The sequence below is a fragment of the Rattus norvegicus genome, chromosome 6 (assembly GCF_036323735.1).
Source record: "Rattus norvegicus strain BN/NHsdMcwi chromosome 6, GRCr8, whole genome shotgun sequence".
NCBI lineage: Eukaryota > Metazoa > Chordata > Mammalia > Rodentia > Muridae > Rattus > Rattus norvegicus.
In genome coordinates this window covers 27,811,212-27,930,737 of record NC_086024.1, presented here as the reverse complement: position 1 = coordinate 27,930,737, position 119,526 = coordinate 27,811,212, and the positions used below count along the sequence as shown (strand labels likewise).

Sequence of the window (119,526 nt, the reverse complement as noted above, 5' to 3'; positions counted from 1 at the left end):
GGACAGCTCAGAGTACATCTCTAGGGCATTGTGGAAGCTGAGTGTGTGTTTCCCTTTAACAGGTTGCTCCTGGCTGACTAGGGCACACTTCTGTGGTGTGGGCCAGGCAGAGGATTGATCCACAGAATACAGGGGACTCTCTGCCTTGAGAAGTGGGAGTTTTTATTTTATTTGTTCCATAAAGGAAGTAACAGTCTGTGACTAAGGTGACAGTGGAGGAGATAAGGGACCAGCATCAGATCCCAGAGCCGAGGTAGACTGCCAGAATTGGAAGACACGGCCTGAGCATTAATCTGTGGGAGAGAGTCGAGCTCCCTGCCACATGGGGCTTGAACCAATTGAATTTTATTCTTCAGGGTCAGTTGGAGTTCCATTAATCTGTGGGTTACAAAATAAACTCTAACTGCTCAGTTTGCTAAGACATCTGACTAGTTCCTTGTCTCTCCTTGTCTTACAATCTTAGTCCAACTGCAGAAACTGATTGGGAGGTCCAGGCTCAGTATCTACCTCACTAGCCCTGTCCCCTCACATCTCCCAAGACATTGAGCTCCAAGCCCAATGGTGCCTGAACTTTGAATATCTCTTCTATTCAAGGGCCATGTTGTAGCTGCTGGTTCTGTCCAACAGAACCTCTTATAGCCAAATCAATAATGGGCATAGACTATCCAGAAACTGCCTAGCAATTGCTCATACCAGTGTGTCTTCCAGCTTCTGGGAAGCTCAGTCCTCCAGAATTCTACACTCCCAGAAGTGGAGAGGGAAGAGGATGGTGGCAGTCTGTGGGACAGTGAAAGGCACACCTGGTTCCTGGTTGAGGAGTCTTGAACACTGGAGACCCTGAAGAGATGGTAGACAGCCCTCCATAGATTTGTGGCCATCAGTCATGTAAGGGTAATGTCCTAAACCGCTTCACAGGTCATGTAGGCTCAAGACAGTTCTCCATTATAATGAGGTACCCAAGGGCTTGGAGGCTTAGCCAATGAAACTTTCCTGCCCAGACACTTCTCCCTGCATAAGGTATTTACTCTCTGGCCCATCCTGAGAAGTGGGGTACAGTTTTACTCATCCACTTTCCGCCATGACAATACATGCCTTAAAACCATGGATTGTCTCTTTTCATTGGGATCCACGATGGGGAGCTACAGAGAAGACCTTTGCCTACAGAACCGCTGTCTAATCTTCCGAAGAAGGCCAGTGGGTGGCAGGCCCCAGGCTAGATCCAGCCATGAGGGCCCCCACTCCATTCTTAGCTCTTCTGAGGCATCCCAGTGGGGCCTGGATGCCCAAGAGCTTGAGAACCAGACGCAGCTGGCCTCCTTGCAGGATGGGGAGTGGTGTCAAATTCCCTTGTCCTGCCTCCTAGAGCCCTGTGGTGGAGGGGATGTGGAACCCCAGTCTAAGCCTACAGCAGTTCTCAAGGGATGGAAACAGCAGTTATGGCTGCTCTGGGTTATACACAGAGTTTTTAGTAATCTGTTGCTGTGAAGAGACACCATGACCATGGCAACTCTTATAAAGGAAACACTGCATTGGAACTTGCTTACAGTTTCAGAGGGCTTGTCCCATTTTCATCATGACAAGGAGCACAGTGGCACACGGGAAGACATGGTGCTAGAGAAGTGCCTGATAGTTCTAAAGCCAGATCCCGAGGTAGCAAGAAGAGACACTGGTCCCGGCTTGAAACCTCAAAGTCCACTTTCAGTGACACACTTCCTCCAATAAGGCCACACCCACTCCAACAAGGCCACACCTCCTAATCCTTTCAAATAGTGCCACTCCCTGGTGACCAAGCATCCAAACCTAAGAGCCTGCAAGGGGGTCATTCTTATTCAAACCAGCACACCCAGCTAACTCTAGTTGTTTTCTATGACCTAGCATTGCTTTAAGCTCAGAGAAGACCTTGTTCTTCAAAGTTTTCCTTTCCTTATTTCAGAGAGGAAGAACTGAGATCCTTAACATCACACATGAGCATTCCCCTGAGAGCCATCAGAGCACAAAGGGGAAGAGAGCGGGGCTTCCTTAGCTGGCAGTGTGCCTGATTCAGGAATACCACACACAGGTCTGAGCCTTTGTCCTACCCTGCTTTCAAGGGTGCTTCAGCCTGACCAGCTGCCCTAGAAGCTCCAGCAGGGGCACATGTTTGTACATGTGGCTGGCTCAGGGATTTCCCCCAGGAATGCTTAGGATGAAGGGATTAGAGACTGAGTTGCAAATGCAGTGGGTAAAGGGCTCAGTAAAAGAGAGTTGGAGGGAATTTCTTACAATCCGTTTTGGCTTTTGGCAAAGAACACTTTGAGAATGGAAGACATTCTTTTGGGCGATTCAGGGGTTCATCTCTCCTAGTGTCCACACCAAGCATCACACAAGGTCAGTGCTTTGGATGATGGGACATTTCCAGGAGCCTGGTCTCTTGGCTGCTCCATTCTGTCCTTCTGTCTTATTCTCCTCATTGGTGAAGGACGATACTGCACTCACAGAGAAGACCAGTATGGTAGGGAAAATAGCCTAGCCAGCAGATTTGAAGATTGGACTTGCTTGGTTCCTGGTCCTCCCGGTCGGCGGCTGCTTCTATCAGAGACCCTTTTCATTCCTCATAAAGCCAAAGCCCTTGAGCTTCTGTTTGTGAGAAGTGCTCCCTATACCCGAGTGCAGTAAGAACCCAGCAAACAGCCTGTGGTTACTGTTACTCTGGCTCTGTCACAGAGTAACATCTGCATCCTGGGAAAGGAACAGCTTGCAAAGAAACGCTCTGGTTCCGTGGCCCGTGCTGCCATCTGGAGGTCGTGGTGAAGAAGATAAAAAGAACCGGAGATGAAGAAAATGAAAGGATATTGATCACACTACTAGACGTAGCATAATTGTCTTGGCACAGAACCGGCACTTGTGGTGATTCACCCCACCTAATGATTAGATTCAGAACCTCGCTAAATAAAGGGACATCGCCTCTGTCACTTGGTCTTTACGACCCAGCCAGATGGAGATTTATCCCCTCCTCTCCCTAGATGAAACACAACAAAATCCAGGAATGTTAAATACCACCCTAGGACCACATGGCCAGTAAAAGAGTTACAGTTGGAAACTAAGTCCATGCTTAGCTGTAGTGATAACTTTGGTTTCTTTTAAATGGCAGTTATGAGAATATGATTTTGTTTTAATCTCAGGTGTGGGATGTGGGGACGTCTCAGTTTGTCCACAGCAGATAACTACCATTGTCTCATGCTCTGGGGCAGAGGATGGGATAGTTGTAGTTAGTTTGATTATGGGGATTCTGGAGAGGGTATAGACGGGAGAGCGCTGAGGGACCCTGAGGCAGCTGCTGCTCACCCTGCTGCTGCACCTCCCTCACCCCCACCCCCGACCCCCACCTCCAGTCTCTGCTGCTGGCTCCTGCTGTTGCATATGCTGGGTTGCTGGATACCAGGTATTATGGTGATGAAGATTGGATTTCCCCCTAGAAACCTGATGCCCATAATAAGCAGGAAGTAGTGTAAAGAGGTCCATGCCCCCTTCCCCCTCTAACCTTCTTTCTCTCCTTCCTAGTGTTGGGGGCTTGGAAGGGATTAGGGTAGAACAAGGGTTGGAAGGGAGGCAGAGAGAGGTATAAGAACCCAATAATGTAGTTAAACAAGCGTGCCAACACTTGTCCCTCTATATTATGCCTTCTCTAGAGAATCTCTGGATCCCTCTACCACAGTGGTTCTCAACCCTACCCCTTCAAATGACCCTTTCGCGGGGGTCACCTAAGACCAGGGAAAATACAAATACTTATATCATGCTTCATAGTAGCAAAATTACAATTATGAGGTGGCATCAAAAGTAATTTTATGGCTGGGGGTTACCACAACATAACTATTAAAGGGTCACAGCGCTAGCAAGGGCAAGAACGGCTGCTCTACAGGCTCTGGGCTAAGGGAAGCATCTGGCAGGAAAGACAGGTGTGGCCAAAAAGGAAGACGCGAGCAAAACAAAGATCTGTAGTCCAGGAAGCATCACGCCTGTTCTGGCTTCGAGTTGCCCTCACAGCAAAGACAGGAGACAGATCGGCGGTGGACAGATACCACCGCTCTGCAGTCCCCAATGCAGTCCAAACGTGGGCCGAAGACTCACATTTACAGCCCCACAACATGACTGGTTCAAGAGTCAAGAGAGGGAAAAGCACAGCAGCTCTGGGGCAGGGGAAGATGGAGATGTCTATGTTTGCAGTTTTGCACAGTGTGCCTTTCCTTTTTCTTCCAGTGCACCGACATGTCATTAAAAACAAACAAACAAACAAACAAACAAACAAAAAACCATGTGTATGCTGTCACAAGAGAAATGATCCTTAGATGCTGCTTAGCTCATAATTGGGCCCTGGAAATGTGTTGACAGAAGGAAGGAATCCCTTGCAGGGAAACTGAGGCAACAGAGAGGAAAGACATTATTACAAAGCCATACATTTAAACATGAAGTCAGCACTGAAATTTAAGTCTCCAGACAGCAGCCCTCTCTCTCGGTGCTTTGCTGAGTGGTACCCAGAAGGAACTGTAACGGGGATGAAGGAGCGAAGGGCAGGCCCCTGTCTCAGGTGGTCCCCAGGTCTGCTCCTTGATGCTTACACCTGTTCCCACCCCAGAGGCGTCCTGTGGGAGGTGAGAAGTGACAGAGCTGGACGTCTCCCCTTGCTGTGGAGGCTCCTAAGAGAGCGATAACCCAGCTTTCAGCTACCGTGGATCCCACAGTGTCACGAAGACCAGACGAGGCCTTTTGACAACATCGTCTTAGTAATTCTCACATTAACCCTAGGATGTACTATATCCCTAGCCATATACTTTAAAAGACTGCCTTCTCCCTAAGAGACTTTAAGGTCATAGCAAAATTAAGCAGAAAGTGTAGACTTCCTTCTGTTTTTAAGCCCCCATGGCCCCTCTCAACATCAGCAGCATCTTCCTCCAGAATGGCCCCTTGATTCAACAGATTCACCAACATTGGCACCTTATCATCCCTGAAAGTCCACAGAATCTGTTGCAGGTCACCCTGGGCATTAAAGTCATGAGTCAAGAGACCCCATCTGCATCTTTTAGTGTCTATTTGTGGAGGAGAGCAGCTGGGACCGGAAGTTAAGATGAAGGTCACACAGCAGGACGTGGCAGGGAATCCCAGACTGGACCTTTACCATCTTATACCCAGTCTTGTGGCTTCCTGATGAGGGTCCATCAGGACAGGCAGAGGCCACCTGCTGGATGGAGCTTCCACCTGGGGGAGCCACAGTTTTGTGGGGTTCACAGGTGCACCTTCATTGGCATTCTTTTGTAGTAAGTGGTTTCCTGTTAACCCACACTTGCTGGGCTTTCTCACAGGGAGCACAGGCTGGCTCCTGAACAGAGTAACCGGACAGGTTGGCGCTGGAGACGTTCCTCCAGTGACTGACTCAGACTCCCGATCTGATACCATAACACTGACATGCGCTTATTAAATCAGATCCTTGCACCATAGGAAGGCCTATCCAAACCTTCTAGGCTGTCTCTCCCTCATCTCTAGGTACCTAGAAGACTCAGGGTACAAGATAAACATCCTTTCTTGCTCCTTTAGGTCAAGCTCAGCCTCCGGTATGCTGTCCAGTCATTCCAGTCCACAAGCATTCAGCCAGTGTGACCCAGACTTCGGGCAGCCATTTTAGACTTGTTTTCCTGTTTGTGTAGACTAGTGGAAAGAGTGTAGCTCTGTAGCAACCATCCATGTTTTACCCTCGTAGCTCTTGGCTTTGGGCACAGCCCTGTTTCCTGAGCTAATAATTGTGGCTAAGGCCAGGATAGGGGTTTAAGAACCAGAGAATATAACGTAATTCCCACTGTACCACTGGAGTGTTTAGCAGCTAGCGGCCTTCATCCCCAAGTAAGATGCTCTAACTCTGAGGAACCTCCCATCTTTAAAGTATGCTAGATGGGGCTGTCAGACAGAAGCCTGGGGGTCTCCAAGCCCAGTTCTCTCGACCAGCCAGACAAACAGCAACCAGTCTTGTTTCTGTTACAGGAATTACAACTCTGTCCTCCACGAGCAGATCTACAGCTCCTACTGGATTTCCTCTGCCGACAGCAGAGGTCTTCCTGTGAGGTGCCAGACACCTTCCCCTGCTGCGATCTACTAGGTAGTCCTCAACTTGCCACTTCTAGCCCAGTGAGGGGCAGCCATCTTCCCCTGCAGATCAGCAGTGACTTCAGGAGGGTCTGTGTCTACGCTTCCATCAGCACCCGGGTCTATCACGTGAGACTGTCTGGAGCAGGCCCGGGATAGTCCTCACCAAATTCCCCATGGAGTCTGTTTTGAGTGTCGCTACTCCCGTAGGATAGCTGCCTCACGGGTCTGTCTTTCCAGGGAGAGTCTGAGAGCCCCGGCTGGGAGGATCGGACCGGACAGAATAAAAACTCACTTGTCGGTTGTTCAAGACTTTTTTTTAAAGTTACTGCCCCAAATACTTTATAGGTAGAGGTACTGCTGGCTGGGTGTGGAAATACACACTCCAGACCCACACATATATCCGTTTAAATACCAGCTCAGAAATTACTAGTCGCACGGTCATCTTGAGTTACTTCTCTTAGTTTTTAGTGTTATTTTTCACAGAGTTGGAACGGATGGTAGCCTTTACTTCAACGACTTATAATCCACTAGAGACGTACAAAACACAGAGCCTGGCTTTGCTCTCAACTCAAAATCTGTTCTTCAGTGCTGACTTTGAAATACTGGACTTGTATGAACCCTGCGTACTGGACTCCTTTCCCCACTGGTGCAATGTTCATCTTCACCACCAGATGGAGATAGTGAGATGCCGCAAAGCTTAGTGTGCTATCAGCACAAGGGAGTCCCAGGTCCCATTTTCAGTGAGTGTCTCTAGTACCCCGCAGCAGGGACTCTCCTGCGCCCAGACTTCAATCCTTTAAAGAAGATAACTGCCTTTTATTTTTGGTAATTGTATGCGCATATGAATTAACTCTCCCTATTTAAATTGTGGGCCTGACATAGCAGGTATTTTGAAACGGCACCTTCAGAAGGTTGATGCTAAACGTGATTTCATAGCAGAAGGTGGCCACATACCACCGGAAGCTCTGAAGACTCTAGAATTTGTATCCTCAGTCTGAGCCAATTACCACTTCCTTCCGGGAGGGCTCTGACGGGTTACCACTGTACACACCTCTGCGTTGGTCTAGGGACAACCTTATCCTATGAGTGTCTATTGTTTCCCCACTGCAGACAATGACATTTGGGATGAATTGAAGCCTTGGCCCACAATATTTGAGTCAATGACCTGGTTGTGTTGGTTCTGTTATACAGCCACATGGGGGTGGCGGTGGACAGAAATGATGACATAGGTAAAATCCAGGGTTCCCTTATTGGATTACTCCTACCTGGTAGGAACTCAGAATTAGACTTGGAGAACAAGGGAAGGGTTTCGGGGGCCAGGACAAATTAATTGAAGAAACTAATTAAGGCCAGACTGAGGCACAACTTTAAGGGGCCCACGTTAGCCCCCAGCGCTCACATTGTGAGCTAATGCTCTTGGTTTAGCCTCAGCTGGGACTGGACTTCTGGCAGGCTCTTTGGCCGCAGGGCGAGCGGTGGTGCTGGACCGTAATTAGTAGAGATCACCATTAGGTGTCACTGTCTCGCCAGCATCTGTCCAGAGAACTCTTGGCTGATGGCTAACTCCGGGTAGGTGGAAGGGTTTGTTCATTTTCATGCTTATAAACATCCAACGTAGAGTCGCATCTGCTCCGGTACTGTGGGGAGAGAGCACTTTCTGGCTTACTGCCCTGGGCAGTGTGAGTCCCGCTTGGGAGGTTGTACCAGTGGGTCTTTTTGCATGGCGATTAACAGCGGCTTTCTGTGATGGTTGCTGCTTAGACTGTTAAGAACTTGCTCCCTAACACTGTTCTGTAAAGAAGACCTTAGCGGTCCTCGAGTCGGAGTCTTAATTTTTGGAGAAGAGGCCCAGACAGAGAAAGCCTTTTCCCTAGGTCATATAGCCGAATCCAGACAGAACAGACCTGAGCCTTAGGCCGGGCTGTTCCAGCTTAAGGCCGTGGAAGCCACCATGTTCCTCGTTCGCTTTGCTCCTTTAACTCTGCTCTTACCATCCACAGAGCAATCAGTGTATGCTATGTTCTTTTTAGCTGCACAGAGCTGGAAACTAGACCTATGATACCGTGGCATGTGACAGACCCAGTGTGTGTGTGTGTGTGTGTGTGTGTGTGTGTGTGTGTGTGTGTGTGTCAGGGGCAGCATAACTCGGGAGCAAGCGATTTTCCTCTCTTCAGTCAAGAGTGCTTTACCAAGACCATCCACTCTTTCTGGGAAAAAAAATGCAGAGGATTCAGAGATTGGGGGTGGGGGCGGGGAGTGGAAGGCAGTTCCACAGACAATCCATTATCAAATGCAAATAATATTTACATTCGTGATCAGGCCCACGCAGGTCCTGAGAGTGTAAGCAAGTTACATAAAGTCGTCCAAACGCGCATATTTTCTCCCCTGTTACAATACTTTCTGCTCTAAAGCATGTACCTACAGCCTTATGGGGCGTGGCTTATGGTTGGTTGACCGAGGAAGAGAAGACTAGGGCCTAGGTGGATGATGGCTCTGTGCATACAAGAACCACCCAGACTGCAGCCCCTCTCTGGGACAAACCTGAGAGATACCAGTGGACAGAACGTTGGGAGGTACCTAGGGTTGTATATTTTGCTGGGGCAACTCGGATGATACTCAGGCTGGGGTCCTCACAGGCCACTGGACCCTTGCTGGTGCAGGAACCTCAGAAAGTACAAGAGTTGAAGTGGCAACTGTGACCACCAGGGGGCAGTATTTCACCACATTCCACTTAATCCAGGCCCATTCTCCCAACACTGAAGAAAGTTATGTCTTCTTAGGGAATCAGTGTGTTTGTAATAATCGCAAAAAAATGGATAGGTATATCAGCCTGAACTGAAATCTACTTCCCAAAGGCAGTATTGTCTCTTTTGTCGCACCCTATACCCCAGCAGCTATGGAGTCCACACAGCTGCTAAACCGAAGAAGCATCCATGTGTTCACAAACCTTGTATGTAAGCGGTCCTTCTCCGGTCCAGAGTTAGTCCAAGTTGTTCTCGGAGGACATTTTGTGGTTTCAGATCGAAGGGTACAGAGTTTCATTTATGTCCCTTATGTAGCCCATGGAAGAACAACCAATGTGTCTAAACGCATCTGCAGATGATGATGGCGTGCCGCAGCGTCAAAAGGATGGGCACCACTGCGTGCACTTCAGAGCCAGCCTTTTGTTCCTCCTCTGCCTTCTACCAGGTTGCAAAACTGGGCCCCATTATCTATTCAGCATTCGTCGTCTTCAGATGTGGCCAGACCCACACTGCCGCAGCGGCACGCCACTGCCACACTGGTTATTGACCATTCTGCTGGGATATCAAGCACTTTGGGCTTGGCTAGGGGACCATTAATCAACAACCTTGTCAGAGTGATGGATTCTGTTAGGATTATTGCTTAATTAGCTTGTTTAGGGCAAGAAAATCAACCAGGACATTAGTTCTCTAGCCAGAAGGAAGAGGGAAAGCAAGCAGAGGTGGTAGGAAGGGGTCTAGGAGCTCCCAGGAGGTGGCCAGGGTATTGAGGGTGGGGGTGGGGGCGGGGGCGGAGCCTCGGACAGAGCAAGCCTTATGCTCGAATTCACCAGACATTTCTGCACCTTCTGGCTGTCACAGCCCAGAGAGACGCCCCATTCAGTGGAGTTGAAGAACATTCCTGATGTCAAGGACCACGTCCGTTTCCGGGAAGCTTTAAAAATTCAGATTCCCAGGCTTAGGTTTGAATTTGCCCGGTCCGAATCTCTGAAGGTTTTTGTTCTGTTTGGTTTCTAAGATAAGTTGTTCCAGGTGGGTTTTGTTCACAGTACAATGTGGGATCCTCGGCCTCGGAGGTTGTGAGAGTTTCTTAACTCTGGCGAGTGATGAGGAGGTCCACATTTCTTTCTATCAGCTATGCATCTCTCCTGGCTTTGCTTATATTGCTCCCTGCCATGCTTGCTTCCGCCCGCCATTTTTTTTCCTGAAGTCTGCTTCCCAGGTCTTTCCATCCCCTATCTTCCCCTCTTTCTCTCCATCTTCTTTTCCCATCCGAGAAGGTGACTACCTCTTGGCACCAGGCTCCTTTTACACCCCTCTCTCTAGTCTTTCCTATCTGGTAGGGCCTGGGAGCCTGAGAATGGTTTTTGCAGAGAGAGAATTCCAGATACAATTGCAGTTCGTCATCGATAGGTGCTTGCGTGGTGTTTGGGAGGCAGAAGAGGAAGCTGAGTCCCAGGAAGCAGCTGTAAATACATATGCAGTGGTTTCGGGGGTGGACTCCTTCGGCTTTGCTTCCCCCTAAAATAGAAACGAAGATCCACTTGGTTCTCAGTTTCTCCAGGTTCACGGAATGAAGGTAGTTCTCACAGAAGGCAACCACAGAGGCTCTATCATTAGCGAGCTGTGAGCAGTTGGCAGGGCTGTGAGCATCTGAAGTCTGTCGTGCGTCATACTGCCCTTGCTTTGGGAGCCTTTCTTGACCTTTGCTGAGGAGTGCAAAAAGCCCAGAGGAGGTACAGCATGGGAACACTTCTGTCCTGCACTGGGTCCCCACCTCCAGACAGGATGTCAGAGTCTATGTGTCACGTTATGGCCGCTGTAGCCCCCACTCCTCCCCCCCCCCCCGAGTCCTCTGTGTGGTTCTGTGAGTCAGCATTTCAATCCACTGACCAAGCAAGTCACCTCTACCTTTATCTGTCGATACTTTAAAGAGAAAAATTAATGGCTGACCCGGAATGGCGCCTTTGAGGGAAAATCCTGGCCTGAATGGCTGTGGACATCAGTCTAGTAAATAAAAAGGAAGCCTGGTCAGCCCCAGGGCTGCTGGCTGTTGACCCTATAACCATGAAATGAACTGTTCTTTCTTGGTTCTTCAAATCCATGCCAACCCAGAAGGGGGTCAGGGTAACACGTGACCGAGGCAGCCAAGAGTGCAGGTGTGCCAGAGTTTCTACATAGATATTCAGAAGGAAGGTCACCTCTGAGCCCTTCAGAGACGCCTGATTCAGTCTTCCAGGTTTGCCCTTGTAACAGAGCTTGTATTGACCTGGGGCCCAATATTTTTGCACACAGAAGATTGTCTGTAACAGAGCAATCCAGCCCATTAGCTATTTTAGTCTAAATTCCACAAAGGGTATGTGAAGTGACCGAGAGCAACTCTCTGTAATATGTGAGTTAGTTGGCTATGCTCGTTGTCTGAGTACTGGATGTGGTCACTTCCAAATGGTGACCTTGCTCTTGCCTGAGTGTGTGTGTGTGTGTGTGTGTGTGTGTGTGTGTGTGTGTGTGTGTGTGTGTGTGAGTGACAGAGCACTCCTGCCTTTTTCTAGTGGGGGTTTCTCACAAAATCACGCTCGGAAGCTTTTCCCCTTCCTGTCCTTTCCACACAGACATTTGCTGTTCCTGTCCTTTAAATCCGAATTGTCTCCCTCAAGCTCTGGTATTGAATGAATATCTGTTCTCCAGCAGGTGGCGCTGTTTAGGGAGGTCGTGGAACCTTTAGGAGCTGGGGACCTAGCTGATAAGTATAGGCCTCTAGACGTGAGTTTTGGGGGCTGTATTGCCTGGGATCTGGTTCTGGTCCTACTGTTTCTGCTTCTTAGCCCACTATGATGTGAGGAGCCCATGTCATATGGTCTCCCTTTCCCGCCACAGTGGACTAAAATCCCATTATATCGTAAGTCAGAATAAACGTTTCTTCCCTGAAGTGGTTGCATCAGGTATTCCATCACACAGATGAGGAAACCAACCAGTACAATCCCTTCCTGGGAGAGGCTTCCTGAGTTGAGCTCTTAACGCCGCACAGCCTCCAGAGCAGGGTCTGGCTTGGTGAGCTTCTGAAATGACCATGATTCAAAACGACCATTTTGAGATACCCAAGGACCAGGCGTTGAATGGAGAGGTGACTACTTTGCTGGCTAGAATCCCGTCCCCCCAGTAGTACTTTAAAAACCAGATGGAAGGTTCTTCTTTCACACCAAGAATTTTTTTTTTTTGTAGAAATAAATTTTATTTTGCCATTTAGCTGTGAAACAACTTGGGTGCAGATACAAAAGCATGTGGATTTTTGGCAAATGACACTGATTAGACCAATCCCGGGGGTGCATAAACTGGATCAGACTGTTTTTTTTTTTTCCACAATAAATGGATCCAGTGATTGATCGTGTGAGAGGGGATGGAATGCCAGTTTCTTCCTGCTTCCTCTCGGGAGTGGGAGTGGACACTTCCTGTTTTGTTTTCCTGCAAGTGCCTACTGACGTCAGAAAGTGCTCTGGTGACCTATGACCTTGGGTTTCCCAGGGCCTGCCTCAGCTAAGACCTCCACTCAGGCTCTTCACAGGCGCCTTTGACTCCATTTCAAATACCAGGTTTAGCTGCAGACCTGCCATTGGGTTGGTACAACTCCACGGAGAAAGCCGTTTCCTCGGGTGACCACCAGGAGCTTGTCCTAGCGAAGAAAGACACAGAATTTCATAAGCAAAGGACCCAGGGAAAGCAAAGTTTGTTCCTTTCTTCAAGTGACCATGGAGGCCCAGCCCCATTACAACTACGTGGATGCAATAATGACCCCGGGAAATTTCCACCGTGAGAGTGACTGGTCCCCTCCCAGGCTCTCCCAGGAGATAGGGATGGTCTTATCTTCAAAATCTACAAAAGACACTGCCTTATTTGCTCCCCTCTGCCTGCAGCTGGGATCCAAACTACAGCTCACCTGGCTCTGGCCTGTCTGCAGGAGTGTGAACAGCATCATGGAGTTGGCCCCTGTTTTGGGCAAACCAGATGGAGCCCTCTGCCCTCTGCCCTCTGCCCTCTGCCCTCTGCCCTCTGCCCTCTGCCCTCTGCCCTCTGCCCTCTGCCCTCTGCCCTCTGCCCTCTGCCCTCTGCCCTCTGCCCTCTGCCTGCTCCAGTCTGCTGGCCATGGACTTCTGTAGAAGAGTGGCTTTTCTCAAGTGCACGTGGCTCAAATTAAGTGGCAGCCCTGCATAGCTATCTCTCCTGCAACTCTAACATGTCCTTGCCCATGGTGGTTAGGTCCCATGGTGGTTAGGGACCCTGGCTTTCCTTCCATTTACTCTCCTCTTCTTCCAAGGCTTAAGTGTTTTACGTTTAGGGTTTTCCCTGCCTGTTATATTTATTTTCTAGTAAGAATTCAATCTAGCACACACACAATTTGAAAACCCAATTGTTACTACAAGCCGTGAAGGGAAAGGGGCAGATCGCTACATCCTTCCTGTCCCCTGTCCTTTTCAGGCTTGCTTTGGAAGCTTCAACCCACATTTCTAAATGGCAGCCTTAGACAGCAGCTCTCTCACTTGCCAATTTTAAATGCCCATCGATTTCTGTGATGGACGACGGGGCTGGGTGTTCCTTGCCCACTTTTATGTCTCTATCGTCTCTCTCCTCATCCTTCTAATATATTTATATCACACTTTTTGTTAAATCAATATTTAATTTCTACTTTATTACAATTATATATGTACTGTGCACTGCGGAGTGAGGAAACACTCTTGAATTGCATTTCCTTTCTTCTGTAACTTTTTGTTCTTTCAGGAGTTACTAATTACCTCATTTTTTGTCTGCATTATCTGTCATTATCTTAATAATTCTTACAAAAGTCTCCAGCAGAATTTCAAAGCTTTCTGCACGATGAAGCCACCCAAGGAACTGTATTGATTCCTCCTTCCTTCAGCTCACCCTTCTGCTACCCTAAGAATGGTTGCCCTCTGCACAGTGTCTAGCTTTGATAGCTGTGCTTTTCCACTGGTGGGTCCCATGCATCTGGATTCCCACCCCCACCCTCCGATCATGCTGTCAGATTATGAATTTACTTTCCTAATTGAATACGTTTCTCTTCAAAGCCAGCTCAGAAAGCTGGACTCCAATCTTCTGTCGGCTGTGGTTTCTACTGGGATCTAGAAACTTTCATGTTTCCAGCTGCAAATCCAGACTCTCGACTCTTTTACGTTATTTTTTTTTGTTCTTTGTTTTTCAAGATGGGGGGTTTCTCTGTGTAGCCCTTGCTGTCCTGGCTGGACAGGTCACTTCAAGACTAGTCTGGCCTGAAATTCATAGAGATGCACCTTTGTTAGAAGGCAGTCAACTGCCGTATTGTCAGCAAGCCAGCGTGGATGCAGATGGCATTAGCTGAACAAGCTTTCAATAAGATGTGATCCACAGTGTACTCTGAAGTCAGTTAAGATCACCTTGCTTCACCTGTTCCAGTACTCCCAGCACCTTCTAACTTGATCTTTGAACAAAACCATCGTCTGCAACGTGGCAGCGGAAGTACATGCCTTCTTCTAAGCAAACAGGTTGGAGGATGGGGTAGAAGAGTTGACCAACCTGGCTGAGCTAAGTCAGAGGTGAGCAGGGGTTGGGGGTGGAAGATGAGGCAGAAATAGAGGAAAACACAATTCTAGCATCTGTCAATGGTAGTACAAGCCGAGCTCTCAGCAAGTCTAGGGTACATGAAAGGCTTCTTGTATAATTTACAGAACGTGACCCAGAAATAGACTGGCTGGACAATGGCTCCCTCACTTCTTTCTCTGGGGAAGAAGCTCATGGAGCAAATGTGACAGTGACACGTCCTTTGATTATTCCAGAAACAATATGGTGGACTCAAGACCAGAACAGTGACAATACCGATTGACATGCTAGCACGGAAGGGGAAACTTTACAGGGTCCTACATCTAGACACAGGACAACTAATGACTGCTGAGAAAGGGAGAATTGTTCTCCTCTATAGATGAGCCCCCTGATTGGTTATACCTGGACTCATACACTCACAAGCAATACTCAACACTCAGTAGGTTGTGGTTATATATTTGTGCATTTATGTATGCACACATATATGTAATTATAATAAAAGAAGAAGCCGTACATTTGAGTGGGACAAGGGAGAGATTAGAGGGAGGAAAAAGAGGTAGGGAAGTGATGTAATTATGTTTTAATTAAAATAAAATTTACGAACGAATGCACAATTTCTTCTGCCACCTGGGAAATGGTTACTGAATGCCAACGTTTTACTTTGTGCTAAGGTGGAAACAAAAAAGACAGATCCAGTCTTAGCATCTAGCAGGAGATGGCGTCATTAAGCAAGCAGCTAAAAGAGTATTAGGCACCTACAAGCAGAGAGGAGGTTCCATAACCTGATGGATGGTATTAATTAAAAACTCAAGGTTAAATGGGGCATCTGTATCACAGACCCTCCCTCCAAGGCACGGGGGTCACCTCAGACAAGAGGGCAGAAAGAATGTAAAACACAGAGCGGGCAGAGAGCTTTTCTGAAACACCAGTTTCTAAACACGACAGGGAAGCTGTGTATGTGAACCCAGAGCAGTTGTGATGGTATGCCCAAGACCTGGGCAAGGTCAAGGCAGACAAATCCCAACATGGAGTCATCACAAAGTACCACCTCTAGTTAAGAAGCTATTGGCAAGTGGTGAGAGAGAGACTCTCTCAGACTGCTGGGAGAGCGAGACAGAGTCTGTTTTCTTCAGAGACATGCTCCCCGGGAGGCCATTCAGGTTCCGGTAGATGGTCCTATACCCAAACACACATTGACAGCACTAAGCAGACTTTTGGGGAGGCCTGGGGAGGGATTATAGGAGAGGCAATGGGAGGTAGATTTGATCAAAATACATTATATACATGCATGAAATTCTCAAACAATAAAAAGAGAAGAAAAAATTCACGAAAGTGTGCATGGTCTTGGACATACTCATTTCTGAGTGAAATTTGCATGTAATGCTTTCTGAAGAGTAGACACGAACACAGTATAATCAACCACTGTGAATCACAGCTGGAAAAGCGCCATAGAAAAATACGGACGTCACAGACCTAGTTTTTAAACCTCAACCTCACTCTTAGCCAGCCTTGCAAGCTGAGCAACTTTCTCAATTGTAAAATTGGGACAACACTAATCGGTATTTGTTGTAACACTAAAAGCACTGCACTCCGCCCCCTAAAAAGAGAAACCTTCAAATTTAACATCATATGGATTAGTGAAAGACTAGTCATCTTTGCCAAGATCAGGAACATAAGAATATCTGTCTGTCTGTCTGTCTCTCTGTCTGTCTGTTTATTTCTCTTTGTTTGCTTTTTAAATATCGGTTCAGAACTATAGTAGAACCCTATCCAGGGTCACTGAAGAAGGGTAAAAACCCCAAACCCCAAACCAAACCAAACCAAACCAAACCAAGACAAAAACCCAAAGTGATAAGTGGATACAATTTGGAAAATAGAAAATAAAACTACTTTCAGATACAATTTATATCTTTTTTTTTTCTTTTTTCTTTTTTTTCCGGAGCTGGGGACCAAACCCAGGGCCTTGCGCTTGCTAGACAAGCGCTCTACCACTGAGCTAAATCCCCAACCCCTACAATTTATATCTTTAAATGGGTGCAGAGAAGACCAGACATGTCCACATGTGAAGGAATAAAACTAGACTCCTGCTTTGCACAGGCAAAAAAGCCAACTGAACAAAGAAACCCTCACAGTAGTTCTAAAGTCTAAAGGACAAAAGCTAAATTGCCATTAACAGCGTGTTCCTCGAGAAGCAGAAGTAAACATTTGTGACCCAAGGCTGGACAGTGACCCTTGAGTTCTACCATCCAAAGTATAGATAAAGAAAAATAGACATCGCAGACCTCATCGGACTTAGAAGCCCATGAACTTCAAATGATACCACCCAAAATCAAAAAGATAAAAACAAAATAAAATCCTCACAAGAAACGCAAAGCAGGGGGTAGGGGGAAGATCTGGGAGGAGCTGGGGGAGGGGAAAATGTGATAAAATATATGGAAACCGTTTTAATTGAAAATTAAATAAATTTTCTGTAAAAAAATTGAGAAGACAAGCTAAAGAACAGGAGAAAAATTGGCAAATAACACGATAAAGGTTAGTAATTAAAATATGAAAATAACTCTTAGAGCTCAGTAACGAGAAGATACTAAAATATACATAACTCAGTTTCAAAATGCAGAAGGGATTTGAGTAGAATTCTCTAAAGAAAACATACAAGTAGCCCATAACCAATGGAAAAGAGGCTCAGCATCATTTGATATCCAGGAAGTGCCAATCAAACCCACAGTGAGGTACCAGTTCAAACCCTCAGAGGCAAAGATCACCAAGTGCTGTTCAAACTCCCATTCATCATTGGTAGGAAGATACGAAAGGCAAGCAGCGTCTCAAAATGTCACTCAGAGTTACCATGTGATCCACTAGGCTGTGTGACCAAGTGAAGTGTGTAACATCCCTAGCTGTGTAACCAAGTGAAGTGAAAACATACGTCCATCTCAACGCTCACCCACAAACACTCACGGTATGAATATTAACGCTAGCCGTGAAGCAGAGATAATGCAACATCTACTGGTTGTTGGATCAAATATGGTGTGTAGCATCAGTGAAATATTCTTGGAATTAAAATGGAATGAAGAATTAACGTGGGCGAGCCCTGAAAACATTTTGCTTAGTGAAAGACAAGGTTACTAAGGGCCATTCCTGGATTCCACTCCTCACACAATGCAACACCCAGAACAGGCAAATCTGCTGAGCGGGAAAGTAGATTAGCACTTGCCTAAGACTGAAGATGCGGCTGGGGAGTGACTGCCAGGGGAGTGGGAAGTTTCTTTATATGCAGACGAAAATGCTCTAAAATTATATTATTGGGATAACCTATAACAAAAGGAATGGGATAAGTGCAGGCCTACAGTTATACTAAAACCACAAATACAACATGATTGTGTGTGTGTGTGTGTGTGTGTGTCCTCATGTAGCTGCCCTGGAACTCACAATGTAGCCTAGGCTGGATTGGAAATTGTGATCATCCTGCCTCTGCTTCCTGCGCTCTAAGTTCTCTAGGTGTGCACCCCCATGCCCAGCTTGGACGCCATACTTTAAGTGTGTAAACCGCCCACTGTGAATTGCATTTCAATAGACCTCACTAACGATGAGAGAAAGAAATTGGCAACAAGAAATCTACGGGATGAGTTTTATAACTGGGGGAAAGGGTATGTGAGAAACTTTACGCAAGCTGCCAGTTGGGCTACAGCAAGGAAGGGCAAGTGTTGGGCTACTAGAACCCAGGATAGATCAGACAGCAATGTCTGAGAGCCAAGGCTAGGAATAATGGCATGGATGGTAATGAATTACCCAGGTATGGTGGAGGTAGATGAAGGAACAAGGAGTGGTCAGATGGATGGGCAGAGGCAGATGGTCCAGGCCCCAGGGACTGACGTTAAGGGCTCTAGACTTGCCTTGGACAGGAAGAGGGGGAGATGTTGAAGGGTTTTTAACCTGGAATGCAGTAAATGGGTTTGAATTTTTAAGAGCGTAGCTCTGGATACAGGAAATTGATTTGAAGGATGTGAATGGATACAGAACAATAAGATCAAAAGCCAATGTGAAATTCAGGGAGACAGATGATTTCTAAGAAATCCAAATTGAAGTGGTTTGAAGAGAGGGTAGGAAGTGAGGACGTGGAGATAGTTAATTCCTACATGAGATTTGGCTGTAATGGGTAGAGAGGAGAGAGGCAGCAGTAGCTGGAAGGGATTGTGAGCTGGGAGAAATTCAAAAGATACACGTACGTGAATGAGGCACAGAGAAGCCGAGGGAGGCGTTAGCATTCAGAAGGTAGAGGAGGGAGTTCATTCGATCGGGCCCCTGCAAAAGTGGATACAGGACACCCCCAGAGGGAAATGCTGTGTAGCAGAACTTGAGAGAAGGAGGGATGTTACCAAAGCAGGAGGGGTTGTACATTTTCAAGCAGAATGCCTTCATCTTCCTGTCCCTAGTTCCTCAGTGCAACTCCTGAGCCATGTGTGAAGGGACACGTACAACATTATGATGTCAAAGAGTGACAAAGCAAGGAAGACGGAACACTGTTGGGGTAATGTCAGCGTTAACGAGAGAGATAAATACATATAAAACACCTATGTGACTTATAGTTCCCCCTTCAGCCTTCAGAACAGGAGACTGAAAAAAAAAAGTCAGTAAAGAGAGACAATCCAGTGACCTTAAAGTTTCAAAAGTGTAGATCCTGTCAGCCAAATTAGCTTCAAGAGAAAACTAAAGAGTCATTCTTTACATTAAAGATATACAGATTGTGCTAGGCACAATAAAATTGGAAATGATCCTCCTTTAAGGAGTGAAAGGGAAATTCAATACAGTTGAGTAAAAATGACTCTTGTCGATTTGCAATCACTAGCAACCATCAAATGTTCATCAGGAAGTATTGATGCTTAAATACTACATCTTACATCTTTATGCAGAGTACCCTTCTCCTAGTTTCAACATGATTCATAAATTATCAAGTACTATTTACAGAAGTAACAGAACTTCAGAGGGTGTGGTGGTGAATTCTGATGATCGACTTGATTGGAGTAAGACACACCTATGGGATTAGCGGGGTGCACTTTTGGGTGTGTCTGCGAGAGAGTACTGAAAGAGGTGGTAAGACGTGTTCTGGATGTGTTGGGGGATACCATCCTGGGAAAAGGGCGGGGGAAGAAGAAAGCCAGGTGACTATGAGTGCTCCTCTTTCCCTGCTTCCTCACTATGGATGCAAAGCACCAGCTACCCTGCCACCACACTTCCCCTGCCTCCATACACTGTCACCTTTTTTTTTTCAACTATGAGCAGAAATGAACCTTCCCTTCTGAAAATCGCTGCTGTCAGGCATTTTGTCATAGGAACAAGTAACTAACAGAGAGGGTATTAATCACAGGATTGTCGAATGGAGAACCAACAGTGATAACTGAAGAACAGAGACTTTGGGTCAGTCAAAGGAAATGTCTTCAAGGATCTCAGGTTCTGGCATGTCTAGCCTGTCTGTCTGTCTGTCTGTCTGTCTGTCTGTCTGTCTGTCTGTCTGTCCCTTTTCTGCAGAGGTCCAGGGAGTAGAATTTCTATGGACACATGGATAGAAATTTCCAGGGCACTGTATGCTTGTTTTTAACATAAGGGATACATAGCACGTGAAGATTCCCAGACAGCAGGGGCACAAACTCACAAGCTCCTCAGATTCTAGAACACTCAGCCATAATTTCTGCTATAGCAGGACTGGGCACTGTGACAGTAGACGTTCTGGTGTAGACAGTAGACAGTAACTCTGGTGTGTCCCATAAAGGTCAAAGAGGGAATGGCAATGTGTTTGTTGCTGAGCACAGGCCGGCAGTATAGGTGCTGATAATTACGCATTTCTACCACTGCCCAAAGCCAGCGACGCAGCGGTAGAGCTGCGGTGGCTGGCTCTCCTTTCCCCCAAGGTCAACAGCTCATGTTGTTTCATCATATTCTATTCTCACCATTTCTAGTCTGTCTGGAGTGAGTCATCACCCGGAACATTAATTACATGTTGTAAATTTCTCATTCACAACTCTCAGACTGCTCTCTTCATGAACGTGTCTGGACGAAATCTCAGCATTTGGCCTTGAAACTCGGGAGCAAGGATCAACGAGGCCTTGGCTCCTAAAGATACACTTTCTGAAGTCTCTGAGCGGCTGTTTCCAGGGAGTCTTATGCCATTCTTACAGAAAGTGGGGAAATGTTCACAGGAAGGACAAAGGACGCTAATGCTGTTGTGTCTTACCTGGTCCAGAGGGCTCTGCTGCATTTCACACTTTAGCTGTACATGACCAGCTTCATCCACTGAGAAAGAAACATCATTAGAACAAACATTCTGTCTTTCCTCTCCTTTCTCTCTGGTGTGTGAGTACAATATGTGAGTTTGGGGGGCAGATGTTGACACCAGGCGTCTTCCTTACTTTTTGAGAAAGAGACTCCATTGAACTTAGAGTTTACCCATTGGGCTAGGCTAGTTGGCCATCAAGTTGCAGAATCCTCCTGTTCCCCACCTTTCTGGGGCTCAGGGCTTAGAGGCCTGTACCACCATGTCTGGGTTTGTGTGTGTGTGCTACGGATTTTCAGGTCCTCAGGCTTATGTACTTAGTTTCTTCCTGACTGAGCCCCAGCCCCATGGAACCAATTCTTAAATACGGAACAGGGCAGACATATACCATCTCAGATGATCTCAGTTCAGTATCAACACCCCTTTCTAGCTAGTTCCACCCCCAGCGTTCCGTCACAACACATCTTCCCCCTACTTTCTAGGCAACTCCTCTACAATCCTCCACTCTGCCAGCTGAGCAATTGGAGGGGACCTATCATTTTCTAAATAGCCCGGCAGAGAGAGGTGTAGACGAGTTGACCAGCTGGCTGGTTAGGTGGCTCTAAAATTCAGGCTTAATGTACAGTGAGCTTGGCGGATTGTTCTTTACTTCCCTTTTGGATTTATGACTCCCACATAATCCTCTGCTTTATTAAGCTATTGGAAAAAAATAAAATCTCTCTGCCAAGATCCTAAAGCAGCCTGGCAGCCTGCAATATATAAAGGCAGTAATTGGAGGCAGGCCCCCCCCCCCCCAGCCTGGCTGGCCTTTGATAGACTATTCAATACCCCAGGGAGAAAAATGTCCCTTGGAACTGGATCAGGGGAATGTTGCCTGCTGGGACTGTGCCTGGTCCCAGGAGGGGGAAGGTGCCTCACCTCCATTTCTGTCAGGTAGATGCTTTTGCCATCCTTGGAGAGGTTGCGGAATGCCTCTAGGGTAGATAAAGAAAGGTTTAGACTGGCTTAGCGGTCATCAGCCTGTCTGTTCCCAGAATGTGCCTTTCCTCTCGTCTCCTTTCTGTTCCCTCTGTTTCTTGTGGGGGCAGCTCAGGGCTCTCCCAAGACAAATATAACCGGTTGTCCTCATCTCTCCCATTCCAGACAGCACACCACACACCTCGCTTCCATTTCTTTGCTGTGTGTGTGTGTGTGTGTGTGTGTGTGTGTGTGTGTGTGGCGGGGGGGGGGTATGGAATTTTTTTTAATGGGCACAGTTAGGATCTCCCTAATCTATTTCAGAGCTCAGTTTCTATTTCACCTTCTCAGGGCTGTATTCTCTCCATCTTCTAGGAGCCTTGGGCTTTTCAGATGTGTCCCATGGCTAGTGAGATAGGATTCAGGGGTGTTTCTGGACCCCACTCTATCTTTCCCTCATTCCCAACAGCTGTTTTGAGCTGCTCCGTGGCTTGGGGCCTGACATAAAATTTTATTGAAAAGAAAAAAAGCTATTCTGCTTAAATGTGTGGAAACCTCTGCCCTCCAACTTTGGGTTTTTATAGCTTGAAGAAAGACCTTCAGCCCACGTGTATTCACTTGTATAAAATTCTTTCAGTGCAGAGTGAAATCCTCTACTGCATAACTAAAGAGTAGATTTGGTTCTAAACTTAACTTGGAGAGGGTGATTTACATTTACTTTGTTCCTGAGACAGAGCCTGAAGAGGGTAAGGAGGTGAAAAGAGTTTGGATATAGGGACAGAAAGGAGTGCAGAAAGAAAGACAGGGACACAGTTAACAGTACTGTCATTGGTAGTTATCAGAGTCTGGTATTCTCTGAAATTTCTAGATCCTTGTGTCTGAGAATTAAAAACAAGAAAAATATGGACAGACATGTGGATTAGAGCAGAGGCAGGGAGAGTTTATTAAGAAAGCGTATACACCTGTGATGGTGGGCAGAGTTAATTGTCAACTTGTGAGAGTCTAGAGTCACCAGAAAGAAATGAACCTCTGAGCATACATATGGAGAAGTATCTTGATTGTATTCATTGAAGTGGGAAGACCACCATGGGCGGCACCATTCCCTAGCTGGAATCCTGCGACCGTGTTAAGTAGAGAAAGGGAGCAGAATGGAAGCATGCATTTATTGCTTTCTTCCCAGTTATAGATGTGACATAACCAGTGGTTTCAAAGTCTGGCTACCTTGACTTCCCTGACTGTAAACTATTTAGGCAGAATAAACCTCTTTTCCCTTAAGTTGCCTAGGTCAAAGTGTTTTATCATAGTTACAGTAAAGCAAGACAACTTTCAAGGGAGAAAGTAGGCCAGAACTTGGAGGAAGGTTAGAAGCTCAATGGCCTGGTGCTAGGAAGATAGTATACCTTTCTATGTTGTTTCTATAATACCAATTACATCATAATTTGCATAATACTATGGGTTTTTTTTCTTTCTGAGAGTGTACTATATATTATATGTTGTCTTTGGTTGGGGAGGTTTCCAGTCTTCTTGGTTGACTGGTTTCTTTCATACCTGAATCTCACAGCAGTCTATATAAGGCTTTTGCTGGTCTCACCCTCTGCCCTATTCTTTGCCATACACTACGTAAAGTCTCACTGCCTTGGCCCTCTTATATCATGGAAGTCTCAGGCAGGACACCAGCCTGGTTTCTTCACCCAGGTTCTAGGGCATCAGTGCTGAATGTCTACAGAATGTCCCCAGGGCCACTTACTTGACATGGTTTCCAGCCGTATCAGGAAGCAGACAAGACTGGGAAAGCTGAGCCGGCCAGAGCTATCACTGTACCTGAGTGTCATAAGACTCAGCAGCTCCTTGCTGAGGAGGACTCCTGAAAGGAAGTCTGGAATGGGAAGGTGAGTTGGTGAGTTGAGGAGACTGAAGATGGGGTGGTCCTCTGCCTTGTGAGTCTCAAGAAACCTGCAAAGGCTGTCCATTAGCTGTCTCTCTTATTCCCACTCAAGTCAAGCATGTCAGCCAGGCCCACCTCACTCAGGGTCTCTCCTTTTTTTCTTTTTTTTTTTTCGGGTCTGGGGACCGAACCCAGGACCTTGTGCTTCCTAGGTAAGCGCTCTACCACTGAGCCAAATCCCCAACCCCCGGGTCTCTCCTTTTGAGTCTTGGCTGCTATGCCCTCACATCACACGCCTGCAGCTCGGCCAGCAAAAAACTCAAGAGACTCAAGACACTGACTACTCCTCTGAACACACATTGTCTTTCCCAATAATTAGATAATCCTCATGTAGCATAGAGGTGCCAGGACACCTAAGGGCTTTAGTTCAGTCCTGACTCTGCCAGGTTTTTCTTTGCTGGTGTTTGTATTAAAGTATCTTCCATCTAAATGTCATGACTCTCTGCAAGTCCCATATATAGGTGCTTCTAATGTTGGCAGGCATGGTCTCTGTGAAAGAGGGAGATTCAGTTCTAATGTGCTCATCCCAGGGAAGGCTGGGGCACAGAAGGGAGATCACAGCTCAGAACTTTGCCTTAGCTGGGAAGATGATAGGCATCTTGCCCTCTTTCTTTGACCTTGTCGTTTGAATCTTTCTTTAGTTATCCAGGGAGGCACCAACCACACAGGTGACAAGAGAAGAATGGCCAGCAGTTGTTGCTCCAGTGAGCAGGCAGACACTTGAAAGCTGATCCACCTAGGCAGGGATGAGCGTGGTGGCCCATGGGCCTCATGAAGCTAGAGGCACATTTGATTTTTGTAGTAAAGCTGATAAAATAGGAGCCAAATGCCTTCAGATCGGGCTTGAGTGTTCACCATAGCCACCTGCCCTGCTTCTGAGCTGAATTGGAAGGGTCTCTATTTCACTCCTTTGTTTTGTTCTGTGGTCATTAGTCTCCTTTGACAATATCATCTTTAACTGGTTTTTCAGTGGTTCTCCAAGGGTGGCCTCATGTGTCAGCCACAGACGCTATCTGGCAGCAAGTCTTAGAACTTGCTGGAAATGTGCCTTCTTCAGTCGCCCCAGACCTCCTGAATCAGAAATGTGGGGGCAGCTCAACCTTCCTAGTTCTAGCAAGCCACACGGGGTACCTTAGGGCATCTCAGCTCTGAACATCTCAGCCTTCTGCCTCACTGTGGACCCGTGATGCTGGGGTACAGCTGATGACAATCAAAATTAAGGAGAGAATCTATGCTCAAACGGAGAACAGTGTCTTGTATTTCTACCACTTTCTATGCCAGGGGCATGGGAAGAAGAATCACAGAGGCACTATCTCCAGAGTTAACCTGGGGGAACATGATTCTATGGCTTATTAAGGAAGGTGGCCATCTCGTTCGTAACCTTTTTGTGATATGTCTTCCCCACAGGTAAATGGAGGTAATGATTCCTGCCCTTCCCAGTTCTCAGCCAAGTGGAGACAATGAAAGAAGAGGAAGTGAACAGTTCTTGGTCAACCATGAAGCACTTATGCACCCTAAGGTATTGTTATTATCCCAGGACAGAAAGCTTGTGCTTACTTGAACCCAACATATGCCATTTGGTTTAATCTAGCCTTGAAACTTCCGTGAAGAGAGAGAAATAAGATCCCCATCCTGCTTTGTGGGTATTTGACTCTGAAAACCCAGACAATGAGCTGGAAGCTTTTGGAAGATGAGCCCAATTCCTTGTAAGTTATCAGACTTGTACATCCCCACCCCATCTCACTTCGCCTCCCCTTCTTTCCCCATTAGTCAGAGCTGTGTTGGAGAGAAAAGGTGGCTGAAGAATGTATGGGTACAGGACTGCTCAGTCTGTGGGTAGGGAGCTCAGATCAGAGTCTGGTGCTGGAAGCCCATCATGGTCAATGTAGCTAAGGGAGGTCACATAAGCTAGAGCTCTCTTTCTCCCAGCTCCCCAGTCTCACCATGCCAGCCTTGCTTATGTCATGCTGGAAATACGGGCCTCACAATGTCCCATAGCCCTCTATCATCCAGGCTCATGGGCCCAAGTTACCTGTACTCTCTATGACCTCCCATAAGTCCGAGCTGCGGAGAACTCCTTGGCTCCTCTGGATGTGCTGGAAAACATGCTGAGGGGGGAAAAGAAGCAAGAAGGCTGTGGGGATGGAGGATGTGGATGGGAGAGGTCCTGTAAGTCTATTCCTCACCTCTAGAGGAGGTTTTTTACTGAAGTGTTCGAGAAGCCAACCAATTTACAGAGAGGTAGAGCAGGGAAGGGGCAAGCAGGGATGGCCATACTCCTTAAGTCCATCAGTTTGCTCACAACTGGGCCTAAAGTTCCCCTCCCCCAACCAGTTTCCATTTCTTCTCCCGTTAGACAAAAGGGACATTCAGCTGTCTTTGGAGAAGCACAAGGTCTCTCTATAGCAGCGCTTTCCAACCTTCCTAATGCTGTGGTTTAAGCTCCAGCTCAACCAATGACCAGCTCTGTAACTGACCTTCGCCAAGTTACCACATCTTTCTAGGCCTCAGTTTCCTCATCTGAGGTACAGGGCTAGTTACGGTGCCCACCTCCTAGGCTTGTTATAAGAAGCCAATGAACAAACATCTATAAAGTGCAGATCAGTTACTAATACCTTTGTGCTTATCATTCACTGATTCCTAAGTGTGCACGCTCACATACAAATCCCCTCGCTTGTGCATTAGCGAGTTCTACATAGAAAAGGCCAGAAGCAGGTTAGAACTGTGTCCTGGCCCAAGCATGGGTGCAGGAGGTAGTGACTATAGCAGCAGCAGCCACTGTTGTACTGACTCTTACATTTTCTGGAGACTTTTTCTCTCTACATAATGCTCATTGTAACCCTGACCTGCAGCACACTTCCTAGATGGGGAAATTAACCCTCTGGCAGGTGCAGACCTGGTCTTGGATTAAATGGGCAGCTGCCCAGGACTGAGCAGAGAGCGGCCGACTGCCATCTATATGCTGCTGCCTCACAGTGGCTTTTCCACGTCAAAATAGCAAATCCCAGATATGCAAGGCAAGGCCAACTGTGGGGTGGGGTTGGCAGTGGGGGTGGGAGTAGGCCAGTGGCTGTAGGATGATGGCTTGAGAGCCTTCTCTTGGCCTTATTTGGTTTCTGGTAGGTTTGAAGGTAGACACCAAGTGGTTTCTATTACACAACCTTGTTCATTTAGTAGCTGACTAGCTATGTCATTATTGGGCGATTCCGAATGCTGCTATATTAAACACACTGTGGAGGTCTCTGGGGGGCAAGATGAACATGGGGAAGAGCTTGCCCTGGAGGACCCAGCAATGTAATGGTAGGAAGTTCCTGTCTAACATTTTATTGTCTGAGAAGAAGTCAAATTCCCCCCGCCCCCTGCCCTGGCCCTGTCAAGGATCTTGGCATAGCCACATAGGACTACTGATTTGGCCTTTCAAAATGTTCAGAGAGGGTGACATGATTAGTCATATGACATATTGGTGCTCTTTATTTTTTAAAGCAGTTTGTATACGTGTATATGGCTGATTATGCTATTTATTTATGCACTCATTTATTTATTTGACATAGGGTTTCCTCTAGCCAAAGCTGGCTTTAAACTCATAATCTTCCTGCCTCAGCATCCTAACTGCTGGGATTACAGATGTGTGCCATCATGCCTGGCCTGATTATACTTTTATTTTGTATTAACTGGGTCTTAATACTTTCCTTTGGCAAGTTAATGTTTTCTTTTTTAGGTTTATTTTTCCCACCTATGTTTTCTATTATCAATAGACATCACTTTTAAAATAAGAAAAAGTTCTTCTTAAGTGCAAAATACTAAGGCACACAATGTGGCTTGCCCTACAGGTGTTCGCTAGAAGGTGAGGACTCAGGTCATAGGGACTGGCAAGAAAGGCTTGGCAGGGAAGGCATGTCTGCAGCTGCCTACATTCTTAGGATGGATGGGCAATGGCCAGGCTTAGAGCATGGGGATGGGGGAGGAAGGGGGTGCAGAGGAACAAAGGCTCGGCGTTTATAGGGAACAGCAAGGCATCTTAGAGTTGAGTTTCAGAGGAAGCAGGATGAGTTAAAAATGGCCTCTTCTGGACTTAAAAATAGAGACTTAACTCAGGAGGTCTGTGTGCTGCTTTGAAGCATTCAGACTTTGTCCTGAGGACAATAGAGGCCATACCCAGCCCGTAGGCCAACTGTGTTTATTTTGGTAGATCCTTCCACAGAAGCATTGATGTAGAAAGAGATGGGTTCTGACTAATGGGTGTTTCAATATATATCATGGCAGTTCTAGACACTGTCCAAGATAACCTCTTTCCCCAGCCTCATAGAACATTCTTCATCCTGCCACTCTGGCATTTCAGGCCTTGGTTGTCTGTTTGTCTCCCAAAACAAAATATGAGATGACTTTGAGGGCAGGGTGATGTTTCCCATCCTTTCATACCCTGGTGTGGGACACCCAATCACCATTTGCTCACCCGGGTTAAATAAGAGCGTTAGTCGTGTCATAGTGAATGTGATCATACCTGGCAGTGGATCAGGCGACTCTGTAGTCTTGCAAACTCCTCCCGATCCAGCCGCCCATTCACTTTCAGCTGGAGGACAAGTTAAGAGCAAAGCAGTCCAGGGGGCAATGGGAAGGGGAGCTGTTTGTCCTGCTAATGAAGCCAGAGCAGCTTCAGCCTTCAGCTGGTAACCCAGTGCCATGTTGGCCCCTTGCCAGCTGGCTCCCACTCTATCTGAAGGTGACCTGGTTTGGAATTGTTTTCCAAAAACAAAATGTATTGTTAGAAGGAAAGATCTCTGAGAACAAGGCATCAATTTCAGTTATATCCAGCAGAAGAGAGAGCGTCCCCTCAACCATCAGTTGGCTGGGCTCCCTGGCAGGGGAAGGGAGGGAGGAATATGCAGGAGCCTTGAAAATGCAGAAATAGTGTGGAGAGGTAAATGTGCCATCCCTGGGCCCTGTGTCCCTGGAATGTTTCCTGTGTATAAATGCTTCCCCTGCCACCCCTTTTGACTGGCAACTAATTCAGGGGAAAATAATTGAACTCTGAGAGCTACCACAGCACTGTAGCTCTGGACCCCAGGGGAGGCTCTATTTTCAGTCCCCCAGTATAAGGCACAGGTCTTTTCTACCTCTTTCTCCTCCTCCTCAGTTGGGTGCCCGGCCACATGGCTGCAAGGGCCATTTGGATTCTTCTGTGTCTTCAAGTGACTCCAGGCCACAGCCAGCTGAGACAGGGCTGATTTATGATTCCATCAAGAAGCCTTCTTGTTCTACAATGGCTGGCTTCGAATTCACAATCGAGCCTTGTTAACCGTGTGAAAGAGGGGTGATCTGTCTCTCTCTGGAGACAGCTACAGCCCGAGAAGGAGCTGCCAGGCTTGGGATCCCTCCTATGTGGCCAGTGTTTCTCCTGCCCGGAGGGAGAGAGGTCAGATAGAAGAAGGAGGCTCCTAGGAGAGAGGGTGTTGATATGAGAGCAAAAGCAATGAAAGTTTGATTTTTGGTCCTGTTCCTTATGTCCATGAAACTAGGCTAGCCACTGAATTGTCTCAAGACCATTGCCTAGAGGTATAAAAATGCCATGTGAGCCAAAAGGGGTTCCACTACTGTGCACTGCAGACCAAGAAGGCTTTTGAGTTCTCTGTGGTTAGCTTTTAAAATTAAGAGTCCTTTGAATAAGGAATCCCAGCAGTGAAGATTACCTCAGTGTTGAAGGAAAGGGTGAAGGGAAAATTGCTCCGACTGGAGAAGGTAGCATAGGTTGAGGTTAGAATGTGGAACTTGGAGGCTTAGACTTCTATTTCAAACCCATGCATAGCCCCCAACTAGCAGTGTAAGCTGGGTGAAAATACTTCACCTCTGCTGCCCCTGGGTCTTCCGTGGTTCAATGGGATAACAGCAGTTGCTGGGCTGTTGTAAGCATTGCAAATACACTTCGTTATGATTCCCAGTGAGTAGTGACTAATACTATGGCTACAATGATAAGCGCGATTCCGGAGTGAACTGGTATATAATTCAAATCCCAGGGAAGCCCACAGGGGTTGGGGGGTTTCTAGGGCTGTAGGAGAGGGTGATTACAAAGGATACATCCATCAGTGCCATGATGCTTTGGCACTGGTCCAAGGAGAAAGTGTCCCCTGGGGGCCCTGAGGAAGGAGAAGACTGAAGTGTCATTGAGGATGGCAACATGAGGATAAGTGGCGAGACAGCAGGCTTCTAAGAGGACATACCTGTTAGGTACTCCTGGTTGAGAAGGCTCTGAAGTTGGCTGGCATCAATGTCTAGCCCCTGGTCCAAAGTGCAGGAGGAAAATGGGTTGTGAGATGGAAATCAGGAGGCAAGGAAAAAAAATCCCTCCAATTTTGTGGCAGCTCTCTGACTTCTGAGCCCTTCCTTTCCATAGCACATCTGCCTGCTCTTTGTCCTGGGCCTGCCCTGGGTTCTGGTCATGTTTGTAACTCCTCCTTTGAGTATCCATCACGATGGTTGGTCCTGACACTAGGCTCCTGTCTGGGCTCCCTCACACTGCCTCCCTCCATTTATTATTGGACAAGACAGGTGTTTCTTCCTCCCCTTATCATGACTGGCACTATGGGATCTCCTAGGAGGATGGTATCAGGATGACCAGTGTATTTGCTACTTTCAGAAAGATCATGAGATGTGTGATGACTTTGTATATATGTATGTGTGTGACAACAGGAGCTAAAAGTACTCAAAATCTAGGCTACTAGAAGCTTCTATCATACAGTATAATACTTAGTCTTTTGGGTACTAAGGAAAAAAGGAAGGTATTATAGCTTCCCTTAGATTAAAAACTGAAAGCAACCACAGTCATGTGTAAAGAGGACATTTTCTAGGCTTGCTCTCAGGGTGAGGTCATGGCCCTGGCCCTTCCCTGTAGACAGGCACTGGGCAGCCTGGTGGGTAGTACCTTTGATGACAGTTTCAGGCAATTAGGCTTCTAGTCCATGTCTCAGAAAGTGCTTCCTAGGGGCCTTCTGAGAACAGCCCATCATAGATACCAGCTCTCATAGACCCCACACACTGTCCCTTCTTCTCCTAACATTGACAACACCACCTTTCCCCCAAAGCAAAGAGCAGCCTCATATCCTGTTCTTGCAAGGCCCCATAGAGAGAAGCATAGACTCTGAGCTGCCTGTGTCTGATGCTGGGCCATTCTTCTAACCTCGTAATTTGGGAAGATCAGGGAAGTTGGCTTTATGTGCCCACCATCAACCGAGTTTTTCTTCCAAAGTATCTTGACCCCTTACAGTGGTTAATACGCTAAGGAGGATTCACTTTCATAGGATTATCCACGAGCCAACTGAACTGACCCTGGGCCACATCTACTGCCTGCTTCATGTTACATGTAGGACACATGTGGACCTGGACTCTACACTCTGTCATGCGTCAGAAGCACTTACAGAACTAACGGCAAGCATGACGATGTGGTTGCTCAGACAAGTTCCCCCAGAATTGCATCAAAGCTTCACAGGTGGGGGTACTTAGGGGAAATGCCCTAGGAGTTTGGAAACTGTTTGCCAATTGAATTCATAAAGGATGGTTGTTAGATCTGCTCTGTCTAACCTGGGAGCCCAAACACATGATTCTTTTCTGACAGCCAGGCCTGTTTATGCCATCACCACTGCCATGACTAACAAAAGCAACTAGTATCAATGGGTAAATACTGTATTAATAAAGCTAGTTAAAACGAATGTGAGGGACCAGGAGGGAGGATACAGCGAGTAGATGAGAAATGCTTTGCTTAAAAATTTCTTAGGAGTCACAACCTCTGAGCATGGTGTGTAGGTTGTGCAAGATGGTGCCAGGGGTGCCTTGCTCAAGGATGCCTGCCATGAGGTGACCTAGGCACAACGCCCCATCTGTCTTATTCTAATTCTGTCCGATGTCCAATACCAGCTAACAGTCACTCTAGAGGGTGCCAAACATTTGGCTGTTGCTTAGAAAAGTTCTGATTAGGGAGTTTGTACCATCCTATCATACGACAGATTATATTTTTATTTTAGAAGTACAGGTGCATGGCCCTGTGAGAAACTATACCACCTGCCCTGAAGAAGCCTGGTCTCAGGCATCCTAATCAGGTCTTGATGGCCACCTCAGAACAGCTAACCTAAGCTCAGGCATCTGCTCCAGGGGAGCTAATCTGTCTTAATTCAATCTGACAGAAATGATTGAGCACCTCCTCTGGGCCAAGGACAGTGATCGGTGGTTGGGGACAAGGAATGCATATGAAGTTGTCTCTCTGCCTTTGGGAACTCACAGACAGGGACAGTGGTCCTCTGGGTCAGCCTCGTTTCAGTGAGAGCTGGCCTGAATCCTGGACAAGTACTGAAGGGCTGCTCTTTCCAAGATGCACCCCTCATTCCAGCCACACTCTCCATCTATCCTCTCTCCTTTGGGTGTGTGGGTCCGATCTACCTCAGAGATACCACCATGCTATTAGCCCTCTGAGTACAGAGGCAGGGGCGGCTGGCATCCTTCCTCCCGCAGTCTTTGCTTGGCCCACAGTACACAGAATCATCTATATCATTTTCTGCTGCTTCCCACACCAACACTGTTATTAATGGTAAAAGGCCCATCCCACGGAACCATTGGCAGCTCTTTTATCCTGAGGAGTCAAGGAGTTCTTTATAACAGTTTATTAAACCATTAGGAAAGCCCCATGTGCACATAGGTGGCTTGGCAGGAGGAGAGCTGTTGGGGCTTTCTGAAGCTGGCCAGCTCCAGGGAGGAACAGTGCCAGGTTTGGGGTGGGGGAATGGCAGAGCCAGAGAAAGAAAGATTTCTGCCAACTGCTTGTCTAAAGGCTGAAGCCACACTATATCCCTTACACACAGCTCATAATTATCTTCGCCTTGTTCAGCTCTATGTTCCAATGGGATTCCACTCACATTGGGACATCACTTGTCTCCAGAGCTTGGCAACCAGAACATCTGGGGATGGTCCAGGGATAGGACGCATCGAATATGATCAAGTCCCTTTTGCCCTGTGCATTCTGATAAGTGACTAGAGATGTCTCTGTCCTTGCACTTTCCCCCCTACCATGGTGAGGTCCCTGGGTGCTAGATAGCATACCTGATCCATATATCTGTGGAAACTGCTTTTTGGGGATTCGTTTTCTGAAAGACTTCCCTGGATCAAAAGGAAAAGAGTTACATTAAATTTCTGGGAAAGAGGTCACTCATCCGGTACAACCTTGCTTTAGTAAGAGTTGGACTGACTGAAGGAAGCAATCAGCCTGCCTGAATCTAAGACAGGAGATTCACCTGGTAGTCGCAGGGGTGAGGTAAAGGAAATCAAATTTAAGGGGGTTTGAAAACAAAAGTTTGTTAGAAGGAAGATACTTGGGTCCAGTCTGATCTTGGAGGATTGGAATTCTCTTCTGCCCCACCTCTTAGAGCTATAAATACCATATCAGGTTGTCTCTATTTTCCCTGGCCATAGCAAGACCAGGAAGGAGAAAGAAGCTCTTGGGGGATGCAATGTAGGTAGTAAAGACAGCAAGCAAGACCCGCACACCTACCTTGAGGGCTTTGAGGTTGAAACTGCTGTTTGGATTCCTAGAAAACCAGGGAAACGGTGTGACAAAAATGACCTGCACTGTATTCCCAGAAGTCTACCTGTGGAGGGCACTCAATGACACCTATTATCTTCTGCAAGGATGAGAAGAAGGCAGCCACATCAGCAGACACACGATAATCATATGTTCATTTGGGGTGGGCATGGTCTAAGTTTCTCACCGTTGACTTGCTCATACTGAGATGCACACAGGTGGTGACTTTTACTGCCAGGGTGCAGATGACCTTTGACTCATGGTCCATCTTGAATTGGCAGTGATGGCCCTTACACATTGCTGTGAAGACCTCTATGACTATAGTAACACTTGCTTCAGGCTCAGGGGGACAGGACTTGTTGACCCCAATCTGTCCCATGACAACATTCAAGGCCGTCTAGAATCAAGGCTTGTTTTCAGGTCAGTCCATCTTCCTGGTCTACCCTGAATTCTGGCCATATTACAAACAAGTGAACATAACACATGGTATGATTTTCCTGTGCACATGACTGACAGCACGTATTCAACAAACCCAAGGCTCCACTATGTCCCTGCTTCTTCCTGGGCTCTTTCTTCCCATGAGTATGGTCTTCTCCTTGAAGTTATTAACTTCTGATTACCTTCAAGGACCAGCTCAAGCGCTGTTTACTCTGAGAAGCCTTTCCTAGTCCTTGTGGCCAGAAGCAGTCCCTCCACTCTGTCCTTTTGTATGGTTTTACATCGCTGTTGAGGTCACGTTACTGGTTCATGGAGTTTCTCATTCCCTATTGTTGTTAGCATCTCAAGAGCAAGTCTCATCCTGTGTCCCTGGCACACCATGGTCTAACAAACCACTGCTCATAAAGACACACTGAAGTAGACTAAAACACTCAGGACCCTAGTGCTTCTATACCTGTCCTTGTGTGGCATTTTGAGGAATATTCGGAGCAGGAACTCCACTTCTTTCCCGTGTGCTGAGGCAACCACTACATAGGTCCCAGGACTCAGGTGGAAGGACTTTGTGAAGTTGCGTTTGGTTACATAGTCTATTCCCTGGGCAGCATCTCTGAATTGGGAGAAAAATGCAGGTGGCAGTCTTTTCTGGAACTTCTGGAACTAGAAGAAATGAGATTATTGTGAGAAAGCCTCTCCTATACATAAGACCTAGTTGCTAGGACAGGTGATTCCTTTCTAGACCCTTCTCTGCTCACTGGAACAGCATTATAAGCTGGAAAAAGGAGATGGTGCTGACTCAGATTCAAAATTAAAATACCGCTTACCCCAAAGAATGGTTTCTTATCTACCAGGTGTGTCCCATCTGTTGTCTGTGGTCACACGAGTCCCAGCTATGGGTGTGACCCACTACATTTGTATATGACAAAATCATGTTGCAATGTCAGAAGGCTGAACTCGGCAGATCCCAGACACTACAGTGGATGCACGAAAATTTGACAGGTAATTTTATCTCACTAATCTAATAGCGTCCTGGGGTTCTGGTTTTCTCTCTTATTTATGCGCAAACAAGACATGGGAACTGGTGACATTGTTCCAGTGTTGAATTTCTTCTGGCGTCCCCAAAGCTATGTCTCCTCTAAAACTTTAATCATATGCTGCCATACAACTGCAGGGTTGAATTTTCTTCTCTCCCTTGCTCCCATCTCCCCAGCAAGAGCCCCGGGATTCCTTCTCATTGGAAAATAATGGGTCTCAATCATTTCCCTTTTATTTCAAATTTTCTTACAGATAAAACAATAAATATAACGCAATTCCTATTACCAGATGTCACATACATATTATATAATAAAAACCCTTACTAAACAAATTTTCCTACTATGTGTGAGCATGGTGATTCCATTTAGAATGCTTATGCAGCATGAAATGGTTATTGATGGGCTCTGCCTTGGGGGAAGAACAAGGGCAATGGGGAAGCTTCTATCAGGAGATAGCAGCTAGTCTTAGGCAGGGGATAGGCCACTGTCCTGGGTGTACAGCAGAGGGTAGGTGGAACCCCCCAAAGCAGTTTTACTCCTTTCAAGAGCAGCCCCTGTGGGCTTGGGGACCTGGTGTGCATAGGTCCTTTTGACAGAAGTAATGGATGATGGGGCCCGGTTCTCTTCCAAAAGAGCTGCTATGCCCTCTGGCACTAAGTATAAATGTGTGCAGAGGGATGTGAACAGCCTTCTTCCTACAAGCTAGGTTCGATGGCCCTACTTACCAGCTGTTCTCCAACCCCCATCACCTTTCTTTTTAAGCTCTGCTCAGAGTGGATTTGCTCAGTGGCAGTGAGCAGTGTGACCAAGGAGTGGAAGGAGACCTTGGTCCAGTACTCAGAGGGGTGGCATCATGCAGATCCAGGGTCACACAGCTACAGAGCTGGTGGTTATTCTAGTTGCAAAGTTTGTGCCCTTTTCTGTCTTGGGTCCCTGCTGTGCTGTGTTCTCCAGCTCAGAGAACTGGATCTGAACCATTCCATTCATTTGAGAGCTTCCCTCAGAGCCCTTCTAAGTTTTCTTCTTATGGTGGGGCTACAAGGGACCCAGACAGATTCTAAGCCCCAGCTTTGTGCCTAGGCCATAACTAAGGGACCTACCTCTTTGCTGCCAACTTTCTGTCTGGATTTTTGAGTCCCTCTGCTCTTGGAGTTGCTAGACACTGCCTACTTCTTGGGGCCTTGTAACTGCCTTGGGATGGGGCACTGTTACCATCTGCTGGTGATGGTGATGGTGATGGTGATGGTGATGGTGATGGTGATGGTGATGGCACCATCTTGTTCCTTGTCCATACACTGTATTTTCCTCTTGGCAGTAGAGAGGAAAGTTACTGCAGAGTTCATAGCCATGGCAAGGCCAGGTCTGTGCCTGTGAGGTCAGGCCCTCTGAACTTCATTGTCCCTTTCCATTCTTTCTTATAGGCTTCAACATTTTCTTTCCAATCACTACTTGATCAGGTCAGGTCAGGTTATTGGATTAAAAAAAGATATCTATTTGCTTATGAGCAGATGTAAGGGTATGCCTTGAAGCTATATGAAGCCTGTAAGCGTCGGCTTATGGTAGATTCAGGGATTAAGTCAAACATCTGAAGGTCATTCCTAGATACCCCTTACTACTGCCCTCATCTTAAATATACAGCAACCAGTTGGACCAAGCTTCTCTATGAGGATCTAATGCGTTAGGGTGCTTTTACAGCTGTGGACTCTCTTGGATGTTAACGAGAAAATTCTGTGAGGTCTAGCCATATACCAAGATGCCAAACCATCCATGCTGAATCCTAGTTTGTTGACCTGTTTGGAGACGCTAAGCTGACTGATGATTCAAGATGCAGCAAAGATGGACTTGTGGACCTGGGTATGTGGAAAAGTATATCGGTTTACCAAGGGGCAGCATCAGAAATGAGGGAAGTCAGTGAGGACAGCAGTGAGCCGTACCTGGGAATCCACCTGTGGAAGAGAGAGAAAGAGGCATCAGGAAGCAGACACAACAGAAAGAAAGACAACTGGGTCTCCCATCCAAGCTCAGGACCCATGCTACTTCTTGTGTGGTCAGCCTGTCCAGCACACAGGGCATGTTATAGGAGTGGGATATATTCTTCATTTATTGAGCAGAATTGTAGAAAAGGAAAGCTATATTGTTATAGGGAACAGCAAAGAGGAGAAAACTGAAGGAGGAAGATTATCTGAGATGGGGCAGTGTCCCCTTTGTGTCTTAGAAAGATGTGGTTATTGTTTATAGCTATAATGGTGACATATGTTGAAGTGGGAGGACACGGCAAGAACAGAGAGAAGACACAGTCTCAGTCTATGGCAGATTTCCCAAAGTCAGGTACAAATGTCTTAATATGGAGAGTGCCAATGATAAGACAACGTCTCTGGTCTCCTTAGACAACTGTAAACGTGATAAGATTTTGTTCTATGGATATTCACTCCCCTTGTGCACATATGAGTGGGCAAACAGCTGTGTTCCTCTCTTTCCATCTGGTAGAAGGACACAGTTTCATCTTTATGACCCTCTAAATGAACTATTTCATGTGTGTGGAAATGGAGGTTAGGCAGGACCAGGGCAGGGAACAGGACAAGCTGCACTGCTTCTTTTGCAACGACGCCCTACTTCCCACCAAGCACAGACATTCCCCATTGGCTGGGTTCTGATTCCTTTCTTTTGTGAGCTGAGGTCCTACCCAAGTAGACCAACCACTTGATGGGTGTGATAAGACATTTTAGTCGTGGATACTGGGAGTGAGGTGTCAAACCCTGGCCTGTGGGGACACCTGTAGGGAAAGAGGACTGAATAGCATGTCCTCTTGTCCCCTTTATCTGTCCTAGCTTTTTCCTGCCTGTTCACAGAGCACTGGTATCTGGTTGATGTAACAGAACAGTGTGACCATAGCTGCTGGGAAATCCTAGACTCCCACTAAGCTTGGACCCCCATTTCAGCTACTTCAGCACTATAATTGCTCAGCCCTAGGGAGTTCCATAAGCCAGGATGCAGGCGAATTCACTGTTTCTGGCTGGAATACAAAACCAACCGAAGTATCTTTTTGAAAAAGATTGAAATTTTGTTTATGAGTGTTTGTCAGCACATACAGGTATGCACCAAGTGCATGTCCAGTGCCCAAGAAAGAAGAAAGCATTGAAAACCCTGGAACTGGGGGTATAGACAGTTGCGAGCTTCTATATGGGTACTAGAAACCCAGCCTAGGTCCTCTACAAGAGCAGCAAGCACTTTTAGCTACTGAGCGATCTTTTCAGTTCTCCAAGAATCTTAAGATGAGATCTAGACTGAGCATTGGCATTTAACTCAATCAGGATCCTGAAAGGACCATTGTGTGTAAGTCTGAGGAAGCCTCTGGTCTGGGGGGCAGCAGAGAAATAATTCATCTCTGTAGAAAGGAGAGAAGGAAGCTTGGAGAAAAAATAGAGTTGATTACAACCTCACTGTAGTTCCTGAATCATAACATGTTTGTCCATCGGTTGTGGGTGGGGTCATCTAGAAAATGAAGCTCAAAAGGTAGGTGGGAACTGTACAAGATGGCTCCACAGCTTGACCTGACCCTACAGAGGGGCCTGTATGGCTACTTCTGGGATCAAAGATTTGTTGTAAACAATGCATAATTATTCCTACCTCTTTTGTTTAATACTATTCTAGTATGGGTGTGACTCTCTCTCTCTCTCTCTCTCTCTCTCTCTCTCTCTCTCTCTCTCTCTGTGTGTGTGTGTGTGTGTGTGTGTGTGTGTGTGTGTGTGTGTTTGAGATGGCTGGAATGAAGGTAAAAGGTACACTCAAGTGGAAACACCCAGGTCACAAATCGTTTCCTTCAGCATTCAAGGGCTGAAGATGGGATATTTGGCTTCCTTGGCTACTACAGTAGAAGCTTTCATGTTTCCTCCTACCAAAGTGGAGGCGGGTGCTGGGTGGTGATTCAAATGACAACTGTCTATTATTGCCATTGTTAGAAGATGTTTTTCGATAGTCTGGGCAGGCCTGAGACAATGTAAAAGTATTGTGTTAAATCCCAACACTTTGTTCTGTTGGAGCTTTGACTCTTGAAGAATTCAGTAAAAGAAGTGGTTAAGTAAGAGTGAACTATGCTAAAAGAGTAGAACCCAATGGGCTCTCATTTCAGAGCCTGAATCCCTGATTCTCCTGTTGCTCTGGGTATGATGAGAAAGGGAAATGTCAGCCTTGTTGAGGGCCCTGGGCTTGGGCCTACAGGTGCTGAGATCAAACTCTACCCATCAGCTCTAGCAGTTGGGAAGATATTTCCTTTTCCTCTGAGCTTCGGATTTCATAGCTTTAAAAGTGGGGATAACCATAGTCTTGAGACACTAAATGAGAACAAGCTTGTGACTCTGTAGTGCCACAATCTATGAAGCCTCCTCACTAGCAAGTGCCACAGCTGTAAGCAGGACAGTGCCCATGAGTAGAGGAGGCAGGGAACTTGTCTGGCCACAAATGGGCTGAGACCAATGTCTTTGAAATTTGCTTTGTCTCAGTGAGCAATGGAAGTTATTCTAGAATGCTAAGCCCATCCCCAGCCTAGTGTATCAGTAGGCTTTTGAGCTGTGTGACTGCAGGCTTCAAGGGCATCTGATGCCCAGCCTCAGCTTCACCATTAACTCTGACATGCCATTTCACATACCCGTGTACCAGTTTCTTCAACTCTAATGTGAGAAGAGGGAACTACTTATACCTCATGGAGTCACAGTCTTATTTGCACAACAAGGCTATAGGATGGATGATGTGAGAATCACTCCCTCTACCTCTGGGATGCTTTGAATTTCTTAGGAGAAGAGATAGCAGAGCCATTAAAAATTCTTTGTAACTTTTCTCTTTAAATTTTTTTTTAAAAAAGAGTTTCTTAGTTAACTGTTTCGTGGTATGTGTATGTGCTATCACGGGAGTAAGGGGGAGTGAGAAAACTTATTGACAGTTAGTGGAAGAGAAGAATCTGGGCTGAAGGGAAAACCTGGTTTTGGATGAGCAGCCAAATGGGTCTTAGATGCCAACCACTGAGCTATATATCTGGGCTTTGGTCTAGAGTCTAGTCCCTAGACGTAAGAAGAAAAAAATTTCACTGATTGAATTTAAATGGGTGCGCATGCATGGACACATGTGTGTGTTCGTGTGGGTTTGTATTTGTTTGTGTGTGTGTGTCTTAAGCTCTTCAAAATTTAACCAATGATCTTCAAAAGAAACCCAAGTAGGCAGTCTCTGAGGAACTTGTTAAAACGCAGACCGTTAGACTCTGCAGGTAAGATTCTCTGATTTAAGGGTTATGGAGCTGGTCTAAGAACCTGCATAATTATAGAAGCAGCTCTTAGACTTGAATGCTTCTTGAGATCCAGGCATTAGATTCTGAGGCATACTGGAAAGCTATACCATAAAGTGACAGAGGTAAGGGACATCTGCCATCCAAAACATGGTCGAGAGGCTGGAGGGATGACTCAGGGTTGAGAACAAATGCTGCTCTTGCAGAGTTCTGTTCCTAGCACCTGCACAGTGTGGCTCTCAAATGCCTGTGACTCTAGCTCCAGAGGGATCCAAGCCTCCTGTAGACTCCACGAGCACCTGCACCCACCCGTGCACATGTGCAATACCTACACACAGATACAGCCATAACTAAGAATAAAACTTTTTTAAAAAGTCAAGTCTGATTCTCCTTTAGTTTAAATGGTTCTTCAAACATGAGAGCTGGACATATGAATGTCTTTGGGCTTTTATTACTAAATCTTCAAGCTTGGCCAGTGTCCCTACCTAGCCCAAAGTGTACACAGTATCTACAAAGAACAAGACCCAAAGCACATTGCTTACCTTGAACACCTGGAACTGTAGTGGAAATGGCCACTCTTCTGTCTTCAGGCTTTGTGGCATGACTGTGAAAGCCACAATGACATTGTTACCATCCATGGGCTCTTGAACGTCAAAGAGGTACTGTATATCCCTTCCATCTCCTCCTGGAAAGGAAAGAGTCATTACTGGGGCTCAGAACACCCCTGGGGGTCCCTGGACACTGCTTATGGAGTTGGGTTTAAATTCTGTTTGGAGAGCTAAGACCCAGGCCACCACAATGATTGTTAGAAGTTATGAACCAAGTGCTTTATATTTGAACCCTCAGTCTCTTCCTCTTAAAAACAGAGGAGGTAGTGTTATGCCTAGTGAAGTAAAAATGTCTCCTGTATGTTCAGCCCCATTCCTGTGTGCGTGTGTGTGTCCATATGTGTGTGTATGGAGAGGTATCCAGGTGTGTGTACACATGTTTGTGGAGGCCAGAGGCCAACCTCAAGTTTTCATTCCTCATGTTCTGCTCAAGGTGTTGTTTTGTATTGTGTTGTTTTGAATTGTGTTGTGTTGTTTTGTGAGATAGGGAGTCTCACTGGCCTATGGCTTGTGAGCAGGCTAGGCAGGCTGGCTAGTGAGCCCCTGGAATCTGTCTGTCTTCACCTCCATCAGCACTGGGATTATAAGAGCCCATCACCATAGGCAGCCCTAAGGGCTCTTTAGTAAACTTACAGAATCTCTTAGTGTGCATGGACTTATTGTACTGGCAATAAACACTAGAGCCTTGAACGGCATCAATCACCAGATGCCGGTGAATACAGGGGGAAAGAGGTGGTAGGCTGGTCATATACACTGCTCTTATACCCGAGCACACTGATCCCAGCGAGTGCAAGAGGAGAGCGCACATGGAAACTATCAGACTCAGGTGCATGGAGCAGTGCAGGAAAGCTAGGCTATAGATGAGTGGATATTCTTCAAAAGGCATGGGTCACAACAGATGAGCTCTGAGAGGTGAGTAGTGAGATGTAGAAGACTATCATGGTCATGGCCTTTCTACGAGTACCGAAGAAGATGATGATTAAAATGTACTTAGCAGCAAAGAGCAGGCACTCAATTGATTATTCCCTTCCTTCTCTTCCTTGGTATTCCTATAAATGGCCTTGCCGTGTAAGTTGGGCTAGGTCACTGATTCTCATTACGTCCAAGGAAAGGGGCTTTTGTGGTGCAGTCAGGCAGGCACTGCTTGGGGAGCTGAATAAGAGTTGAGGGACTGGGGATTTAGCTCAGTGGTAGAGCGCTTACCTAGGAAGTGCAAGGCCCTGGGTTCGGTCCCCAGCTCCGAAAAAAAGAACCAAAAAAAAAAAAAAAAAGAGTTGACTCAGCATTTTCATTTAGTCTGCTGTGAGCTCCTGGGTGACAAGGCTCTCTGAGTAGCAGAGTGATCACATGAGCCCGGAGAACAAAGGGAAGCACACCTTAGGGTCTGGGGTTATTGAAGGGAATCTTTCTGGACAGGCAGGTGTGAACATACTTTCTCTCACACACCTATGTTTACAGCCAGTTTTATGGAGAATGTGCTAGCTCGCTTAAACTGTACCTCACAGGAAGCCGCTTCAGTCACCAGTGCCCACAAACAGGGAACAGGACGGACAGTGAAGGGTTATGATGGAGGTCCCTACTAGTGCTCCCTCATGAGCAGGAAAGGATTATTCACCCCATGTCTGGTTGCTCTCCACAGTCTTTCCTCCTGTCTTGGATGTCTACTGGAGAGCAGAGAGCCAGCTCTTCACCTGGGATTTGGGTGAAGCTGATTGGCAGGATGTAGGATGCCAGCAGCGATGATTGCCCCGCCCACCCCCATTACTGGCCAGCATCACGTGCTGCAAGGGTAGCTGCCTCTTGCGGCTAACTCCTTTGCTTTCTCATTGGGCCAGATCTAATCAGACACAAGAGTCAGAGAAAATTTGGGATAGGGCTAGGGCTGACAGCTACAGGTCTGGCAGAATGACCACCTGCTGTGTTTCCTGAGATCACTTGGTTCTTAAACCTCATTTGTCGCCAGCTCTCATTGGGTGTGACTCCAGGATCCATAGTGATCGGGAACTGGCTACATATGTACAGGCACGAGAAGTTCTCATGGAAATCTCGACAGGACATCCTGTGGAAAATAGACACACAGTCCAAGTCACCTCTGGCCGTGTCCTCAGTTCCAGCTTCCCATCACTTCGCCAAAGTCTATCTGTGGCACATTCAGTGTCATGCCTTTCTGCCCTGAGACTTTCCTCCACTGTTAGAGAGGACAGTGGTAGAGACAAGTCTGGGTATTGTGTGTCCACCTGGCAAAACCACTTTCCAAACGCATTAATCCAAGTCTTTTTAGGGTCACTGGGGCAAAAGCCATTTTTCTCTGCTCTTGGTCCTTTCAGCTGTTAGCAATCCTGCCTTTGCTCATTGCAAATTCATGGCTGAGGTCTTTAAGGGAACACAGGGATGCCACAGTGAAAATCTGGCCTTATGCTAGGATTAAAATAGAGATATAGGGGAAGATTTGCCCTTCTAATTGACACATGTCTCTGATCCTGAGCGACTCAGAGCCAGGCTTTCTTTCCTTATCTCACTCATGATAAATGTCTTCTTTTTTAAATTATTTAAATTTGTTTTCATACAGTATATTTGACCATGTTCTCATTCCTCCTCCAGTCCCTCCCACCCATCTATCCATCCAACATTATATCCTTTCTCTTTCTCACACAAAAGATGAATACAACAAGAAGGGAAAATCGAAGCAGATATCTAAAAAACAAACAAACGAACAAAAACAAAACAAAAAGTACACCCCCAAGAGGAGTTTATTTTATGGTGGCCTACTACTTTTTGGCATGGGGCCTGCCCTGGCATATGGTTGATATACCCAGCGACACTCCATTGGAAAAAACAGCTTCTTGGTTGAGGGTGGGACTTTGTGTCCGCATCCTCTTCTCAGTGCCGGAATTTTGTCTGGTTTGAACCTTTGTTGGTCCTGCGTGTGCTGCCATAGCCATGCATTCTCAAGTTCTTTTCTTTCTCTCCCCTGTTCTTCAGGGAGTGGCTGAGGTCCCTGCCATACTTATTCTACAGATCTGTCCTAAGGGTTTCTCTTCTTTTTTATATACACATACTAACTTTCCCTGTAATACGTCACTAAGCAAAACAGAGGACCCTCCAAGACATGTCCATCTTCTCTCAGATGTGCACATAAGGCATGGCATGTGCTTTCAAGACATAGAATAATGCATAGCTTCTAGCTAAGGACACTACTGTCCTGCCCAAGGTCAGGCTGGTAGATGCACTTTTGGTTATGCTTTTGGAGCGTGTTATCAAAGCAAAGTGGAGCTGCCGAGTCCCCAGATGATGGAAGACAGGGTGACAATCATATCTCCAAATTAAAACTTCTCATCAACTACACCTTCCCATCAAAATGTCCAGGAGAGCCCAGTATCTCATCTCCAAGATAACCTTCACATCAAGAAGAGGGGACATAATGCCTGCCATTCAAAACTTTTGTGACTTGGTAAAGAGTATAGGTTCCCTCTATGTGGGTCTTTGCAACATTAATTTCCATCCTCATAAACGTTTAAGGGAAGCAGGTGGGTTGGAGGGCTTGGGAAATAAGTACTCCAAACATCCTTAAAGAGGGGTAAATACCAAAACTCGCCGTCATCCTTATTCTCGTACAGCTGGCTTTTCCGTGAGCCATGGGTTTCCCACCACTCCTGGGACCTGGGTATGGATAGAAAGACCAAGAGTGAGCTCTCCCACACTCCTGCCAGAGGCCACAGTGACCTCAAATCACCTGCCGCTTTGGTTATAGTCTACATGTTTTGTGTGAGAGAAAACTCTGATATCTAGCCTCCAGGATCTGTAGTCTATCGTCATGAATGATATCCTCCAGTTCCGTCCATTTCCCTGCTTAATAGCATGGTTTGGCTTTTCTTTATGTTCAGGCAATGCTCCATTATGTATATAGGTCATACTTTGTTTACCAGCTTGTCTGTTGGCAGGTGCCTCGGCTGATCCCATACATGAACAATGGGAAAGGGGCGGGAGGTCGTGAGGGTTGATGAAGTGGGAGAACGATCATAACACATCTCAGACATGTATAAAGGTGCCATAATTGGTATAATTAATGTACATTTATAAAAACCATCTTCTGTCTTCAACCATCATCATCTTCTTCCCTCTCCTATCACCGATCTTGAACACAAGAGCTTTTTGTTGTGTCTACCTCGACAGTATCAAATATCATTCATTTACTGACTCTACCTCCTAGTCCCCTCTCTCCTCCCTCTGTTACCGCAGTCCAGCCCGCTCTTCCCTGAGCACAGCTCTTTCCACTTTCTTCCCTATCCTCCACACTACCACCAAGACTAGCCCTCCAAAGCAGGTGCTTGATCCTGTCACCTCCCCGCTTACGACCTGTTGGTGTCATCCAATCACTCCTTCAGGGAAGGTCAAACTCCTCAAGGAAACCGCAGCCTGTTCCAGCAATCTCTCGAATAGCTTCATGTCCTTAAAGAGGGTTACCTTCAACCCCACACATATACCTCTTTGCTTTCACCATGTCGCTTCTGTGTCAGGAAGACACCTCTCAATGTTGACCTGCCACCTCCTACCCTTCCCTTCTCTTACCTAAAGGGTACCCTGTATGAGAAGCTTGGCTAAAGCTCACCTGCTTCACCCTGAGGCTCTTCCTTTGGGGTCCCGCAGAGCCAACGACCTATGTAGCTACATTGCTTCTTATTTGTCACTTTAGACTCTAGGTGCCCAGAGGGCAGTGGCCTTGCCTTCTGTGTAACCATCCCAGGTATCTAACACACACCATGGCACCTACTCCATGCGATGATTTTGTTTTTTCTCTTTTGCTTAGTTAACTAAACTATAGAGTTGGATGATGTGTTCTAGAAGCAAGGTCTGGGGTGTGATGTCAGACCCTTCTAGGCAAAAGGCAACAGATGTTCTTCGTTCAGCTTGAGCTTCAAAGCCGCAGCAAGCTCCACAGGCTGTAGGCCCCAGAGGCACAAAAGTTTAATGAGATCTTTCCCATAGAGGAGCCCTATATCAAGAGCTCGGGTCACTTCTGTGTCAGGACAGCAAGGAAGAGACCACCACCCAGGCTTCCGGCTGCTGGCTGAGGCAGTCAGATCTGTTATTGTAAAATGGCAATTTTATAATTAAGCGATAATTACATTTTCTGCAGTGTGTAAGGGAAAATAAATGTAGTGTAAATCAATACGCTATTGATTCATGCAAGTTTGCCTTTAAGTGTGTGCGACTGAAATTTCAATTATGGCTGAGATTAGACCATCGGGCTCTTGCCATCCGTCTCCATTCCTACGGAGTGGGGAAGAAATCGACCACCTGCACGGAAAGGGTGATTATGCGGTCCCCTCCGCTTCCTTCTAGCCTGGTTCTGGTGAGAGGGGCTGACCCTTTGCACTCAGGCTGGACACTGCTCTGCTCGAACACTCCTGCTTCGAGGCTCCATTCATGCTCATTCCTGTCAGGTGAATGTCTAAGCTCCAGGACCATTCTCCCCACTCCGTTTCTTTGCTGCAGCCCAGCAGTTTCCTGGCTGGGGGAGGGGTGTCCTACCTAGTGTCTCTTTTGAAGCACATCCTGTGTCTTTGCCACAAGAACACCCCAAGTTCATTGCCATCTGCCATGCTTTCCCTGAATATGCCCACATGCAAGACCTTTTCCTTTTCTGAGCTCTGAGGTCCCTTGTGGCCTTCACAGGTCATGGAAGACCCAAGGGAAATATTAACCATTTTGAGTTTATTACCTCTGCTCACCCCAGGGAACCTGTTGTCAATGGTCTGACTTGTGCTACTCCTGTCAGCCAATCAAAATATCCTTTGGGCCCACAGTCAGCAGCTTGGGGTGCTGGGCATGGAGAACTGGGGACAGCTAAAGGTTACTCAGATTTACTTTAAGACCCATAAAGGATAATCCAGGTCTGGGTGCCCAGGCGTGTTAGCTTAGCTCCTTCAGAGACTGAGGTGAAAGAATGGCAAGTTCAAGGACAGCTTGGGCTACAGAGTGAGTGAAACTTAATCTGAGCAATAAGACAAGACCCAGTTCCACACAGATACTGAAGCGGGCTATAGTAAAGTGGGTAAGAGCTTGCTCGGCAAACATGAGCCCTGTGTGGAAGGAAGAAGAAAAAGACAACGTTAAGAATAAGGTGAGAGAGGAGGAGAAGGGACAGGAATGAAGATGATATCAGGCTAGCTTGGTGCATGACTGCTTTCCCACGTTCCTGTTCCTGTTCCTCCTCCCGTTCTTCAGGGAGTATCTTAGTGCTTCCAGCTGGGCTTATTCTACAGGTTTCTCTTCCTTTCTCCTCCCTTTCCCTCTCCCCCTTCTATTCCTCTCTCCTTCTCTCTCTCTCTCTCTCATCCTCCACCACATATCCCTTCATCTCGCACTATTTCCTGAGAGCCTGTATGGCCAGGCACACACCAGCCCCAGAGCCCACACCGAATCAAGGGGTCTTGCCTCAGCTTGGTCCAGGGAGTCCTGCTGGGATGCTGGCAGCTGGTCCAGCAACACTGGCTGTCTGCCTGTGCCTTCCAGACCTCAGCGCACACACCATATTGATTTTCACTACTTGTTGGGTCCTGTTCTGTTTGTCTGACACACTGCATTTCCTTTCTGATCCTGCTCCTACCCCCGCTGGTAGTGAGGCTGCAGCCGCTGGGCTGGGATGCTTTTTAGAGGTGTGCACAGATCTGGAGCAGAATGTGACAGGCCCAGTCCCACTGGTCACCAAGAGAAGCCAATCAAGCATTGCTGCCTCTGTCCTTCTATTGAATTTCCCTCTCGGTTGCCCTGGCACTGGGGACTGCCATGGGAGGAAGAGGAGATAAGAGGGACATGGGAGGCACAAAGACAAATATTGAATGTTCTCCTCATAAGAGGAAGCTATGGCAATACGTTTAATTGTTCACAGCAGGCAGTAGGGCACCAGAGGTCAGGCTATGGCAGCTGAGAACGACCAGTCCAAAACCTGGGGGAAGTTGCTGAGTGGATACTCATAGGGGTGTTGAAGACCTAGCTAGTCAGCAGCTCCCACCACAAGCAAGGAGCATTGTGGTATAGGTACACTGAGCCCATATCAAGGGTCAGGATGAGCATCTGAGCTCTACCTGGCATGAAGCCAACTCTGAGCTGATCTGTGGCATCATCAGATCTGGGCCCAAGGAATCCCTTCCAGGAAGGATGCTTTTATTCTCCAGCTGTCTCTTCCCAAGGGGAAGCTTGGCTCCCATCCTGCCTCTCACCCTCTTTGCTAATCTTGGGTGCATGAGTTCTCAAAGATTTTTGGAAGACAGACACAGGGTTTTACCATTTGTATACACATCAGAGCACACACCTAATCCAGTGTACATTTTGTGACACATATATGATAGGTGTCTAATAGATGCCTAAAAAATGATATTCTGCGTGTATAAGTGTGCCCACAGCTATAACCAGTGATGAACTGGCCAGCCCTGGAGTGAGGATTGCAGTGGGCTATCCAGACCCTGCCCACCTTCTCAGTGAAGAATCTCCACTTGCCCATGTTCCCAGCACTCATACCCATCTCCCCAGCGGCCTCTCCATTCTGTGTTGCCCCAGGGGTTCCAAAGGCGGATGATTTCTTCCCAGCCCCTCCGGTACTGAATCTGTAAGGAAGGAAGAACAGGAAAAGCAATAGTCACGGCTCTCTGGCAAAAGTGGGCAGAGAGCTGAAGTATGAATGCGGCTGCTTTTACCTCCCAGGACTAATTTAACTTCTGACCTCATTTGGCTGCAGCCAGGAGAAAAATGAAAGAAAGAAAAAAATCAATGTCTCCCTTGCTGCCTGCATAGAGTTGGAATGAGAAAGGGAATGAGAAGAGAGGCAGGAGATGAAAAGGACCCTTGTTTTGCTCAGACCCCAGAAGGTGCAGGGGTAGCTCCGTTACATTGGGTGCTGTCTTCTGGAACTGGGTGAATTCAGATTTAACTGCAGATGCCTAGCATGGGATGCTGAATTTGGCTCTAGGGGAGGAGCTGTAGGTCCCCTGCTTCTCTAGTCTGTCACACAGAAGGTGTCTCTATCCCACCTGCCCAGTGTGCATCCCTGCCAGCTTTCCACCTGGGACTGTAGTGCAGTCTTGTGAGTGAGAGTCCTATGTGAGGAAGACAGAGACATCTTTGGAGCTAGGGTAGCCAAGGCTAGCCCTTTTCATTCCACATCTTACCCCTGACTAGATACCCCAGTCTTTGAGAAGGTGGCCTCTAATAACCTAGATCTCCCTTCTTCGTCCTTACTGCCAACATGCAGGGTATCACTTCTAGTTAAAGGGTGGGACTCTGGGGACATCCGAACAAAGAACAACAAACCATTAATTAGCTCACACTTCTGGGAGCCAGGGGTCCTCAGCCTGGAGATGGGAACCAAAACATGACTGAGTTGTATCTGGGCTATTGATCCATGCTAATACTGTCTAAGGAGATGGAAGGCCCACGGAAGGAGGGAGCTGCCCACCGACTCCATGGTAGAGGCTGCCGAGAAAATGAACGGCCTATTACTGGGCAAGGAGAAACTGTGCAGATGTCCCACCCAGCCAACTTTCTCTCAGTTCTCTGGGGTGGGTACTTTTACAGTCTAAGCCTTGCAGAGGAAGAAACAGAATTATAGAGGTGAAGCAATTTTTGCGAGACTACCGAGTAGGCAAGCGGCAGGCAAAGGGAGAATTCCCATCCTAGCGGCTGTCAGTCCTTTAGGCCTAGGCTCTACATTTTGGAATTAGATATGGATAAAGACATGTGGCTGTGTCCTTGGCCTTGGATATAACCCTGGAGTCATCATGCTTAGGCCCATGTGACCATTGACAGGTACAGCTCTGGAGACGCAGCATGGCACATAACCTGGGACTTCGCTTAGAAAAGGTCTTTTGTGTTTCTTTCCAGGTCTGCCCCATGTCTCACCAGGATGCACCAGAAGGTTTGCAGTTTCTCCAGATGGCAGAGGCTCCTGGCACACACCTAGGCTTTCATCCTCTCTGACCTACCCCAAGCCTATCCTCAGCTGTCAGCATCTGCTGATACCCACCGAGCAGGGGCATGAGAAACGGTCACCTGGTGTGCTGCAAAGCTCGACGGGCCCCATTTGGTGCCCGGTGGAGTCAGGGGCTCAGTTGGGCATAGGGAGGAGATGGAGCCTATGATTCAGAGGGCTTAGAGCAGGGCTAAATGAGGCATGCAGATAAACACTCACCCCTTGGCCCAGGGGAGTTGCCAGCAGAGCTAGGTGCATAATAAAAAATGCCAATTTCATTTATCTTCCTGTCTGGGTCCTGCCTGAGGGAGGACGAGCAGATTAAAAAGCACACTACATTTACAGGCTGGTTTAATCTTAGCACTTGTGGCTCTGAGTTATAGCCTTTTTGCTCCCGACGGGAAGGGAGTCTCTAACAAAGTCAAATCCCTGAGCCTGTGTGTCCTTTATGCTGTTGCCCAATTGATGGCTAAGTTGGCTGTGGCTGGGGCTTTGAGGTCATGTTCAGAGCTAAGGCCACTGGTAGGGATAAAAATGGGCTGGCTCATGCCTCCATTGGTTTGACCATTCTCCTGATCTTAGCCAGCCTTTTCAGCAAAGATGTCGCTGGACAAGAAGTACCCCAGGCTATCTATTCTAAACAGCAGCTCCTTAGATGTATTTTCTCTAATGAAGACTAGTTCCATTGACTATTAATAGTTCTATGCCAGAAAAAAAAAAGTGGTTTCATTTTAATGGTTGATTAAAACCAAGCGGCACCAGTGCAGGCATTCTCAGAGCCTTTAAACTATTAATGTTCACTGCATCTGCAGGAGGCAGAGATTCTGAGATGCATCCTCCACATGTATTAGTTTGCACACCACGTCTCCTGAAGGTGATGTGAGATGTGCTCAGAAAGGCAGAGCAGGAGTCTATAGGCCACGTGGTCCTGGTCATCTGTCATCCCAGGTGCTCTGTTCAGGCCACTCTCATCACAGCACACATACCAATCACTGATCACAGCTCTCTTTCTCCAATTCTGTAATCAAATATCAAAGTCTTGTCAACATAGAAACCCAGATGGCATGGCTGAGTGATCACAGTTGCCACATGAGATAAACTTTATTTGTAAACCTAAGACTTGTCCACATCTGGGATAGCGGGGCTAGAGGAAATAGGATGTCCACGCGTGTCCAGTGTGATGCTAGTATTGACTGTCAACACTGACAGTTCACAGAGGTGGTTGGGAGGATAGAGGAGAGAGTCTGATGCACAGTTCTAAGGACTGGAGTCTGCAGCCTCCATGAGCTTGCTCAGGGAAATGCCTTCTAGAACTCTCTCATGTATTCTGTGGTAGAAGAATAGCAGTATCATCTTCTCAGGCCAAGGGCAAATGCATTCCTTCATGCATGCAATTGCATTCATCCATTAGACAAGCATTTATTACACGCCCACTGTCTTCAGTATATTGGTGCTGGTTTACCTGTTTGGAGGCAGGTAGAGGACAGAGGAGTCCCATACTGTGAACTAGGGCATGAAACATTAGGGCAACTGGTTTTATTTTGATGGATGGGAGAGATAGATTGGCAGAGAATAGGTAGGACAATTTGAGGTGGCCATAAAGAACACTTGACATTCTGCATTCTCTAGTTCATAGGCACCGCTGGGGTATCTGCCTTGGAGTTTAGAACTCTTGTCTCTTAGGGCACAGAAGCCATGTTTGATCTCAAGAGTAGTAAGGAATGAAGTAACAGGGAATGCTGTGGAAAACCTTTGGGTAGATGAGGAAATGCCACTACACAGGTGTTTGATGACTGCAGATGCCAACTGGGGAAGCCAAGTGCCAGGCAGCTGTCTCACATGTCACCATCTTTGTGACCTTCAGAAAGATGTTTCTCCCATCAGCTTTCAGCTTCATCATTTTAGAATGGGGGAAGCTGGACGCTGGTAGTGTTTTCTAGATGGATCATACTTTATCCAGAAACCACACACATTTTCGTTCATTTGTAGTGAGTTCTCCAATAGACTGCCCTTCTCCCCCATGGAGCCAAAAAACATCTGAGCAGAGAGAAGCAGCCGGACTCCTTCGAGCCTCCTTCAAGTCACTGTATGGCTGGGAGATTAAATGTAAGCCAATGAGGTATGTGTGCGAGCACATTTATGTGTGCACACACGTGCACACATGTGTGCATATGCGCATAGGGAGTGGATGTCTTATTGTCCACTATAGAGAACAAAGAATGGCTCCTGACCTCTTTTTCTTTCCAAGCTACAAGACAAGGGTACAGAATGTGTCTTGAACTCACAGGTAGAATCTGCTACTCTGGGTGTTAGGTTACCCATAGGCTCATATATTTGAATAACTGGACCCTAATTAGTGGGACCATTTGAGAAGGATTAGGAGGTGTGGCCTTGCTGGAAGAGGTGTGTCACTGGAGATAGGTTTAAGGGTTTAAAAACCTACATCAGTTTCATTCTCAGTCTCTCTCTCTCTCCTCTCTCTCCCTCCCTCTCTGTCTCTCTGTCTCTGTCTCTCTCTCTCTTTCTGTTTCTCCCTCTCTCTCTGTCTCTCTCTCTGTGTCTGTCTCTCTCTCTTTCTGTTTCTCCCTCTGTCTCTGTCTCTGTCTCTGTCTCTGTCTCTCTCTCTCTCTCTCACACACACACACACACACACACACACACACACACACACACACACACACCACGGATCAGTAAGAAAAGCTCTCAGTTACTGTTCTAGCACTGTGCCCGTCTGATTCTCATCATGATGATCATGTTATAGCCTTCTAAAACCAAGCAAGCCCCAGTTAAACACTTTCTTTTCTAGAGTTGCCTTGGTCATAATGTCTCTTCACAGCAATGGAACAGTGACTAAGACACCCACTGACCCAGAATAACCTGCTTACCCAAGAGAGAAACAAATGTCGTCTTGTTTAAGCTTAGAGGATCTGTCTTCTATCAGTTTGGTTTATATGTCACAAATGAAATGAGTTTCAAGACAGTCAACCTCTCTATTGATTGATCCTAACTCTCTATGGTGTAGATCCCACTCTATGCTCACATCATAGAAAGCAAAGACATAGAGGAAGAAGGACCCTAGGCACCATAACATTGGAGAAGGAATTGAGACTGCTGGTGGTGGAAGCTATAGGGTGAGAGTAAGAAATACTCTTGTTAGCTACTGGCCTTGCTGCAGGCATCTGATTCTGGCTCCTGTGTAGAGGAACTCAGAGGACAGATACTAGACCGGCATGGTTACCTTCTCAGCTCCAGTCACTGTGTATGCATGCTGGCTCACCAGCCCATTCTCCATAACCTCGGACTCTTCTGTCAGCTGCAGAAAGGAAGAACAGAGTTCTTTGGAGACATTCAGACAGTAGCACAACTGAATTAGTGAGCCACCACCCAGCAAGAAAGGGGTGTGTGTGTGTGTGTGTGTGTGTGTGTGTGTGTGTGTGTGTGTGTGTTACTATGAGTTACAACTGGAGGCTATTGGGTAAGAGGTCTCAATATTTCATGGCCAGGAGCTACCCACCCCACTGACTATGAAACTCATGGGGCTCTGAGGACAAGTACTAATTGCTCCACTGATCATTTGTCATGAGCAAGACATAGCAAAACCCATGTCAGTAGGGTCTCCTAGACTCAACAACATCCCTCTGCAAGGAATGGTGTGACTTGGCCAATGTTTAAGAGAACAGGAAGTATCATTTAGACAGGGAGCCAGCTGTTTTAGAACAGACTCAAATAATTTGGATGTTATGTAACCTATGAGACCTGCTACTTCTATGACTGGTGAGAATCGGGGCTCTTTATAAATATAAAGAAAATACAGTGGAGCCACTATGGTTGCTGTGGTTGCTTTCTCTAACCTGGCCATCCTTCTGGTCACTCTGGGTCACATGCTGCTCCTGGTCAGAAGGGAGCAATATGGAAGGATTTGGTGGTCAGCTGCATTCAGATTGTGCACTGTAGCTGTGTGACTCTGAAACTTCACTTAGTTTCTCTGAGCTCATTTCCTTGTCTATGATATGAATTTGGAATCCCTGCCTCAGAGAGAAGATATAGATGGACACTTCTAGGTGAAGAAAAAACTGCTGGGTACCAAGGAAGCCCCCATCTACTCACCCACTTTGGGGTGGCACAGGCCACCATTGAGCCTGTCTGGACTGCGGTCTTCACTACCATCAATAGGTCAGAGGGAGAGGAGTGCAGGTTGATCCTGGTGACCACTCCTCCTGTGAGGTCCACCAGCGCATCAGGAAGGTAGCCATAGTGTAATTGGGAATATGAGCCTAGCAGCCTGGGGAGGGGGAGGTCAGGTTATTCCTGGAGCAAGAGCTTGCGCATCAACCCTGTACATGTTCCCTATTTGAAGGACGTCTCCATCTACAGACCTGATTCTCACCATCAAAGAACTCACAATTAACAAACCCAAGTTCAACCTAGCAATGAGCAGCCTTTGTTCTCACTCTGGGAAAACTGATCCAGAGCTCTTGCTTTTATAATGCCCCTCCTCTTCATGGAAATCAGGAGGGAGAAAGGCATTAGTGAAGTCAGCACAGGAAGAGATAAGTCTGGGCATACATACCCTTAGATCTCTACTCTAAATACCTCTCCCACTCCCACAGCCTTTGGCCTTCTGCCTCTGTGTTTGTACCTCAGAAATACCTAGGTTCATTTCCTCAGCCTTGCTTTCTTCCTGCTTTTACTTTTCACCAATTGAACCCTGATCATCATTCCCTAGCTTGTGATGGCAGGGCTTTGCTTAGCAATTCTGAGCCTGTTTCACGACTCTATCACACACTATCAAGGTTCCATCCTTGGCTCCCCATCACAAGCTCTCAACACCTGGAAGGAATCGGTTTTTTCTCAGGCTTCCTTTGCTTATTGGAGGAGCAAGACATTTACATATGCCTCACTGAGTTAAGCATCATTAGCAAATATGGGCAGCATAGAGAAGGATCTCTGGCCAGCATCATGAGGCACAACGGTCTTTGTCTCCTCCTCCCTGCTCCAGATCTATTCCGTCCTCTACATCAGCACTTGGCATCAGGACATAATCTCTTTAGAAGGGCTTGTCAATGATCACATGTCAATGACCTCCTAAGGTATCTATTTGCTACAAGAACAGATAAATAACATGGGAGGAGACAAGCCGATCCCAGCCTAGGTGACCTCGACTCTGAGTTGAGGTTCACACAGGTAAAGAGAATGTCAAGGGTATTTGTAGGAGGAAATATCAAATTGGAGAAGCTTCTGGAGCCTGTGGATGGATGGATGGATCTAGAAGGGTAGACAGTGGGGCTGGAAGAAGTCTGTGGTCACTGGGAGAAAAGGCACTGGAACAATTACTAAAGTTGGGGCCAGAGTGTCAGACTCTCAGTGGTGAATTGTAGGTTCCTGAACTACAGTCTTGGCAAGTCTGTGGGCAGTCTCCCAAATGTAGGAGCCTCCCTCTGTCCCTGCCAGATCCCTGTGCAACTGTCTCCCATTGGAAAGCAGATGCCAAGACTGTCATGAGTGATGATCCTACCCATGTTTCTTTTCCTCGACTACCATAAAATAAAATGAGAGTCCAGTCCTGGGGCCATTCTCCCTCCTGTCTATAACAAGGTATTTGAATTGGAGATGACCCTTCCTATTTTGTTTTTGGATTTGCTACTAGATATGGTAGGGTGAACTGGGTCACACTGGGACCCCAGACACTCCTCTCTCAACCTCTTTCTACCTCAGCCACTGGCCACTCTCTTCCTCAAACTACATAGAGTGCCAGCAAAACCATGTCAGCAAATATGGGTCATGTGGCCACTGTGTCCCAGACACACATGCCAAGGGTGGCTTAGAAAACTTACTAAGGAAACCTAAGAATCTACAGACCAAAAGAGCAAATCTACAGGGACACTCATGTGACACTTACCCACATTGTTTAAAATAAGTTCTGATCTTATCCCTCCCTCACCTCCCTGTGACCCTAGGCTCTGATTGGCTTGAAAGTCTTTATCTCTGAAGTGTTTGCTCAGCCAATGGCATAGGTTCCCTTTAATCAGGGCTATGCCCACCTAGGTCTGAAGACTTGGCTGTTAATGTCACATGTCCTTATTGAGGACAGCAAATTTCACAAGGACCATTCCAGAATCTGTTAGTACTTTACTGTACACTCCATCCTGACTGTGATCCCTTCCAGCTCTAAGCAGAATCCACAAGGTGGTTGCTCCACAGAAGCACCTGGGGGTTTTGACCCCTCTTCACTGAGGTACCCCATCTTGTTGGCTCTGGGATTTATATGAGATCTGTTACCTACATTATTCTGCTGTTACCACATGCAATGGAAGGGCTCCCAGTCTATTCTGCCACAGTCAGCACCCCTCCTCATGTCTTTCGGATCCTTCTCTCAGTGTTTGTCTTCCATGACTGCAAAGCCTGTCCCAATAGCAGTAGTAGGGTATTTTGACAAGGAACTTTTTCACAAATGCAAGCTTATGGATCCTTCTGAGCTGACAGGGAATAGGAGGGAAGGAGGGAGGGAAGAAGAGAAAGAGAGAGAGAGAGAATGAGAGAGACAGATGAAGAGAGAGACAGGGAAAGAAACACAGAGGACAGATGAAGTGAGAGATAGAGAAAGAGAGAAACAGGCAAAGAGAGACAGAGAGATAGATACAAAGGGAGACAGAGAAAGAGAAACAGAGAGAGATGAAGACAGAAAGAGTGAGAGGTGCTCACCACACAGCTGTCACTTTTCTTTGTCACCTGAACTTGAGGAATTCTGAGTGAGCCTTGTCCTATCCCTCACTTCACATCATCTTGGGGAAACGACTCTCTTCACGCTTTGAAAGAAGAATTTAGGTGTCTAAGCCTCAGCCCTACAGGAGACTGAGTTGCTGAAATTTTTACCCACAGACAGTGCAATGTCTGATATGAAGCCTGACAGATCTTGTCCCAATCTCCTTAATCTCCAAACATGATTGCTCTGCCTGACACTTGGATGATCTGATTAATTTACTTCCAGACTCCCCAGCATGGTGTTAAGTAGGAGTTGGGAGTCCACATGTTCACTGGGCTGTTTCTATGACCTCAGAGGGCGAGTGGCCTCTTACAGAGACAGCTGTGCTCTCCACGTTTGTGTGGGGGTCCCTGTGTCAGACACCAAATCAGAAGACCAATCTCCTCCTGTGGCACTGATAACATCAAGAACTGGCAGAAAGAAAGTAACTTCAGAGGTAGGTGTTGGCTCAGCTTGGTCCGGACCACTGTGTGACTTTGGGCAAGCAATGTACCCTCACTGAGCCTTAGTTTTCTTATTCCTTCACAAGAGGGAGGACTCAATATTCACAGAGGCCTCTACTAGCTCTCTGGCTCTGCAATCCAGCCTTCGCTTGTGTGTTCTGTAACTCTCCTCCTTGGGTTGGTGGGTGTGGGGGCAAAGCTTTTAAATAGCTTTAATAGTTTGAAACGTTTTATCCCCATCTAGATTTCTTTAGGCGGTAGAATGTGAGATTTGGGCCTAGTCTTCCATTTCCTTTCAAGCTGAATGATTGCTTTAGGTCGGCCATTTAACAAAATGGGGTCAAAGTCATCACTTCCGTCTTCGAGCCTTCTAATTCTCCCAGTGAAGCACCAGGCTACCTCTTTGTATATAGGGGGAGAAATGAGGCCCACAAGTGATAAGAGTGGGATCTATCCTGGAAAGATAATGGCATTGTTTGTGTAAGTAGCTTAGCAGTGAATTAACCTCCCAGAACGCCTGCTCTGGTTCAACAGCCCTGGCTATTATCTGGCCTTCTTTTTCCAATACGAATGCACAACTCCTTTCAACAATAGAAGAGAGAAACAACTTTAGTTTTTCACAAATTGCCTTTAAAAGAAAGAAAGACAGAATACACGTAAAGAGGTCCGGAGGAACATCTTCATCTAGATTGTGAACCCAGCCAGGCTGCAGCCCTGTGGCATGGAGTACCAGGCATGTGACTAAGGGATCAAGGGATTCAAATGCTTGTATCTATGGTCTCAGGATGGCTTGGAGGCTCAGCTTCTTCTTGGGTGAATGTGGACCCTTTCAACCCTACAACCCTTTCTTCTGTTCCTTTTCTCCTCAAGTATGTGGGTTGCCTGGATGATTCCCTGCCTCCCTCTGTGAAGTGTTGTTCTCTATGTGTCTGCTTACATAATCCCCTCTGTCCTTCTGTGAAGTGTTGCTTTCTATGTCTGTGCCCATGCCATCCTGGGGAAAGTCTTGTCCACAGCTCCTGTTCACAGGGCTCTGTGCCCACTGAGCCCTGGACAAGGTTGAGAAAGCCAGTGGGGGCCCAATATTGCCTCTGCAACTGAAATCCTTAAAGGAACAGGAGATAGGGTCAAAGAAGACTGAAGCCAGAGCCAGAGAGCCAGAGTCAGAGAGAGAGAGAGAGAGAGAGAGAGAGAGAGAGAGAGAGAGAGAGAGAGAGAAACAAAGAGATAGACAAAGAGAAAAACAGAGACAGAGACAGAAAGGCAGGGACAGAGACAGAGACATACAAAGAGACAGATAGAGATAGAGAGACAGACAGAGAAGCCATGAGGCCAAGCTCTTCTATGAGGTGCAAGAAGCAGAGTATTTTGAGGAAGGTGAAGTTAGTGGAAGGGGCAAAGATGAGACTGGGAATCAGGCAGACTGCTGGGCTCCTTTCTTCCTTCCTTCCTTCCTTCCTTCCTTCCTTCCTTCCTTCCTTCCTTCCTTCTTTCCTTCCTTCCTTTCCTTCCTTCCTTCCTCCCTTTATTCATTTTTTTCTGTCTCTGTCTCTGTCCCCACCCCTTCTCCTTCTTTCTTTCCCCTCTACTCACAACCATTTCAGAATGCTAACTCTGCAATGTTTGCTTCTTCTGTGTTCATATAAAATGCATATTGCAGTGGATATAATTTTCATGCTCATAAATGGCGTTGTATTTTATTACTCAGTGCCTCTTGCCCATTTTGCTCAGAGCTCACCCTCTGAGGATCAGCCTGGGCATAGATTGCACCTGTGGCTTCTGACTGCTGTGAGGCTGTCGTATAGCACACCTATGTCACGGTACCAGCGTCTCCTGGCATAAATACTTCACACCATGCCCGCAGTGCCATTGGGAACTTCACAAGCCTGTCCTCTTAGAGCCCCTCTGAGAGTGCTCTTGCTGGATGCGACATATGCCTGGAGTAATCTAAGAGTAGTCAAGTGGCCTTCAGAACATTTCCTTAGGGCACACCCTGTGTGTTTCTTAGATGCCCACATAGGTCCGTCATTTGGCCTTGCTTTGGCTTTTTCAGTCTAAGAGCATAGAGGGATGCTGTCTTATCTTAAAATTTGCATTTTTCCTTTTGTTGTAGAAAGACTGAATCTCTCTTGGCCATTAGAAGAGTCTTTAGAACAGCACCTTGCTCTGTATAGATGTGCGCATGAATATCATTATACATAATCACTTGAGCCAGACTGCTCAAGTGTTGGAAGCAGTGCCAAACACAGTGCCTGGCATATGGCAAAATGTTCAGCGGGCATCTGCTGAATAAACAACTCTTGAAGCCCAAGGAAAACATGTGATCTGGGGTTCACGCAAATTCTGAGCTTGTCCCCGAACATCCTGTGTGGATCATAAGAAGGAACAAGTCCTGTTCATCTACCATCCCCCACCAGATGTGATCTCATAGCAGCCACACACGATCCTCAGTTCTTGGACCACAGTTTGAAGTATTTCTCCAAAGCTTTTGTCTGTCTCCTTCTCACTCGCCCTACACATAACTCTTCCCTTGCTGTAGAGTCCTATCCATCCTTCTACCCTCATTCAAACATCAGTCACTCTTCCAGCAGCCTCTGCTTCTCTCTCTCTGTTGGCCAGGGAGTCAGGATCACTTCCCTGTCTATCCCCCAGTCAGACTACAAGCAGGATTATAGTCAATCCTTTGACTCTGGAAGCCTTTGTACCCACTATTAAGCCAAGCATGGATTGAAAATGTTGGAAACCAATTTCGTCAGTGCTGAGCATGTATAAACATCCCTTGTCATCATTTCCTAAACACAACTTTTTGCATAGGACTTATGTCATGTAGATACTATATATAATATATGTAGATGATTTTGGCATATAGGATGTGTATACTTTATATGTAAATACTATTCCATTTTATAGAAGGATCGTGAGCATCATGGTTTCTAACCCCCATGGGAGGATCCTGGAATCATTCTCCTTCAGATGCCGTATTTCATTTGGATTCTTATATCTGCCTATCACCCATGTTACAGGAACGTAGAGCTGCCTATTCCAAACTTCACTATGTGTCTGTGGGTCTCTCCTCACAGCCCCAGGACCAAATCTTGCTTTGGCAATTAGTTATTAGATTGTTTCCCTTGGTAACCAAATCTCAGATGCTCAAATGCACATTGTTCGTTCATTTGTTTTGATGCAAGGTTTCACTATGTAGTCGGCTGCCCTGGGTATCACTATGTAGATACCCAGGTGGTTCAACGATCTGCTGGCTTCAAAGATCTGCCTGCCTCAGCTTCCTAATGCTGAGATCAAAGGTGTGGGCTACCACACCCAGGGCATTGCTTGCATCCAGAAGGAATTCATAAGCTGCGGGGCCAGCTGGCAGGAAACATCTGTGAGGGTGAGACACAGGGCAGGCAGAGGCTTGCCCACACTTACTTGGCATAGGCTTTCTCCATCAGGCAGGGCCAGAATTCTTGGTTGCCTCTGCGAGGATGCACAAAGCAGAAGTTGTTGCCTACGACAGGCAAGCGGTCATCGATGACTACTTCCACCCACTGACCACACTGCCAGAACTGGAGGAAAGACAAGGATATGTGTGAGGCTCCTGAGCTCCGGTCTCAGCATGCCCTTCCACTGGGGTGCCTTCTCCCCTCAGACACAGGGGCTCAGGAATATGCCTTAGTACTGCCAGGCCAGAAGGGAGTTTCTGCACCTTTCTGACCTAAGCCAAAACTTGTTGGACCATAACTTCCATCTCTCAAATACAAACTCTGTCCAGAGGAAAATCCCAGCCCAAAGAGCATGTGCGTGTCATCGCCAATGACAAAAGGAAAAAGCAAACAAGGCAAAAATCAAGAAAAAAGGTGGAAATAGCTCAGGGAAATTGAGGCAGGGAGGAAGGGTGTGTGGGATGTACTTCGGGTTTGCGATTAACTGTAGCCTGGTTTTGACATATCCTTTGTGAGCTTCAAACAGATCCGGGAGACTCCCGATCTTTCTTGCACATACAGGGCAGCAGGGGGAACATATGTTAAATAACAAGAGGAGTGGCAGATACAGGGCTCTGACAAGGCAGGACAGCTGACCAGGAGCTCAGGGCTCCAGGAAGGAAGCATGACAGACATATTGCAAATGCACCTCAAATAATGAAGACAGAATGGGCGAAGGCCTGGAGGCAGAGCTATGTGGCTGGCTCAGGAGGACTGAACAGTGACAGCCTAACTCTGGCCCTTCTGTCCTTATGTCACACTGGCCTTGCTATTATATGAGAGAAGTGAAACTGCCTGGCGCTCTTACTGCTAAGAGTACAAACGAGCCAGATGTTCCTCTCCAAAGCAGACTGCTCTCATCTTTAGTATTCAACTCTAAATGGTTCACCCGGGGACGTCAGCAAATGAGGAACATTCATTACCAAGCCAGCATTCTGAGTGTCTTTGTTGGTTTCCATCGAGCTGGGTGGAGCATGAGGACTTGCAGCTCAGAGATGAATTGGATGAAGGTATGTGTCTCCCAGGGGGGCTTGCTAAAGTGGAGCGGTTGTGAGCGCTCATCACCCTTTCCAAAGCTGGATGTCTCAGGGTTGTCGCACACACCTGACCACACGCTATCAGGTTACGGATGGAGACAGAGACTGAGGTGTCAGTGGAAACAAGGAAAAGATATTTTCATGGTCATTAACAAGCCAGGGCACTGCAGCTGGCTGGGGCACAACTGGATGAATGTTCCTCCTGAAGCAACCGGCAAGCTGTGTTGGCAGTAAAGCTCGGGAAATAAGGATGCTATTGAAGGCCATCAAGGAGAGTTAAGTGCAGTTCCCAAAGGGTAGACAAGAAGGCCATTCATTCAACTTTGGACTAGTTGCGTATAGATGGAGTGGATAATGTCCAATTGGTAGAACTGTGCCTGGAACTTGGTTTCGCCTCTTACTATCTTATAACCGTCACGAGGCAAGGTACTCACTTTACCTTTAGTCAGTTCCCATCTGTCTAATGATGATAAGATAGAAGAATTATCTAGAAGGCTAAGACTGAGAGACAGTGTGGTTCCGAGGGACTGTGATTTATGACATTTTATGGCTGTTTTGTTTAGCACCCAGAATGGCGTCATGGCAAACAAGGTGCCTTGGGACAAGGGGGCTATTATGGCCACTTTGTCTTAGACGTCAGTCAACATCATCTCATTCTTCTCTCACTAGCAGGGCTGATCAAACATGCTTTCTCTATGCAAGGAGAACACCAGAGAGGATGACTGTTGCAAGGTAAGCGTGTGAGTATGTGTATTCAAGATAAATATTGATAATGTATATACATAATATTCAATACAGACCAAAAAGTAAGCTGACTAGTGGTCAGAAATGTAGCCATGGCTTGTGTTTTCTAGAAGACAGACATATGGATAGTGCTTAAACCCTTCAGAAAGCATGCAGGTGACATTTTTCCAGTGCCATGTGTCTGACAGGGAAATAAGAATTTTTCGGGCCAAAGCGTCTGAGGTACATGGGCACTGTGTTTTCTAGAAGTAGACTCTATCATAGTAATAGGAAGAGACCGACAGAGGTCAGCCCTGTAGTTGATGCTCGGGAGTTTTTACCATGTGTGTGCATGCGTGTGTATGTGCGTGTGCATGTGTGTGTGTATCACAGCATGTATGCAAAGGTCAGAGGACATGTTGTTGAAGACAACTTTCTCCTTTCACCCTGTGGGTCCTGGGGATTAAATACAGGCTACTAGACTTAGGATAAGTGCAGAGGCAGGGTCATTCTACAAACCAAAGGTCTTGGGGTAATTGTTTGGCTTTCTTTGTTACCTAGAAGGGCAGAGTGTGTCATGCTGACTATCTGGTTATGGTAACCCAAGGCATGGCCAAGCAGTGCTGGCAGTGCTATGGTAAGCCTATGCTCAGTTCAGTTCTGGATGTTCTACAGTGCTCTTACTGTAGGTTTTGGATCACTCTCGGCAGCACTGCATCACTAGGGAGCCTGTCAGAAGACCTAGTATTGTCTAGCTGGATTTTGGGAAGTGAGGAACAGAATCAAAAGGAGTTACAGCAATGATGGAGTGAAAAGTAGCAAAAGAAGGAGGCTGGTCTAGGATGAATGTCTCATACACCCTCCGGGAAGAGTATGTATGTATTATACATGTATGCATTTGTGCATATGTACATGTATGTATGTCTGTGTATGTCTGTGTGTGCATACTGCCATGATTGAGCCATCTCCCTAGCCCAAGAATATTTCTTTTAGTTTAGATTTTAAATTTTAAGGGTGTATGTGTGTGTGTGTGTGTGTGTGTGTGTGTGTGTGTGTGTGTGTGTGTGTGTACAGGTGTCCAGAAGATGACATCAACTACCCAGAAACTGGAGTTATGGAGGGTTGAAGCCATTCATGTGGATGGTGGATGCTAGGAACTGAACTATGTCCTCTGTAAGAGCAATATGTGTTGTCAACTGATGAGTCATCTCTCCAGCCCTCAGGAGTAACTTTAGAATCATACACATCTGAATATATCCTAGAGAAATTTCTGAACTCCAGGGAGAAACAGTCCTTTAGAGCCTTATGGTTTGATAGTACAGTATGACCAACACTGGACTTTTCTACAACAATGGAAATTATAAGTCTATGGGACAATGGGGATTTTGAGGAAAAGCAACATGACAGAATAATCCAGTTCCAAATAAGATGCCCTTCACTGAGACCAGATGCATTCTCATGTAACTTGATGATGCAAGGGACTACTTCTCTCTGGTGAAGTTAAATAAAACCTCATGGTCAAAGGAAATGAGGGCAGAAGAGGTTGCCAAGCAATAAGCGTTGAGTGTTCTTTACGAAGCATACCTATATCAGTGACAGTGAGATTGAGAAGGCGTAAAGAAAGACCTAAGAGGATGCATTTGCCTGCGTATATATCCAGTCAGAGGACTCTGCTGCAGTAGGTCTTCTGTAGGTCCTGGGTCTTGAACACAGACCATCAAGCTTGCTTGACTCTTACCTGCTGAAACGTCTTGTTGGCCCACACACAACAACATATTAACAAGAGAATCCCAGAAGCAGCTTTAAGACATTGTATTGAGAAACAGTCCTGCCGATAAAGTATAATTAATAGTAATAATAAAATGATAATAAATATCTGTGGCTGTGAGGACAAATGTTTTAAGATTGTTGTAGCTAGGGATCGTGCTGACTTAGTAAAGCGGTGGTTACCTATTTTCCTCCAAGACAACTGACTTCCCTAGCACTGATGAGTGATCTAGGTTTCCTGTACCTGGTATGTTTTCCCTCGTGTTGAGAATGTTTAAGTCCAATTAGAGAGTTGTTGGTTACCACCAAGGTATGTGTGCCACTACTGCACCCTTTGGGTTATTGCGCCATGCTGGTTCATAGGCATCATGGCTGGGCAGGACTGTTGATTGTCCCCCTCCTTTGGCTGTTTGCATAGAGCTTTCTAGTACTCTGAAAGCTAGTTCTCATACAAGCAAGGATCTATGTATCTATGTATCTATGTATCTATGTATCTATGTATCTATGTATCTATGTATCTATGTATCTATGTATCTATGTATCTATGTATCTATGTATCTATGTATCTATCTATCTATCTATCTATCTATCTATCTACACACACACACACACACACACACACACACACACACACACACACACACACAAAATTAGTGAAAAAAGAGGCCGTGAGTTTGACAGAGAGCAAGGAGGGATAAATGGGAGACTTTGAAGGGAGGAAAGGAAGAAAAAGTGAGAAATGTAATTATATTATCTCAAGAAATAAAGTTAAAGAAGAAATATCTCCAAGAGAAACATGTTATATAGACTAAATTAATAGCTATAGAAGAGTTAAAGAAGTCATATTTTGAAAAGATTTGCCTGTTTTTTGGTATGCTTCCCTTTTGGTCTGCTGTGCTGAATGTTTGATTAGCAAACAATACTAAAACTTTTTCAAATAACCAAGGATATAATAGCATCTCAAAGATAGTGTAACTCAAACATGGTTTAAAAATAACATAACACAGAAAATAACTTCACACGGCCCAGGCGCACACATTCTAAGGAAACTCTTAGCAAACTGGGGCTGATAGCATCAGGAAAGCCCCTTACTAAAATCCATAGGAGTGTGAGTTTGACTCTTGTCACTCTGATTCAGGGAATGTGACAAAGCAAAAGAGGAAAATGATGACTAGGGTCGTGAAAAGAGGAGAAACAACTGCTTGAAGATCCAGATTCAATCATAGAAAAAGAAAGAATTTGGTGAGGTGTCCAGAGAGTTTACTATGCAAGAGGTTGTTGCTTCTCTCTTTTCCCAGCAATATCTACTTGGATAGTGGGGAATAAAAGCCAAAAGAACTTCACATTGGCTATACAGTTGTAAAATATTTGAGAATAAATTTAGCAAGAAGGATACAGCACCAATATGAAAACGTAACTGTAACATTTTATGGGCAGGCATAAAATCAGTTCTGAATAAATAGAAAGATATACTTCGTTTCTGGAAAGGAATAATTAAAACAATAAAAGTGTAATTTTTCCAAATTAATACATAAATTACATGCTGTTCTATTCTACATCACAGTGGCTTTTCTGTTTAATTAGACAAAATTGTTTTAAAATTCCCATGGAAGAGAAGTGTGCAGAGATTACCAAGGTATTTGAGCAAAGAGGAATGACTAATGAAGCAGAACTTATCCTCAGATGCTGATTCCCAACCCTGTCATGAATACCACAGTGTGGCACATGGAAGGCAAGAGCTCAATGCTTGTCACCTCTAGGGTACTAGGTCAGTGTTTCTTTCACTAATTGTTATGTACAAGGGCACAGAGTATGCCCAAGGGACTTCTCTACATCCTGTTTCTACCATTTTGATTTCCACACAAGCATCTCAGCTCTCCTCTTCTCTGTGTATGACTGGGCCGTTAAACAAAAAGCAGAACCATGTTATGGAGGAAGTGGAGGAATACTGACACGCAGATGTCACTTTTATCTCAGGCTCCCAAGCCATTAGAATATTCATGACCCGTAAGAGCTTCTCATCCTAGGAGAGTATACTTGCACATACCCGGAAGTGGAAAATCCCAGCGTACTGGTACGAAAAGCTTTGGTTCATCAGGATCTTCTGCAGACACTGCGGGTTCTGGGTCAGAGAACCCAGTGCTGCCAGGAACCAGCAGTCTCCTGGGTGGTGATAAAGTCGTAAGAAGGCAACTGGTCATACCCGGAAATCCCATCCCTTAAATTTTATGGTTCCTGGATACCACATCTTGCTAAGATTACAACACAAATATCAATCTGACATCTTTGAGACCAGAACATTTTCAAATTATTTTAAATTTCGGAATATCTTCACATACATAAAAAATTATATGGGAACGAGACCCAAATCTAAATATAAATTCCTTCACGTTTCACATACATCTCCCTCATACTCATTTCTTATTTCTCCCTCCATTCAGACTTATTTTCCTTAAGTCTTATTTTTCACACATGGGTTTTGACTGTGACCATCCATGTGAGATCAGGTATATAATTTTCTTTTTGTGATACCATGTAGTATTGAAAAGATTTTCAGAGTTTAGAACAGTTAAAATTTGGAGGTTTTGAGCTAAGGATCGTCAACCTCTACTGAATTTTTGCCCAGTATAGGCCCGAGTGAGGAAAACTGGAGAATAAGATTTACTGAGCCAGTTCCAAGCAAGATAAAAAAGAGGTGCTATGCTGGTGGTGTAGGTATTAGGGGAGAGGGTTAGGGCATGGTCTGGTGAGGAATGCCAAGGAAGCCCCAGCTAGACTTTGCCAATTAAGGGGTTCATCTTGCTCCTTGATTCTTTTTCCTAGAATTGCCCAGGGCTGGCATCATAGCATTTAAAAAAAATCACTGAGCAGAGTCAGCTATGATACTTTATACAATTGTAGAAGACACTGCTATTTTCCTTAGCTAATGTTTGCCCTGTTTATTCCTATCCAGGGGACTCTCTAGCCCATGCAGGAGTTTACTTCATTTCCCCTGGAGGGATTACTAGCTTTGACCTTCTCCACAGGTATCAGTGTGAGCCCTTCCAAATACTTGATTTTCCTCCTCTCAGTCCTCTCCCTTACTACCAACCCCATCAATTTTCATGCCAGCTGCTGTGCTCAGAGCAGAAATCACAAAGGCACCCTCAGACACCTTTCTCCAGTTAGAAAGTCCAATGGGCAGATTGCAGGCTAGTAGCAGTATACAGGGCAGTATAGATAGATGGTAGCTAGATACAGGATAGGTATCTATGAACTTGGCTTAAGACCATGATTTCTCATTGAAAACCAAGGCAAAAGGCAGGATGGGAGCCATGGAGTCTTACCCGCTCTTCCTTGTTGGATGTCAAATCTGCTTGCACCTTCCAGAATGAAGTGAGGGGGGCCGAAGGATAAATCCTTACAAAAGACAACGAAAAGCTGTGAGTTTCTTTCCTCCCTTTCTGCATCAGTGTGGTATCAACAATATCATTCACTTTGCCCTTGAGGGATAGAGGTTAATCCTTAAATAGGTGCTTAAAATATGAATTAGGAAACTTTCCTTTGTTCTTCAGGTTTTATGGCTCTCGGGAAAGCAGGTGTCAAAGGGGCGGGCACAAGTTAGGCAATAAACACACAAAGAAACCAGCAAAGGAGCCTCATAAATAAGGTCTGAAGATCTTTTTATCAAGTACTCTCAGATGTTCTGCTCCCAACGAGCCTGTGTTTTATTAGAAGGTTATAAACAAATAAAAGTGAATGATATCCACTCATCAGGTGAGACTTTGAGAAATATCAGGACTTCAGGTTTTCCAAGGAAAGATTCACTGGGGAAACAGCATGCCTGGGAGATCAGCTTTTGCCCACCCTGCCCCTAGCTACTCACAGACTGAGTCTGGGGGACCTCTATCCTTCCCTGGCATCTATCCCACACACATTTGCTAGACACTGTAGAGGAATACTATAGTGTCAATGTGTGACGACATCTGGATGAGTTTGGAGGACTCACAGCAGATGTGTGTATTATGAGAAGTCCTCAGTGGGACCTGCAGGTACTTTCAGGTCACACTTGCATAAAGCTATGGCTCTTACTCCAGGGCCCATCAGCCTTTTGGATTTGTTTCCTTCAAGGAGCCCAGGGGTTTTTCTCTGTGACCTCTCTGTATGGCTCTTAGTCTATTGTTTGGATAATTTGGGAATTGTTTTGCTATTGTTCCCTTTCACACTGACACAAAGTCCTCAGAGAGCAGGGTCTTAGCAGCCCTGGAAGGACAGAGAACTACACTATGTGCAGCCCTTCAGTCCTTCAAGCACTGCCAGGACTTCCCAGTGACAACATGGACCAAGGACTTCGCAAGAAGGTGCACGAGCCTGCATTTTCTCAAGTAAGGGCATCTTAATAGCAGCTTTCCCTTGCTTCATCACCAGTGAACTGATCCCATCTGATGCCAGGAGAGGCAATTTGGCTGTCCTATGGGGCCTCTGTTATAAGCACGGGCAGAGTATACTTAGAAAGGTCTCTAAGTCACATAAGCAGCAAAAGCTGCCCTGAGGGGCCATGTTTCTGTACATTGGCTGGCGAGTGGGGGCACTTCAATGACCATGGCTTGTCACTTCTATTAGGAAAAGGGATTACACGTCTCAAAGGAGGTCTACTATCTGAATGAAAACATCCAGTTCCAAAGCCTCACTCATAGGAATAGGAAAAGAAGGTGGAAGCTCTGGGATGTTGCTCAGTGGTAAAATACTTGCCTTTCAAGCAAGCATGATGACCTGAGTTTGGTCCCCAGGCCCCATGTTAAAGGCTACTCAACAGAAAAGCATGCCTTGTACCTGAAAGCTAGCCAATTGCCAGGGGCTAGTGAAGTCATGGACCTTGGAGGAGAACCTACAACCACCACTTTACTAAGCCATCACAATCCCTAACTAAATATTTGTCCTTGTATTCACAGATAACTATGGTGCTCATCCCTCATCAAAGAAACTTCTCTTTGCAATGGGTGGAGATCATTGAAGAAAACCGCAACTCATCAACTCATCAAAATGCAGAACAGGAGAGATCGAGTGGTGCCCAGGTCCAAGGGATATATCTGTAATACAATCCCAACACCTACGGCTCAGGGATCATTGGGGGGAAAGAGGGATGGGAAGATTATAAGAGCCAGAACAGGAAGTTTGCTGTGAGACTGTATCTCCTAGAATACCAGAGAAACTACAACTATGAAGTCTCCTCAATATGGCTGACTAAACATGAACTGAGCAATGATGGTACCAATAGACGTGTTAACATGGAAGGAGGACAGGTCATGAGGTCCCCAAAACACTACAGGCAACCAAGGAAGGCTGAGAGTGGGAGAAATAGTCTTCTATAGGGAAGGGCCCCTCAACTGCTTATCCAACACTGAATGGTAAATTATAATGTATAAGTAATATTATAGGATCGATTAGGTTGCATTTATATTTCTGGAATATGTATGTGTACAATAATTAAAGAAAATGCCTTGAATTTGAGAGAAAGCAAAAGGAGGCACATGGAAGGGGATAGAGGAAGGAAAGAGAAAGGGGGAATGATGAGATTGTATTATGCTTTCAAATATTAAAAATACTCTTGTTTTAAAAATATATAAATGTAGGTAAAATATATATAGTAAAAAGCCAGATGTGGTTGAGCCTTCTCCTAATCCCAGCACCAGGGAGGCAGACACAGGTGAATATCCGGAGCTAGCTCACCAACTAGCCTGGCCTACTTGGTAAACTTCAGCTGAAAGTGAGAGACCTTATTGTAAAAGTCAAGGTAGATAGATGGTAGCTAAAGATGGAGGACAGCTGAAGTTGCCTCTGGCCTCCATGTGCACATATAACAAGAGAAGGTAGAGAGCATGGAGGTTTGAGGCAGTAGCATGGCCCATCCTGTAGTTATCTTTATCCACTGCTCTGTTCCTCTGTTGCTGCTCCATTGGCTTTGGTCCCACGACTTGCACCAGAAAGTGTTGTGTCTCAAAGGTTTCTGCAGACAGATTGCATATGGAATTTTGCCCTGACATTTCTCCTCAGGTGACCTGGAGACCTTGAACACTTCCTTCTTTGCTGTAGCTCAATTGCCAACATAGTGACAAAATGTAGGGACAGTTGAGAGAATCGGACTGTGAAGCAGGTTGATGACCACCATTTATAACTCATCCACTGAGCACTAGCTGTGGTACCCCTAGGCTAGTCCCTGCAGGCTCCCCACAGACTCACAAAGCAGGATGAGTCCTTCCATTCTGCAAATGAGGAAGGATGTGGAACACTTAACACAGCATCTGACAGGGTGTGTTGTTCAATAATTATTGATTTCTTTCTCCTGTGTGATAGCTGCGAAATTAAAATGGCTATGCTCATAGACAAACCCGTAGCCTCGAATGCATTCATTATTAAACAAGACAGAATCAAACATAAATTAAGCAGTCAATTCATAGATAATAGAAAGAAAGGGACAAAAGTGGGAGGAAGGAAGTGATAAGGAAAACAACCTGTAAGTTATAAAATAAGCCAGAAATACAGCAAGAATAATAAGGTAAATAAATTGTTCTGCTCAGGATAGTGGCTTTACACAGAACTGATCTTTGATAAATAAGCTAAAGAAACCAGAATAAAATTAAAAATAAAAATGAGCGTTGGGAATATAAAAACACAGCAGGAAATTTTGTGTTAATCAATTAAAAATACTAATAACTTTCTGAAAAAAAATTAATGACAAAATGGCTTAAATTAGTAAATTATACCCCCAAATCAATAATCCTGATCAATATTTTTAAGATTTCGAAGGCTATCATCTTAGTACCCCCATTATGTAATTTTCCTGCTGAATTCTCCCACACTTTCACGGGATAAATATGTCCTGTGTAATCTACAGTTTCAGTGTTTAGAAAGAAAGAAAAAAGAAAGAACTGTACTGCCAATTAAGAAGTCGGTGAAGGGCTGGAGAGATGGCTTAGTGGTTAAGAACATTGCATGCTCTCCCAGAGGTTCTTAGTTCAAATCCCAGCAACCATATGGTGGCTCCCAAACATCTGTTATGAGGTCTGATGCCCCCTTCTGGTGTGTCTCTTTTTAAAGTCAGCGAAGCTCTAGGCGAAGACAAGCTACCTTGGGCAGCCTGCTGTCCTAGAGGGACCTCCATTCTCTTGCTGCCTCTGTCAGATTCTTGAACCAGACAAGTAAGCTTCCCTTCCTCTACCCATTTTCCCTGCTCTAAGTCCTCTGGGACAAGCCAAGCTGCTTAAGTAGCCTGCTATCACAGGGGGACCTCCATTCTCCTGCCACCTCTCAGTCTACCTTCATCAGACCTGAAGCTCATGAACCATATAGAACTGCAGGTCTGGAACCTTACAGCCCAAAAGAGTATCAGTCAGAGGTCTGCCACACCAGGGCCACTAAGGACCATGCACCAACCCCCTGTCCCTGCCCCCAGTATGGACTCCAACGAGGACATCCAGGGACCAAAACCATCCAGATGGATAAAGGCCCTAGAAGGAATGCAGTCAACATGAGCCAGTGCAGCATGACACCTTCAAAGCACAGCTATCCCACTAACACAATCCAAACACAAGAAAATGACCTTAAACCCAATCTTATACAGATGATAGGGGTCTTTAAAGAGGAAATAAATAAATCTCTTAGAGAAATCAGAAAAATACATTTAACAGGTGAAGGAAGTAAATAAAACTGTGCAAGACCAGAAAGTAGAAGTTGAAACAACAATGAAAACACAAATTGAGAAATTCCTGAAGCTGGAACACCTGGGGGAGAGAACGGGAACGACAGGTGCACGCATCACCAGCAAAACACAGGTGATGGAAGACGTCTCAGGTGCAGAAGACACAATAGAAGAAATTGATACGTTGGTCAAAGAAAGTGTTAAATCTAAAAAATTCCTGAAACAAAACATCCAGGAAATCTGGGATAGTGTGAAAAGGCCTAACCTAAGAATAACAGGCATAGAAGAAGGTAAAGAGTCCCACCTCCACGGCCCAGAAAATATTTTTTCTAAAAAAACTTTTCTAGCTTAAAGAAAGGGATGCCTATAAACATACAAGAAGCTTATCAAAACCCAACTAGACTGGACCAGAAAAGAAAATCCTCATACACATAACAATCAAAATACAAAATCTATAGAGCAAAGAAAGAATACTAAGAGTAAAAGGCCAGGTAGCAAACAAAGGCATACCTATCAGAATGACACCCAACATCTCAACAAAGACTCTAAAAGCTATCTATCCACAAATCCAGACCTACAGAAAATACTAGAAAACGCCAATCAAAGAAAAATAACTACAGCCAAGAAAACACAGGAAATAAGTAATTCCATACCAACAAAAACAAGAAAATTGCACACACACACACACACACACACACACACACACCACCACCACCACCACCACCACCATCACCACCACCAACAACAGCAAAATAACAGGAAATAACAATCACTAATATTTAATGTTTCTCAACCTCAATTGACTCAATTCCCCAATAAAAAGACACAGGCTGAGAGAACGGATGTGAAAACAGGATCCATCATTCCACATACAAGAAACACACCTCAGCCATAAAAGAGACATTACCTCAGAATAAAGGATTGGAAAAAAGTTTTCCAAGCAAATGAACCCAAGAAGCAAGCTTGAGTAGCCATTCTAATATCTAATAAAATAGACTTTCAACCAAAATTAATCAAAGGAGACAGGGAAGGACACTTCATACTCATCAAAGGAAAAATCTACCAAGATGATATCTCAATTCTGAACATCTATGCCCCAAACACAATCACTCACATTTGTAAAAAAAAAAAATTTCCTAAAGCTTAAATCACACACATTAATAGTGGGAGACTTCAAAATACCACTCTCACTAATTGACAGAACATCCAGATAAAAACTAAACAGAGAAATGAAGAAGCTAATACACATTATTAATCAAATGGCCCTAATAGACATGTGTAGAATATTTCACCCAAACACAAAAGAATAACCTTCTTCTCAGCACCTCATGGATCCTTCTCCAAAATTGACCATATAGTCAGTCACAAAGCGAACCTCGACAGATACAAGAAAATTGAAAGAACACCTTGTATCTTATCAGACCATCAAGGATTAAAGCTGAACTTCAATAAAGACAGAAACACTGGAAATTCTACACACTATTAGAAATTGGACAATTCCCTACTCATTAATCTCTGTGTCAGGAAAGAAATAAAGAAAAAAATGAAAGACTTGGTAGAATTCAATGAAAATGAAAGAAGAACACACCCAAATTTATAGGACACAATGAAAGTAGTTCTTTTTTTTTTTTTTTTTGAAATTTCATACATGAATTATAATGTATTTTGGTTATTTCACCCCATTATAATCTCTCTTCTCCTCCTATGCGCGATAATTGCTTTTCTCTTCCCACCAAGACAGTTCTTTCTTCAAGTTCTTTCATTTTTATTTTTAGCCCAGCTATTTTTCTTTTTTTTTTTTTTTTTTTTTTTTTTATTAACTTGAGTATTTCTTATATACATTTCGAGTGTTATTCCCTTTCCCGGTTTCCGGGCAAACATCCCCCTCCCCCCTCCCCTTCCTTATGGGTGTTCCCCTCCCAACCCTCCCCCCATTGCCGCCCTCCCCCCATAGACTAGTTCACTGTGGGTTCAGTCTTAGCAGGACCCAGGGCTTCCCCTTCCACTGGTGCTCTTACTAGGATATTCATTGCTACCTATGGGGTCAGAGTCCAGGGTCAGTCCATGTATAGTCTTTAGGTAGTGGCTTAGTCCCTGGAAGCTCTGGTTGCTTGGCATTGTTGTACATATGGGGTCTCGAGCCCCTTCAAGCTCTTCCAGTTCTTTCTCTGATTCCTTCAATAGGGGACCTATTCTCAGTTCAGTGGTTTGCTGCTGGCATTCGCCTCTATATTTGCTGTATTCTGGCTGTGTCTCTCAGGAGCGATCTACATCCGGCTCCTGTCGGTCTGCACTTCTTTGCTTCATCCATCTTGTCTAATTGGGTGGCTGTATATGTATGGGCCACATGTGGGCAGGCTCTGAATGGGTGTTCCTTCAGTCTCTGTTTTAATCTTTGCCTCTCCCTTCCCTGCCAAGGGTATTCTTTTTCCTCATTTAAAGAAGGAGTGAAGCATTCACATTTTGATCATCCGTCTTGAGTTTCGTTTGTTCTAGGGATCTAGGGTAATTCAAGCATTTGGGCTAATAGCCACTTATCAATGAGTGCATACCATGTATGTCTTTCTGTGATTGGGTTAGCTCACTCAGGATGATATTTTCCAGTTCCAACCATTTGCCTACGAATTTCATAAACTCGTTGTTTTTGATAGCTGAGTAATATTCCATTGTGTAGATGTACCACATTTTCTGTATCCATTCCTCTGTTGAAGGGCATCTGGGTTCTTTCCAGTTTCTGGCTATTATAAATAAGGCTGCGATGAACATAGTGGAGCACGTGTCTCTTTTATATGTTGAGGCATCTTTTGGGTATATGCCCAAGAGAGGTATAGCTGGATCCTCAGGCAGTTCAATGTCCAATTTTCTGAGGAACCTCCAGACTGATTTCCAGAATGGTTTTACCAGTCTGCAATCCCACCAACAATGGAGGAGTGTTCCTCTTTCTCCACATCCTCGCCAGCATCTGCTGTCACCTGAGTTTTTGATCTTAGCCATTCTCACTGGTGTGAGGTGAAATCTCAGGGTTGTTTTGATTTGCATTTCCCTTATGACTAAAGATGTTGAACATTTCTTTAGGTGTTTCTCAGCCATTCGGCATTCCTCAGCTGTGAATTCTTTGTTTAGCTCTGAACCCCATTTTTTAATAGGGTTATTTGTTTCCCTGCGGTCTAACTTCTTGAGTTCTTTGTATATTTTGGATATAAGGCCTCTATCTGTTGTAGGATTGGTAAAGATCTTTTCCCAATCTGTTGGTTGCCGTTTTGTCCTAACCACAGTGTCCTTTGCCTTACAGAAGCTTTGCAGTTTTATGAGATCCCATTTGTCGATTCTTGATCTTAGAGCATAAGCCATTGGTGTTTTGTTCAGGAAATTTTTTCCAGTGCCCATGTGTTCCAGATGCTTCCCTAGTTTTTCTTCTATTAGTTTGAGTGTGTCTGGTTTGATGTGGAGGTCCTTGATCCACTTGGACTTAAGCTTTGTACAGGGTGATAAGGATGGATCGATCTGCATTCTTCTACATGTTGCCCTCCAGTTGAACCAGCACCATTTGCTGAAAATACTATCTTTTTTCCATTGAATGGTTTTGGCTCCTTTGTCAAAAATCAAGTGACCATAGGTGTGTGGTTTCATTTCTGGGTCTTCAATTCTATTCCATTGGTCTATCTGTCTGTCTCTGTACCGATACCATGCAGTTTTTATCACTATTGCTCTGTAATACTGCTTGAGTTCAGGGATAGTGATTCCCCCTGAAGTCCTTTTATTGTTGAGGATAGCTTTAGCTATCCTGGGTTTTTTGTTATTCCAGATGAATTTGCAAATTGTTCTGTCTAACTCTTTGAAGAATTGGATTGGTATTTTGATGGGGATTGCATTGAATCTGTAGATTGCTTTTGGTAAGATGGCCATTTTTACCATATTAATCCTGCCAATCCATGAGCATGGGAGATCTTTCCATCTTCTGAGGTCTTCTTCAATTTCTTTCCTCAGTGTCTTGAAGTTCTTATTGTACAGATCTTTTACTTGCTTGGTTAAAGTCACACCGAGGTACTTTATATTATTTGGGTCTATTATGAAGGGTGTCGTTTCCCTAATTTCTTTCTCGGCTTGTTTCTCTTTTGTATAGAGGAAGGCAACTGATTTATTTGAGTTAATTTTATACCCAGCCACTTTGCTGAAGTTGTTTATCAGCTTTAGTAGTTCTCTGGTGGAACTTTTGGGATCACTTAAATATACTATCATGTCATCTGCAAATAGTGATATTTTGACCTCTTCTTTTCCGATCTGTATCCCTTTGATCTCCTTTTGTTGTCTGATTGCTCTGGCTAGAACTTCAAGAACTATATTGAATAAGTAGGGAGAGAGTGGGCAGCCTTGTCTAGTCCCTGATTTTAGTGGGATTGCTTCAAGTTTCTCTCCATTTAGTTTAATGTTAGCAACTGGTTTGCTGTATATGGCTTTTACTATGTTTAGGTATGGGCCTTGAATTCCTATTCTTTCCAGGACTTTTATCATGAAGGGGTGTTGAATTTTGTCAAATGCTTTCTCAGCATCTAATGAAATGATCATGTGGTTCTGTTCTTTCAGTTTGTTTATATAATGGATCACGTTGATGGTTTTCCGTATATTAAACCATCCCTGCATGCCTGGGATGAAGCCTACTTGATCATGGTGGATGATTGTTTTGATGTGCTCTTGAATTCGGTTTGCCAGAATTTTATTGAGTATTTTTGCGTCGATATTCATAAGGGAAATTGGTCTGAAGTTCTCTTTCTTTGTTGTGTCTTTGTGTGGTTTAGGTATAAGAGTAATTGTGGCTTCATAGAAGGAATTCGGTAGGGCTCCATCTGTTTCAATTTTGTGGAATAGTTTGGATAATATTGGTATGAGGTCTTCTATGAAGGTTTGATAGAATTCTGCACTAAACCCGTCTGGACCTGGGCTCTTTTTGGTTGGGAGACCTTTAATGACTGCTTCTATTTCCTTAGGAGTTATGGGGTTGTTTAACTGGTTTATCTGTTCCTGATTTAACTTCGATACCTGGTATCTGTCTAGGAAATTGTCCATTTCCTGAAGATTTTCAAATTTTGTTGAATATAGGTTTTTATAGTAAGATCTGATGATTTTTTGAATTTCCTCCGAATCTGTAGTTATGTCTCCCTTTTCATTTCTGATTTTGTTAATTTGGACACACTCTCTGTGTCCTCTCGTTAGTCTGGCTAAGGGTTTATCTATCTTGTTGATTTTCTCAAAGAACCAACTTTTGGTTCTGTTGATTCTTTCTATGGTCCTTTTTGTTTCTACTTGGTTGATTTCAGCTCTGAGTTTGATTATTTCCTGCCTTCTACTCCTCCTGGGTGTATTTGCTTCTTTTTGTTCTAGAGCTTTTAGGTGTGCTGTCAAGCTGCTGACATATGCTCTTTCCTGTTTCTTTCTGCAGGCACTCAGCGCTATGAGTTTTCCTCTTAGCACAGCTTTCATTGTGTCCCATAAGTTTGAGTATGTTGTATCTTCATTTTCATTAAATTCTAAAAAGTTTTTAATTTCTTTCTTTATTTCTTCCTTGACCAGGTTATCATTGAGTAGAGCATTGTTCAATTTCCACGTATATGTGGGCATTCTTCCCTTATTGTTATTGAAGACCAGTTTTAGGCCGTGGTGGTCCGATAGCACGCATGGGATTATTTCTATCTTTCTGTACCTGTTGAGGCCCGTTTTTTGACCAATTATATGGTCAATTTTGGAGAAAGTACCATGAGGAGCTGAGAAGAAGGTATATCCTTTTGCTTTAGGATAGAATGTTCTATAAATATCCGTTAAGTCCATTTGGCTCATGACTTCTCTTAGTCTGTCTACATCACTGTTTAATTTCTGTTTCCATGATCTGTCCATTGATGAGAGTGGGGTGTTGAAATCTCCCACTATTATTGTGTGAGGTGCAATGTGTGTTTTGAGCTTTAGTAAGGTTTCTTTTACATATGTAGGTGCCCTTGTATTTGGGGCATAGATATTTAGGATTGAGAGTTCATCTTGGTTGATTTTTCCTTTGATGAATATGAAGTGTCCTTCCTTATCTTTTTTGATGACTTTTAGTTGGAAATTGATTTTATTTGATATTAGAATGGCTACTCCAGCTTGCTTCTTCTGACCATTTGCTTGGAAAGTTGTTTTCCAGCCTTTCACTCTGAGGTAGTGTCTGTCTTTGTCTCTGAGGTGTGTTTCCTGTAGGCAGCAGAATGCAGGGTCCTCGTTGCGTATCCAGTTTGTTAATCTATGTCTTTTTATTGGGGAGTTGAGGCCATTGATATTGAGAGATATTAAGGAATAGTGATTATTGCTTCCCGTTATATTCATATTTGATGTGAGGTTATGTTTGTGTGCTTTCATTCTCTTTGTTTTGTTGCCAAGACGATTAGTTTCTTGCTTCTTCTAGGGTATAGCTTGCCTCCTTATGTTGGGCTTTACCATTTATTATCCTTTGTAGTGCTGGATTTGTAGAAAGATATTGTGTAAATTTGGTTTTGTCATGGAATATCTTGGTTTCTCCATCAATGTTAATTGAGAGTTTTGCTGGATACAGTAATCTGGGCTGGCATTTGTGTTCTCTTAGGGTCTGTATAACATCAGTCCAGGATCTTCTGGCCTTCATAGTTTCTGGCGAGAAGTCTGGTGTGATTCTGATAGGTCTCCCTTTATATGTTACTTGACCTTTTTCCCTTACTGCTTTTAATATTCTTTCTTTATTTTGTGCGTTTGGTGTTTTGACAATTATGTGACGGGAGGTGTTTCTTTTCTGGTCCAATCTATTTGGAGTTCTGTAGGCTTCCTGTATGTCTATGGGTATCTCTTTTTTTAGGTTAGGGAAGTTTTCTTCTATGATTTTGTTGAAGATATTTACTGGTCCTTTGAGCTGGGAGTCTTCACTCTCTTCTATACCAATTATCCTTAGGTTTGATCTTCTCATTGAGTCCTGGATTTCCTGTATGTTTTGGACCAGTAGCTTTTTCCGCTTTACATTATCTTTGACAGTTGAGTCAATGATTTCTATGGAATCTTCTGCTCCTGAGATTCTCTCTTCCATCTCTTGTATTCTGTTGGTGAAGCTTGTATCTACAGCTCCTTGTCTCTTCTTTTGGTTTTCTATATCCAGGGTTGTTTCCATGTGTTCTTTCTTGATTGCTTCTATTTCCATTTTTAATTCCTTCAACTGTTTGATTGTGTTTTCCTGGAATTCTTTCAGGGATTTTTGCGATTCCTCTCTGTAGGCTTTTACTTGTTTATTAATGTTTTCCTGTGCTTCCCTAAGTGTGTTCAGGTCTTTCCTGAAGTCCTCCAGCATCATGATCAAATATGATTTTGAAACTAGATCTTGCTTTTCTGGTGTGTTTGGATATTCCATGTTTGTTTTGGTGGGAGAATTGGGCTCCGATGATGGCATGTAGTCTTGGTTTCTGTTGCTTGGGTTCCTGCGCTTGCCTCTCGCCATCAGATTATCTCTAGTGTTACTTTGTTCTGCTATTTCTGACAGTGGCTAGACTGTCCTATAAGCCTGTGTGTCAGGAGTGCTGTAGACCTGTTTTCCTCTCTTTCAGTCAGTTATGGGGACAGAGTGTTCTGCTTTCGGGCGTGTAGTTTTTCCTCTCTACAGGTCTTCAGCTGTTCCTGTGGGCCTGTGTCTTGAGTTCACCAGGCAGCTTTCTTGCAGCAGAAAATTTGGTCTTACCTGTGGTCCCGAGGCTCAGGTTTGCTCGTGGGGTGCTGTCCAGGGGCTCTCTGCAGCGGCAGCAACCAGGAAGACCTGTGCCGCCCCTTCCGGGAGCTTCAGTGCACCAGGGTTCCAGATGGTCTTTGGCTTTTTCCTCTGGCGTCCGAGATGTGTGTGCAGGGAGCAGTCTCTTCTGGTTTCCCAGGCCTGTCTGCCTCTCTGAAGGTTTAGCTCTCCCTCCCACGGGATTTGGGTGCAGAGAACTGTTTATCCGGTCTGTTTCCTTCAGGGTCCGGCGGTGTCTTCAGAAGGGGTTCTGCCGCTCCTGGGCCCTCCCCCACGGGAGCCCAGAGGCCTTATACAGTTTCCTCTTGGGCCAGGGATGTGGGCAGGGGTGAGCAGTGTTGGTGGTCTCTTCCGCTCTGCAGCCTCAGGAGTGCCCACCTGACCAGGCGGTTGGGTCTCTCTCTCACCGGGTCTGGGAGCAGAGAGCTGCTGCGGGCCGGGATGAAAGTAGTTCTAAGAGGAAAGTTCGTAGCTCTAAATGCCTCCTTAAAGAAACTAGAAAGTTCTCACATCAGTAATTTAAAAGTACACCTGAAAATTCTAGAAAAAAAGAAGCAAGCACATCAAAAGGAAATTGAAGGTAGGAAATAATCAAAATCAGGGCTGAAATCAATCAGTTAGAAACAAAGAAAATAAAACAACAAATCAAAAAAACCAAGAGCTGGTTCTTTGAGAAAATCACCAAGATAGACAAATTAACCAGGAGACAGAAAGACAGTACCCAGATAAAGAAAATCAGTCATGAAAAGGGAGACATAACAACTGACACTGAGAAAGTTCAAAGAATATTAAGTCTTACTTCAAAAATCTGTAGTCCACAAAATTGGAAAGTCTTATTGAAATAGAAGATTTTCTAGATATATTCCACTTACCACAGTTTAATCAAGATCAGATAAACTACTTAAACAGCCCCATAACCCCTAAGGAAATAGAGGCAGTCGTTAAAAATCTCCCAATCAAAAAAAAAAAAAAAAAGTCCAGGGCCAGATGGTTTTGGAACAGAATTCTATCAATATTCAAATGAGCCAACAAAATGGAAACAGAGGAAGCTCATTCTATGAGGGTACAGTCACCCTAATAAATCTAAACCATACAAACATTCAACTTCCTACTGAGATCCCTCTTATGAACATTCATGCTAAAATACTCAATAAAATACTCTCAAACCAAATCCAGGAACACACCAAAGACCACCATCCATCAAGATCAGTAGAATCATCTCAGGGACAAAGGGATAGTTCAATATATAAAAATCTATCAACATAACCTACCATATAAATAAATTGACAGAAAAACAATCACATGTTCATCTCATTAGATGCTGAAAAAGCCTTTGATAAAATCCATCACTCCTTCATACTAAAGGTATTAGAGAAATCAGTGATACAGAGCACATACCTAAACATAATCAAAGCAATATACAGGAAACCAAAAGCCAACATCAAACTAAATGGAGAGACGTTTAAAACATTTCCACTAGATGCAGGGACAAGACAAGGCAGTCCATTCTCTCCCTGTCTATTCAATATAGCACTTGAAATTCTAGCCAGAACAATAAGGCAACCAAAGCCGATCAAGGGGATACAAACTGAAAAGGAAGAAGTCAAAGTATCGATATTGGTGTAGTGTATGATAGTATACATATGTGATCCCCAAAATTCTAACGGAGAACTCCTACAGCTGATAAACACTCTCAGCAAAGTTGTGGAATACAAAATTAACTCAGAGAAATCAGTAGCCCTCCTTTACACAAATGATAAATGGGCCAAGAAAGAAATTAAGGAAACAACACCCTTTACAATAGCCACAAATAATATAAAATATCTTGGTATAATTCTAACAAAGCAAATAAAAGATCTGTATGACAAGAACTTCAAGTCCCCAAAGAAGATATTAAAGATGGAATGATCTTTCATGCTCATGGATAGGTAGGATTAACACAGTGAAAATGGCCATCTTATCAAAAGCAGATTCAATGCAATCCCCATCACAATTCCAACACAAATTTTTACAGACCTTGAAAGAGCAATTCTCAGCTTCATATGGTAAAACAAAAAATCTAGGAGACCCGAAACAATCCTGAACAATAAAAGAACTTTGGGAGGAATCACCACCCCTGACTTCAATCCATACTACAGAGCAATAGTATTTATCATTATTGCATATAATGATACAGAAACAGACTCGTTGATTAATGGAATTGAATCAAAGACTCAGAAATAGACCCACATACCTCTGAACACTTCCTTTTTAATAAAGAAGACAAAACTACACAATGGAAAGGTGAGAGCATCTTCAACAAATGGTGCCAGATGTCTGCATGTAGAAGAATGCAAATAGATCCATACTTATCACCCTGCACAAAACTCAAGTCCACGTGGATCAAGGACCTCAACATAAAACCAGATACACTCAATCTCGTAGAAGAGAAAGTGGGAAATGTACATTGGTACAGGAGACAAGTTCCTGAACAGAACACCAATGGCTCAGGCTCTAAGATCAACAATTGATAAATGGGACCTCATGTAATTGCAAAGCTTCTGTAAGGAAAAGGATACTGTTAAAAGGACAATCATCAGCTCACAGATTGGGAAAAGATCTTAGACAAGCCTACATCTGACAGAGGGCTAATTTCCAAAATTTACAAAGAACTCAAGAAGTTAGACACCAGCAACACAAATAACCCAATTAAAAATGGGGTTCAGAGCTAAACAGAGAATTCTCAACAGAGAAATTTCAAATGACCAAGGAGCACTTAAAGAAATGTTCAAAGTCCTCAGTCACCAGGGAAATGCAAATCAAAATGACCCCGAGATTCCGTTTTACACCCATCAGAATAGCTAAGATAGAAAGCTCTAGAAAAAGCACATCTGTCTAGTATGTGGGGCAAGGAGGACACTTCATTGCTGGTGGGAGTGCAAACTTGTACGACCATTCTGCAAATCATTTTGGCATTTTCTTAGAAAACTTGGATTAGTTCTACCTCAAGATCCAGCTATACCACTCCTGAGCATACACCCAAAAGATGCTCCAACATCTCAGAAAGACATTTGCTCAACTATGTTCATAGCAGCTTTATTCGTAATAACTAGAGACTGGAAACAACCTAAATGGCCCTCAACTGAAGAATGAATCAAGAAAATGTGGTACATCTACACAATGGAATACTATTCAGCTATTAAAAATCAAGACATCATAAATCTTGTAGGCAAATGGATGGAACTTGATGATGTCATATTGAGTGAGGTAACCCAGTTCCCAAAGGACATGTTTGATATGTATTCACTTACAAGTGGACATTAGCCAAAATAAAAAAATACAGGTACCATGTTATACTCCATAGACCGAAAGAAGCTAAACAAGAAGGCCCAAGTGAGGAAACTTGAATCTCACTTAGAAGGGAGAATAAAATAGTCCAAGTGGATGGAGAGATCTGGGTGGGAGAGGGAATGGGGAAGGGAGTGGCAAGGTTCAGGATCAGGTGTGAGGAAGGGCAGGAAATTTGGTTAGAAGGCCACAAAAATGAATGGAAATCTGAAGCGTTCTGGGGTAAGGTGGTAGGAGACATCTTTAAGATGAGACATGGCCTGGGGCAAGGGAGGTGCCCAAGAATCAATGGGGATGACCTTAGCTGTGATTCATTACATTGGGGATGTGGAGCCTGAAGAGACCACCTCCTGTATCTAGACACAAACCCCAGTGGAGTGAAAGAGACATCAACACACACACACACAGAACCTTTAACCCAAAGTCTATCCTGTCTACAAGTAATGCAGTCACACGGGATGGAGCAGAGACTGAGGGAATTGCCAACCAATGACCAGCCCAACTTGAAATTAATCCCATGAGCAAGTACCAATCCCTAACACTATTAATGATACTCTGTTATGCTTGCAGACAGGAGCATGCTGCTCTCTGAGAGGCTCTACCCAGCAGCTGATTTAGACAGATAGAGACGCCTACATCCACTTGGTGGATGGAGCTTGGGGATTCTTACTTAAGAATGGGAAGATGGATTGTAGGTCACAAAGGGGAAAGGAACAACATAGGGAGACCAACAGACTCAACTAACCTACACCTTTGGGGCTCTCAGAGTCTGAACCACCAACCAAAGAACATACACAGGCTGGTCCTAAGCCTCCCTGCATATAAGCTGCTCATATGTAGCAGATGTGAAGCTTGAGCTTCATGTGGGTCCTGAACAACTGGAGTGGGGGCTATCCTAAAAGCTGGTGCCTGTATGTAGGATGTGTTCTACTAGCTGGACTGCCCTGTCTTACCTCAGTGGAAGAGGAAGTATATAGCCTCAAAGAGACTTGAAGTATCAAGCTGGGGGAGGGAATATGGGGGGGGAGCTACCAGAGCAGAGGGGAAGTGGAGGGGTGGGGGGAAAGGATTGTGGGATGGTGCAACAGGGAGGGGGTCAGGGACTGAGATATAAAGTGAATAAGTAAAAAAAATTAAAAAAGAGAAGTCAATGAAATCTTATATATAACATGAGAGTAAACACACATGCACACATATATATATATACATGTGCACACATGCTGACATCACAGACCAGATAGACTTAGACTAGCTTGTCATCAAGTAGAAATGTATGTAGGAATGAAAAAAATGCAAGAATAGTTTCATTTTGGAATTCGAAATAACAGAAAATAGCACTACAAGGGCCAGAAGGAGGAAAATTTAGATCCCTTAGCTAAATATTATGAAGGTATTTGAAAAACACACATCCTTTTACCAAAATAATGGAAGTTACAAGCAAAGCAAAACAAAACAAAAAGAAAAAACAAACAGAAAGCAATACCAAAAAAAAGAAGAAGAAGAAGAAGAAGAAGAAGAAGAAGAAGAAGAAGAAGAAGAAGAAGAAGAAGAAGAAGAAGAAGAAGAAGAAGACGAGGAGGAGGAGGAGGAGGAGGAGGAGGAGGAGGAGGAGGAGGAGGAGGAGGAGGAGGAAAAGGAAGAGGAAAGAGGAGTGGGAGGGGAGTGGAAGAGGGAGGGGGAGGGGAGGGAGGGGGAAGGAGGAAGAGGAGGGGAGGGAGGAGGGGGAGGGGGAGAGGAGGGGAAAAGTATATAGAAAAGTAGTTAGGAACAGAATAGACCTGAAATTAATAGCCAACATCAAGTTTCCTAGAAAACAATGGTACTGATTGGGTCAAAGGTGGGCACAATCTCTACAATTCCTGTCCCCTAAGGGTCTGCCTCATGCCTCATGCTGGGTCTGAGAGCCTTAACCCTCATCAGAGAGGGAAGGTAGGATGGGGCATGGTGATGATCCTCAGAGGCATCTCAGGTTGTACATCTGGCTTTGCAGAGAAAAGCGCATAGAGAACCTGTGTAACTGTGGCTAAGAAAGAGCAAGCTCGGCCCGGGAAAGTCCCAGGTTAGCAGGTGGCCTTAGCGAGCCAGGGCAGTGGGGGAAAGGTTTGTGATAAGATCCTAGGACAGATCTGTGCCAAACTACCACAGGGTGGTGACGCAGGATCAGCTGGTGGTTTTGTAGACCTGAGGTCGTGGAGCCGTGCCTTCCACACCCGTGAATCATTAGTTCAGCCAGCGGTAGCATTCAAGATCCAAAGCAATCCTGTGGCGTGAGACCCGTCAGGTGCAAGGAATCAGGCCCAGAGGAGTTTAGTGCTATGTTCCAGGTCCGGTGCTATGTTCCAGGTCCGTTTGCCACATGAGTCTCTCTTCCCCTCCCAACATCCTAGTAGCTAAAGTCTTTCCCGGCTTGAAGTATTTGATTCTGTGAGATAGACAGAATCTTTGAGGCTCAGAATATTCTCCCTCCCTGGGTGTGTTTGTCCGAGAAGGGGTGGGTGAGATTCCTATTTGAATTGGTGGGCTCAGTAACTCAGTCTCCCCTCCTAGTGTGGGTGGAAACATCGAAACTGATCGACCCATCAAGTGTCTGACTATAACAAAGGGGAGAAAGAATTTGTTCTCAGCTTGAGATGACAAAATGATTTTCTCCTGGTCCTGGTCAGATGGGGAATCACACCTCTGGGTTTCCCGGCTCTCACTCCCCTGACTTAAGACTTTCCCCTGTCTCTAGGAAGCAGACTGCATATCATGGTGTTGCTCAGCATTCCTAACTTTGTAATCAATACTTTGCCACACATTTCTCCTTGAAAATTCATAAATGGGTTAAATATAGATTTATTACTATATATGAGCATATATTGTCAGTATGGATATTGACAAATCATTGAGACTATATAATCATATATCAATGCTATATGGTACGTGCACACATATAAGTATACATTATAAATTTTGTCATGTATTTGGAAACTCTGAATAATAACATAAGCCACCAATAATCCTTAAACTAAGTAACTGTTGAATTAAGTAATCATAATGACTTCGGTCTAGGCCGTAGATCCCTCTCTCCAAGCCAGGTTTGGATTTGCTCTCTGCTATATTAGAAACCTATATAATGCAAATCTTGGCAAACACCCTACTTGAAGTGGCCATGGAAGTAAGTGTTCTCCATTGTCTTTAGAGGTGTCACCCCTGTATAAGAGCATTTGCCTCACAGTATTTTCTTTGAAGACCTCTCATGAATTTCCCACACAAAGTACTGATCTCGTGGAAGAGACATGGATGGTAAATAGTTACCTTTACACAGCTGTGACTAAAACGCCTGGGGAAAACTCAGACGAGGAAGGGTTTATTATGGAACCCAGTTCGGGAAGTTGGTTTATCGATAGCCTTAGTAATAACATGGTGTAGTGATGTGGTTGTTGGAGGATGTGAACAGGAAGCAGAGAAGAGTCAAGGCATTGGGGACCAGGCATAAATGTCAAAGGCATGCCCCTCAATGACCTACTTCTTCCTTCTAAACCCTACTTCCTAACATTTCTGGAATCATCCAAAATACCGCCATCGGCTGGAGATGAAGCATTCGGCACACAAGCCTCTGGGAACATTTGATGTTCAGTCTGCAACACTTAGACTCATCATCTTGTCACTCAGCCCTTCCAGATGGTGACTAGGCTTTTCTTTGGACAGGTGGCAATATAATTCCTTTCCTATATTTTTCCGAAAGAATTCTGATGTGTTGGCATTACAGTTCTTCTTTTTTTTTTTCTTTTCTTTTCTTTTCTTTTTTTTTTTTTTTTTTTTTTTTTTTTTTTTTTTTTTTTTTTTGCTCAATGGCAATTGGCTGTTGGCATAATTACACTGGTACCTTCTGTCACCTGTCACATGATAAAGCGTCTTCACAATTTACCCCACATTCCTCTTTTTATGCCTTTTCTGAACAATATATTTTGGCGAGTCACTTCTAATGAGTGAATATGCCTCCCCAAAATGACTCTGGCTAAGCGAAGATGTTTCCTGGGCAGCAAATGCATTGCTCTGGGTGACCATGGCTGGGTCCACGATGAAGCCGTAAGCTGGGCTCCAAGCACCTATGAGAACATGCTTTAGATATGCAGCCCATTCTTTGGGTTATTTTTTTCCCCGAATGGGGTTGAAGGTGGCATCCAGATCCCTTGCTCTATCAGCGTGAAGCGTGAAGATCTCCAATCTTTGGCTTTGTGTTGTCCACTATGGCAGCTATAGCTGTACATATTCGTGTAGACCAGTGGTTCTCAACCTATGGGTCGTGACCCCTTTGGGGTTGGTATATCAGATATCCTGCATATCAGATAATTACATTATAATTCGTAACAGTTGTAAAGTACATTTATAAAGTAACAATGAAATAATTTTATGATTGGGGGTCACTATAACGTTAAAAGGTCACAGCATTAGGAATGTTGAGAACCACTGATTTAGACTTACAATATTAAAATTTTCATCTCCACATCACAGCGACCACATTTCAAGTACTCAGTAGACACATTTGACTATAGCCCATAGCAGTGAACGGAGCAGAATGAGTACCTTCATTATTGCAGAAAGGGTTACAGGACACCACTGATTGATTTAGGGGGATAGTATCATCCACCAAACAGGGCTGGAAGAGTAATGAAATGGCAAATTTCATGCACACTCTTAGTATAAGATCTCAACTGTGTACATACTGAACAAGTGGATTTATTACTGTCACCCATAGAATAAAAATTCTCCTTAAAGTGGGCCTTCTAAGTACCAAATTTAATTTAGGAGATGCATTACACACACACCCCCATGTTTATTCTTGGCATTATCTCTTTTTTTTTTTTTTCAGAGCTGGGGACCGAACCCAGGGCCTTGCGCTTGCTAGGCAAGCACTCTACCACTGAGCTAAACCCCGGCATTATCTCTTACTGAGAGCGCAGGTTATAGGAAACATTGAGAATGACGAATCCTTGAGTTTCCTCCCTACAAGATCACAGGCTGCTACAGAGCCCAGGCTGAAGTGAGGATCGAAGTTGGACAGTCCTTAGAGAGAAACAGGGCGGGTCAGGCTGTGAGAAACATTTCCCTTCAACAACATTTCAGCAGACACTTTATTGGATCATTGTTAGAGGGAAAGAGAAGAGAAAAGAAGAAATGTGGATGTGATAGTTGATCATGACTGCTTGCCCTGATGGATATCCCATAGGGCCATCATGGAAACCATCCTGTGGGGATGTCTGTGAGGGAGTTTCTTCAAGTGGGAAGATCCACCACCAGTGTGGGTGGAACCATTATGTGGAGATGAACATCGGCATATTCTCTTTCTCTCTCTCTCTCTCTCTCTCTCTCTCTCTCTCTCTCTCTCTCTCTCCTCTCACTCCTTTCTTCCATCCCCTCCCTATCTCTGCTTCATGTGGATACGATGGACCTTTATTACTGTCACCCATAGAATACAGACACCTTCTGTTCGTGATGCCATGCCTGCCTGGCCATGGCGGATTATACCCCTAAACTGTAAATGAGAATAAACCCTTCCTTCCTTACATTGCTTCTGTCAGGTATTTTGGACCATCAACAAGGAAAGTAACAAATACAGCAGATGATAGGAAAGAGGGAGACAGAAAAAAGTTATGGGATAGGAAACAATTTTCTGTGGTAGGCCCAGAAAACTGAAGCCAGGTCTCAGGCTCCTGAGGCTACTGTTGAATCTACTGCGTGTGGATGAAAAATCCAGGAAGAATAATAGCAGCTTCCTACATGTGGAGTTTCCCCATTGTCTAAAATGAACTAGAATGAGGAGATGGGGCCTCAGAACACGTTTCGGGTGAACCATGGATAAGCATGAAGCAAGCTGTAGGGGAGGCTTGACTGAAAGCATAGATGGGGTACAGAAAATGAGAAGAAATGTCTTTTGCACATTCCTTCCCACCAGCCCCTTAGCCCCTGTCATTTTTTTCTGACCTACATTTCTCTTTGGAAACATTTGCTGATTTTTTTTTTGAGGGTTGAAATTGAAATTCTCAGCCTATGAAAGCCCAGGAATATTGAGGGATCCGAAAACCAACAGCTAGTGTCTAATAAGTACCTACAATTGCTAGAGTCTAAGCATTGCATTCAGTTCTTCTTCAGAGAGTCATATGTAGTATGGCGCCGGTCTGATTTTCACCCCCATTGTTTTTCATCTATGAAACAGAACAAAGAAATTGCGTAGCCACAGAGAGACTGACTTTCTAGAGGGGTTGGTTCCTGTTGGACTATATGAGGTTGGAGAGTCTAATGGTGTATAAGCTATCGCTGGCAACCAAAAGCCAAGAACATAAAATATAACATGAGGTCACAATGACACCTTATAGGGGACAGTGTATTTTGAGGTCAGGCATTTAGGTGTGGGATTGTCTAGCTGTGCAACTTCAGACTGGTCATTCTTCTCTTTCCACTTTTACAGGCAGAATCAGATTAATGGCAGTCCCTCATGGTTTTAAAAATTGTTCAAAGAGTTTAAAACCCATAGCACTGTGTGTGTCTTGATCTTACCCTGAGGCCTGGACGAGCTTAGCTGTGGCTCTTGTATGCAGGGCCTTTCACATAGTCCCATCTGCAGCAGTCAGTGATAACACAGTTGTGAAGTATATACCCAGGGTTTTCTCTTGGCTAGCATATGTGGGAAATCAGTCAGAAAAAAGTTTTCTCATTCGTACACATGAGACAGTCACCTCCACACTCACGCATTTATTTATTTTCCTAGGTTCTAACAAACCCTTATTAGGCATGAGAGTTCATGTGGGTAAAAGTGTAGCATGTGACCTTGGGAGTCGTGATCTCACTCCTGGGTCTTTCTCTCCTTCTCTCCCTGTTTCCCTAGCCATGTCCCCCTCAGAGAAGCTGTATCCCCTGTCCAACCCTGTTTTCTTTCTTGTAATATTAAAATCCATAGATGCTGCGAGAGAGATAAACTATATGGAAGGCTGTAGAAATTATTACACAAACACCAGTATTGCTGAATATGGAAAGGAACACATTAAGAAATATGATATTTGGGAATACATGCTGAAACAAACAATGGCTAGAATATGGGCCAGTCCCAGGGTGTGAAGCATGATGGGAAAAATGAGCATGGCCTCTAGTTGCCTTTACTATAGGTTACTGGTTTGAGTCTGTATGAGCCATTTCTACTTGCCTCAGTTTCTCCTTGCGCCCCAGGTTGAGTTGTTGATGGAATTAGATAATTAGACACGCTCAGTCAGCCCTTTCTAAATAGGAGTGTTATAAATAAGGTCTCACATAGACTGCTCAGCACCTTTGTGAGGGAAGCAAAAAGACTTTCCAAATGAGTTTCATCTTTCAAAACAACAGAGGAGGGAAAATGACCCTTCAGAGTTTCCTTAAATAGACTTTTCCACCTCTGTAGGTGATAAAAACAAAAGAAGGGGGGACCAAGGACCTACTGCAAAGGGCTGATGGGACCAACCAGACAAGACTTATGAATGAATCCAGCTTTCGTGAACTAGTACTGAAACCCCACCTGGTTTCCATTGGTCCTTTTCTTCCCTAGAGAATATGACTGTCCAGCTAAGGTAAGAAGTTTTCCCTTCAGAGCTCGGTGTCTTGAGTTCTCTTTCACATGTGCATAACTAAAATTATTGGCTGCATAGTTTTGGACAAGATAGATAGTCCCATCCTTACCGGGGCCTCATTAGAAATCACCATTTGTACAGCCTACTCTGGTGCTACTCACCATGCCTAGTACAGTGCTTGGCACACACAGTGCCTGAGAACTGCTCTCACTAGCCTTTGTACCGGTTTCTTGTTTTAGGCTGGGCTGGCAGCTTTGGAGGAAATGAGGAGGAGGCATCGGGCACCCCAAAACATTTGTAATTTAGTCCCTATACATTTATAAGAGTCCTGAAGAGATCACAGGAAACTTCAGTCCACTGCAATGTCCCCGACTGAGCTTCATGGTTCAAAACTGAGATCGTTCTAGAAGGCAGCAGGGCTCACCTTGCTGCAAGGTAGAGTTAGTGGCCATCTGCTACTGATTGAGGTGGGGGAGTCAGGTGATTCAATTGCCACCCTGCACAACCACCCCAATGTCACAGGTGTCTGTGATGTCTGAAGTCCTTTTGTGGATGACCAAGCCTTTATAAGACTAAGAATGTGATTATAAAAGAGAGAGGCAGAGCAATTATTTAAATTCCTCCTGTAGTAGAAATGACTGACATGATATATTCCTTTTGAGTAAATTCTGGTAGGTAAGAAGAAAGGAACATAAAGACACTGACACTTGAAGAGAATAAAGGACGACAGACTGATAGATGGGCTCAATTAAGGAGGTGGAGAGACCCTAGAGACCAAGCAGCACAGCCTCCGTAACCATGACAAGTCATTTTCCCAGTCATAGGACCGAGATGTTTTAATCTAGCTGCGGTCATTATCAGAACAGAGTTAGGAACCGTGGTTCAGGCTCTGCCTCTGAGCACAGAGCCCTCCCATTTCTTGGACTGGACCTACGAGTGCAGCAGAGAAACCAGATGAATCTTACTTTTCTTTCCTGTTTGGTTTGAGGCTGGATCACTGTCTTTTCACAAGGAGATGCTATGGAGCACAGCGCCCAGATTCGCAGAGCTTACTGTGCTCCCAGATGGGGTTCCCTTACCTGTGGTCGCTTCCACTCCAATTTTGGAAGGCGCTTTCCCATGAGCAGTTTCTGGCCAATGGAAGATGCCTCAGCAGGGAATGTATCATCTATAAACAGCTGACCCCTGCTCAGGCAACGATCCCGTAAGAATCTAAAGTCCTGGTTCTTGAACTTGACCACGGAGGTTTCTTCTAGAGCCTCTGTGTCATGTGCCATGACTAGCTCTAGAAAAATGTCTGAAGTCCTTTCTTTCTGGTGAGAGAAAGGAAAATGATTAGTGTCAGAACATTCTGATGCCTCCCAGTTCTATCAGATCTGAGTATAAGATTTCTGCTGTCCCTGACATAGAGCCCCTGGGTGGGCAAGCCTCAACTAAAATTTAATATCCTTACTTCCTGTTCATGTTCAGCTTGGTGTACTGAATTAGTTTCTCATGTGAATCAGAGACTCTGAGGGCATTTGTCCATTTAATGAACATTTATTGAGCACTGACCTTGTGCCATGCACTCCTCTGAACGTTGGCAATCCGAAGATAAATACATCATGATCTTTATCCCCAAGGGGCTCATTACAAAGTGAGGAAGATGAATTAGACATTTCGACAACCGGCTGTCATTCAACAGACACTACTCAATTAAAAATGTGTACAAAGCCCGTGGCCATAGGGAGGAGGTGCTATAACTCTCCTGACAGCCTGGGAGGACATTCCCATAGGCGGTGACATTTGAAACAGGCCTTGAAAGGAGAATTTACCTGCTGGAGAAATGGTGGGTAATTTTTTTAGATGGTTGTAGCTGCCCTTTGTAGCAACTACACAGAGGCCACGGAAGTTGTCTTGTGAGGTCATGGGGCATGGGAGAACAGGAAGTAACTTGGAAGGTTTAGTGGGGTTTAGTTGAGGCTGGAATATTTAAGTATTGGAGGGAAATGGCTAGAAAAGGCAGATTGGGAAAGTCAAAATACGTGGTTTTTTTCATTTGTTTTGTTTGTTTGGAGTTTTGTCAATCGCCTACAAGCATGTGTGTGCGTGCATGCTTGCGTGTGGGTATCTCAGGGGTGGCATATAAGCTGTGTTTTGATTAAGCTGTAGGTAGGATGGTGATTCTTAAACAAGTAGGTGGCCAGATGAAGGTGAGAATTCATGCAGACTGGAGGAGGTTAGAGGCTGCTGCATTTGCCCTGAGGAGAGACAGTGGTGAAGTGTTAGTGGAGAAAACAGTTGAGGGTAGACAAAGTCCAGGTTTGTTTTATAGGCAGAACCTAGAAGATTAGATGATGAACTAGACAAGAAGGAGAGAGGAGGTGGTGGTGTGAATGGCCACATGGGTTTTAAAGTTGGCATTGCATTTTCACCAGTTACATCTTGGATCTGCAATATGGAACTAGCATTGTTCCTATCTATCTCCCTATACAGGCTGATTATACCAAACTTAGAGGGTTTGTGATGGTATTACTTAAGATTTGACCCAACCAAGAAGTTGGTATACAATAGGGGTTCACCAAATTGTCAACATCTAACTTTTTTGAGACATTGTCAATAAAGGTTTAGGATTCTTGTCCAGGAAGCCATATGGGTATAATGGATGCAATCCCACAACATAGACCTCACATCCTCCACCTGTGAAGCTAGCCTCAAATTCACAGTCACAAGTTCACCTTATTAGCGGGCCATGAAGAGCAAGTCTTAAAGTCCTGCTATTGAAGCTTCTTTGGCGAAGGTCTACTCAGATAGCCACATTTCCCACTCACTACTGCTTCACAGTAAAGAAATCCAGGGAGAGAGAATGAGAGAACACGGGGAACTCACTTAGAAGGCAAGAACACGAACTGACAGCCACGACTTGTGAATCCTAGAAAAACATATGCAAACTTAAAATAACTTTGCAATTATCTTGCAGTTACTTGGTAGTGGTATGGCAAATTACCGAGATAGCACAAATTCACAGGCAGAATATCACCAGTTAAGTGTCATTGTTCCAGCACATTCCAAGGGAAATTGTACTTATAATTTTCTCCCAAATAAGATATGAATAATTTACATTGGCATTATTAGACTGAGCTCTGTAAAACTAGCATTGTTACAGATCAAAAATAGTTAAGCCTAGTCAGATCCATATAGTTTAACCTGAGGTTAAAATAATGGTAAAAATATAGGCAATTTGAGCTGTTTTCACCTATTATGATATATGCGTTTCTTCAATTTAGCTATTGGGGAAAAATAAAAAAAAGACCAAAATATTCTGTATGCCTCAGCATCTGCCATGAGGTTATACCGAGAGCCCACAACAAATTAAATAACACTGACAGAGCTGAGGTAACAGCAAGCTATCATTCAAGAGCAGAAAAACAGTGATAGAAATTGCTTGTCAATTCAAGAGAATGGCAGCGACACCCAGTAATGAAGAGGTAGGGAATTGTGGGTTTGCCAACTGTGTGCGTGCTCAGGAACCAGGGAGCCAACACATCATTACGCCTCCTGCCTCTCCACCAAACATTGAATTGGAGCATGTGAGAAAGTCTAGCAATGACCTAATTTTAGCTTATGAAAACCACACTGTAGTTACCCTTAATAACACAATTATGGGATTGCAAGGAAGGAGCCCATAATTGCATGTAAAAATTAAAGTTTAAAGGATTTAGTTTCATTTCTCTGTTAGAATCATTCATAGGTCTTACAAGTTGCGGGGTGAGTCCCTGGCTCATTCTAGAGAGCTCCCACTGCCCACTAGTAGCGGGTAGCCAGACTTTAGGTATGCACATTTAAAAGTCACTGTCCTGATTCGTAAAATGGAGATAATTTTACATACATAACAGGGTCATTCTGGGATGCAGAAGACACTGTGCTATAGAATGTCTAATGCCTTAACTGGTAAAAAGAAAGTGGTCCATGGGTGGCATTATTAGCACAGTGACCATTATCATTGAGCATAGATGGGTTATGTAGTGACTTGCTGGTACTAAAGGGCAAGCTCGGGTCTCAGGAGCCTGAAGGATGCAGGTAGGAGGGTGATCATATCTCTCCTATTTGTTCCTCACTGTTTTCTCATTCACTGTGTCACAGTGGCAGATGGACATCTGTTGCTGGAGGACGTAGGACACTCTGGGGAAGGATATTTCTGTTTTTTTTAAATCCTGTTTATTTAAAACAATATTTCTATTATTTTGTTGAGCATTTCATACACTCTATTTTGATCCTATTCCCCTCTCATATTCTCCAAGATCCACCTCTATCTCCTCCTCATTCGATTCCACAGCTCCTTTTCTGTCCTTTGTACTGAGTCCAGTGTGTGCTTGAGTCCAGTGCGTGCTGCCCACACCCACTTGGGTGTAGGGCCATCTCCTGCAACATGATTGACTAACCAGAGGCTACGCCCTTTATGAAAACTGACTCTCCCTCTCCTGGCAGTATCAGCTTCTAATGGCTCCACAGTCGGGGTAACAGAAAGGACAGAGAAGGGGGTTCACTCAGCTCACACGGAGGCACACTTGTGTACACGCGCGCATGCGCACACATACACACATGCTTCTCAGCTACCGCATCTCCTCCTTTCCAGATTGTCCATCTGTAGAACTTGACACTATTGTCACTATTATGTATCCCAGAAAGCACCACTCAATTTTCTCACTTGTCACTTTGGAGGACACTTTGGGGTTTCTTTCCTTTCTTCTCTCCCTTAGTTGCCCACATTTTAAGAGGAAGCCAAACAAGAGAAGGCTCGACCACGCTGATCTGAGAAACAGAAAGTGCAAGATACAAGAGCTCTGCCTGCTGCTCAGTGGCAAGCTTGACTGGCTGCTAAAACTCTCTTGGGAACAAGGAAAATGCCACAGGAGAGGTAGGTCAATGGCAGAATGAGTAGAAACTGGCTAAGCCCATGAGTCAGGCTTCAGGAAGGTGTGCATGGGGATTGGGATGAAACCTCCCCTTCTGCTGACCTTAACAGCTATGAATCAGGCCGAGTCCAACCTTTTCTACACTCTCTGCTGAGGTGGAGACTGCTGCAGAACAAAACATCACAGACTGGGCCCACCAGCAACAGATTTCATTGTCTTCATTCCATCTGGAGGCTAGAAGAGAGGACCAGTTTTGCGTTCTCGATTCCTTTTTATATAAGGCCATGGTCTTTATAATCATAAGGAATTAGCTTCTTCCTTATGATTTCGTCCCCAGACACGGTAGTACTAGGGGTGGGTTTCCTCCATATCAGTCTGTATCTGGGTGGTGGGGAACTTAGATCAGTCGGCAGCAGTGGTTAGCTAACTCGAGTTTGGCCCAAGACTCTCCTGGCACTGATTACATATTCTAAGAAGTTGGAAGTTCTGAAGATAATGGGGAATATTAATTAGGACCTTGGGGTGTAAGGGATGGCTGTCAATGGACATAAAAAGGATTGGCCAAGCAGCACCTAACAGTATTGAGAATAAAAATATTTGAATGAATGGAAAGACGGAAAGGTTTCTTTAATGGAAGAGATACTTGTTATAACATATGACAACATAGCTGTGTCTCAAAACCATCATGGTGAGTGAAGGAAAACAGTGCAAAAGAGCGCACTCTGCATGAGCACATTTAATTAATGGGATTGTGACAGAAAACGTTCAGTGGTCACATAAATGGAGGGATACGAGTGAATGCATTACAACTTTTCAGGGTGACATTGGTGCTTGCCTTGAGTGTGGTAAGGATGTCACATGTATAGACACCTTCCGATTCCATCTATGTTTGTACTTTAAATATGGAGAGTTATACGTTAGTCGTACCTAAAGTGCTTAAAATTGGGTGCTGTACAAATCATATAGAATCTCCATCCACTTCCTTTATTAATCCCCCAAGTTAACAAGTAACTGTGTTTCACTTCCCTTGCCGCCTCACGTTAACCTACAGTGTATACAGCCATCTCTCCATTGACAATGGAAGTTCTCCTTTTTGCTTTAATGAAATGTTATGCTATAAATACACTTGGCATACTTGTGCTAAGTGTCTCCAGGTTAGATCTCTTGGAGTGGAAGTTTTAGGTGTAGAATACGCATACATGGAGTCCAAGTCAGCTACATTATTTTCCCAGGAAAAGACTCCATTGCGATACCCTCAGTGACTCTGGCTATTGGCAAGCTTCTCATTAGTATCCGTCTGGTGTGAGCAAATAGCAACTCCTTGTGGTCTTAATTTGTTTCCCTGATTAGTGGTAAGATTGAACATTTTTTCAATATATTTCTTCTCCATTTGTACGCCGCCCCTTGAGAAATGAATATTCATATCCCACGCACATTTATCCACTGGCTTGTCCTTCCCATTGATTTGTAGGACTTCTTTATCTTCTTGGCATATGCATCTTTGATTGGGTCTATGTGGCGCAAGTATCTTCAGTCAGCTTGTGGCTTTATCTTCTTTCAGTGTCATTTGAAGAACCCAGCTATCTTCTAATTTACACAAACGTGTTAAAATATCAGTTGGATTTTTATAAACTGAGTCAAATGTTAACAGTTGTGGGTATTGGGGTTGAGGATTTGGCCCAGTGGTAGAATGCTTGCCTAGCAAGTGCAAGGCCCTGGGTTCGGTTCCCAGCTCCAAATTAAAAAAAGAAAGAAAGAAAGGAGAAGGAACAGTTGTGGGTATTAAATATAAGAAACTGTGTGAGTTTTTTTTTTAAAGTTGATTTGTAATTACCACTATTTTTCTGATTTAAGGATTTCTAGAGTTCTGTGGCATCTTTAACAAGTCTGATGCAGATAGAAGCAACCTGAAATACTCTCGAGGGACACTTGGAGCATTTAGTAAATAATGATGAAGGAAGAGGAGCATCTGTGTGTGCACATATATGTGCATATGTGTTAGGTGTGTATATATGTGTGTATGTGTGTGTGGTATGTGTATGCATGTGTGTATATGTGCCTGTGTGTGTGGTGTGTACATGTGGGCGGGTGTGTGCATTCCTGTCTTTTTATAAAAACTGTTTTGTTTTGTTTTGATAAAAATCTCACCTTGTTCTACAAATGTAAGGTGGTGACAGCAGACTCGCTTGGTCAGCTGTGCATCCTGCCAGATGTGCACCATGCAATGTAGCACAGTGAGGCAGAGGCATCACAGTAAGCAGAATTCAGAGTTCACAGTCTGACCCAGAGATGCAGGTAAGTGAGTCTGGACTATCTGGGAATCCCTATACTATAAGTTTTACTTCAGTAAAAGTGTTGAGGTTTAACGAAGAGCCTTTGCAACATTTCCATCATGTTTAATAATGGACATAAAGGAGAACTACCACCCAAGTGCTGACAGAATCAAAGCTCTAAATGATCTGAGGACTAAGAGGATGAAGTGTGACCCAGGTGCTCACAAAGCTGTTTTTAAATATGAAGGTTAACTGCATGTGCTCTGTCTTAGCTAGACTTTATTTTGAGAATAATTTGTATATCTAAATTCTTGGTTAAATGGAGCCAAACTATGCTTAGGGTCTGAACAGCTACTAAGGCAATGTGTTGCTCTAGATGGAATGGCTCTGATTCTGTATAGAAAGGTGATCTTGGCCCACTGAGATGTTGGCTGTGTAACCTTATTACTAGGGGGCTACATTCAAGTGGCCTATTGCTTCTGTCTCTGTTGTGTCCAAACAAGAGTCAGATTTGTCTAGAAAAGCAAGTATTTCACTCGCTGGCAGACTTTTTGACACGCAGTTAGACCCACCTAGAGCAGGGGGTAACTTTATTGAACTTGTATAAACAAGTCATACAGGCTAGAAGCAGGCCAGCCAAGTAGGCAAAGAGCCCAGAGACCATGATTGGTATCTTAACGAGTTTCCTAGGACAAAGAGCACAGAAATGTCATTGTTCCCAAGCCTGGCGTCCTGGTTCTCAGGCCTTCTAGAACACTTCTGTTCCGGGAAACAGAACAGAGTTGACCATCTCTGGAACTTGAGCAGCTACTGGGTTCTTGCTCTGTCTGCTGTGAGACTACTGTCTGCTGTGGGACTATTCTAGCCATATCACATAAGACACTCGGATAAGCTTGATTTTAATACATATTCTTTCTCTTGGTTTTGCTACCCCAGAGAATGCTGACTAATGCGCCTTCACACACAACACAGGAATCACTAGTCACATGTGGCCCTTGAACTCTTGCTATAAGGCAAGTGACTGACTTTTAATTTGATTCCATTTCGTGTCATTTACATTTAGATTGCATTTAACTGTACCCATCGACGTGCAACTAGTGGCTGCCTTATTGGACAGCACCAAGGAAAAGACTGCTAATGGTGTGAAATGCCACAGAACAAGGAAGAACATGACAGAATTTTCATGGGACTCATCAGACTGAGGAGGATGGCTTCGGAAGGATGCAGACGAATCGTTGCCTCCCACAGTTCCCTCTCAACTTTGCCCTGCTGGGCTCTCTCCATTCAATTATGTTTCTCCAGCTTCCAATTTTTTTTCTACCACCAACCCACTCAGTCATTTTCTGCCAATGGCAGGCTCTGGAAAGCAGTTCCCTCAGGCCTCCCAGTGACAGGTGCCTGGGCTGTTCTAGTGCTGTTTACAGGAAGTACTTGAACTATTCTAGCCACAAAGGGTGAGCTCTTTGCATTTTTTCCCAAGTCAGCTAAGGAACAGGAAGCCATGTTCAATTGTTGCTTGCCCAAGAGTGATGCTCATAGCCCTCTCCTGGTTGGTGTTTTTCCGAACAATGGAAATAAATCTGATGTAATGTAGCAGAACACGACAAAGGACGGCTTTCCCCTTAACAAATCCTCATTTGAAATGGTGCCCAAACCCTGCACGAGGAGCGATCTATTTCCCACAACAGTGTTACAGCAAAACCCATTACTAATTCCACAACTCAAATTAAAACTAACAGAGCTTGAAGGCTGGGGCTGACACTCTCTCTGCTGACAAGGAACAAGGAAGGGTGGAGGAAGGAGCCGGCTCACTCTCATGTGTGTGTGTTTAATTACACTGTTTAACACATGGAGAATAATTTAGTCACCAGAGTGGAGAAAATAAGGCACTTAACTGCTCTCTGGTGGAAAAACACCCGGAGCAAACCACTTTTAGCTATATGGCACCTTGACATACCTCAGAGCTTTGGGGAGAGAAAAAGAGGGAGGGGAGCAAGGGGGAAGAGAGAGAGAGAGAAAGAGAGAGAGAGAGAGAGAGAGAGAGAGAGAGAGAGAGAGAGACCAGTGAGATAGAGCCAAGGAGAGTGTGCAACTAGGGGCAGAGAAAGACAGGAGAGGGGAAGGAGGGGAAGAAAGAAGAAAGAGAAAATGGAAGGAACAGGAAGTGGACAGAGAAGAAGCAAGGGAGAGCGATATAGGAAGAAAGAGACCTTGGCACATAGATTTATACTCTCAGGAGAGCTTGAGGGATTTGGTGCCAGTGTGAGAGTGAGCACTGATGGCAGGCCTTGAAGATGGAGCTAAACTTCTGGGTGAGTGTTGACCTGAGTTCTGTTCATGCCTCAGATACCTCAGGAAGATACGAGTCCTCCATAGCCTAAAAGCCATGGGCGGAGAAAGGCAGATGTAAGAGGGAGATTCTGGTAGTTTCTTTTCCTGTTGTTGTGTAAATACTTTATCAAAAGCAACTTTAGGGAGAAAGGAACTGTTTTAGTTCATAGTTCAAGGTATAGCCTATCACCGTGGGGATTCAAGACAGGAGGGGACTTGGATCGAGTTACATCACACCTGTCATTGGAAATAGAGGGGTACATGCATGTGCTCAGTTCTCTTTCTCCATTTTATATCGTGTAGGATTCCCCTGTTAGGGAATAATGCCATTCAAAGTTTAAACGGGCCTTTCCACATCAATTAATGTGATGAAGGTAATCCCCTTCAGGTCTGCCCATGACCTTATCTGTTAGTTTATTACAGATCCAGTCAAGCTGACAAGCAGCGTCTTCATAAAGATTGTAGCGGGTTCCATTTGCAGAAAAGGAAACCAAGGCTCAAAGTCAAGCTTGAGGAGCTGGGCAACACTGGTGGGCTTCTGTGCTAGCCCCTGGCTTCAAGGCTGGAAATCTGGCCTGCAAGTAACCTATGTACTATGCCCTTAATCAGGGCTGAAAGGGATTGGAGTACACAAGTGTCTTCCATTCTCTGAGATAATCTCTAATCCACCAACTGGCCATGGGAGTGGGGGACATGAGAGAAACCAGGCTCGGATTTAGAAGCAGTGAAGCGTCTCAGCTCTGCAGCAGGTGCCAGGGAAGTGAGCGCTCAGAATAGAACTATCTAGCGTCTGCCAGTGATGGGGCTTAGCTTCAGTGCAGGCTGCCAAGGAGACTGACAACTTGGCATGAGAGCACAGAGTGCAGAAGATTGCTTCTGTAGGTCAGCAGACATGCAGTCACACCATCCTTTTTCCCACTGTTCTGGCACACGGACCCAGCACCCATCTTCCCATCCTCCCATCCTCCCATCCCGCTCACAGCCTCTCAACCTCTGAACCTTACAGCCTCACAGCCTCCCATTCTCCTAGTCTCCAGCTTCCCAGCCTCCCAGCCTCCCAGCCTCCCAGCCTCCCAGCCTCAGAGCGTTCATAGAGCTTAACTGATAGGAACATGTCAGGAAAGCCCAGTGACGGAGAGAATGGAAAGGATCTATGTGTCCTCTCTCATCTCAGACACAACGTTGCCTCCTCTAGACTCAGTTTCTCCCTTTGGAAGATTAAGAAAATTGGACTTTCTTTTCTAAGTTTCATTAGCCCCTTTAAATATATGGTCTGATTTCCGATGCTAAGAATAGGTATGGACCCTAAAAATTTCCAGAGGAGTATGGCTGAGTTCCTTGTTATTCTGTTTAAGTAAGTTTGTATCCCAACACCCACAAGGAAGACAGTTTGTCTTGGTATCTTTTCTCTATCGAAGGATCTTTGATGGGTGTCACTCTGTTAGGAAAGACACCTAGAAAGCTCTTGAGCAGATTCTTAGCTTTATTCTACCAACAAGGTAGGCTTCCTTCTGGATTCTACAGCTGGATGCACTCCAGAGAAATTGTATAGGATTTGCCACATTCCTAGACTTCTGGGGGTAGGTTTTTTTCATCTATGAGGAAAACTTAACTTATTCAAATTTCCTCTTTAGCACATCAGGAAGACTTAGGGAGTTGGAGCTGAGCATGTACTAAGCTAAAATACCAGGTCATAATGAGCTTCTGTTTTTGAACAAAGTTCCAGAGGAAGGATCTAGCCCTCCCATCACTTCTCAAAGACCAAATCAGACAACACTAGATTTAGAATCTTTCTTCCCTTCCCATTCTTTAAAAAAAAATTAATAGAAGTTAAGGTCATATTTATGTAATTCACTTATTCTTAAAAGATCACCCGTTGGCCTTTCTTCTTAGTCTTCCATTGACACGAAACAGAGAGAGAATGGATGAGAGAATCAGACAAAGGCTGGGAGAGCACACAGAGAAAAAGAGATCCAGACAGAAAGAGTCCAGAGACAGCCACTCAGTGGGAACTGGGACTATGGAGAAGAGACCTAAGGCATACAGGGACAAGATGCAGGATCTGCCTGGGCTGGGTGTTCTCCTGTATTAGCCTGGGCTGGGCATTTTCCTGTATCAGCCTATAGTACTGAAGCTGTACAATACCAGGACTGCCCCATCTCCACAGTGAGCATTCAAGTATAGTCCGGAAAATAGACACATTTGCTGTGATCCACCCCTAGATGGAGTTCTCGAAGGCTACTCTCCACCCCTCTATCTCTGCCTCTGGCTTCAACAAGGGAGAGGAGAAAAGTCAGTGGAGTCAGAAGGTGTGGGCCTCTTCTCAGTTGGCCTGACATACCACCTTGTGGCCTGGCTATTTGGGGCATTTGAGGCCAGTGTTAAACTCACAAATGTGTGGTAGAGTCCTGGAGTGGAAACCGGGCCTAACTCCGACCCTATCTGGCCCTTTCCAACATAAAGAGGAAGAATAGCAGTATCAACAGCCAAGGGGAATTTTGATCAAGGGGACCATTCTCCTTTCCTGGAAGCAATCTGGGACACCTAGTGATGGTCCCAGGTTCTAAGCCACATTTCCAAGTAGGTAAGGTCACACCTCTGGGCTCAGGGATAGGGTGTGGACCAATGGGAGGACTGAAGTCTTCAGAAAACAAAACTTCCTTATTAAGTATGTCAAAGAGCACTATGAAAGAGAACAGACTTTGGTAATGAGGGAGGGGAGGCAGAGACAGGCAAGCTTGGAAGGGTGGTGAAGCCTCTAAGGCAGCCCATGTGCCTTTCTCCATCCATTCACACTCCCCATGCCTTAGATTTCCAAGTGGAGCTAGATGACTTGTGAGAAGGACTGTGGGTGCAGAGGAAAACCAGTAATAGAAAGAAATGGTTTAGAAGCCTGCTGGTAAGGAAGTGTGGGGCAGGTATGGACAGGACAGGCCTAAGAGGATAGATAAGCATTAACTCCTCTCCTTGAGAAGAGGTATAGGATGCTGTTATGACTTTTCTGTTGCCTATACCACCTTTCAGAACAGCCGAGGTTGACAGGGAGCCCTGGGGTCCTGTGCCCATTTGTGGAAAGCAACCTCACTAAGTGGGCAAATAGGTTTTATGCACAGGCCCAAGGGCGACACTGATACTAGAACAGGGCCTTGAGATGGTCCATATGCCCAGCAGTCCACCAGAACATCTGGGATCAGTTGATTCAGGAAGCTCTCAACTACTTCCCCAAGAGATGGCACCAAAAGTATTTCAAGAATGTTGGGGATTTCCGTGGCCTTAATGCCACCCTTCAGCTGGTTGTCAGACATTTGTAACATTGCACAATATTCTTCTCATGCATGACTCCACCAGATGTGAGGCAGTGGGGACAAACTTACTTTGTATTCTATACTGGCTCTTTAAAAAATTGGACCCATGACTGGATATAAGCAATAAACATAGATTTGAACAAAGGAAGGCAGACTGTTTCTGGGTCAGTGCGGGAGCTGGATGAGTTGGCCTACAACTGCTTTTGAATATATCACAGCTCCAGAGGTTGGAAGGCCCAGCATACATCCCATATTGAACTGTTTTCATTGTGGAGATGAGGAACCAGGACCCACTGAACTTCCCCGGTGTTTACTGGGAGATTCTGCTTTGCAGGTTGATGACCTTTCTACCTACTTCTCGGTTTCTCATTGTGTCATAGAATTTTTATGCAAAAAAAAGCCATGCAAAAGAAAAAATAGAACATAGTAAAGTTCCTTGAGAATTCAGGGATCAAGGCAGAAGATTCAGGTTTGCCCATAGACACCATGGTTGAAAGCAGGGTTTTCTATGGGAATTCAATACAGGAAGTGGTCTTTCTTCTGGCCTTTTCATAGCCTTTGTATGCAGATTTGAGTCATGACCTTCCGAGTAAGGAAAGGGCTGTAGGCAGCATGTATAAATGTATAAATCCACCCATTATCCTGAAGAATCCCAGCTCAGAAGTCAAGTGCTGTTTTGTCTCAGGGTCTTTTAGTTTCATCTATCTTTTGGGTGTCTTGGTCCTCTCTTTCTTGTTTATTATTGTTATTTGATTGCTGGTTTTCTCTCTATGTACTGTGTTTTAGGCAAGACTATTCAAGAGGCAGAGATAGGGGCGGGCATGTAGCTCCGTTGCCAAGATACTTGCTTACCATGAACAAAATCCTAGGTAAACTAGCATGGTGGTGCTTTCTGTAATCCCTTTCTGTAGTCTCAGGATTTGTAGGAGCATCAGACACTCAAGGCCGTCATTATATAACTCTCAAGAGTCTAAGGCCAGCCTAAGGTACACAAGAGTATGTCTCAAAAAGGGTGTGCATGTATAGGGTGAGTTAGGGTGGGTAGAGTCATGGGCATGGCAGGGAAGCCATACTGTACTCTGGGCTTCTTATGGCCCCAGGTTATCTTCTGTCTGGTAGTGGCTTGGTGCATGCCCTTCTCTGGGAAGTTTCAGAGCTTTGATATGCCTATCAGCTGACTTGTTCCAAACACTCAGGACATGGTCTAAACCAGCCTATCTGAAGCCCTTGTGGTTCTCTCAGGGGTGAAGAAGTGACTCTTAGGAAATACACCTACCAAAATCATGCCAACAGAAGCCTAATTTGATAATTAGTAAAATACTAAAATGATCATTTAGTCCTTTTTTTTTAAACTTACATTTGTCTTGGGTTCTTTTAGCCCCACCCATCTTTCTGAAATCATATTCTCTCTCTCTCTCTCTCTCTCTCTCTCTCTCTCTCTCTCTCTCTCTCTCTCCTTTCTGCTTTTTGTTTTATTTTGTTTTGTTTGAAGACAGATCTTATCTAGCTCAGGGGAGCCTCAGACTCTGGAAGACTCATTTCAGACATGAATGAATGGTTGTTGTCAAACTGTTTTGTTGACAAAGGTTATGGCCTCCTGGGAGATGGGTTTATGGGTATGTCTGTGGGAGGTTCTCTGGACTATCTTAATTCAAGTAAGAAGACACACCACTGTGGGTGAAACTATTCCCCAGGCAGAGGATCCTGGAAGGTATGAGAATTGAAAACGTTAACTGAGCACTAGCACACTTGTACGTATTCATTGCTCTCATCTTCCAACTGCATTCATAATGTGAAGTGTGACCTCAAGTTCCTGCTGCTATGACTTCTTTCAAAATGAGGGGCCATAACATTGAACTATGGTCTGAAATAATTCCTTTCCCGCCTTAAGCGGCTTTGGTTAGAGTACTCTCTCACAACAACACAACCAAAAAACTAAGATACTCAGCCTTTTGGTTGCCTTTTTCTACCCCAGACAAGGAAGCACCCCTGCCAATTGCTTCAGACCTCAGATGAGGTGCCGACCTTCAAAGATTAGATATAGGTTTCTCAGTGAAGGGCAGGGAATGAGATAACACGGCCAGGTAGGCAGGAGAGTGAGTTCATCTGACCAAGGAAACTGTGGGAGGCAAAATATACATTGCTTCTTCTGTTGTCTTTATACAAGGAAAGACAGGATGCACAGTGATCTGTCTGGCCTTGTCTCTCCGTCAAGAGAGGTCAGATGAGTGACTTTCTTTTGTTTCCCATCAATCTCTTGTTACTTCCTATTGCCTTCCCTCTTGCTGCCCTGGGATGGTAGCTCCTGATATGTTAGTACCATAAGACATACTTTTTGTCCATAATCACTTAACAGGGAGGCCAAGGTAGAAATACCACCACAGAAGGACTCGGTTTTCTTGAGCAATAAGCACAACCTGAACACTGCTAAGTCCTTTGTACTTACAACCTCAACTAAACTTTCAATCTTGAGAGGAAGGTGGTAGGAAGGTTACCTCATCCACGTGAAGAGGAAACGGGAACACTTCCAACGGATGAGATAGTAAAGGACACAAAGTTTGCCCTCAGTGCCATCGAGCAGGCCGTTCCACTGTGCACTCCCCAGAAGCACCTTCTCTTCTATGGTGTTTGTTTAAGAGGGTCACTAAACACAATCAAGGCACCGGGGCACAAGACAAGATGTGACAGAACTCTAGATCTGTCATTTGCATTTAGTAGGCGCTTAACAGTCACCTTCTCTGTCTACAAATTGGGACTAATGAACTCACACTACTTATAATACTTGTCCATTATACAAGTAGCAGTTACTGTACCCCATCACTTCACATAGTAATAAACACGGCTTCGTGTAGTTATTGTGCCTCCCCTCCTCCTAGGAAGCAATGGAGTCAGAGTACACAGTAGGAAAATTCAAGAGAGATGCTGACTAAACATCCAGTCAATGTCTCTAGGGGGTAAACAGAGGTCTACCTGTCATCTGTGACCTCATTCTAAGCATAAAGGGAAATCTGACTTTGTTCTAATCTGGGAAGTTTGAGGCTGACCTAAGCAGCTGGAAGTGTCTCCCTGACAACAGCATCACATCTCAAAGACAGGATAACTTCAGCAGCCTCAGAGATACTTATGTGACTATGACTGCAGGAGGTTCTGGAGGCTCCCAGTGAAGCTTGGCAGTGGTAGTGACCTGCCTTTTGTGTTGAGCTCAGATCGTTCTCAACTTTGTCCTTGTGGCTATTACACCAGATTATTAGAGAACAGTGTCTGGGCTCCATGGTTTCCTTTAGTGAATACATACTGAATACTTACACTGCCAGAGCTATGCATCAGTGGAAACAGAAGTCCTGATTACTGGGCTAGGCAGTCAGGACAGTGCTTGCCACAAAAGCATGAGGAACCAACTTTGAACCTTGACACGTATGTACAAAGTTAGGCATGATGGCATCCACACATCCCAGCAAAGACTATAAAGAGGCAGAGACAGGCAGGTCCCTGGGACCCCCTGGCTGTTGTTTTAGCAGAAGTACTGAGCCCAGAGATGCTGATTCACAAAACAAAGTAGGTAGCTCCTGATGTAGCACCCAAAGTTGGTCTCTGGCCTCTGTATGCATGAGAACACACACACACACACACACACACACACACACACACACACACACACACACACACACACACACAAGCACAGATACATTTATACCCGCGTAGGCACAAAAGAAAGATTAAAGAAGGAGGAGGAAGAGGAGAAGTCATGATTCCTGCTATCTGAATGTTCTCATGGTCAACAATGACCTCAAGGTTGTAACTCTGTATGAATAGAAAGCAAAGGTGACTAAGTGACCAAGACCCATGGCAAAATTGTGATAAGCTTCTCTACAAAACTCACCTTGTGTTTGTCTCTAATAGTTTCTAAAAGTTGAACATGGATTTCTAATACAATGTATTCTGACCATATCCTCACCCCCCCCCCTCCAATCTTCCAAGCATCTATCTCCTTGGACTTGGTGCATAGGAAAGGCCTGGTTTTTCAGAGCCCCTGTGTCCTACATCATAGCCCTGCCTCAGCACACAGAACCAGCATCAGGAGGAAGGTTTCTGGGAAGCACATAGGTTCACAGATGGTGGGAGGATTCCCTAGGTCCAGAGCCTGAGAGATGGCTGCTTGTGCCTCACCTGTGTCCTCTGAAGGTAGCACCCTGGGGCAGTGTCCCTGCAGGAAGCTTATTTCGATGAGGCAGCTGCACTACCAAGCAGTCTTGAGGGCTGGAGAGAGGTAGAGGGGACGGCTGAGGGAGAGTGTTGCTCCTTTGGAGGGAATAAATACAAGGTTCTGCCTGCTTCTTCCTCTCATCTACTTCCTTATATGAGCGCAGCTGTCGCTGCAGCCCCGCCTTAGTTAAACAGTATTTCCAACCTTGACTGAGGGTGGTGATTGGCTTTCAACAGGGAGATCTCCCAGACTATCAGCCCCCTGGACTCCATCCCCTCCTGACCCCATCTCACTTCTGACACACCTACTGACTTCTTGCTTGCTTGCCTGGATTCTCACTGGTTTCACAAATCTGCATGGCTTCACCTTCACTTTGTTTCTGGGACTTGGTGATTTTACAACCAGGGAAGCAGCTCTCCTTCATCCTCATCCTGGGAGCTCAAGTACCTTGTCTTCCCTGCCAGCAGTGGTCACTCTGAGCAAGTCTTGTCTCATGCTCCTTCCGCTGAAGAACACATTTTCTTTTTACAAATAAATTTCAGAATACATTAACCCCTGGGCATGGTGAGACCCGCAAATGGACTCTGCATCAACTCTGGTTAATGGAGTGTGGGGAAATGGATGGGGCCTGTGAAGCTCATGCCTCCTGGTTGCAAAACCCCAATACTGCAGTTCAGCCTGGGTTATAGGAGGTAATGGGGGAAAAATGGGCAAGGAAGGACAAATGTAGAACTCACCAGAAATGAACAGGAACGTCTGTTTGCAAACATGGGAATGGGAAGAAAGGGGATTGGAACATGGAAGGAAGAATGTGACCTCTTGAGAGGTGTAACTCAGACCACCCATGGCAGACAGGGTAGTGAATAGGTGAGCTGGAAGGTTGGTCATGGCTTGACTTACAGTGGGCTTTAAACCACCTCTCTAAGTTCTGACTATCAGATCTAGGTACGTCCCTTCCTTTAAGCCTTAGTTTACCAATTAACGAAATAACTCTTGCCTGTTTATTGGGACACACTCTACTAGAATTTTCACTATAAACACAACATACAGCACACTTTCTATAACTATAAATAAATATGCACAAATAGGCATGTTTGTGGTGCACGCCCCAAATAATTTTACTGACTGAATATGTATTCAGAAACAGTTGAAAGCCATCAATATCAGAAAAAAAAATAGTAGAGAGAAAATGTTTTAGAAAGCTCCACCCACATGATCCTATATTAAGATAGTGACTCTAGGAAAGTAATTTTTTGTTTGTTTGGGTTTTTTTTTTTTTTTTTTTTTTGGCTTACTGATGATGGCTTTGTCGTCTAACATCTCATGAAATATTTTTACTCCTGAAAGGAAGAGTCCTTGTCCCTACAGTATTCACTGGATGACTGAGTTCAAAGGGAAATGTCTCCCAATGGAGTGTTTGATGCCAGACGATAAGTCCCTTTTGCTGAGAGTCGGAATGTAAGAACAGAGAATGGCCAAGATGAAGGGACTCTTTGCTGGTCTGGCTCCTTGGCCTTCTGCATTCTCCCTCCCCTTTCCTGTATGCTCCCTAGCAGCCAACTCTCAGGGATCGTTCCTTCCAGTGAATTCTATTCTGAAACTATAAAGCAGATGACATGTACCATAAAATCTTAACTGGACTTCCTGCTCAGAAAGAATGTGGCAAGCTTCTTACTGCATACCTGTTGTGAATTGCAGCCAGTTGGCCCCCGAATGGGAGGCACGATAGCCACCCCCTTCCTGTATGGTGGCAGCTGTATATGAAGGCTCTAGAAGCACCTTCTACCACAGTCATAATCTGTGTATGACAGACACACAGCTCCTGTGGTAGCCGAGCTTGGACTTCTGGGGGCTATCTCCCTAGATCCTGGATGAAGAAGCTATGTTTCCCTCAGACTGGCAACACCACTCTTCCTGCAGTGGCTTGCCTAAGGTGTGACTTCACTTTCTCAGTAACCTGTAGAAGGAACAGAGGGAAGTCTTTTCTAGTATTTAGAGCCTGAAGAAAAACAGAGACATACTGGGCTTAGGGGCTATAGCCTGTACTTAGCCCGGGCTATGATTCCTGGCTCAGCCTACTTCCCAAGGAAAGACTGCTTTCCTGAAAGCCTCCTTAACCATGGAAATGACCCAGTGTCCAGCCAGCTCTCCACATGCCTAAGCTCGAGTGTGAGAGGAATAGCCTTTTCTAGCTCCCTCTCCTGACTTCTCCTTATGTTCAACCTTTAGCCCTGTGTTGGACTTTTCCACTGTGTTCCTTTACAGACCACGGGTTCCTATGCTCCCCTCCGTACTGGTCTCAGGGCACATAATTGTAGACCTTGGTACTTTGACTCCCTGCTCCCTTTTCCACAAAACACTTTTATTGACTCTCTGGGAGTTTCACATCATGTACCCCGGTCACAAATCCTTCCCGCTCCTTCCATGTTCACTCCACCCCCCAAAAGAAGTAAAAAAAAAAAAAAAGCAACATCAACAAAAAACAAAATCTATTCTATGTTATCTATAAACTCCCTGGAGTGTGGGCAAACCCTCAGTGGCCTGCCCCTTAAACAGAACTAAGTCTTTCTTCTACCACACCTCTGCCAGAAGCTATTAACTGTGGAGACTCAAACTTCACCATCTCTGACACACTTTCTAAGAGTTCTTTTCAGTAGCTTCTTGTCTGGGCTGCTACTTTTTGGAGGTGGAATGGGGGTGGGTGAAGTGCTTGTCACTGTAGCCTTCCATGTCCCTCCCTCTCAACTGTGTGACTATAGTCATCAAAATCACAGCAAACAGGTTTTTTTTTTTGCTCTTCCCAGTCAGTGTGAGCATGGATTGTGGGCCTCCACACGGTTTCTGGCAACAGAACAGACCACAAACACAGCTCCCCACCCACATTACATAGGTGGGAGGGGAGGATAGACAAGGCCCTTAGGAGGTTGCCTGGACCATAGACATCAACATGGCCTCAGGTGACAGCATAGACCTCCACATGGTCTTTGATGGCAATATGGACCATGGATATCAACATAGACCTTGGGTGCAGTAGGGCCTTAGACCCAGATGTGGCTCTCAAAGGCAGTAAGAATCTGGACATCTTCATGGCCCCTGGTGGCAGCATGGCCTACGGATAGGTACTTCAACTATTTTAATGAGAAAGCCATACATAACTGACAGCCATGGGACAGCCACATGATTTGTGAGTGCTGTGATGGCCATTAGCACCTTCAGTGAGGGCCCCAAACAGGGAAGGCTCTTTGAGTGGCCTCACTGTTGAGTAGAAGATGCAGGAGAGCTGGCAGACAGATGGGCAGAGTGGAGTGTGTGTTGACGAAGCAGGGAAGCAAGGAAGCAAAAATCCTGGGCCCACTGGGTGACTTTTCTCCAAATGAATCCCAAGAAGCCAAAAGGCAGGTTTAGAAACAATACTATGGAAACAGGGCATGGCAAAGTACACTTTTTTCCCCCTGGAGCTGAGGACCGAACCCAGGGCCTTGCCCTTGCTAGGCAAGCGCTCTACCACTGAGCTAAATCCCCAACCCCGGCAAAGTACACTTTTAATCCCAGGGCTAGGAAGGGCAGAGGTAGGTGGATCTCTGTGAGTTCGAGACCAGCCTGGTCTATACAGCTAGTTCCAGGACAGCCAAAGCTACAAAACAAAGAGACACTGCATATATATATATATATATATATTACAATGGGTTCTGAGAAGTTCCCTGGGTACTTCCCCTTCTCCTACTGATCCTTCAGGGCACCCCAAGGTAAAATGCACTTAGTCTGGTTGGTTCCGATAAGCCCCATTCTGTTTTCCTTTGTAACAAAACAACATTGTTGATTTAAGGGATTAAAACTATGTGTGTAAAAATATGACAAAGAGCACCATTTGGCACAGTAAACAGGTCTACAGAATACTTGCCACATAGCTAACAAGAACTTTTATCAAATTTCATGTGGGTGGAAATAACAAAGGCTAAAAAGGATGTTTGCTAGTGCAGAAAAGTGTGAGGAGACAGCGTTCAGCCTGCCTGCCTTGCTGCTATGGATAGCATTCCCAGACCAGAGTCAGGCCCAGATCTGTTCCACTCTGATTTCTTACTACACCTTGCAGGGCAGGACCCCATCAACAACCAAGGTACCCACTTGCTTATTCAATGGAGGAGAAATGAGAGTGTGTACAAATGGCTGAAGGGGCAGAAGCGACAGGGACAGAAGGATCCAGAGTGGTTTAAAACCAAAGTGACAACTCTAATTTCTTTTGTGTCTTTCTTTCTATGTGGTGTATCCATATAGAATTGAGAAATTTCCAACATTCCAGGCTGTAGGTGCACTTGAAACAGGTCAACTCAGTAGTCACCATGTTGTATTGGTTTGAAGCTTTCTCTCTGTAAAGATCTCTTCCATGTTTCTGGAGTCCTGGAGTGTCTTCTGGGTCTCCACAGAGCATGCTCTGCCTCCTTTGGGGTATGAGAGAAAGCCTTGCTTGCCCAGGGTGCAGGTCTCTGACCCACTCATTGTCTCTAGCCTCACTCTTTCAAATGGCTCTGGAACTTTCTTCCCCATAATCATTCCTGTAATGGTATGCCTATTGTGGTAGTGGTGGAGGTTGAGGTGGTGGTTTTTGTGGTGTGTGTGTGTGTGTGTGTGTGTGTGTGTGTGTGTGTGTGTGTGTGTGTGTGTTAAGACTCTAAAGCTTCCAACTGAAACTTTCTCTTGGTATTATCATTCTTTTTTGGGGTCTCTCACATACATCCTTTCCTTGATATTTCAAACAAACTTCAGATCATAGTATTGTGTTATATCCTGTCCTTCCCACTTAAAACTCAATCAGGAACGTGTTTTCATGGTGTCATATAATCTTCAGAACCACCACTCCTAATGACTAAGTGGTACTTCAGTGCTTGAATATTGCTTTGTGAGAGAGGAGACATATAAAGAAACAGTCAGGCTGTACCTGCTTTCAGCTGAATTTAAAAGTCAGAGACTGTGGTAGTCCATGACTAAGGGATGTATCATCTCCCCTTACCTTGTAGCAGAAGTGATTTATATGTATATGTACACATATATGTACATGTATGTATATATACACATATATACCTATGTATTCACATATATTCCTATGTAATCATATATATATATACATATATATATGAAGGAAAAGCGTATGTTAACTTGAGAAACTACAAGGAGATACACACGCACATATATAGTATACACATATGTACATACAGAGAGTATATACATGTATGTACAAATATATATGTGTATATATATATATGTATATACATATACCCACACAGTTGAAAGGAAAAATGATGAAAACTTTAGAAAGCATAAGGGAGAGTTACATAGGAGAGAAGGAAAAGTAAGGGAGAATATGGTAAGATTTAATTTATTATAACATTATAATTGCATATTATAGTTATATAATTATATATTATATTTTAATTACTTTTAATTTTAAAACGTCATTTGAAAAGGTGACTGTTCTACCCTCAATTCTGGTTAGTGCCACATTGACTCCAGTCCTGGGAAATGCTGATTTCTGCATGTGAGCCTTCGACTGGCCTTCATATAAATGCACCTATGTTTCTAATGATGGGCAAGGTGGCACTTGAGATAGATCCGCCTCCTTGCTAACATCCTCCATAAAACCTATCTCTTCATTTCCCAAAACTCATCTTCGAGCATTGGATTTTCCATGCTTCAAGCTTCCTGACTCATGTTTGGTGACAGGAACTCATCTTGCATTTCTGAACATTTAAATCACTTCTGTATTTTATCTCTACAAATCTGCTTGCATAAATCTTCCTAAATGGTGTTGATAGATGTCTTATGCTAAACTCCTAAAAGTGAGAGCACTGGCTTTAGAGTTATGAGCACTAAATGATTTTGATTTTTCATTAAAATTATATTTGTGTGTGTATGTGGTTATGCATACACTCGTGTGTGTGTGCATGTGTACATATCACAGTGCATGTTTAGAGGTCAGAGAAACCCTTTAGGTGTTTGTTCCCCTTTCCCACCATGACAATCTGAGGCAGCAAGTGCTTTTACCAGCTGAGCCATTCTCACCAGCCCAAGATTTTAGTTTCTATTGCTAAAATATTCTTTAAAAAGCAAAGATACCATACCATTCTAGCACTGCACAAGTGCCATTTTTTTAATCCTTGAAGATTTTTGTATGTAGCTCTGTATGTGTGGAATACCCACATGCTATATTCATATTGCAGGTGCACCCCTACATGTGTACATCTATGTGGAATCCTGAAGCTGATATTGGAGCTCTTCACCAATAACCCTCCACTTTACTCATTGAGGTGGGGTTTCTAAGTTGAACCTAGAGTTCCAATATGGCTATCCAGCCCACTAGCTCCCTCCAGAAATCCTGGTAAGTAATTATCTGGTATTTTCATTTATTTGGGTAATCCTAACTGAGGAATCTTAACTCCTTACACCTGCCTGTGTGGCATCTGCCTTACTCACCGAACCATCTCCCAGCCCCGCCCGGGGTGTTTCAACATCATAAGTAGTGCTTGTGCTGGTTTGCCAAGGGAGGGAAGATGAGGCACTAGACAGTAGAGAAGCGAACTACAACATCCAGAGGATGCTTCAATGCTCATAGAGCCAGGACCACTTCTTCAGTCTCATCTCCTCCATCCCCCACGATCCCTGATCCACGGCTCATTCCCCAACATTGGAGAGGCCTCGACAATCCCAAGGAAAGTCTTGTATGTCCATGTTCATGTGACTTTATATTGCTCCTCTGTAGAAAATGTGTCACATCTCCTCTGCCCAGTCTAGCCCTGAATCACCTTTCAAAGCACTGTTCAAATATTACATCTCTTCTTACTACCTATCAGGAGCAAGAATTCAGTAAATATTAGCAATTGCTACTCCTAGTATTACTTCTTCATGGTATTTTATATAGGAGTCTTGATTAAGTATTCCCTATGGCATATAGCGTTTAATCCTCTCAACCTTACAAGTGAGGCAACACACATGTCACTCACATACACCACACACACACACACACACACACACACACACACAGAGAGAGACACACACACACACACACACACACACACACACACACAATTTTAAAGGTTAAATCATGTACTCAGGATCACGCTCCCGTACTAGTCAATCATGATTTAAGTCCACCCATACATCAAAGGCTAGGGGATCCTACCCTCTATGGATTTTTCTCCAGCCTCCTCTCTCTTTCCTCACCATGCAATCCTTTGCTCTCCCACGTAGACCATTAAGCACTTGATCATTTCCCAACTAGTCTGTGAGCTACTTGCAAGGCATGGATAATATATCTTCCATATCTCAAACTCCTAGCTGATCCATGGCCTACAGTAGGTACACAATAAATCTAAGTGGCAGGAAGTGCAGTTCCTAAATCAAGTGGTCCTATTCGAGAGTTGGTGAGGTCGACCATTCATTTATCTTGGGCTGCAACAATTATTTCACCTAAGCAAATGAAGTTGGAGTTCTCAGAGTAGAGTGTGGAAGTGATGCAGGAAGTTATAAGCCCTCAAGTTTTCAAGTCAGTCTGTCCTGACCTTAACACATATCTGTGGGGGTTGGGACAAGTTTGTTAATTCTTAGCCTATATCCTCATGTGATAGGACTGCTAAAACCCAAAGTGGGTAAAGTGGAGTCCAGCTCATTCTAACTTTGATGTCTGCTCTATGTAAGAGATTTAGTATCAGAAGCTAGAAGGAGAACTAAGGACAGAAACTCGTACTCTTCAGGTGGAAAGCAAGATCACTTATGGGAAGGGTGTAAGTGGAGACCCAGGGCCGGTAAGTAGAACCTCACAATGACCAGAGTAGGAAAGTCTTGCATGAAAAAGGGGGTGCATTTTCACTGGCTTTGAGAATAACTAAGGCAGAATATGTTAAGAAGTTCCTGGGCAAATTGAGAGCCTGGCAATATATTCGCCTCTGGTGTTACCATGTGTTGCTCTATCTACAGAGAAAGAAGAATGTAGCCAGGGAGAAATGAGCTCAGTTGCTGATGGGTAGCTATGGTAATGGATTAACTGAAGAGAAAGTGACCACCTCTCTGCCTTTGGTATAGTGCAGTTCATTCCACATAGATTTATCGTGTACCTACTGTAGGTCATGGACCTGCTAGGAGTCTGAGATATGGAAGGTATATTATCTATTCCTTGCAAGTAGTTCACAGACTAGTTGGCAAATGACCAAGTGCCCAGTGGTCTACTGCACTGTCCTAATGCTGCTAGCTCATGTTGTGGTGACCTCCAACCATAAAATCATCCTCATTGCTACTTCACAACTGTAATTTTGCTAGTGTTATCAATAGCAATGTATGTATCTGCTCCACAGGATATCTAATATGCAACCCTGCAAAAGGGTCATTCAACCCCCAAAAGAGGTCACGACCTAGATACTGTTGGAGAACTGTTGGTACAGTGACTATGGTGCAGGGGCTCTAATGGAACGCAAGTCCTGCTTATGCTGAAGAAGTAGGGAGATGAGGCCTAGAGAGGAGTGTATCTATACTGGGGTGGAGTGCCTGGGAGCTTGCCATGGTTTAGCACCCATGAGGATATGTTCTTGGAGTTGTCACTCAGATCCATGATAGCATCCAAATGATAACTAACATTAACCATCACAGTGCCCTTAACAAAATCATCTTGGATAGCCAGAGTGGGCTGGTATAACTTCTCGTGGACCCTTGGGCTTTTCTGTGTTCCTAAGGTGTTCAACAAGAAAACTAGAACAAGGGAATTCTGTGGTCATTGGGGGGGCAGCAAGAAAGGGCTGTTGGGGTGAAGCTGTCTCAGTCTCTACCTGATTTAGGGATGACAAGAGGACTACTTGATACGATAGCAGATGATAAGATTTTAAAGAAGGAAGCAGACGATGCTAAAGCCTGAGGCAGTGCAGGGATCACTTCACCTGGGACTCTTTCTGGGGCTGCTTCCTGCTGACATTTACTGTAAAAGATAATGAAAATAATTTCATTACTACAAGTGCTCATGTCAATACCAAGTAATTAAAGAAGAAGTTGTAGGTGGCATGTGCAACTGGGTATGAAGAAGACACAAACATGCCCCACATGAAAGCCTTAACCACACTCACATATTGCTGTTTTTTACAGTGTTCAGAGGAATATTTGTATCTACTTGATAAGGGAACATGATTGGGTGCATGCATACAAGCTTATTAATATCTATTTTTGTCACCGTTAGAGCCATTTGAACATCCCAAGAAGACAATCATTAGACAATGGGCCAAGCCTGAAGATAAGCACAGTGTGCTCAGTTGCAAACACTGCCTCCGAGCAGAGCAATCAAGCTTTATTCATTTCTTTTTCAGCTCATTATGTTAACCTTTTATTATACAAAACTGTCAATTCCATTACACAATGACAAAAAAAAATATTTGGAACAATTCATGAGATATGTTTACCATGCCAGCTAGCAGAGGGGAAAAAAATGAAGTAAAAGAAATTAGCTGAAGAGTGTTCTCAGCCTTGGATGTTCATGGACAAGTTGATACATCCATGCAGGAACGAGCAACTCCTGGTCCTTGGCTGTGCATTGGAATTGGGAAATGCAGCGTGTGCTAGGAAAGATGGAAACGGGATAAGGGATGTTGCCTTTTTTCTTTTTCTGAGACACAGGTAACAGCGCTTAGGGGAAAAGGTGTCTGGCAGTGAGTTCTGAGCAGCAGGTCTCAAAGTCGTGTGGGGATGTAGAGTCCCAGATCACATCCCAGAGATTCTGGTCATATTTGGCTTGAGATGAGAGAATCCACGGGTGTAATCAGCATCCCAGAAGTTCCTGCCTTAAGAATCCCTGTGGGCATCTTACGTATGGCTAGATTACTATATGTGTATGCAGGCCCTCTGGGGACACAGATCCTATTGGAGCAGCAGTTCTCAACCTGTGGGTCACAACCCTTTCAGGGAGAGTTGAATGACTTTTTTCACAGGAGTCACCTAAGAATGTGAAAAAACCCCACAGAAATTTACATTACCATCCACAACAATAACAAAACAGTTATGAAGTAGCAGCAAAAATATTTTTTTTAATTTATTTAATACTTAATAATAATTCTTTGGTTTCCGGGCAAACATCCCCCTCCCCCCCACCCCTTCCTTATGGGTGTTCCCCTCCCCATCCTCCCCCCATTGCCGCCCTCCCCCCAACAGTCTAGTTCACTGGGGGTTCAGTCTTAGCAGGACCCAGGGCTTCCCCTTCCACTGGTGCTCTTACTAGGATATTCATTGCTACCTATGAGGTCAGAGTCCAGGGTCAGTCCGTGTATAGTCTTTAGGTAGTGGCTTAGTCCCTGGAAGCTCTGGTTGCTTGGCATTGTTGTACATATGGGGTCTCGAGCCCCTTCAAGCTCTTCCAGTTCTTTCTCTGATTCCTTCAACGGGGGTCCTATTCTCAGTTCAGTGGTTTGCTGCTGGCATTCGCCTCTGTCTTTGCTGTATTCTGGCTGTGCCTCTCAGGAGAGATCTACATCCGGCTCCTGTCAGTCTGCACTTCTTTGCTTCATCCATCTTGTCTAATTGGGTGGCTGTATATGTATGGGCCACATGTGGGGCAGGCTCTGAATGGGAGTTCCTTCAGTCTCTGTTTTAATCTTTGCCTCTCTCTTCCCTGCCAAGGGTATTCTTGTTCCCCTTTTAGAGAAGGAGTGAAGCATTCACATTTTGATCATCCGTCTTGAGTTTCATTTGTTCTAGGCATCTAGGGTAATTCAAGCATTTGGGCTAATAGCCACTTATCAGTGAGTGCATACCATGTATGTCTTTCTGTGATTGGGTTACCTCACTCAGGATGATATTTTCCAGTTCCAACCATTTGCCTACGAATTTCATAAAGCCGTTGTTTTTGATAGCTGAGTAATATTCCATTGTGTAGATGTACCACATTTTCTGTATCCATTCCTCTGTTGAAGGGCATCTGGGTTCTTTCCAGCTTCTGGCTATTATAAATAAGGCTGCGATGAACATAGTGGAGCACGTGTCTTTTTTATATGTTGGGGCATCTTTTGGGTATATGCCCAAGAGAGGTATAGCTGGATCCTCAGGCAGTTCAATGTCCAATTTTCTGAGGAACCTCCAGACTGATTTCCAGAATGGTTGTACCAGTCTGCAATCCCACCAACAATGGAGGAGTGTTCCTCTTTCTCCGCATCCTCGCCAGCATCTGCTGTCACCTGAGTTTTTGATCTTAGCCATTCTCACTGGTGTGAGGTGAAATCTCAGGGTTGTTTTGATTTGCATTTCCCTTATGACTAAAGATGTTGAACATTTCTTTAGGTGTTTCTCAGCCATTCGGCATTCCTCAGCTGTGAATTCTTTGTTTAGCTCTGAACCCCATTTTTTAATAGGGTTATTTGTCTCCCTGCGGTCTAACTTCTTGAGTTCTTTGTATATTTTGGATATAAGGCCTCTATCTGTTGTAGGATTGGTAAAGATCTTTTCCCAATCTGTTGGTTGCCGATTTGTCCTAACCACAGTGTCCTTTGCCTTACAGAAGCTTTGCAGTTTTATGAGATCCCATTTGTCGATTCTTGATCTTAAAGCATAAGCCATTGGTGTTTTGTTCAGGAAATTTTTTCCAGTGCCCATGTGTTCCAGATGCTTCCCTAGTTTTTCTTCTATTAGTTTCAGTGTATCTGGTTTGATGTGGAGGTCCTTGATCCACTTGGACTTAAGCTTTGTACAGGGTGATAAGCATGGATCGATCTGCATTCTTCTACATGTTGACCTCCAGTTGAACCAGCACCATTTGCTGAAAATGCTATCTTTTTTCCATTGGATGGTTTTGGCTCCTTTGTCAAAAATCAAGTGACCATAGGTGTGTGGGTTCATTTCTGGGTCTTCAATTCTATTCCATTGGTCTATCTGTCTGTCTCTGTACCAATACCATGCAGTTTTTATCACTATTGCTCTGTAATACTGCTTGAGTTCAGGGATAGTGATTCCCCCTGAAGTCCTTTTATTGTTGAGGATAGTTTTAGCTATCCTGGGTTTTTTGTTATTCCAGATGAATTTGCAAATTGTTCTGTCTAACTCTTTGAAGAATTGGATTGGTATTTTGATGGGGATTGCATTGAATCTGTAGATCGCTTTTGGTAAAATGACCGTTTTTACTATATTAAACCTGCCAATCCATGAGCATGGGAGATCTTTCCATCTTCTGAGGTCTTCTTCAGTTTCTTTCTTCAGTGTCTTGAAGTTCTTATTGTACAGATATTTTACTTGCTTGGTTAAAGTCACACCGAGGTACTTTATATTATTTGGGTCTATTATGAAGGGTGTTGTTTCCCTAATTTCTTTCTCGGCTTGTTTCTCTTTTGTGTAGAGGAAGGCTACTGATTTATTTGAGTTAATTTTATACCCAGCCACTTTGCTGAAGTTGTTTATCAGCTTTAGTAGTTCTCTGGTGGAACTTTTGGGATCACTTAAATAAACTATCATA

At 44.8% G+C, this 119,526-nt stretch overlaps 1 protein-coding gene across 1 annotated transcript; it reads right to left on the bottom strand.

The window, feature by feature from the left end:
• Positions 1 to 12,061: 12,061 nt before the first annotated feature.
• Positions 12,062 to 107,074, bottom strand: Capn13 (calpain 13). The gene is made up of 23 exons (NM_001025133.1): positions 107,027 to 107,074; positions 91,135 to 91,368; positions 67,029 to 67,101; positions 65,750 to 65,865; positions 60,123 to 60,259; positions 53,598 to 53,772; positions 52,729 to 52,803; positions 48,044 to 48,129; positions 44,108 to 44,182; positions 42,436 to 42,581; positions 40,457 to 40,599; positions 36,574 to 36,585; positions 34,063 to 34,265; positions 33,141 to 33,177; positions 32,693 to 32,749; positions 29,827 to 29,884; positions 29,684 to 29,742; positions 28,113 to 28,181; positions 25,644 to 25,719; positions 23,414 to 23,542; positions 21,628 to 21,683; positions 20,671 to 20,729; positions 12,062 to 12,525 (listed from the first exon to the last, which is right to left on the bottom strand). The coding sequence occupies exons 2-22, from the start codon at positions 91,330 to 91,332 to the stop codon at positions 20,703 to 20,705; spliced, it is 2,007 nt and encodes a 668-aa protein (NP_001020304.1). The 5' UTR covers positions 91,333 to 91,368; positions 107,027 to 107,074; the 3' UTR covers positions 12,062 to 12,525; positions 20,671 to 20,702.
• Between the last annotated feature and the right edge of the window lie 12,452 nt (positions 107,075 to 119,526).

Excerpts from the sequence above, each read along its gene's own strand:
- Capn13 (NM_001025133.1), bottom strand. The coding sequence starts at position 91,332 with ATGGCACATGACACAGAGGCTCTAGAAGAAACCTCCGTGGTCAAGTTC. Across the intron at positions 33,178-34,062 it reads AAAATGCCACACAAGGACAG|GAATCCAAACAGCAGTTTCA; the intron begins GTATAGAAGCAC and ends CTGGTTTTCTAG. Across the intron at positions 32,750-33,140 it reads TCAACCTCAAAGCCCTCAAG|GGAAGTCTTTCAGAAAACGA; the intron begins GTAGGTGTGCGG and ends CTTTTGATCCAG.